At 44.9% G+C, this 132,911-nt stretch overlaps 3 protein-coding genes across 5 annotated transcripts; all 3 read left to right on the top strand.

Moving 5' to 3' along the window:
• The first annotated feature begins 5,495 nt into the window (after nt 1–5,495).
• Nucleotides 5,496–78,608, top strand: LOC124020703 (oxysterol-binding protein-related protein 3-like). Its single transcript, XM_046335953.1, is given in 24 exon segments — nt 5,496–5,730; nt 10,565–10,681; nt 16,285–16,338; nt 18,126–18,239; nt 22,124–22,276; nt 22,643–22,769; nt 23,443–23,549; nt 32,389–32,484; nt 32,765–32,930; nt 35,135–35,268; nt 38,984–39,094; nt 40,513–40,650; nt 41,952–42,042; nt 42,238–42,362; nt 43,838–43,957; nt 49,619–49,694; nt 49,697–49,755; nt 49,876–49,939; nt 51,849–51,927; nt 55,335–55,479; nt 57,541–57,685; nt 73,669–73,795; nt 75,976–76,098; nt 78,512–78,608. Coding segments are annotated over 24 exon segments (2,664 nt in total). The 5' UTR covers nt 5,496–5,634.
• Nucleotides 78,609–96,260: 17,652 nt separating this feature from the next.
• On the top strand, nt 96,261–108,461 carry LOC124020700 (gasdermin-E-like). Of its 3 annotated transcripts, none has more exons than XM_046335949.1 (10): nt 96,261–96,477; nt 97,093–97,348; nt 98,540–98,744; nt 103,199–103,373; nt 103,488–103,608; nt 104,839–104,964; nt 105,903–106,030; nt 106,153–106,324; nt 106,432–106,505; nt 106,600–108,461. In XM_046335949.1, the coding sequence occupies exons 2-10, from the start codon at nt 97,117–97,119 to the stop codon at nt 106,831–106,833; spliced, it is 1,467 nt and encodes a 488-aa protein (XP_046191905.1). In that variant the 5' UTR covers nt 96,261–96,477; nt 97,093–97,116; the 3' UTR covers nt 106,834–108,461. The 3 variants fall into 3 exon arrangements, with proteins under 3 accessions (XP_046191905.1, XP_046191907.1, XP_046191906.1); XM_046335951.1 differs by having other exon boundaries at nt 97,237–97,348; XM_046335950.1 differs by lacking the exon at nt 96,261–96,477 and adding an exon at nt 96,505–96,787.
• Nucleotides 108,462–115,063: 6,602 nt separating this feature from the next.
• LOC124020701 (gasdermin-E-like) lies at nt 115,064–132,336 on the top strand. Its single transcript, XM_046335952.1, has 10 exons — nt 115,064–115,175; nt 115,481–115,736; nt 121,171–121,375; nt 124,079–124,253; nt 124,624–124,744; nt 125,397–125,522; nt 130,120–130,247; nt 130,989–131,160; nt 131,286–131,359; nt 131,554–132,336. The coding sequence occupies exons 2-10, from the start codon at nt 115,505–115,507 to the stop codon at nt 131,785–131,787; spliced, it is 1,467 nt and encodes a 488-aa protein (XP_046191908.1). The 5' UTR covers nt 115,064–115,175; nt 115,481–115,504; the 3' UTR covers nt 131,788–132,336.
• Nucleotides 132,337–132,911: the final 575 nt, after the last annotated feature.

Below are 132,911 nucleotides of genomic sequence, written 5' to 3' on the forward strand. Positions count from 1 at the left end.
AAAGTTTACATACACTTAGGTTGGAATCATTAAAACTCGTTTTTCAAAGTTTACATACACTTAGGTTGGAATCATTAAAACTCGTTTTTCAAAGTTTACATACACTTAGGTTGGAATCATTAAAACTCTGTTTTTTCTAAACTTCAAACAAACTAGAGATTGGTAAGCTGTTAGATTCACTTTCAGTACATTGACAAGTCTATTTTCCAAAGACCATAAGGCAGACAGATTATTTGTTATAATTCACTGTATGAGTGGGTCAGAAGTTTACATACACTAAGTTGACTGTGCCTTTAAACAGCTTGGAAAATTCCAGAAAATGATGTCATAGCTTTAGAAGCTTCTGATAGGCTAAATTACATCATTTGTTTCAATTGGAGGTGTACCTGTGGATGTATTTCAAGGCCTACCTTCAAACTCCAGTGCCTCTTTGCTTGACATGATGGGAAAATCCAAAGAAATCAGCCAAGACCTCAGATTTCTTTTTGAAGACCTCACAAGTCTGGTTCATCTTGGGAGCAATTTCCAAACACCTGAAGGTACCACATTCATCTGTACACACAATAGTACACAAGTATAAACACCATGGGGACCAGCAAAAGCCGTCATACCTCTCAGGAAGGAGATGCGTTCTGTCTCCTAGAGATGAACGTACTTTGGTGCGAAAAGTGCAAATCAATCCCCGAACAACAGCAAAGGACCTTGTGAAGATGCTGTAGGAAACAGGTACAAAAGTATCTATATCCACAGTAAAGTGAGTCCTATATCGACATAATCTGAAAGGCAGCTCAGCATGGAAGAAGCCACTGCTCCAAAACCACCATAAAAAGCCAGACTACGGTTTGCAACTACACATGGGGACAAAGATTGTGCTTTTGTGGAAATATCCAATGCTCTGATGAAAACAAAAATAGAACTGTTTGGCCATAATGACCATACTTATGTTTGTTTGGAAGAAAAAGGGGGAGGTCTGCATGCCGAAGAACACCATCCCAACTGTGAAGCACTGGGGTGGCAGCATCATGTTGTGGGGGTGCTTTGCTGCAGGAGGGACTGGCGCACTTCACAAGATAGACGGCATCATGAGGGAGGAAAATGATTTTGGATATATTGAAGCAACATATCAAGACATCAGTCAGGCAGGAAGTTAAAGCTTGGTCGCAAATGGGTCTTCCAAATGGCCAATGACCCCAAGCATACTTCCAAAGTTGTGGCAAAAATGGCTTAAGGACAACAAAGTCAAGGTATTGGAGTGGGCCATCACAAAGCCCTGACCTCAATCCTATAGAAAATTTGTGGGCAGAACTGAAAAAGCGTGTGCGAGCAAGAGGCCTACAAACCTGACACAGTTACACCAGCTCTGTCAGGAGGAATGGGCCAACATTCACCCAACTTATTGTGGGAAGCTTGTGGAAGGCTATATGAAATGTTTGACCCAAGTTAAACAATTTAAAGGCAATACTACCAAATACTAATTGAGTGTACAGTATGTAAACTTCTGACCCACTAGGAATATGATGAAAGAAATAAAAGCTGAAATAATCATTCTCTCTGCTATTATTTCACATTCTTAAAATAAAGTGGTGATTCTAACTGACCTAAGACAGGAATTTTTTACTAGGATTAAATATCTGGAATTGTGAAAAACTGAGTTTAAATGTATTTGGCTAAGGTTTATGTAAACTTCCGACTTCAAATGTCTACCGTAGCAGTCAAAAGTTTGGACAACCTAATCATTCCAGGATTGTTCTTTATTTTGACTATTTTCTACATTTTAGAATAATAGTGAAGACATATATACTGAAATAACACATATGGAATCATGTAGTAACCAAAAAAAAGTGTTAAACAAATATATTTTAGATTTTAGATTCTTCAAATTAGCCACCCTTTGCCTTGATGACAGCTTTGCACACTCTTGGCATTCTCTCAACCAGTTTCATGAGGTAGTCACCTGGAATGCATTTCAATTAACAGATGTGTCTTGTTAAAAGTTCATTTGTGGAATTTCTGTCCTTAATGCGTTTGAGCCAATCAGTTGTGTTGTGACAAGGTAGGGGTGGTATACAGAAGATAGCCCTGTTTGGTAAAGTCCAAGTCCATATTTTGGCAAGAACAACTCAAATAAGCAGAAGAGTCCATCAGTCCATCATCACTTTAAGACATGAAGGTCAGTCAAGAAAATGTCAAGAACTTTGAAAGTTTCTTGAAGTGCAGTCATAAAAACCATCAAGTGCAATGATGAAACTGGCTCTAATGAGGACCGCCACATGAAAGGAACACCCAGTTACCTCTGCTGCAGAGAATACGTTCATTAGAGTTAACTTCTTGCGTCGAGCCATCCCGGATCCGGGATAATGACTACAGCTTCAAGCCCATTACCATAACACAACATTAACTATTCATGAAAATCGCAAATGAAATGAAATAAATCTGCTAGCTCTCAAGCTTAGCCTTTTGTTAACAACACTGTCATCTCAGATTTTCAAAATATGCTTCTCAACCATAGCAAAACAAGCATTTGTGTAACAGTATTGATAGCTAGCGTAGCATTTAGCGTTAGCATTCAGCAGGCAACATTTTCACAAAAACCAGAAAAGCATTCAAATAAAATCATTTACCTTTGAAGAACTTCGGGTGTTTTCAATGAGGAGACTCTCAGTTAGATAGCAAATGTTCAAAAAGATTATTTGTATAGGAGAAATCTCTCCGTTTGGTACATCACGTTTGGCTACCAAAAAAAACACAAAAATTCAGTCATCAAAACGCAGAACTTTTTTCCAAATTAACTCCATAATATCGACTGAAACATGGCAAACGTTGTTTAGAATCAACCCTCAAGGTGTTTTTCACATATCTCTTCGATGATATATCGTTCGTGGAAGTATGCTTTCTCCTCTGAATCCCATGGGGAAATGCCTGCAGCTGAAGATTATGCACCAATTTAGACAAAGGACACCTGGTAAATGTAGTCTCTTATGGCCAATCTTCCAATGATATGCCTACAAATACGTCACAATGCTGCAGACACCTGGGAAATGACAGAAAGGGCAGGCTCATTCCTGGCGCATTCACAGCCATATAAGGAGACAATGGAAAACAGAGCCTCAAAAATTCTGCTCATTTCCTGTTTGAAGTTTCATCTTGGTTTCGCCTGTAGCATCAGTTCTGTGGCACTCACAGATCATATCTTTGCCGTTTTGGAAACGTCAGAGTGTTTTCTTTCCAAAGCTGTCAATTAAATGCATAGTCGAGCATCTTTTTGTGACAAAATATTGCGCTTAAAACAGGCACGTTTTTATCCAATAATGAAATAGCACCCCCATAGGTTGAAGAGATTAACTGCACCTCAAATTGCAGCCCAAATAAATGCTTCACAGAGTTCAAGTAACAGACACACAGGAGACTGAGTATATCAGGCCTTCATGGTGAATTGCTGTAAAGAAACTACTTTGGAACTCCAGTGAGATTGATTGGAACTCCAGTGAGATTGATTGGAACTCCAGGGAGATTGATTGGAACTCCAGTGAGATTGATTGGAACTCAGTGAGATTGATTGGAACTCCAGGGAGATTGATTGGAACTCCAGTGAGATTGATTGGAACACCAGGGAGATTGATTGGAACTCCAGGGAGATTGATTGGAACTCCAGTGAGATTGATTGGAACTCCAGGAGATTGATTGGAACTCCAGGGAGATTGATTGGAACTCCAGTGAGATTGATTGGAACTCCAGTGAGATTGATTGGAACTCCAGGAGATTGATTGGAACTCCAGTGAGATTGATTGGAACTCCAGGGAGATTGATTGGAACTCCAGGGAGATTGATTGGAACTCCAGGAGATTGATTGGAACTCCAGGGAGATTGATTGGAACTCCAGGGAGATTGAGAACTTGATTGGAACTCCAGTGAGATTGATTGGAACTCCAGGAGATTGATTGGAACTCCAGTGAGATTGATTGGAACTCCAGTGAGATTGATTGGAACTCCAGGGAGATTGATTGGAACTCCAGTGAGATTGATTGGAACTCCAGTGAGATTGATTGGAACTCCAGGGAGATTGATTGGAACTCAGGGAGATTGATTGGAACTCCACTGAGATTGATTAGAACTCCAGTGAGATTGATTGGAACTCCACTGAGATTGATTGGCCACACATTCAGTAGCACCTCTGTTCTTTTAGCATCAGTAAAGCATGTTGCATTGATTGCCTGCTGTATGTTGCCTTGTGATCTGACGGTATAATTTACAGTTACCTTAGTTCACCCAGGTTGTTTATCATTCTCACAACGACACACACACACACACACACACACACACACACACACACACACACACACACACACACACACACACACACACACACACACACACACACACACACACACACACACACACACACACACACACACACACACACACACACTGTGAAGCTCATCTACTGATCTACTGATACACACCAAAGACAGTAGTCTATTTTTCACCTTAGTTGCCAGTCAGTGTGTGATGTGATATTTATTCACCACTATCCTGTATGATCAAGCGGTAATTATTGCACATTAATATTTGTTTCTATTTTACTTCAATTAAGGGGCACAAGTGTCTGTTCATCACACTGTATGTACGTTGATGAATGTTGACAGTCCATACTGTTGGACCATGACTCACCAGCACAGTGAATCACAGGCTTCGTCCCAAATGGGCCCCTATTCTCTTTTGACCCTCTGGTCAAACGTAGTGAACAATTTGGAGAATAGGGCTCCATTTGGGACACAGACGCAGCTAAAAGGAAGCACTCTGTCAGAACAACATCTCTCTCGCTCAGAGTGGTTGTGGTTCCCAGTGAGACTAAGGAGCTTCAAAGCTTTTTAGGACTTCAGTTCTCCCTTCATCTGATATGTGAACTCTCTCTTCAACAGTGACCTTTTTAAAAACTTTTTTGCATTTGAATTTGGTATGTACAATAGTTATTAGCTAAATTGTGTCAATTAAATGTTCCTAAAGATCAATAACATCTCTGCCTCTCCCTCTCCAATCCCTCTTCTTTCTCTCTCTCTCTCTCTCTCTCTCTCTCTCTCTCTCTCTCTCTCTCTCTCTCTCTCTCTCTCTCTCTCTCTCTCTCTCTCTCTCTCTCTCTCTCTCTCTCTCTCTCTCTCTCTCTCTCACTCAGTGAGGGATGTTCCAGATGGACAAGGTTGCAGTGCCTCACTGACCCAGAGAAGCCCAAGTCCCAAGGAGAGAGGATCCTCAAATCCCAGGGAGACGGACTGCAGGGACAGGGAGACGGCCTGCAGGGACAGGGAGACGGACTTCAGGGGCAGGGAGACGGACTTCAGGGGCAGGGAGACGGACTGCAGGGACAGGGAGACGGACTGCAGGGACAGGGAGACGGACTGCAGGGGCAGGGAGACGGACTGCAGGGTCAGGGAGACGGACTGCAGGGGCAGGGAGACGGACTGCAGGGACAGGGAGACGGCCTGCAGGGACAGGGAGACGGACTGCAGGGACAGGGAGACGGACTGCAGGGGCAGGGAGACGGACTGCAGGGACAGGGAGACGGACTGCAGGGACAGGGAGACGGACTGCAGGGACAGGGAGACGGACTGCAGGGACAGGGAGACGGCCTGCAGGGAGATGGGCTCAGAGGAGAGAAGTTCAGCCATGTCTCACAAGATCTCTTCCCCCTCACACAGCAACAGCAGCTCCTCCTCCAAACACGACAGCCGACAGGTAACACCGACCACACACACACACACACACTCATTAATGTCACAGCTATCTCCAGTCAGGAAGAGAACATAATGAATGTCTCTGTTTGGAAAATGAAACCCATCGTTTCCAGAACGCCTTGCCCTCAGCGACGGTTCACCGTTTTCAATATTCAGGACCACAAAAAGAGACGCTGTAAATATATTGTTAATGCAAACCATTAAAAGGATACCAGTCATACATAAGACTGTACAGTCATGAGTATTTGATGCTTGATGCTGCAGGATTCCCACTAACTATGTGTTGTTGTTGTCAGGTGGTCTGTGATGATGAGCCCAGTCACACAGGGCTCTATTCAAGCCGTATCGCTGAAGTTCAGCGTTACCGCGGGATTGAAATGTAAATGTTCCGGCGTTAGCGGACACTGTATTCACGTCTCAATCTGAAATTACCTTTACATCTCCATCACGTGATCTGTAACGCTTCAGGGATCCAGACTGAATAGAGACTACAGTGTAGTAAGCTGTTGAATTACCGTACTACATACCTCCCTCCCTTAAAGACTTTCCTCCCTTATATAGCCCTCCCTCCCTTAAAGACTTCCCTCCCTCCCTTAAAGACTTCCCTCCCTCCCTTAAAGACTTCCCTCCCTTATATAGCCCTCCCTCCCTTAAAGACGTCCTTCTCTCCCTTATATAGCCCTCCCTCCCTTAAAGACTTCCCTCCCTCCCTTATAGAGCCCTCACTCCCTTAAAGACTTCCCTCCCTTATCAAATCAAATCAAATCAAATTTATTTATATAGCCCTTCGTACATCAGCTGATATCTCAAAGTGCTGTACAGAAACCCAGCCTAAAACCCCAAACAGCAAACAATGCAGGTGTAAAAGCACGGTGGCTAGGAAAAACTCCCTAGAAAGGCCAAAACCTAGGAAGAAACCTAGAGAGGAACCGGGCTATGTGGGGTGGCCAGTCCTCTTCTGGCTGTGCCGGGTAGAGATTATAACAGAACATGACCAAGATGTTCAAATGTTCATAAATGACCAGCATGGTCAAATAATAATAAGGCAGAACAGTTGAAACTGGAGCAGCAGCACAGTCAGGTGGACTGGGGACAGCAAGGAGCCATCATGTCAGGTAGTCCTGGGGCACGGTCCTAGGGCTCAGGTCCTCCCTCCCTCCCTTAAAGACTTCCCTCCCTTATATAGCCCTCCCTCCCTTAAAGACTTCCCTCCCTTATAGAGCACTCCCTCCCTTAAAGACTTCCCTCCCTTATATAGCCCTCCCTCCCTTAAAGACTTCCCTCTCTCCCTTAAAGAGCCCTCCCTCCCTTAAAGACCTCCCTCCCTCCCTTAAAGAGCCCTCCCTCCCAAAGACCTCCTTCTTCCCCTTAAAGACCTCCCTCCCCCTTGAAGACCTCCCTCACTCCCTTAAAGTGCCCTATCTCCCTTAAAGACCTCCCTCCCAAAGACCTCTCTCACCCCCTTAAAGACCTCCCTCTTAAAGACCTCCCTCCCCTCTTTAAAGTGCTCCCTACCCCTCCCTACCTCCCTCTAAAGACCTCGGTCCCTTAAAGACCTCCCTCCCTCCCTTAAAGAGCCCTCCCTCCCTTAAAGATCTCCCTCCCTCCCTTAAAGACCTCCCTCCCTCCCTTAAAGAGCCCCCCCCTCTCTTAAAGAGACCTCCCTCCCCTAAAGAACAACTTCTCATTTAAAAAACAACTTATGTGGTATCAGTATTTGTCAGAAACGTTTATTCTGCTGTCAGAATTGAACTACTATAGGATCATTTTTGTCATAAAGTCAGTCTAGTCCAAAATGTAGTTTTTTTAATTGAGTATGTCACAACGTAAATGAAGGTTGGGTTTATTTCAATCTTGACCACATGCCTGGACCACATGCCACAGCTGGCAGCACACAAGGAGTGCAGCTGCACGCGACCCGATTGTAATGCTTGTGGTAAATGTGGTTTCACTTTGGATATCCCAATGGAGCTAGTTAGGGACCATTGGTATAATACACAATGTACTGTACATGTGTGTGAGTGTTATCTCTCTCACTGAGGTTAACACATTGACCTGGATATATGATTATAATCTCTAATCTCATCATCTGGCCGTATTATCAAGATCATTACTCTGTCCCTCCCTCCCTCCCCGACCCGTCTGTCCAGCCGTCAGCTCTGTGAATATTGTGTAGCGGATTAGATTAGTTATTACAGGAAAGGTAGAGTCTATTTACTGAGGTAGTTACTACAGGAAAGGTAGAGTATATTTACTGAGGTAGTTACTACAGGAAAGGTAGAGTCTATTTACTGAGGTAGTTACTACAGGAAAGGTAGAGTCTATTTACTGAGGTAGTTACTACAGGAAAGGTAGAGTCTATTTACTGAGGTAGTTACTACAGGAAAGGTAGAGTCTATTTACTGAGGTAGTTACTACAGGAAAGGTAGAGTCTATTTACTGAGGTAGTTACTACATGAAAGGTAGAGTCTATTTACTGAGGTAGTTACTACATGAAAGGTAGAGTCTATTTACTGAGGTAGTTACTACAGGAAAGGTAGAGTCTATTTACTGAGGTAGTTACTACAGGAAAGGTAGAGTCTATTTACTGAGGTAGTTACTACAGGAAAGGTAGAGTCTATTTACTGAGGTAGTTATTACAGGAAAGGTAGAGTCTATTTACTGAGGTAGTTACTACATGAAAGGTAGAGTCTATTTACTGAGGTAGTTACTACAGGAAAGGTAGAGTCTATTTACTGAGGTAGTTACTACAGGAAAGGTAGAGTATATTTACTGAGGTAGTTACTACAGGAAAGGTAGAGTCTATTTACTGAGGTAGTTACTACATGAAAGGTAGAGTATATTTACTGAGGTAGTTACTACAGGAAAGGTAGAGTCTATTTACTGAGGTAGTTACTACATGAAAGGTAGAGTATATTTACTGAGGTAGTTACTACAGGAAAGGTAGAGTATATTTACTGAGGTAGTTACTACATGAAAGGTAGAGTATATTTACTGAGGTAGTTACTACAGGAAAGGTAGTCTATTTACTGAGGTAGTTACTACATGAAAGGTAGAGTATATTTACTGAGGTAGTTACTACAGGAAAGGTAGAGTCTATTTACTGAGGTAGTTACTACAGGAAAGGTAGAGTCTATTTACTGAGGTAGTTACTACAGGAAAGGTGTGCGTGTCTCTCTCTCTCATCTGTCTCTCTCTTCCTCATCTCTCACTCTCTTCCTCATATGTCTCTCTCTCTCTCGCTCTCGCTCTCTCATTCTCTCTCTCTCTCTCTCTCTCTCTCTCTCTCTCTCTCTCTCTCTCTCTCTCTCTCTCTCTCTCTCTCTCTCTCTCGCTGTCTCATGTCTCATGTCTCATCTCTCTCTCTCGCTCTCTCTTCCTCATCTCTCTCTCTCTCTCTTACAGAGGTCACCTCCCCCTCCTGACATTCTGACTGGTCTCTGTGGGAAACGGAACAGTCTGTTTATAAAACACTATTGTTTACTGGCTAGTCAGTTTATACTTGGGCTTAGTCCCAAATGGCATCCTATTTCCTAGTAGTGTACTAGATTTGACCAGATACCTATGGGCCCTGGTGAAAAGTAGTGCATTATATAGGGAATAGGATGCCATTTGGGACACATATATTATATAAAAAATAATATTCTAACCTTGTTGTGTTTACAGGACAGTTGGTAGATTGTAGAGGGGCTGTGTGTAACCTTGTTGTGTGTTTACAGGACAGTTGGTAGATTGTAGAGGGGCTGTGTGTAACCTTGTTGTGTGTCTAAAGGATTGTGTGTTTACAGGACAGTTGGTAGATTGTAGAGGGGCTGTGTGTAACCTTGTTGTGTCTACAGGACAGTTGGTAGATTGTAGAGGGGCTGTGTGTAACCTTGTTGTGTCTACAGGACAGTTGGTAGATTGTAGAGGGGCTGTGTGTAACCTTGTTGTGTGTTTACAGGACAGTTGGTAGATTGTAGAGGGGCTGTCTGTAACCTTGTTGTGTGTTTACAGGACACTTGGTAGATTGTAGAGGGGCTGTGTGTAACCTTGTTGTGTGTCTACAGGACAGTTGGGAGATTGTAGAGGGGCTGTCTGTAACCTTGTTGTGTGTTTACAGGACAGTTGGTAGATTGTAGAGGGGCTGTGTGTAACCTTGTTGTGTTTACAGGACACTTGGTAGATTGTAGAGGGGCTGTGTGTAACCTTGTTGTGTGTTTACAGGACAGTTGGTAGATTGTAGAGGGGCTGTGTGTAACCTTGTTGTGTGTTTACAGGACAGTTGGTAGATTGTAGAGGGGCTGTGTGTAACCTTGTTGTGTGTTTACAGGACAGTTGGTAGATTGTAGAGGGGCTGTGTGTAACCTTGTTGTGTGTCTACAGGACAGTTGGGAGATTGTAGAGGGGCTGTGTGTAACCTTGTTGTGTGTTTACAGGACAGTTGGTAGATTGTAGAGGGGCTGTGTGTAACCTTGTTGTGTCTACAGGACAGTTGGTAGATTGTAGAGGGGCTGTGTGTAACCTTGTTGTGTTTACAGGACAGTTGGTAGATTGTAGAAGGGCTGTCTGTAAACCTTGTTGTGTGTCTACAGGACAGTTGGGAGATTGTAGAGGGGCTGTCTGTAACCTTGTTGTGAGTCTACAGGACAGTTGGTAGATTGTAGAGGGGCTGTGTGTAACCTTGTTGTGTCTACAGGACAGTTGGTAGATTGTAGAGGGGCTGTCTGTAACCTTGTTGTGTGTCTACAGGACAGTTGGGAGATTGTAGAGGGGCTGTATGTAACCTTGTTGTGTGTCTACAGGACAGTTGGGACATTGTAGAGGGGCTGTGTGTAACCTTGTTGTGTCTACAGGACAGTTGGGAGATTGTAGAGGGGCTGCGTGGAGGACACAGTAATGTCCAGGAGCCCCAGAAGCAGGATGGATACATGCTGAAGAGGAGGAAGTGGCCGATGAAGGGATGGCACAAGGTAGGCTTCTCACACACACACACACACACACACACACACACACACACACACACACACACACACACACACACACACACACACACACACACACACACACACACACACACACACACACACACACACACACACACACACACACTGTAAGCATCTCACCTCTGATACAGGGTAGTCACCTCACCTCTGATACAGGGTAGTCATCTCACCTCTGATACAGGGTAGTCATCTCACCTCTGATACAGGGTAGTCACCTCACCTCTGATACAGGGTAGTCATCTCACCTCTGATACAGGGTAGTCATCTCACCTCTGATACAGGGTAGTCACCTCACCTCTGATACAGGGTAGTCATCTCAACTCTGATACAGGGTAGTCACCTCACCTCTGATACAGGGTAGTCATCTCACCTCTGATACAGGGTAGTCATCTCACCTCTGATACAGGGTAGTCATCTCACCTCTGATACAGGGTAGTCACCTCACCTCTGATACAGGGTAGTCATCTCACCTCTGATACAGGGTAGTCACCTCACCTCTGATACAGGGTAGTCACCTCACCTCTGATACAGGGTAGTCATCTCACCTCTGATACAGGGTAGTCACCTCACCTCTGATACAGGGTAGTCATCTCACCTCTGATACAGGGTAGTCACCTCACCTCTGATACAGGGTAGTCATCTCACCTCTGATACAGGGTAGTCATCTCACCTCTGATACAGGGTAGTCATCTCACCTCTGATACAGGGTAGTCATCTCACCTCTGATACAGGGTAGTCACCTCACCTCTGATACAGGGTAGTCATCTCACCTCTGATACAGGGTAGTCATCTCACCAAACAGCAGCACCCGGGGAAGGGGACTAACTTGTGGGGAAATATTCCAGCTAAACAGTGTTGTCAGAGCATGTGATCAATATCAGTCCCTTCCCCCACCCACATCATTTCCCAGCCTTGTGTCCCCCCATGACATCACTCCTTTGTGTTGTTAGCTAATTGAATCACTTGATGAATGACATCCCCCTTCCCTTGCAGTAGCCACATGTCCCAGGCGTCAATTTCTTTCACTACATCCCTGTCTCTCGCTCCCTTTCTCCCTCCCTCCCTCTCTCTCGCTCCCTCTCTCCCTCCCCCCTCTCTCTCTCTCTCTCTCTCTCTCTCTCTCTCTCTCTCTCTCTCTCTCTCTCTCTCTCTCTCTCTCTCCCTCTCTCTCTCTCTCTCTCTCTCTCTCGCTCTCTGTCTCTCTCTCTCTCTCTCTCTCTCTCTCGCTCTCTGTCTCTCTCTCTCTCTCTCTGTCTCTCTCTCGCTGTCTCTCTCTCTGTCTCTCTCTCTGTCTCTCTAAAAGGTTAGCTCTTTAAATGAGATGATATTGCTCCATTAGCTGATGGCCTGCTGCCTGTAGTATCCATGCTACACTTGCGTCCCAAATGCCCCCCCCAGGGCTCTGTTCAAGGTTGTAGGGAATGGGGTATAATTTGGGACGCATTCTACATCGGCTCCTCGACACCAGGAGTATAGAGATGGATACAGATGACCTCAGTAGAGATGTATATAGATAACTGTAGAGATGGATACAGATGATCTAAGTAGAGATGGATACAGATGACCTCAGTAGAGATGGATACAGATGACCTCAGTAGAGATGGATACAGATGACCTCAGTAGAGATGGACACAGATGACCTCAGTAGAGATGGATACAGATGATCTAAGTAGAGATGGATACAGATTATCTCAGTACAGATGGATACAGATGCCCTCAGTAGAGATGGATACAGATGATCTAAGTAGAGATGGATACAGATGATCTCAGTACAGATGGATACAGATGCCCTCAGTAGAGATGTATACAGATGACCTCAGTAGAGCTGGAATAGATGACAGTAGAGATGGATACAGATGACCTCAGTAGAGATGGAACAGATGACCTCAGTAGAGATGGATACAGATGACCTCAGTAGAGATGGATACAGATGATCTCAGTAGAGGTGGATACAGATGATCTCAGTAGAGACGGATACAGATGACAGTAGAGATGGATACAGATGCTCTAAGTAGAGATGGATACAGATTATGTAAGTAGAGATGGATACAGATGGCTTCAGTAGAGATGGATACAGATGACCTCAGTAGAGATGGATACAGATGACCTCAGTAGAGATGGATACAGATGACCTCAATGGAGATGGATACAGATGACCTCAGTAGAGATGGATACAGATGACCTCAGTAGAGATGGATACAGATGACCTCAGTAGAGATGGATACTGATGACCTCAGTAGAGATGGATACAGATGACAGTAGAGATGGATACAGATGACAGTAGAGATGGATACAGATGACTTCAGTAGAGATGGATACAGATGACAGTAGAGATGGATACAGATGACTTCAGTAGAGATGGATACAGATGACAGTAGAGACGGATACAGATGACCTCAGTAGAGATGGATACAGATGACTTCAGTAGAAATGATACAGGTTATCTCAGTAGAGATGGATACAGATGACCTCAGTAGAGATGGATACAGATGACCTCAGTAGAGATGGATACAGGTGACAGTAGAGATGGATACAGATGACCTCAATACAGATGGATACAGATGATCTCAGTACAGATGGATACAGAAGCCCTCAGTAGAGATGGATACAGATGACAGTAGAGATGGATACAGATGACCTCAGTAGAGATGGAACAGATGACAGTAGAGATGGATACAGATGACTTCAGTAGAGATGGATACAGATGACCTCAATACAGATGGATACAGATGATCTCAGTAGAGATGGATACAGAAGCCCTCAGTAGAGATGGATACAGATGACAGTAGAGACGGATACAGATGACCTCAGTAGAGATGGACACAGATGACCTCAGTAGAGATGGACACAGATGACCTCAGTAGAGATGGATATGGATGACCTCAGTAGAGATGGATACAGATGACTGTAGAGATACAGATACAGATGACTCAGTAGAGATGGATACAGAGGCCCTCAGTAGAGATGGATACAGATGACCTCAGTAGAGATGGATACAGATGACCTCAGTAGAGATGGATACAGATGACAGTAGAGATGGATACAGATGACCTCAGTAGAGATGGATACAGATGACAGTAGAGTTGGATACAGATGATCTCAGTAGAGATGGATACAGATGACAGTAGAGATGGATACAGATGATCTCAGTAGAGATGGATACAGATGACAGTAGAGATGGATACAGATGATCTCAGTAGAGATGGATACAGATGACCTCAGTATAGGTGGATACAGATGATCTCAGTAGAGATGGATACAGATGACCTCAGTAGAGATGGATACAGATGACCTCAGTAGAGATGGATACAGATGACAGTAGAGACGGATACAGATGACCTCAGTAGAGATGGATACGGATGACAGTAGAGACGGATTTATTTATTTATTTTTATTTCACCTTCATTTAACCAGGTAGGCAAGTTGAGAACAAGTTCTCATTTACAATTGCGACCTGGCCAAGATAAAGCAAAGCAGTTCGACAGATACAACGACACAGAGTTACACATGGATACAGATGACCTCAGTAGAGATGGGTACAGATGCCCTCAGTAGAGATGGATACAGATGACCTCAGTAAAGATGGATACAGGTGACTGTAGAGATGGATACAGATAACCTCAGTAGAAATGGATACAGATGATCTAAGTAGAGATGGATACAGATGACATCAGTAGAGATGGAACAGATGACAGTAGAGATAGATACAGATGACCTCAGTAGAGATGGATACAGGTGACAGTAGAGATGGATACAGATAACCTCAGTAGAAATGGATACAGATGATCTAAGTAGAGATGGATACAGATGACCTCAGTACAGATGGATACAGATGATCTCAGTACAGATGGATACAGAAGCCCTCAGTAGAGATGGATACAGATGACAGTAGAGATGGATACAGATGACCTCAGTAGAGATGGATACAGATGACCTCAGTAGAGATGGATACAGATGACAGTAGAGATGGATACAGATGACCTCAGTACAGATGGATACAGATGACAGTAGAGATGGATACAGATGACCTCAGTAGAGATGGATACATATGACAGTAGAGATGGATACAGATGACCTCAGTACAGATGGATACAGATGACAGTAGAGATGGATACAGATGACCTCAGTAGAGATGGATACATATGACAGTAGAGATGGATACAGATGACAGTAGAGATGGATACAGATGACCTCAGTACAGATGGATACAGATGACAGTAGAGATGGATACAGATGACCTCAGTAGAGGTGGATACAGATGATTGGATACAGATGATTTCAGTAGAGATGGATACAGATGACAGTAGAGATGGATACAGATGACCTCATTAGAGATGGATACAGATGACAGTAGAGACGGATACAGATGACCTCAGTAGAGATGGACACAGATGACCTCAGTAGAGATGGATACAGATGACTGTAGAGATGGATACAGATCATCTAAGTAGAGATGGATACAGATGACCTCAGTAGAGATGGAACAGATGACAGTAGAGATGGATACAGATGACTTCAGTAGAGATGGATACAGATGACTTCAGTAGAGATGGATACAGATGACTTCAGTAGAAATGATACAGGTGACAGTAGAGACGGATACAGGTGATCTAAGTAAAGATGGATACAGATGACCTCAGTAGAGATGGATACAGATTACCTCAGTAGAGATGGATACAGGTGATCTCAGTAGAGACGGATACAGGTGATCTAAGTAAAGATGGATACAGATGACCTCAGTAGAGATGGATACAGATGACCTCAGTAGAGATGGATACAGGTGATCTCAGTAGAGATGGATACAGGTGATCTAAGTAAAGATGGATACAGATGACCTCAGTAGAGATGGATACAGATGATCTCAGTAGAGATGGATACAGATGACAGTAGAGATGGATACAGATGACCTCAGTAGAGATGGATACAGATGACAGTAGAGATGGATACAGATGACAGTAGAGATGGATACAGATGACCTCAGTACAGATGGATACAGATGACAGTAGAGATGGATACAGATGACCTCAGTAGAGATGGATACAGATGACAGTAGAGATGGATACAGATGACAGTAGAGATGGATACAGATGACCTCAGTAGAGATGGATACAGATGACAGTAGAGATGGTTACAGATGACCTCAGTAGAGATGGATACAGATGATCTCAGTAGAGATGGATACAGATGACAGTACAGATGTATACAGATGACTTCAGCAGAGATGAATACACCCTTTTTCCTAGTGCACTACATTTTTGACCAGAGTCTTGTGGACAAGCCCTGACCAAAACTAGTACACTGTAAAGGAGGGAGAGGGGGAGGGAGGGGGAGAGGGATGGAGAGAGAGAGAAATGTCTGAGAGTACAGATATTAATAAATGTATTAACTACACAGAGAGGGTGAATCCATCAGGCTCCTCACAGAGAGGTTGAACCACTGCCCAGAGGATGACTTGTGTGTTTCTCATCCCTCTCTCTCTCCCTTTCTCTCTCAATCTCTCCATCTCTGTCTCTATCTTTGTCTCTCTATCTCTTAATCTATATCTCTTGTTTTTCTCTTATCTTCTACAGAGATACTTCTACTTGGACAAGGGCATCCTGAAGTATGCCAAGTGTGGTGCTGACGTGAGTACAAAGATCTGCTGCCCCTCTGTCCCCATTCTGTCTGCTAGGACACTCATCAATCACACACAGCTATCACAGAAAGCACATCAGACTGACTTTCTCTCCTACAGCATCTCTGACTTTCTCTCCTACAGCATCTCTGACTTTCTCTCCTACAGCATCTCTGACTTTCTCTCCTACAGCATCTCTGACTTTCTCTCCTACAGCATCTCTGACTTTCTCTCCTACAGCATCTCTGACTTTCTCTCCTACAGCATCTCTGACTTTCTCTCCTACAGCATCTCTGACTTTCTCTCATACAGCATCTCTGACTTTCTCTCCTTCAGTTTTTTTGGGGGACCAATTGTTTATTGATTTTTAAAAGGGAACATTAAAAAAAATGTAAACACATTAGAAAAAGGGTGGAGGCAACCAGTAATGTTATAGTACAAACTAAAGTAAACTAGAGTATGTGAGAAAGGATGTTACAGTAAGATCTCAGGTTCTGAGATACTGCTGGGGCTGGGTTGTCAGGTTCTGAGATACTGATGGGGCTGGGTTGTCAGGTCCTGAGATACTGCTGGGGCTGGGTTGTCAGGTCCTGAGATACTGCTGGGGCTGGGTTGTCAGGTTCTGAGATACTGCTGGGACTGGGTTGTCAGGTTCTGAGATACTGCTGGGACTGGGTTGTCAGGTTCTGAGATACTGCTGGGGCTGGGTTGTCAGGTCCTGAGATTGAGATACTAATGGGGCTGGGTTGTCAGGTCCTGAGATACTAATGGGGCTGGGTTGTCCGGTTCTGAGATACTGCTGGGACTGGGTTGTCAGGTCCTAATGGGGCTGGGTTGTCAGGTCCTGAGATACTAATGGGGCTGGGTTGTCAGGTTGCTGGGACTGGGTTGTCAGGTTCTGAGATACTGCTGGGACTGGGTTGGGCTGGGTTGTCTGGGGTCAGGTCTGAGATACTGCTGGGACTGGGTTGTCAGGTCCTGAGATACTGCTGGGGCTGGGTTGTCTGGTTCTAATATACTGCTGGGGCTGGGTTGTCAGGTTCTGAGATACTGCTGGGGCTGGGTTGTCAGGTCCTGAGATTGAGATACTGCTGGGGCTGGGTTGTCAGGTTCTGAGATACTGCTGGGGCTGGGTTGTCTGGTTCTGAGATACTGCTGGGGCTGGGTTGTCAGGTCCTGAGATTGAGATACTGCTGGGGCTGGGTTGTCAGGTTCTGATATACTGCTGGGACTGGGTTGTCTGGTTCTGAGATACTGCTGGGACTGGGTTGTCAGGTCCTGAGATTGAGATACTGCTGGGTTGGGACTGCTGGGGCTGGGTTGTCTGGTTCTGAGATACTGCTGGGACTGGGTTGTCAGGTTGAGATTGAGATACTGCTGGGGCTGGGTTGTCTGGTTCTGAGATATACTGCTGGGACTGGGTTGTCAGGTCCTGAGATTGAGATACTAATAATGTCAGGGGATACTGCTGGGGTCTTGTCAGGTCCTGAGATACTGCTGGGACTGGGTTGTCAGGTTCTGAGATACTGCTGGGACTGGGTTGTCAGGTTCTGATATACTGCTGGTACTGGGTTGTCAGGTCCTGAGATACTGCTAGGGATGGGTTGTCAGGTTCTGATATACTGCTGGGACTGGGTTGTCAGGTTCTGAGATACTGCCAGGGCTGGGTTGTCCGGTTCTGAGATACTGCTGGGACTGGGTTGTCAGGTTCTGGTTATTAATGTTCCTGTCTTTCAGATTGAGAAGGGGAAGTTACACGGCTGTATTGACATGGTTATTAATGTTCCTGTCTTTCAGATTGAGAAGGGGAAGTTACACGGCTGTATTGATGTGGGTCTCTCTGTTATGGCCATTAAGAAGTCAGCCCAGTGCATTGATCTGGATGCAGAAGAAAACATCTATCACCTGAAGGTATATGACTGACTGATGGAGTCATGAACTACAGACAGCAGCCCCCTGCAGCTCCCAGGTTGAGGGGTGACTAATGGAGTCATGAACTACAGACAGCAGCCCCCTGCAGCTCCCAGGTTGAGGGGTGACTGACTGATGGAGTCATGAACTACAGACAGCAGCCCCCTGCAGCTCCCAGGTTGAGGGGTGACTGATGGAGTCATGAACTACAGACAGCAGCCCCCTGCAGCTCCCAGGTTGAGGGGTGACTGATGGAGTCATGAACTACAGACAGCAGCCCCCTGCAGCTCCCAGGTTGAGGGGTGACTAATGGAGTCATGTACTACAGACAGCAGCCCCCTGCAGCTCCCAGGTTGAGGGGTGACTGATGGAGTCATGAACTACAGACAGCAGCCCCCTGCAGCTCCCAGGTTGAGGGGTGACTGATGGAGTCATGAACTACAGACAGCAGCCCCTGCAGCTCCCAGGTTGAGGGGTGACTAATGGAGTCATGGACTACAGACAGCAGCCCCCTGCAGCTCCCAGGTTGAGGGGTGACTGATGGAGTCATGAACTACAGACAGCAGCCCCTGCAGCTCCCAGGTTGAGGGGTGACTGATGGAGTCATGAACTACAGACAGCAGCCCCCTGCAGCTCCCAGGTTGAGGGGTGACTAATGGAGTCATGTACTACAGACAGCAGCCCCTGCAGCTCCCAGGTTGAGGGTGACTGATGGAGTCATGAACTACAGACAGCAGCCCCCTGCAGCTCCCAGGTTGAGGGGTGACTGATGGAGTCATGAACTACAGACAGCAGCCCCTGCAGCTCCCAGGTTGAGGGGTGACTGATGGAGTCATGAACTACAGACAGCAGCCCCCTGCAGCTCCCAGGTTGAGGGGTGACTGATGGAGTCATGGACTACAGACAGCAGCCCCCTGCAGCTCCCAGGTTGAGGGGTGACTGACTGATGGAGTCATGAACTACAGACAGCAGCCCCCTGCAGCTCCCAGGTTGAGGGGTGACTGACTGATGGAGTCATGAACTACAGACAGCAGCCCCCTGCAGCTCCCAGGTTGAGGGGTGACTGATGGAGTCATGAACTACAGACAGCAGCCCCCTGCAGCTCCCAGGTTGAGGGGTGACGGACTGATGGAGTCATGAACTACAGACAGCAGCCCCCTGCAGCTCCCAGGTTGAGGGGTGACTGATGGAGTCATGAACTACAGACAGCAGCCCCCTGCAGCTCCCAGGTTGAGGGGTGACTGATGGAGTCATGGACTACAGACAGCAGCCCCCTGCAGCTCCCAGGTTGAGGGGTGACTGATGGAGTCATGAACTACAGACAGCAGCCCCCTGCAGCTCCCAGGTTGAGGGGTGACTGACTGATGGAGTCATGAACTACAGACAGCAGCCCCCTGCAGCTCCCAGGTTGAGGGGTGACTGACTGATGGAGTCATGAACTACAGACAGCAGCCCCCTGCAGCTCCCAGGTTGAGGGGTGACTGATGGAGTCATGAACTACAGACAGCAGCCCCCTGCAGCTCCCAGGTTGAGGGGTGACTGACTGATGGAGTCATGGACTACAGACAGCAGCCCCCTGCAGCTCCCAGGTTGAGGGGTGACTGACTGATGGAGTCATGAACTACAGACAGCAGCCCCCTGCAGCTCCCAGGTTGAGGGGTGACTGATGGAGTCATGAACTACAGACAGCAGCCCCCTGCAGCTCCCAGGTTGAGGGGTGACTGACTGATGGAGTCATGAACTACAGACAGCAGCCCCCTGCAGCTCCCAGGTTGAGGGGTGACTGATGGAGTCATGAACTACAGACAGCAGCCCCCTGCAGCTCCCAGGTTGAGGGGTGACTGATGGAGTCATGAACTACAGACAGCAGCCCCCTGCAGCTCCCAGGTTGAGGGGTGACTGATGGAGTCATGAACTACAGACAGCAGCCCCCTGCAGCTCCCAGGTTGAGGGGTGACTGATGGAGTCATGAACTACAGACAGCAGCCCCCTGCAGCTCCCAGGTTGAGGGGTGACTGATGGAGTCATGAACTACAGACAGCAGCCCCCTGCAGCTCCCAGGTTGAGGGGTGACTGACTGATGGAGTCATGAACTACAGACAGCAGCCCCCTGCAGCTCCCAGGTTGAGGGGTGACTGACTGATGGAGTCATGAACTACAGACAGCAGCCCCCTGCAGCTCCCAGGTTGAGGGGTGACTGATGGAGTCATGAACTACAGACAGCAGCCCCCTGCAGCTCCCAGGTTGAGGGGTGACTGATGGAGTCATGAACTACAGACAGCAGCCCCCTGCAGCTCCCAGGTTGAGGGGTGACTGACTGATGGAGTCATGAACTACAGACAGCAGCCCCCTGCAGCTCCCAGGTTGAGGGGTGACTGATGGAGTCATGGACTACAGACAGCAGCCCCCTGCAGCTCCCAGGTTGAGGGGTGACTGATGGAGTCATGGACTACAGACAGCAGCCCCCTGCAGCTCCCAGGTTGAGGGGTGACTAATGGAGTCATGAACTACAGACAGCAGCCCCCTGCAGCTCCCAGGTTGAGGGGTGACTAATGGAGTCATGGACTACAGACAGCAGCCCCCTGCAGCTCCCAGGTTGAGGGGTGACTGACTAATGGAGTCATGAACTACAGACAGCAGCCCCCTGCAGCTCCCAGGTTGAGGGGTGACTGATGGAGTCATGAACTACAGACAGCAGCCCCCTGCAGCTCCCAGGTTGAGGGGTGACTGATGGAGTCATGAACTACAGACAGCAGCCCCCTGCAGCTCCCAGGTTGAGGGGTGACTGATGGAGTCATGGACTACAGACAGCAGCCCCCTGCAGCTCCCAGGTTGAGGGGTGACTGACTAATGGAGTCATGAACTACAGACAGCAGCCCCCTGCAGCTCCCAGGTTGAGGGGTGACTGACTAATGGAGTCATGAACTACAGACAGCAGCCCCCTGCAGCTCCCAGGTTGAGGGGTGACTGATGGAGTCATGGACTACAGACAGCAGCCCCCTGCAGCTCCCAGGTTGAGGGGTGACTGATGGAGTCATGAACTACAGACAGCAGCCCCCTGCAGCTCCCAGGTTGAGGGGTGGGGTTCAGAGGACTAACAACACAGGTTATTCAGAATAGTCTAGTGTCCACTCCAGGGCCCGTATGTATCAAGCTTCTCAGAGTGCTGATCTAGGATCAGTTTTGCTTTCCGATCATAGTGAATAAAATGACATGGACAAGATCAGGACTCCTACTCTGAGAATACTGACCCAGGAACAGTTTGTTCTTCTAGAAGACCCTTGACTAACCTAAACGAACAATAGAGCAGGAAATATGTCTGTACTACTACAGTACTTTACCTTAGTGGGTTTTTCATCCCCTTGAGAATCCTTGTCTGACTGCAGCCCTCCCCTCTCTCTCTCTCTCCCTCCCTCCCCCTCTCTCTCTCTCCCCCCCCCTCTCTCTCTCTCCCCCTCTCCCTCTCTCTCTCTCCCTCTCCCCCTCTCTCTCTCTCCCTCCCTCCCCCTCTCTCTCTCTCCCCCTCTCCCTCCTCTCTCTCTCCCTCTCTCCCTCCTCTCTCCCTCCTCTCTCTCTCCCTCCCTCTCTCTATTCTCTCCCTCCTCTCTCTATCTCTCACTCCCTCCCTTCCCCTCTCCCTCTCTCTCTCTCTCTCTCTCTCTCTCTCTCTCTCTCTCTCTCTCTCCCTCTCTCCCTCCTCTCTCCCTCCCTCTCTCTCCCTCCCTCTCTCTCCCTCCCTCTCTCTATTCTCTCCCTCCTCTCTCTATCTCTCTCTCCCTCCCCTCTCCCTCCCTCTCTCTCTCTCTCTCTCTCTCTCTCTCTCTCTCTCTCTCTCTCTCTCTCTCTCTCTCTCTCTCTCTCTCCCCTTCTCTCTCCTGCCATAGATCAAGTCACAGGAGCTGTTTGATGAATGGGTGTCTAAGCTACGCCACCATCGGCTGTACCGTCAGAATGAGATTGCTATGTACCCCCAGGAGAAGGCTTACTACTACCCCCACTTCCCCCCTCCCGGGTCCCCCGGTGTGGCTGATAGAACGGTACTACACCACACACACACACACACACACACACACACACACACACACACACACACACACACACACACACACACACACACACACACACACACACACACACACACACACACACTGTGCTCTATGTAGTTGAATGGGCCTGTGATATGAAAGATGTCATTAGTTAACAGACTATTTTAAGACCAAAGAGATGGTGTTTAATATGAAAACGCCTGTTACTGTTGTATCTCTCATTCTGTTATTCTCTACAGAGTGCTGTTGCAGATATACACATGACAGACAGTCATGCCAGCAATTTGTATTCATAGAAAAAAGCACAGATGTTGTTTATAGTGTGTGTGTTGATGGGGTTGACTTGTGTGTGTGTAGCGGCATGTGTCTCTAGCCAGGCAGGCATCGGTCCATGCTGCAGGTAGCTTCCCTGTGACCTGTACCAGCCAATCCAAGGTGGCCGCCTGGCTGCAGTCCTCAGACCACATGAACAAGTGCTCTAAAGGTACACACACACACACAGTCTTGTATAACTAAACTTGTGGGGACACACAATTCAAAATCCCATTCAAAGTCCCCTTTCCTAACCTTCAACCTAACCTTAACGCTGAACTTAATTCTTACCATAACACTAATTCTAACTTGAACCCTAAACCCCTAGAAATAGCATTTGACCTCGTGGGGACCAACAAAATGTCCCCCGTTGGTAAAGTCTTTGTTTACTATTGTTGTGGAGATTTCTGGTCCAGTCCAGTTAAACACCTCCACACACACACACTTACTCCCTCTCATGTTAATTCTCCCTCGCTCTCGCTTCCTCTCTCTCTCAGTGTGAGTCCTACCTGTTGGAACTGAACCATCTCTCTCTCTCTCACTCTCTCTCTCACTCTCTCTCACTCTCTCTCTCTCTCTCTCTCTCTCTCTCTCTCTCTCTCTCTCTCTCTCTCTCTCTCTCTCTCACTCACTCACTCACTCACTCACTCACTCACTCACTCACTCACTCTCTCTCTCTCTCCCACTCTCTCTCTCTCTCTCTCCCACTCTCTCTCTCTCACTCTGTCTCTCTCTCTCTCTCTCTCTCTCTCTCTCTCTCTCTCTCTCTCTCTCTCTCTCTCTCTCTCTCTCTCTCTCTCTCTCTCTCTCTCTCTCTCTCTCTCTCTCTCTCTCTCTCTCTCCAGACATGTCAGTGTGTGAGTCCTACCTGTTGGAACTGAACCATCTGCTACAGAGTATGGAGGTCATCCACCGCACCTACTCAGCTCCAGCCATCAACGCACTACTGCAGGTCACATACTGTGTGTGTGTGTGTCAGAGGGGCTGTGGGTGTGTGTGTGTGTGTCTCATGGGGTGTTTGTGTGTGTGTGTGTGTGTCTCATGGGGGCTGTGTGTGTGTGTGTGTGTGTGTGTGTGTGTGTGTGTGTGTGTGTGTGTGTGTGTGTGTGTGTGTGTGTGTGTGTGTGTGTGTGTGTGTGTGTGTGTGTGTGTGTGTGTGTGTGTGTGTGTCTCGCATGGGGGCTGTGTGTGTGTGTGTCTCGCATGGGGGCTGTGTGTGTGTGTGTGTGTGTGTGTGTGTGTGTGTGTGTGTGTGTGTGTGTGTGTGTGTGTGTGTGTGTGTGTGTGTGTGTGTGTGTGTGTGTGTGTGTGTGTGTCATGGGGGCTGCGTGTGTGTCATGGGGGCTGTGTGTGTGTGTGTGTGTGTGTGTGTGTGTGTGTGTGTGTGTGTGTGTGTGTGTGTGTGTGTGTGTGTGTGTGTGTGTGTGTGTGTGTGTGTGTGTGTGTGTGTGTCATGGGGGCTGTGTGTGTGTGTGTGTCATGGGGGCTGTGTGTGTGTGTGCTACACCTCTGCTTAGAACTAGACGTTCAGTATAACTGGAAGAAATCTAAGATGTGTCAAATGAATTATATCCAGGGTTCCTGCTGTTTATTTGGTTTGCTGGCTAAGTGGCTAGATGTCCAGATGAAGCTTCCTGGTTACAGCAGAGACATTCAATCCCCTCCTGGATCAAGTTCCCTGTTGACTAAATAGTTTTTTACATTGAGCCCCTTGTGGACACCTCCAGTAATACCGTAAACCCTGGTACAGTACAGAAATGGTATAACGGTGTGGATACCGCCCACCCCTAGACCAGGCTTTAGTCATCACTATCCATCTGGCCTGACAGACCATATGCTGTATGCCTATAAGCTCAATGGCCAGTTTATTAGGTACACCCATCTACTACCCGGTCGGACCGGGGGTGCACCGGGTCAGCAACAATGTTCAGAGACGCTGTGGCTTTCAAACGTTGATCATTTGGTATCGAGGGACCTAACGTGTGCCAGGAAAACATTCCCCACACCATTACACCACCGCCAGCAGCCTGTACCTTTGACGCCTGGCAGGATGGAGCCATGGACTCATGCTGCTAACGCCAAATCCTGACTCTGCCATCAGCATGGCACAACAGGAACCGGATTTATCGGACAAGGTGGTGTTGTGTATGAATTGTTACTCACTTGTATAACATGGTGGGATATCCACTGAGTATACAAAACATGTGTGAAAGATATGATCCCTTATTGATGTCACTTGTTAAATCCACTTCAATCAGTGTAGATGAAGGGATGTTAAAGAAGGATTCTTAAGCCTTAAGTGCCTTTGAACAGGGTATGGCAGTAGGTGTCAGGCGCACCAGATTGTGTCAAGAACTGCAACGCTACTGGGTTTTTCATGCTCAACAGTTTACTCTGTGTATCAAGAATGGACCACCACCCAAAGACATCCGGCCAATTTGACACAACTATGGGAAGCATTAGAGTCAACATGGGCCAGCATCCCTGTGGAACGCTTTGGACACCTTGTAGAGTCAACATGGGCCAGCATCCCTGTGGAACGCTTTGGACACCTTGTAGAATCAACATGGGCCAGCATCCCTGTGGAACGCTTTGGACACCTTGTAGAGTCAACATGGGCCAGCATCCCTGTGGAACGCTTTGGACACCTTGTAGAGTCAACATGGGCCAGCATCCCTGTGGAACGCTTTGGACACCTTGTAGAGTCAACATGGGCCAGCATCCCTGTGGAACGCTTTGGACACCTTGTAGAGTCAACATGGGCCAGCATCCCTGTGGAACGCTTTGGACACCTTGTAGAGTCAACATGGCCCAGCATCTCTGTGGAACGCTTTGGACACCTTGTAGAGTCAACATGGGCCAGCATCCCTGTGGAACGCTTTGGACACCTTGTAGAATCAACATGGGCCAGCATCCCTGTGGAACGCTTTGGACACCTTGTAGAGTCAACATGGGCCAGCATCCCTGTGGAACGCTTTGGACACCTTGTAGAGTCAACATGGGCCAGCATCCCTGTGGAACGCTTTGGACACCTTGTAGAGTCAACATGGGCCAGCATCCCTGTGGAACGCTTTGGACACCTTGTAGAGTCAACATGGGCCAGCATCCCTGTGGAACGCTTTGGACACCTTGTAGAGTCAACATGGCCCAGCATCTCTGTAGAACGCTTTGGACACCTTGTAGAGTCAACATGGGCCAGCATCCCTGTGGAACGCTTTGGACACCTTGTAGAGTCAACATGGGCCAGCATCCCTGTGGAACGCTTTGGACACCTTGTAGACTCCATGTCCTGATGAACTGAGGCTGTTCTGAGGGCCAAACAGGGTGTACCTCAATACAAGGTGTTCCTAATGTTTGGTATACTCAGTAACAATGGACAGCCGACTTCAACTTGAATCTAGTCTGTAGACCGATGATGGTAGTAATCTAGTCTGTAGACTGATGGTGTAGACTGATGACAGTAGTAATCTAGTGGGTAGACTGATGATGTAGGCTGATGACAGTAGTAATCTAGTCTGTAGACTGATGACAGTAGTAATCTAGTCTGTAGACTGATGACAGTAGTAATCTAGTCTGTAGACTGATGGTGTAGGCTGATGACAGTAGTAATCTAGTCTGTAGACTGATAGTGTAGGGTGATGACAGTAGTAATCTAGTCTGTAGACTGATGACAGTAGTAATCTAGTCTGTAGACTGATGACAGTAGTAATATAGTCTGTAGACTGATGGTGTAGGGTGATGACAGTAGTAATCTAGTCTGTAGACTGATGATGGTAGTAATCTAGTCTGTAGACTGATGGTGTAGGGTGATGACAGTAGTAATCTAGTCTGTAGACTGATGGTGTAGGGTGATGACAGTAGTAATCTAGTCTGTAGACTGATGATGTAGGCTGATGACAGTAGTAATCTAGTCTGTAGACTGATGACAGTAGTAATCTAGTCTGTAGACTGATGGTGTAGGGTGATGACAGTAGTAATCTAGTCTGTAGACTGATGGTGTAGGCTGATGACAGTAGTAATCTAGTCTGTAGGCTGATGACAGTAATAATCTAGTCTGTAGACTGATAATATAGGGTTGATGACAGTAGTAATCTACTCTGTATACTGATAATATAGGGTTGATGATGGTAGTAATCTAGTCTGTAGACTGATAATATAGGGTTGATGACAGTAGTAATCTAGTCTGTAGACTGATGATGGTACTAATCTAGTCTGTAGACTGATGATGTAGACTGATGACATTAGTAATCTAGTCTGTAGACTGATGGTGTAGGGTGATGACATTAGTAATCTAGTTTGTAGACTGATGGTGTAGGCTGATGACAGTAGTAATCTAGTCTGTAGACTGATGACAGTAGTAATCTAGTCTGTAGACTGATGACAGTAGTAATCTAGTCTGTAGACTGATGACAGTAGTAATCTAGTCTGTAGACTGATGATGGTACTAATCTAGTCTGTAGACTGATGATGTAGACTGATGACAGTAGTAATCTAGTCTGTAGACTGATGGTGTAGGGTGATGACAGTAGTAATCTAGTCTGTAGACTGATGGTGTAGGGTGATGACAGTAGTAATCTAGTCTGTAGACTGATGATGTAGACTGATGACATTAGTAATCTAGTCTGTAGACTGATGGTGTAGGGTGATGACAGTAGTAATCTAGTCTGTAGACTGATGGTGTAGGGTGATGACAGTAGTAATCTAGTCTGTAGACTGATGATGTAGGGTGATGACAGTAGTAATCTAGTCTGTAGACTGATGACAGTAGTAATCTAGTCTGTAGACTGATGATGGTAGTAATCTAGTCTGTAGACTGATGACAGTAGTAATCTAGTCTGTAGACTGATGATGTAGGCTGATGACAGTAGTAATCTAGTCTGTAGACTGATGATGTAGACTGATGACATTAGTAATCTAGTCTGTAGACTGATGGTGTAGGGTGATGACAGTAGTAATCTAGTCTGTAGACTGATGGTGTAGGGTGATGACAGTAGTAATCTAGTCTGTAGACTGATGACAGTAGTAATCTAGTCTGTAGACTGATGGTGTAGGGTGATGACAGTAGTAATCTAGTCTGTAGACTGATGATGGTAGTAATCTAGTCTGTAGACTGATGGTGTAGGGTGATGACAGTAGTAATCTAGTCTGTAGACTGATGGTGTAGGGTGATGACAGTAGTAATCTAGTCTGTAGACTGATGATGTAGGCTGATGACAGTAGTAATCTAGTCTGTAGACTGATGACAGTAGTAATCTAGTCTGTAGACTGATGGTGTAGGGTGATGACAGTAGTAATCTAGTCTGTAGACTGATGGTGTAGGCTGATGACAGTAGTAATCTAGTCTGTAGGCTGATGACAGTAATAATCTAGTCTGTAGACTGATAATATAGGGTTGATGACAGTAGTAATCTACTCTGTATACTGATAATATAGGGTTGATGATGGTAGTAATCTAGTCTGTAGACTGATAATATAGGGTTGATGACAGTAGTAATCTAGTCTGTAGACTGATGATGGTACTAATCTAGTCTGTAGACTGATGATGTAGACTGATGACATTAGTAATCTAGTCTGTAGACTGATGGTGTAGGGTGATGACAGTAGTAATCTAGTCTGTAGACTGATGATGTAGGGTGATGACAGTAGTAATCTAGTCTGTAGACTGATGACAGTAGTAATCTAGTCTGTAGACTGATGATGGTAGTAATCTAGTCTGTAGACTGATGACAGTAGTAATCTAGTCTGTAGACTGATGATGTAGGCTGATGACAGTAGTAATCTAGTCTGTAGACTGATGATGTAGACTGATGACATTAGTAATCTAGTCTGTAGACTGATGGTGTAGGGTGATGACAGTAGTAATCTAGTCTGTAGACTGATGGTGTAGGGTGATGACAGTAGTAATCTAGTCTGTAGACTGATAGTGTAGGGTGATGACAGTAGTAATCTAGTCTGTAGACTGATGACAGTAGTAATCTAGTCTGTAGACTGATGGTGTAGGGTGATGACAGTAGTAATCTAGTCTGTAGACTGATGACAGTAGTAATCTAGTCTGTAGACTGATGGTGTAGGGTGATGACAGTAGTAATCTAGTCTGTAGACTGATGATGTAGGGTGATGACAGTAGTAATCTAGTCTGTAGACTGATAATATAGGGTTAATGACATTAGTAATCTAGTCTGTAGACTGATGACAGTAGTAATCTAGTCTGTAGACTGATGATGTAGACTGATGACATTAGTAATCTAGTCTGTAGACTGATGGTGTAGGGTGATGACAGTAGTAATCTAGTCTGTAGACTGATGGTGTAGGGTGATGACAGTAGTAATCTAGTCTGTAGACTGATGGTGTAGGGTGATGACAGTAGTAATCTAGTCTGTAGACTGATGATGTAGACTGATGACAGTAGTAATCTAGTCTGTAGACTGATGGTGTAGGGTGATGACAGTAGTAATCTAGTCTGTAGACTGATAGTGTAGGGTGATGACAGTAGTAATCTAGTCTGTAGACTGATGACAGTAGTAATCTAGTCTGTAGACTGATAGTGTAGGGTGATGACAGTAGTAATCTAGTCTGTAGACTGATGACAGTAGCAATCTAGTCTGTAGACTGATGGTGTAGGGTGATGACAGTAGTAATCTAGTCTGTAGACTGATGACAGTAGTAATCTAGTCTGTAGACTGATGGTGTAGGGTGATGACAGTAGTAATCTAGTCTGTAGACTGATGGTGTAGGGTGATGACAGTAGTAATCTAGTCTGTAGACTGATGGTGTAGGATGATGACAGTAGTAATCTAGTCTGTAGACTGATGGTGTAGGGTGATGACAGTAGTAATCTAGTCTGTAGACTGATGACAGTAGTAATCTAGTCTGTAGACTGATGGTGTAGGGTGATGACAGTAGTAATCTAGTCTGTAGACTGATGACAGTAGTAATCTAGTCTGTAGACTGATGGTGTAGGGTGATGACAGTAGTAATCTAGTCTGTAGACTGATAGTGTAGGGTGATGACAGTAGTAATCTAGTCTGTAGACTGATGACAGTAGTAATCTAGTCTGTAGACTGATAGTGTAGGGTGATGACAGTAGTAATCTAGTCTGTAGACTGATGGTGTAGGGTGATGACAGTAGTAATCTAGTCTGTAGACTGATGGTGTAGGGTGATGACAGTAGTAATCTAGTCTGTAGACTGATGGTGTAGGGTGATGACAGTAGTAATCTAGTCTGTAGACTGATGGTGTAGGGTGATGACAGTAGTAATCTAGTCTGTAGACTGATGACAGTAGTAATCTAGTCTGTAGACTGATGGTGTAGGGTGATGACAGTAGTAATCTAGTCTGTAGACTGATGGTGTAGGGTGATGACAGTAGTAATCTAGTCTGTAGACTGATAGTGTAGGGTGATGACAGTAGTAATCTAGTCTGTAGACTGATAGTGTAGGGTGATGACAGTAGTAATCTAGTCTGTAGACTGATGACAGTAGTAATCTAGTCTGTAGACTGATGGTGTAGGGTGATGACAGTAGTAATCTAGTCTGTAGACTGATGACAGTAGTAATCTAGTCTGTAGACTGATGGTGTAGACTGATGACAGTAGTAATCTAGTCTGTAGACTGATAGTGTAGGGTGATGACAGTAGTAATCTTGTCTGTAGACTGATAGTGTAGGGTGATGACAGTAGTAATCTAGTCTGTAGACTGATGATGTAGACTGATGATGGTAGTAATCTAGTCTGTAGACTGATGATGGTAGTAATCTAGTCTGTAGACTGATGACAGTAGTAATCTAGTCTGTAGACTGATAGTGTAGGGTGATGACAGTAGTAATCTAGTCTGTAGACTGATGACAGTAGTAATCTAGTCTGTAGACTGATGACAGTAGTAATCTAGTCTGTAGACTGATGATGGTAGTAATCTAGTCTGTAGACTGATGACAGTAGTAATCTAGTCTGTAGACTGATGATGGTAGTAATCTAGTCTGTAGACTGATGACAGTAGTAATCTAGTCTGTAGACTGATGGTGTAGGGTGATGACAGTAGTAATCTAGTCTGTAGACTGATGACAGTAGTAATCTAGTCTGTAGACTGATGGTGTAGGGTGATGACAGTAGTAATCTAGTCTGTAGACTGATGGTGTAGGCTGATTACAGTAGTAATCTAGTCTGTAGACTGATGGTGTAGGCTGATTACAGTAGTAATCTAGTCTGTAGACTGATGACAGTAGTAATCTAGTCTGTAGACTGATGGTGTAGGGTGATGACAGTAGTAATCTAGTCTGTAGACTGATGGTGTAGGGTGATGACAGTAGTAATCTAGTCTGTAGACTGATGATGCTAGTCTTTTGCCTACATGTTTTTCATCATGCCACGTATTCAAGTGATTGCAGCTATTTCCAAGAAGAGTCTACTTATAATAACTGGGATATGTGGTGGTGTTTTCCTACTGACCCTAGTTGATTGCACTGACTGTAAGTCTCTCTGGAGAAGAGTGTCTGCTACAGTACATGACTCAAATGTAAATGTAGCAGAGACATGTTTATCATTCCATCCAGATGCAGTGTTAAAAGCTGGTCCTCTTTCATCATCTGATTCCACATTGTAAACGAAAGGCATTTATTTACTTTGTAGTGTACTTCAGGAATGCCAGGTTGATGAAGGTATTACTGAAACAAGTTGTACTTTTATAGTTACTGATGTAGAAGTGCACTTACTGGATGTATCCCAAATGGCATCCCTATGTAGTGCACTGGTCAAAAAGAGTTCACTATATAGGGAATATGGAGGCATTTAGGACGTATCGATAGTTACTGACATAAAGCACTGCACTCAGTGACAGGAGGAATTTTAAGATTTCTCTCTTCTCTTGAAGTTGTTTTGAATTATCTTGTATCTTTTCAGTTCTCTGCTTAATATAGAACACATCATTTTCTCTATCAGGCATTCCTTAAAATAAACTTTTTCTCTCTCTCTCTCTCTCTCTCTCTCTCTCTCTCTCTCTCTCTCTCTCTCTCTCTCTCTCTCTCTCTCTCTCTCTCTCTCTCACCTCTCTCTCTTTCTCTTTCTCTCTGTCTCTCTGTCTCTCTCTCTCTCTCTCTCTCTCTCTCTCTCTCTCTCTCTCTCTCTCTCTCTCTCTCTCTCTCTCTCTCTCTCTCTCTCTCTCTCTCTCTCTCTCTCTCTCTCTCTCTCTCTCTCTCTCTCTCTCTCTCTCTCTCTCTCTCTCTCTCTCTCTCTCTCTCTCTCTCTCTCTCTCTCTCTCTCTCTCTCTCTCTCTCTCTCTCTCTCTCTCTCTCTCTCTCTCTCTCTCTCTCTCTCTCTCTCTCTCTCTCTCTCTCTCTCTCTCTCTCTCTCTCTCTCTCTCTCTCTCTCTCTCTCTCTCTCTCTCTCTCTCTCTCTCTCTCTCTCTCTCTCTCTCTCTCTCTCTCTCTCTCTCTCTCTCTCTCTCTCTCTCTCTCTCTCTCTCTCTCTCTCTCTCTCTCTCTCTGTCTCTCTCTCTCTCTCTCTCTCTCTCTCTCTCTCAGGCTCTCTCTCTCTCTCTCTCTCTCTCTCTCTCTCTCTGTCTCTCTCTCTCTCTCTCTCTCTCTCTCTCTCTCTCTCTCTCTCTCTCTCTCTCTCTCTCTCTCTCTCTCTCTCTCTCTCTCTCTCTCTCTCTCTCTCTCTCTCTCTCTCTCTCTCTCTCTCCCTCTCTCTACCTCTCTCTACCTCTCTCTACCTCTCTCTCTCTCTCTCTCTCTCTCTCTCTCTCTCTCTCTCTCTCTCTCTCTCTCTTTCTCTTTCTCTTTTATTCTATTCTATTCAGGCTTCTACATTTGACACCCCCAAAAAGGAAAAAAGGCCCCCAAGGAAATGGCGTGGTTCTAAAAACTATGGCAAAGATGTGAAAACAACACTGCAGGTGCTGTAAAAGGAAACACAGTCAGTTGAAATGTTTGAATAGTCGCCTTTTAAAAAACCTTTCACGTGGGTTAAACCCGACGGAGACCTTGGGTCAAAACGTTGCACGAGGGAACTGGGGGAACATTCATCAGTGTGTGGGTATCTGTTCTTTATTTCATGGATAGTTCACTTAACCTCACTTGCAACTTCTGTGCCTCAAAATGTGTGTGTTCATCCACTATTTGGAAAATGGTAGATACATTTCTGTTTGTCTGCTTCCTGTTCCTGTTCCATCCCAGGTTCCCAGTTGCATCTCATCTGGCTCCGTCCGTCTCCACGCCTCCAACCCCAACCTCTCTACTGCAGCCCTGGGGACTGCGAAGGCCTACCCTGAACCTCCCTATATGGACTCTCCTATAGACGTAGCCAAACTACAGGAGGACTTCTGCCGCGTCGCTAACAACCGTAAGTACTCTCTCTCTGTCTCCAACAACCAATACCTCCTAATAGGACATATTGTCACTAACAATCGTAAATACTCTCTCTCTGTCTCCAACAACCAATACCTCCTAATAGGACATATTGTCACTAACAATCGTAAATACTCTCTCTCTGTCTCCAACAACCAATACCTCCTAATAGGACATATTGTCACTAACAATCGTAAATACTCTCTCTCTGTCTCCAACAACCAATACCTCCTAATAGGACATATTGTCACTAACAATCGTAAATACTCTCTCTCTGTCTCCAACAACCAATACCTCCTAATAGGACATATTGTCACTAACAATCGTAAATACTCTCTCTCTGTCTCCAACAACCAATACCTCCTAATAGGACATATTGTCACTAACAATCGTAAATACTCTCTCTCTGTCTCCAACAACCAATACCTCCTAATAGGACATATTGTCACTAACAATCGTAAATACTCTCTCTCTGTCTCCAACAACCAATACCTCCTAATAGGAGATATTGTCACTAACAACCGTAAGTACTCCCTCTCTGTCACCAACAACCAATAGCTCCCAATAGGAGATAGCACAACAACACAGAGACATACCAGACATGATGACAGCTAGTCTTCCTGGGGTCATGAACCCAACAACACAGAGACATAACAGACATGATGACAGCTAGTCTTCCTGAAACCAACAACACAGAGACATAACAGACATGATGACAGCTAGTCTTCCTGGGGTCATGACCCCAACAACACAGAGACATAACAGACATGATGACAGCTAGTCTTCCTGGGGTCATGAACCCAACAACACAGAGACATAACAGACATGATGACAGCTAGTCTTCCTGGGGTCATGAACCCAACAACACAGAGACATAACAGACATGATGACAGCTAGTCTTCCTGGGGTCATGAACCCAACAACACAGAGACATAACAGACATGATGACAGCTAGTCTTCCTGAAACCAACAACACAGAGACATAACAGACATGATGACAGCTAGTCTTCCTGGGGTCATGACCCCAACAACACAGAGACATAACAGACATGATGACAGCTAGTCTTCCTGAACCCAACAACACAGAGACATAACAGACATGAGAATGTACAAGTCCTCTGTCACAGACACCCAATAGATCTTAATAGGAGACACTTTGTTTTTGATTTAGAATGCCGCCACTCGCATTTTGTGTAATAACATTATATAAAGTATGTGGACACCCACATACACTTGTGGCTGAATGGAAGCATGTCCCCGCAGCAATGTTCCAAGATCTAGTGGAAAGCCTTCCCAGAAACATGAGGTGTTTCGACGAGCAGGTGTCCACATACTTTTGGCCATGTCGTGTACGTAATTCTTCAGAGATCGTCAGGTTGACAATTTAAATTGGGTTAAAATAGGAAATGGACGCTGTCGACTCATCTCCCTGAATTACATATTAACATAGTAACATTGTCTAAAAATGCTAATATGAAAATAGCCCATTGAGCAGAGATGAGGCAGAGAAGTGCTGATTGACTCTGAAGCATTCCATTAACCGTTATTACAGCAGGCTGTCAGTGGTGTCATCATAGTGTGCAATCTGTGCCATAACACAACTGATAGAGAGTGTTGATGTGAATGACAGGAGGGCAGTGATAACCTCTGATTGAGACTCAGGGGGTAAAAGATCTCAATCAGATGCTTATTAATGGAGGAGACATCCTCTGAGGCCTTACACTGAATTATTGAAACCTAGCTAATTGTTGTTAAAGGAGTCATTATCTGTCTCTCTCTCTCTCTCTCTCTCTCTCTCTATCTGTCTCTCTCTCTCTCTCTCTCTCTCTCTCTCTCTCTCTCTCTCTCTCTCTCTCTCTCTCTGTCTCTCTCTCTGTCTCTCTCTCTCTCTCGCTCTCTCTCTCTGTCTCTTTCACTTTTGCTTTCTCTCTCTCTGCCCCCACTCACTCACTCTCTCTCTCGCTCTCTCCCTCTCTCTCTCTCTCTCTCTCTCTCTCTCTCTCTCTCTCTCTCTCTCTCGCTCTCTCTCTCGCTCTCTCTCTCAATCTCTCTCTCTCTCTGTCTCTTTCGCTTTTGCTTTCTCTCTCTCTCTCTCTCTCTCTCTCTCTCTCTCTCTCTCTCTCTCTCTCTCTCTCTCTCTCTCTCTCTCTCTCTCTCTCTCTCTCTCTCTCTCTCTCTCTCTCTCTCTCTCTCTCTCAGTGTATGCCACCATGAAGTCAGCCCTGAGCGCTCTCACCTCTGAGAAGGAGAAGTTAAAACAGGTGCTGGACCACCAAGACACATGCCCCCCTACCTCTCCAGGGATTATGGGTCTGAAGAACGCTCTGTCCTCGGTAAGATCCCCTCCCACACTCCTTTTGACTTGCTATTGTACCCTGGTAGCCTGTCCTCCCACACCAGTGTCTGCTGACAAGCCTGTTACTGGCTCTGTGTACCCACCTGTGTGACACACAGTCTCACATTCAGTCCTGTAGTCAGGGCCTTCCTCTTTCCCTCCCTCTTTTACAGCCCCCCTCTTTTACAGCCCGAAAGCCCCCCCTCTACAGCCCCCCTCTTTTACAGCCCCCCTCTTTCCCCCCTCTTTTACAGCCTCCCCCTATTTCCCCCTCTTTTACAGCCTTCCCCACTCTTTACAGCCCCCCCCTCTTTTACAGCCTTCCCCCTCTCCCCACCCCCTTTTACAGCCTCCCCCCTCTTTCCCCTCTTTATACTGAGACTCAGAGAACTACTACCAGGAAGTAAGAAACACAGGTAGTAAGAAAACACTAGAGTTATTTATACTGAGACTCAGAGAACTACCAGGAAGTAAGAAAACACTAGAGTTATTTATACTGAGACTCAGAGGACTACCAGGAAGTAAGAAAACACTAGAGTTATTTATACTGAGACTCAGAGAACTACCAGGTAGTAAGAAAACACTAGAGTTATTTATACTGAGACTCAGAGAACTTGTTATGCAGGTGAGTGAGGACCCAAAAGCGACTTAACAGAAACAGAGTTTATTCAAGTCCAAACAGAAAATAACAAATCCAGAATCCTTAACAGGAAATGTCCAAACGGGGATAACAGAAATCCTCTAGTTTGTAGAGGGGAATAACAGGATAAGCGGCCACAGACTGCAGGTCCCTTCAGGTAGGCGCATGGCCGTAGCTGACAGAGACACCTGCTCACACGCAGCATCTGATGAAGGCAAAAACACGACAGGACGGAACAAGAACACAGCACAGCAAACAAGGATCCGACAAGGACAGAAGCAGAAACAGAGAGAGAAATAGAGACTTAATCAGAGGGCAAAATAGGGGACAGGTGTGAAAGAGAAAACGAGGTCGTTAGGAAAATGAGGAACAGCTGGGAGCAGGAACGGAACGATAGAGAGAGAGAGGGATAGAGAGAGGGAAAGAAACCTAATAAGACCAGCAGGGGGAAACGAATAGAAGAGAAAGCACAGGGACAAGACATGACAATATATGACAATACATGACAGTACCCCCCCAACTCACCGAGCGCCTCCTGGCGCACTCGAGGAGGAACCCTGGCGGCAACGGAGGAAATCATCGATCAACGAACGGTCCAGCACGTCCCGAGATGGAACCCAACTCCTCTCCTCAGGACCGTACCCCTCCCAATCCACTAAGTACTGGTGACCACGTCCCCGAGAACGCATGTCCATAATCTTCCGGACCCTGTAGATAGGTGCGCCCTCGACAAGGACGGGGGGGGGGGGGGACGAACGGAGGCGCGAAGAAAAGGCTTGACACAGGAGACATGGAAGACTGGGTGGACGCGACGAAGATGTCGCGGAAGAAGAAGTCGCACTGCGACAGGATTAACGACCTGAGAAATACGGAACGGACCAATGAACCGCGGGGTCAACTTGCGAGAAGCTGTCGTAAGGGGAAGGTTACGAGTGGAAAGCCATACTCTCTGACCGCGACAATACCTAGGACTCTTAGTCCTACGCTTATTGGCGGCTCTCACAGTCTGCGCCCTATAACGGCAAAGTGCAGACCTGACCCTCCTCCAGGTGCGCTCACAACGTTGGACAAAAGCCTGAGCGGAGGGAACGCTGGACTCGGCGAGCTGGGACGAGAACAGAGGGGGCTGGTACCCAAGGCTACTCTGAAAAGGAGATAGCCCGGTCGCAGACGAAGGAAGCGAGTTGTGAGCGTATTCTGCCCAGGGGAGCTGTTCTGCCCAAGACGCAGGGTTTCGAAAAGAAAGACTGCGTAAGATGCGACCAATAGTCTGATTGGCCCGTTCTGCTTGACCGTTAGACTGGGGATGAAAACCGGAAGAGAGACTGACGGAAGCCCCAATCAAACGACAAAACTCCCTCCAAAACTGAGACGTGAATTGCGGACCTCTGTCCGAAACGGCGTCTAACGGAAGGCCATGAATTCTGAACACATTCTCAATGATGATTTGTGCCGTCTCTTTAGCGGAAGGAAGCTTAGCGAGGGGAATAAAATGAGCCGCCTTAGAAAACCTATCGACAACCGTTAGAATAACAGTCTTCCCAGCTGACGAAGGCAGACCGGTAATAAAGTCTAAGGCGATGTGAGACCATGGTCGAGAAGGAATGGGAAGCGGATAATTTTGCACGCCCACTTTTTCAGTTTTTGATTTGTTAAAAAGGTTTGAAATATCCAATAAATGTCGTTCCACTTCATGATTGTGTCCCACTTGTTGTTGATTCTTCACAAAAAAATACAGTTTTATATCTTTATGTTTGAAGCCTGAAATGTGGCAAAAGGTCACAAAGTTCAAGGGGGCCGAATACTTTCGCAAGGCACTGTATGTTTCTCACTATCTTTAACCATGGAGAGAGTTTTAAAATGTTACTAAACACAAGTCAACCATGCGCTCTAGACTAGTTTCCATAGTGACTGTGCAGCAGCCTGAACATTTGACTTCCCTACATTCAGTGGCTAGCTACACTACAAATATAATCGTACCGCGTTTCCGTGAAGCAATCGTAGTGACAGTCCCACCACAACAAACCCAAGAGTTTCCTGATAAGCAAAGGTTAGTGTATGTTTCATTTCATTGTGTATTAGAAACACATTTTGAGATCGTTGTGAGGGGATTTCACCAGTGGTTGAATGGGGAATTGGTCTTGCCGGGAAAATGTTGTCCGAGGTTTCAACAGTAAACAAGGGGGGCGGGGCTTAGAGGGTTAGAGGTTCCAAGCCCATTCTATTCATTCTATTTCTATGTGTGCTGATGCTGCAGGGAGGGAGGTGTTGTCTCGGCAACCGAAGACTTTGCTTGTTTCAGCAAGGAGCAACAAGTTACATCAAGTTATCGCAGAAACGGACTCAACCACAATAGTGCCTGGTCATCCCGTCTTCAGTCAGCTGTTCGTTCCTTATTCTTTTTACGGTTATGACGGTTATTTCATTTATTCATGACGCTCTTCATCCATAACCTCCAGCCCTAATGGCATATCAGTGTCTGGAAGGAAGTGACATTGTATGTTGTTCGATGTCTTGCCTCTCTAAGTCACTCTTGAAAGACACCTCTGTTCTTAACCACTCCTACTACTGATGAGGCAGGTCTCATCTTGTTTGGGTCTTCTCAGAGCTTATTGGGGAGACATTTCTAGGCACCTCATCACATCTTCCCCACAGCTGTGTTCATACAGCACCTGTTTTCAGTACATGATGAATCCATTGACACAATCTATAAGTGGTTGGCTGTATTTGTGTAGAATCACATATATTTATGTTTTTGAATTGGTAGAAACAGTATTGCGGAAAATGTTTGATAGAAAATGTTTGATTAGGAAAATAAAAAAGTATGAATCATACCAATCAGTAGAGATAAGTGGTGTTTTGGTGTCCCAGGGGCATATTCACTATGCACCAAACAGAACATAACAGACTGCAACACAGAGGATGTGTCCAATAAGAAACACTCGTTTTTCATTTTTCTGCTGCAAAAGGTTTTGCTACGGTGTGCACTAATGAATACGTCCCAGCATTGTGTGTGTGTGTGTGTGTGGCTGTGTGCTGAAACAGAACACTGGTTCTTTGTTGTCCCATCCAGGCTATAGCCCAGAACTCTGAACTGAGAGAGCGGCTGAGCAACATTCACGCTGAGTCCAGCTGCGTCCCAGAACCCTCCACTGGGCTCATAAACCTCTCTGGTCCCCTACAGGTGGGTGTGGGACGTGCATGATGACGTGCATGATGACACACCCTCCCTCCCACATCAGCATCATCAGGTTTACAAAATTCCGCTAACGTGTCAGAGGATTCTGCATTCTAGAGGATTCTGGATTCCAGAGGATTCTGGATTATAGAGGATTCTGGATTTTATGCATATTCCCTCCCAATTCTAGGAATCTAAACGGTGATTTCTGGAAAAACCTAGAAACTTAACAGACTTTTCCAACCGTGATCATCATCATTATTATCCAGTGAGAACAGGCTATATGATTAGAAAGCATCTGCTGGCCTTAGTCCCAATACAACAGGTGTTGTCCCACTCACTGCTTGTTCAGCCCCTCTGTAATGATGAGCGGTTATCATCACAACATCTCCTTAGTTGTTACAGAGTAACAGGTTCAGCAGTGTTTTCTACTCCTAACTGTTACAATATGGATGCTTAGTGTTGACAGCTCCAACTCCTACTTATCAAGCTGAGTGTTGAGACAACAACTGATTAGACTGAAGGGATTGTTAGTTGTAAACACCTCTCCTTCTGTTCAGAGTCAGTTGTTATCCTTAAGAGCTCACACACACACACACACACACACACACACACACACACACACACACACACACACACACACACACACACACACACACACACACACACACACACACACACACACACACACACACACACACACACACACACACACACACACACACACACACACACACACAAACAGGGAATCAGAGTCCATTGGTACCCTCCGGAGCTCACTGTTGTGTTTATTGAATCAGATCTGATGATAGGGTACAGCTTGATCCTGTTGATCACATCCCTGGATGCTTCCAATACTCACACACACTCACATGCCCACACACACACACATTAGGCCTAATGCACTGTCTGGGTCCCCCTCTGGGTCCGGGTCAACAGTACTGTCTGGGTCCCCCTCTGGGCCCTGGTCAACAGTACTGTCTGGGTCCTGGTCAACAGTACTGTCTGGGTCCCCCTCTGGGCCCTGGTCAACAGTACTGTCTGGGTCCTGGTCAACAGTACTGTCTGGGTCCCCCTCTGGGCCCTGGTCAACAGTACTGTCTGGGTCCTGGTCAACAGTACTGTCTGGGTCCCCCTCTGGGCCCTGGTCAACAGTACTGCCCTATAACAGGAATAAGGTACATTTGAGACACAACCTGTATGTGTGTTCAATTCACACAGTGTGTTCAATTCACACAGTGTGTTCAATTCACACACTTCTTTGGAAATGTACATGTTTAATCATGGTTGATTGTTTCAGACAGTAACAGGAGAATGAGTTCAAATTAATCTAAGCCTAAACCTATCTGAATTAATCTGAGCCTAAACCTAAATTAATTAATCTAAGCCTAAACCTAACTGACATTATGTTCTCCTCTTATTAGAAGCAAGACTCCACCGATGGATCCCACCCCCTAGTTCACCAGGCGTCCAATGAGAGCAGAGCATCCATCACAGAGTCTCTATCAGAGTTCTTCGATGCTCAGGAGGTTCTACTGTCTGCCAGCTCCTCAGAAAACGAGGTCAGTGTCTGACCTCGCTGCTCTCTCTCCCTGCTGTTGAAACCAGTCAATACTGGAGGAGGAGAGGAGGAGGGAGCGGGAGGAGGAAGGAGGGGTGGAGGGATAGGAGGACAGGGAGGGAGGGAGGGAGGGAGGGGGGGAGGAGAAGGAAGAAGAGGAGCAAGGGGAGGCTACGTGGTGGGAGGGGCTATGAGGAGGAGAGGGAGGATGAGGATAGAGGAGGGAGGGGGATGAGGAGGGAGGGGAATGAGGAGGGAGGGGGATGAGGAAGATGAGGAGGGAGGAGGAGGAGGAGAGGGAGGAAGATGAGGATAGAGGAGGAGGGAGGAAGATGAGGATAGAGGAGGAGGGGGATGAGGAGGGAGGGGAATGAGGAGGGAGGGGAATGAGGAGGGAGGGGAATGAGGAGGGAGGGTATTGAGGAGCGAGGGGGATGAGGAGAGAGAGGAAGGAGGGAGATGAGGAGGGGGAGGAGGAGAGAGAGAGGAGGGAGGGGGATGAGGAGGGAAGAGGTGAGAGAGAGGAGGGAGGGGGATGAGGAGAGAGGAGGAAAGAGAGAAGGGAGGGGGATGAAGAGGGAGGAGGAGAAAGAGAGGAGGGAGGGGGATGAGGAGGAGAGAGAGAGAGGATGAAAAAGAGGAGAGAGGGGGATGAGGAGGGAGGAGGAGAAAGAGAGGAGGGAGGGGGATGAGGAGGAGAGAGAGAGGATGAAAAAGAGGAGGGGGATGAAGAGGGAGGAGGAGAAAGAGAAGAGGGAGGGGGATGAGGAGGAGAGAGAGAGGATGAAAAAGAGGAGAGAGGGGGATGAGGAGGGAAGAGGTGAAGAGAGGAGTAACAGACAGAGAACTGGAGGATATTTTGTCTGGACCCACTTCTGGCTTCAGACTTAATGAGGCACCTCCAGTCAGAGCTCTGAGCTACAGGACATGTTCACTATGTTTTCTGTTCCTGTGTGAAAGTGAATTACCCCCATCTAAAAATAACATACCCTTACTGCAGAGAGGAGAGGAGCTGAGGTGTAGTCAGTGTCTTCTCTGGGACCGACCGTCTCCCTCCCCCTCCGTTCTCAAACCCACTGAATGCATCCCAAATGGCATCCTATTCCCTATTTAGGGCACCGTTTTGACCAGGACCCATGGGGAATGGGGCACCATTTAGGATGTTCCCATATGTTGTGACAGGATGTTGAAAGGGACCTGACAGCTTCCTGTTTCCTGGTTCTCGCATCTCTCAGGTGGGCGCTGTCAAAAAGGTATATTTGACCACCAATGATAATCTGGGATTTATTCTTTATCCTGCAGGCCTCTGATGATGACTCATACATCAGTGACAACGTCAGCGACAACATCTCCATGGACAACTTCAGCAACGAGACGGAGAGACCTAACTCGGGTAAAGGGACACTTTACCATGTGTGTTTCAAGTGGCGCCCTATTCCCAGTATAATGCACTCCTGTTGACCGGGGCTCATAGCTCTGTTCAACACTAGTACGATAGGGTGCAATTTGGGACGTGTTTTCCTGGTTACGTATTGACATACAGTAGTTATGACCACTAATATCCTGATCATAACCCTCCACCCTCCAGGCTGTGAAGAGAACGGGGCCCTTCTGAGAAGACGCAGGTCGTGCCTCCCGTCGGCCAGCCCTAACACCAGTAACATCAGTCTATGGAACATCCTTAAGAACAACATAGGGAAAGACCTCTCCAAGGTATCAATGGACTTATAGCTGTATTTCTGTCTATTGTGTTGGTTTATTTCTGTCTATTGTGTTGGTTTATTTCTGTCTACTGTGTTGGTTTATTTCTGTCTCCTGTGTTGGTTTATTTCTGTCTATTGTGTTGGTTTATTTCTGTCTATTGTGTTGGTTTATTTCTGTCTATTGTGTTGGTTTATTTCTGTCTATTGTGTTGGTGTATTTCTGTCTAATGTGTTGGTTTATTTCTGTCTATTGTGTTGGTTTATTTCTGTCTATTGTGTTGGTTTATTTCTGTCTATTGTGTTGGTTTATTTCTGTCTATTGTGTTGGTTTATTTCTGTCTATTGTGTTGGTTTATTTCTGTCTACTGTGTTGGTTTATTTCTGTCTCCTGTGTTGGTTTATTTCTGTCTACTGTGTTGGTTTATTTCTGTCTATTGTGTTGGTTTATTTCTGTCTATTGTGTTGGTTTATTTCTGTCTACTGTGTTGGTTTATTTCTGTCTAATGTGTTGGTTTATTTCTGTCTCCTGTGTTGGTTTATTTCTGTCTATTGTGTTGGTTTATTTCTGTCTCCTGTGTTGGTTTATTTCTGTCTATTGTGTTGGTTTATTTCTGTCTCCTGTGTTGGTTTATTTCTGTCTCCTGTGTTGGTGTATTTCTGTCTAATGTGTTGGTTTATTTCTGTCTATTGTGTTGGTTTATTTCTGTCTATTGTGTTGGTTTATTTCTGTCTATTGTGTTGGTTTATTTCTGTCTACTGTGTTGGTTTATTTGTCTATTGTGTTGGTTTATTTCTGTCTACTGTGTTGGTTTATTTCTGTCTATTGTGTTGGTTTATTTCTGTCTATTGTGTTGGTTTATTTCTGTCTATTGTGTTGGTTTATTTCTGTCTATTGTGTTGGTTTATTTCTGTCTACTGTGTTGGTTTATTTCTGTCTCCTGTGTTGGTTTATTTCTGTCTATTGTGTTGGTTTATTTCTGTCTATTGTGTTGGTTTATTTCTGTCTATTGTGTTGGTTTATTTCTGTCTATTGTGTTGGTTTATTTCTGTCTATTGTGTTGGTGTATTTCTGTCTAATGTGTTGGTTTATTTCTGTCTATTGTGTTGGTTTATTTCTGTCTATTGTGTTGGTTTATTTCTGTCTATTGTGTTGGTTTATTTCTGTCTATTGTGTTGGTTTATTTCTGTCTACTGTGTTGGTTTATTTCTGTCTATTGTGTTGGTTTATTTCTGTCTACTGTGTTGGTTTATTTCTGTCTCCTGTGTTGGTTTATTTCTGTCTATTGTGTTGGTTTTTTGTTGTGTTTGTGATTTGTCTCTGCTTACGTAGAGCTCTAAACATTACTAAATGTCTTATTATTTTACTTACATTATTCTATTTGGTTTACGTGACATTATTACACAATTACTACATTTGTTTTCTTATGAAGGTGACCAAATGTGTCTTTGTGATTGCTGTGTAAATGTGTTCTTATGATTATTCAGGTGGCTATGCCTGTTCAGCTGAACGAGCCCCTCAACACCCTGCAGAGACTGTGTGAGGAGCTGGAGTACAGCGAGCTGCTGGACAGAGCTGCTAACACACAGGACCCCTTTGAACGCATGGTGAGAGGGGATGTGTACACACACACACACACACACACACACACACACACACACACACACACACACACAGGACCCCTTTGAACGCATGGTGAGAGGGGATGTGTACACACACACACACACACACACACACACACACACACACACACACACACACACACACACACACACACACACACACACACACACACACACACAGGACCCCTTTGAACGCATGGTGAGAGGGGATGTGTACACACACACACACACACACACACACACACACACACACACACACACACACACACACACACACACACACACACACACACACACACACACACACACACACACACACACACAGGACCCCTTTGAACGCATGGTGAGAGGGGATGTGTACACACACACACACACACACACACACACACACACACACACACACACACACACACACACACACACACACACACACACACACACACACACACACACACACACACACACACAGGACCCCTTTGAACGCATGGTGAGAGGGGATGTGTACACACACACACACACACACACACACACACACACACACACACACACACACACACACACACACACACACACACACACACACACAGGACCCCTTTGAACGCATGGTGAGAGGGGATGTGTACACACACACACACACACACACACGCACACACACACACACACACACACACACACACACACACACACACACACACACACACACACACACACACACACACACACACACACACACACACACACACACACACACACACAGGACAGGACCCCTTTGAACGCATGGTGAGAGGGGATGTGTACACACACACACACACACACACACACACACACACACACACACACACACACACACACACACACACACAGGACCCCTTTGAACGCATGGTGAGAGGGGATGTGTACACACACACACACACACACACACACACACACACACACAGGACCCCTTTGAACGCATGGTGAGAGGGGATGTGTACACACACACACACACACACACACACACACACACACACACACACACACATACACACACACTGGACTCCTTTGAGGGTATGGAGAGAGAATATGCTCTAAATACACACACACTGACATAGTACCACTTTCACAATGGGACCCGCACACATACACACACCGAACAGATTCACACATCTGAGCACACAAGACCCCTTCTGAATTATACACACTCTTCACGGTAGTGCTGTAATGTCCTATGGACATTTGATGAGAAATGACATTTCATTCCCACTGACTAGATCCTGATTGGACACTTCGGCTGTAGCCAGTAGTGTGCCTCGGCTCGCTCTGTTTTAAATGACTTGGTACAAATGATCTGTTTGGTTTTCTGCTTTTGTGCATATTATTGTTTGTCAGCAATTGTATATGACTACTAAATGGATTGAGGATTTAGGATCAGCACTTCGCTGATTTGATGGCACTTTGTATTCACTGACCAGTTTCCCTAAAGCGAGAGACATTTGATGAAAGCCTTTGAAGACATGGGACCTCACTGCGGTAATAAATCTGTGTGGAATATATTTCCTGCAGAGCGTTTGTTCCATTTGAAATGATGAATGTGGGTTACCGGCTGCAGTAGCTCAGTGTGAAGGACCAGAACTAGACCCACAGCTTCCAGACTCCTGACCAATAGAAGTTGAGTGGAGTTTGTCAGTTTGTCAGAGAAGTGGGCGTCATAGCGATGATACATGAGGTGAACTAGAGAAAAGGGCAGAGGTGTCAGTAAATACAGGCTGCGTTCCAAATGGCTCCCTATACCCATTAAGCCTCTGGTCAAAAGTAGTGCACTTGGGAATAGGGTGCTATTTGGGATGCAGCATGTATTTATTGACACCTCAGCCCATTTCTCTAGTTCACCTCATGGATCATCGCTATGATTATGTGTTCTCTTCCTCCTCTCACTGCATTATCAGCAGGCAGAGCCAAACATCAATCAATAGCTAGGCATTAGTTACAGACAGAGGTACAGTAATGATACATTAATCAATAGCTAACCATTAGTTACAGACAGAGATACAGTAATGCTACATCAATCAATAGCTAGGCATTAGTTACAGACAGAGGTACAGTAATGCTACATTAATCAATAGCTAACCATTAGTTACAGACAGAGGTACAGTAATGCTACATTAATCAATAGCTAACCATTAGTTACAGACAGAGGTACAGTAATGCTACATCAATCAATAGCTAGGCATTAGTTACAGACAGAGGTACAGTAATGCTACATGAATCAATAGCTAACCATTAGTTACAGACAGAGGTACAGTAATGCTACATTAATCAATAGCTAACCATTAGTTGCAGACAGAGGTACAGTAATGCTACATCAATCAATAGCTAGGCATTAGTTACAGACAGAGGTACAGTAATGCTACATTAATCAATAGCTAACCATTAGTTACAGACAGACGTACAGTAGTGCTACATTAATCAATAGCTAACCATTAGTTACAGACAGAGGTACAGTAATGCTACATTAATCAATAGCTAACCATTAGTTACAGACAGAGGTACAGTAGTGCTACATTAATCAATAGCTAACCATTAGTTACAGACAGACGTACAGTAGTGCTACATTAATCAATAGCTAACCATTAGTTACAGACAGAGGTACAGTAATGCTACATTAATCAATAGCTAAGCATTAGTTACAGACAGAGGTACAGTACTTGTGTTAGTTTAATTACAAGCTGCTCCCAAACCCAGTCCTCCTTGGCCCCCCCTGTGTGCACATTTAGTTTTTTCCCCAGGCGCTACACAGCAGATTCAAACAACCAACTCATCATCAAGCTTTGATTATTTGAATCAGCACTATAGTGCAAGGGTAATGACTAAATGTACGCTTCTTGGTGTCCCCAGGACTTAGTTTGGGAAACACTGATTTAACACAACTGACGCAATTACACATGGTTTTAGTTCTCGGGTTTCTGAGATTACCACAGGTGTAAAGGACAGTATCATCAGCATACATGTCCTTCTGTAGCTCAGTTGGTAGAGCATGGCGCTTGTAACGCCAGGGTAGTGGGTTCGATTCCCGTGACCACCCATACGTAGAGTATGCACACATGACTGTAAGTCGCTTTGGATAAAAGCGTCTGCTAAATGGCATATATTATTATATTATATATACATGTGGGTGTCCACTCCCTTTCACATTGAAGAAAGGTTGTTGATGTAGAGGCTGAATGATAAGGACCAAGGATGGAGCCCTGGGACTCTTCAGGGATGCACCTCCTTGGTACAGCTCAGTACATATACTCATATGGTAGATGACATCACACAGTTGTTGAAGATTTCTGAAAAACCTGGGAATTTTGCAACTATAATCTGTGTTAAAGAGGAGAAGTAGCAGGCAGCTGAAGACAGCTCTAATCTGTGTTGAAAATAAACAGTAGTAGGCAGATGAAGACAGCTGTAATCTGTGTTGAAGAGGAGAGGCAGCTGAAGACAGCTCTAATCTGTGTTGAAGAGGAGAGGCAGCTGAAGACAGCTCTAATCTGTGTTGAAGAGGAGAGGCAGCTGAAGACAGCTCTAATCTGTGTTGAAGAGGAGAGGCAGCTGAAGACAGCTGTAGTCTGTGTTGAAGAGGAGAGGCAGCTGAAGACAGCTCTAATCTGTGTTGAAGAGGAGAGGCAGCTGAAGACAGCTCTAATCTGTGTTGAAGAGGAGAGGCAGCTGAAGACAGCTCTAATCTGTGTTGAAGAGGTGAGTCATCTGAAGACAGCTGTAGTCTGTGTTGAAGAGGAGAGGCATCTGAAGACAGCTCTAATCTGTGTTGAAAATAAACAGTAGTAGGCAGATGAAGACAGCTGTAATCTGTGTTGAAGAGGAGAGGCAACTGAAGACAGCTCTAATCTGTGTTGAAGAGGAGAGGCAGCTGAAGACAGCTCTAATCTGTGTTGAAGAGGAGAGGCAGCTGAAGACAGCTCTAATCTGTGTTGAAGAGGAGAGGCAGCTGAAGACAGCTGTAGTCTGTGTTGAAGAGGAGAGGCAGCTGAAGACAGCTCTAATCTGTGTTGAAGAGGAGAGGCAGCTGAAGACAGCTCTAATCTGTGTTGAAGAGGAGAGGCAGCTGAAGATAGCTCTAATCTGTGTTGAAGAGGTGAGTCATCTGAAGACAGCTGTAGTCTGTGTTGAAGAGGAGAGGCATCTGAAGACAGCTCTAATCTGTGTTGAAAATAAACAGTAGTAGGCAGATGAAGACAGCTGTAATCTGTGTTGAAGAGGAGAGGCAACTGAAGACAGCTCTAATCTGTGTTGAAGAGGAGAGGCAGCTGAAGACAGCTCTAATCTGTGTTGAAGAGGTGAGTCAGCTGAAGACAGCTCTAATCTGTGTTGAAGAGGAGAGGCAGCTGAAGACAGCTCTAATCTGTGTTGAAGAGGTGAGTCAGCTGAAGACGGCTGTAGTCTGCGTTGAAGAGGAGAGGCAGCAGGCAGATGAAGACAGATGTCCCATCAGGGTCTTTGTGGAGTGGAGGAGATGGTGATGATGATGATGAGTGCTTTTTCCCAGTGTGGCCCAGTGTGGCCTATCAGAGGAGACATCCAGATCCAGACAGCATCCACTCAGTCAGCCAGCCATTCTGGCTTCCTCTCAAATGACACCCTATTCCCTATGGGCCGTGATTAAAAGTAGTGCACTAAATAGAGTTCCATTTGGACACAGCCTCTCCCATTCAGTTTCACATTACTGAGGTCATCAGGCCCATTCTACTCAAATGGAGAGGAAATGATTTACGTTTTATTAATTTAACTAGAAAAGTCAGTTAAGAACAAATTCTCATTTACAATGACCAAACCCTACCCCGGACGACACTGGGCCAATTGTGCACCGCCCTATGGGTCTCCCAATCACGGCCAGTTGTGATACAGCCTGGAATTGAACCAGGGTCTGTAGTGACAGCACTAGAACTGAGATGCTGCGCCACTCGGGAGCCCAATTATATCTATATATGTGGGAAATTGAATGGGAATTTCACCAGCAATGATCAGATGTTAGAATGAAGGGTTATTGAATGGTCCATTGGACACAAACTCACTACAAACAGTTCTCCTGCGGACCCCCAGGGGTAATTATGGTGGGACGACCTCTTATCTCATAGAGATGTACCAGAGGGCTAATATCCGGCTCGGGTCGTCTTTGGAGAATGGAGATAGCACAGACAGCGCCATTGAGGGCTGAAACAGGCTTTGGGCCAAGTCCTCTATCCAACTCTATGGTTCCACTTTGCACTTTCTGCCGTCCATAAAAACTGTCATGATGTCATTCTTGGGTTGATCTGTGTTTTGACTAACTACTGTCTGTCTGTCTGTCTGTCTGTCTGTCTGTCTGTCTGTCTGTCTGTCTGTCTGTCTGTCTGTCTGTCTGTCTGTCTGTCTGTCTGTCTGTCTGTCTGTCTGTCTGTCTGTCTGTCTGTCTGTCTGTCTGTCTGTCTGTCTGTCTGTCTGTCTGTCTGTCTGTCTGTCTGTCTGTCTGTCTGTCTGTCTGTCTGTCTGTCTGTCTGTCTGTCTGTCTGTCTGTCTGTCTGTTATCCTGCTCAAGTGTTACTGATGATGGCCATTAGAATGTGCTGATGACTGATACTTGAACAGAAGAGTAATGAACTGACCGGTGCTGTCAACTGTCTGTAGGTGTACATAGCCACGTTTGCAGTGTCGGGGTACGCGTCCAGCTACCACCGAGCGGGAGGGAAGCCCTTCAACCCGGTCCTGGGGAGACCTATGAGTGTGACCGCCCCGACAAGGGCCTCCGATTTGTAGCAGAACAGGTACTGTACACAGACCCACATGTCCTAAATATGACCTGGAAGTATTTGTCCCACATCTGAATAATTCATAGGGTTTGATCCATCAAGTACAAGCCTGCCATTCTTTATCTCTGTTCTCAGGTCAGCCATCACCCACCTATATCAGCATGCCACGCTGACTCTAAAAACTACATATTCTGGCAAGGTAAGTCAACACCATGGTCCTCTACAAACTATTACCCTTTCACCTGATATTCACCCTTTCACCTGATATTCACCCTTTCACCTGATACTCACCCTTTCACCTGATACTCACTTTTACCTGATACTCACCCTTTCACCTGATATTCACCCTTTCACCTGATACTCACCCTTTCACCTGATACACACCCTTTCACCTGATACTCACCCTTTCACCTGATACTCACCCTTTCACCTGATACTCACCCTTTCACCTGATACACACCCTTTCACCTGACAACAGACACTGGGTTTATAACTAGGGGCAAGAGATTTTCCTGACCACGCGGATCACTGGTCTTAACCATACCAGCTATTACAGCTAGTCTAAAGCTTTAGGCCCTAACCAACCATACCAGCTATTAGTCTAAAGCTGGAGTCCCTAACCAACCATACCAGCTATTAGTCTAAAGCTGGAGTCCCTAACCAACCATACCAGCTATTAGTCTAAAGCTGGAGTCCCTAACCAACCATACCAGCTATTAGTCTAAAGCTGGAGTCCCTAACCAACCATACCAGCTATTAGTCTAAAGCTGGAGGCCCTAACCAACCATACCAGCTATTAGTCTAAAGCTGGAGTCCCTAACCAACCATACCAGCTATTAGTCTAAAGCTGGAGGCCCTAACCAACCATACTAGCTATTAGTCTAAAGCTGGAGGCACTAACCAACCAAACCAGCTATTAGTCTAAAGCTGGAGGCCCTAACCAACCATACCAGCTATTAGTCTAAAGCTGGAGGCACTAACCAACCAAACCAGCTATTAGTCTAAAGCTGGAGGCCCTAACCAACCATACCAGCTATTAGTCTAAAGCTGGAGGCCCTAACCAACCATACCAGCTATTAGTCTAAAGCTGGAGGCCCTAACCAACCATACCAGCTATTAGTCTAAAGCTGGAGGCCCTAACCAACCATACCAGCTATTAGTCTAAAGCTGGAGGCACTAACCAACCATACCAGCTATTAGTCTAAAGCTGGAGGCCCTAACCAACCATACCAGCTATTAGTCTAAAGCTGGAGGCCCTAACCAACCATACCAGCTATTAGTCTAAAGCTGGAGGCCCTAACCAACCATACCAGCTATTAGTCTAAAGCTGGAGGCCCTAACCAACCATACCAGCTATTAGTCTAAAGCTGGAGGCCCTAACCAACCATACCAGCTATTAGTCTAAAGCTGGAGGCCCTAACCAACCATACCAGCTATTAGTCTAAAGCTGGAGTCACTAACCAACCAAACCAGCTATTAGTCTAAAGCTGGAGGCCCTAACCAACCATACCAGCTATTAGTCTAAAGCTGGAGGCCCTAACCAACCATACCAGCTATTAGTCTAAAGCTGGAGGCCCTAACCAACCATACCAGCTATTAGTCTAAAGCTGGAGGCCCTAACCAACCATACCAGCTATTAGTCTAAAGCTGGAGGCACTAACCAACCATACCAGCTATTAGTCTAAAGCTGGAGGCCCTAACCAACCATACCAGCTATTAGTCTAAAGCTGGAGGCCCTAACCAACCATACCAGCTATTAGTCTAAAGCTGGAGGCCCTAACCAACCATACCAGCTATTAGTCTAAAGCTGGAGGCCCTAACCAACCATACCAGCTATTAGTCTAAAGCTGGAGGCCCTAACCAACCATACCAGCTATTAGTCTAAAGCTGGAGGCCCTAACCAACCATACCAGCTATTAGTCTAAAGCTGGAGGCCCTAACCAACCATACCAGCTATTAGTCTAAAGCTGGAGGCCCTAACCAACCATACCAGCTATTAGTCTAAAGCTGGAGGCCCTAACCAACCATACCAGCTATTAGTCTAAAGCTGGAGGCTGTTCCTCTTGGATGCACTAACCCTGCTGTTGTCTTTCCTGTGACGTCTTTAGACATGAGGTGGAAAAACAAGTTCTGGGGGAAGTCTATGGAAATAGTTCCTGTGGGCACCACCCATGTGATGCTGCCAGGGTGAGTGCCTTACGGTCCCTCTCAATCTCACTCTACCAGACCCCCCTTACTGACCAACTAGTCACTACATCCATGGTCCAACCAGACCACCCTTACTGACCAACTAGCCACTACATCCATAGTGCAACCAGACCACCCTTACTGACCAACTAGCCACTACATCCATGGTCCAACCAGACCCCCCTTACTGACCAACTAGCCACTACATACATGGTCCCACCAGACCCCCCTTACTGACCAACTAGCCACTACATCCATGGTCCCACCAGACCCCCTTACTGACCAACTAGCCACTACATCCATAGTGCAACCAGACCCCCCTTACTGACCAACTAGCCACTACATACATGGTCCCACCAGACCACCCTTACTGACCAACTAGCCACTACATCCATGGTCCAACCAGACCCCCCTTACTGACCAACTAGCCACTACATCCATGGTCCAACCAGACCCCCCTTACTGACCAACTAGCCACTACATCCATAGTGCAACCAGACCACCCTTACTGACCAACTAGCCACTACATCCATGGTCCAACCAGACCACCCTTACTGACCAACTAGCCACTACATCCATGGTCCCACCAGACCCCCTTACTGACCAACTAGCCACTACATCCATGGTCCAACCAGACCCCCTTACTGACCAACTAGCCACTACATACATGGTCCCACCAGACCCCCTTACTGACCAACTAGCCACTACATCCATGGTCCAACCAGACCCCCTTACTGACCAACTAGCCACTGTCTCCATGGTCCAACCAGACCACCCTTACTGACCAACTAGCCACTACATCCATGGTCCAACCAGACCCCCTTACTGACCAACTAGCCACTACATCCATGGTCCAACCAGACCCCTTTACTGACCAACTAGCCACTACATCCATGGTCCCACCAGACCCCCTTACTGACCAACTAGCCACTACATCCATGGTTCAACCAGACCCCCTTACTGACCAACTAGCCACTACATCCATGGTCCAACCAGACCCCCTTACTGACCAACTAGCCACTACATCCATGGTCCCACCAGACCCCCTTACTGACCAACTAGCCACTACATCCATGGTCCAACCAGACCCCCTTACTGACCAACTAGCCACTACATACATGGTCCCACCAGACCCCCTTACTGACCAACTAGCCACTACATCCATGGTCCCACCAGACCCCCTTACTGACCAACTAGCCACTACATCCATAGTGCAACCAGACCACCCTTACTGACCAACTAGCCACTACATCCATGGTCCAACCAGACCCCCCTTACTGACCAACTAGCCACTACATACATGGTCCCACCAGACCACCCTTACTGACCAACTAGCCACTACATCCATGGTCCAACCAGACCCCCCTTACTGACCAACTAGCCACTACATCCATGGTCCAACCAGACCCCCCTTACTGACCAACTAGCCACTACATCCATAGTGCAACCAGACCACCCTTACTGACCAACTAGCCACTACATCCATGGTCCAACCAGACCCCCTTACTGACCAACTAGCCACTACATCCATGGTCCAACCAGAACCCCCTTACTGACCAACTAGCCACTACATACATGGTCCCACCAGACCCCCTTACTGACCAACTAGCCACTACATCCATGGTCCAACCAGACCCCCTTACTGACCAACTAGCCACTGTCTCCATGGTCCAACCAGACCACCCTTACTGACCAACTAGCCACTACATCCATGGTCCAACCAGACCCCCTTACTGACCAACTAGCCACTACATCCATGGTCCAACCAGACCCCCTTACTGACCAACTAGCCACTACATCCATGGTCCCACCAGACCCCCTTACTGACCAACTAGCCACTGTCTCCATGGTCCAACCAGACCCCCTTACTGACCAACTAGCCACTACATCCATGGTCCCACCAGACCCCCCTTACTGACCAACTAGCCACTACATCCATGGTTCAACCAGACCCCCCAAACCTGTTGTCAATGTCCAGATATCACTCAAATAGATAATAGACTGATAATATAGTAATACGACTGATAACGGACTGATAAAGACTGATAGACTGATAACAGACTGATAATAGACGGATAACAGACTAATAATAGACTGATAGTAGACTGATAACAGACTGATAATAGACTGATGTACTGATAACAGACTGATAACAGACTGATAATAGACGGATAACAGACTGATAATAGACTGATAGTAGACTGATAACAGACTGATAACAGACTGATAATAGACTGATATACTGATAACAGACTGATAACAGACTGATAACAGACTGATAACAGACTGATAATAGACTGATATACTGATAATAGACTGATAGTAGGCTGATAACAGACTGATAATAGACTGATAACAGACTGATAATAGATGGATAACAGACTGATAATAGATGGATAACAAACTAATAACATACTGATAATAGACTGATATACTGATAACAGACTGATAACAGACTGATAACAGACTGATAACAGACTGATAATAGACTGATATACTGATAATAGACTGATAGTAGGCTGATAACAGACTGATAATAGACTGATAACAGACTGATAATAGATGGATAACAGACTGATAATAGATGGATAACAAACTAATAACATACTGATAATAGACTGATAGTAGGCTGATAACAGACTGATAATAGACTGATAACAGACTGATAATAGACTGATAACAGACTGATAATAGACTAATATACTGATAATAGACTGATAACAGACTGATAATAGACTGATAATAGACTGATAATAGACTGATAATAGACTGATAACAAACTAATAACAGACTGATAACAGACTGATAATAGACTAATATACTGATAATAGACTGATAACAAACTAATAACAGACTGATAACAGACTGATAATAGACTGATAACAAACTAATAACAGACTGATAACAGACTGATAATAGACTGATAACAGACTCATAATAGACTGATATACTGATAACAGACTGATAACAGACTGATAACAGACTGATAACAGACTGATAATAGACTGATAATAGACTGATAATAGACTGATAACAAACTAATAACAGACTGATAACAGACTGATAATAGACTGATAACAAACTAATAACAGACTGATAACAGACTGATAATAGACTGATAACAAACTAATAACAGACTGATAACAGACTGATAATAGACTGATAACAGACTGATAATAGACTGATAAACTGATTTAATTATATTAAAGGTTCCTTTGTTGTTTTATACAGTGACCTGCGTCTTATCTCATGCGCACACACACACACACACACACACACACACACACACACACACACACACACACACACACACACACACACACACACACACACACACACACACACACACACACACACACACACTGAAACACAAACCTATTGTGACACGCCCTCTCCCCGTCCTGCAGGTTTGGGGACCACTATGAGTGGAACAAGGTCACGTCCTGCATCCACAACATCCTGAGTGGGCAGCGCTGGATAGAACACTACGGAGAGATCTCCATCAGGAACACCAGCACTGATATCTGCCAGTGTAAGGTCACCTTCATCAAGGTGAGAGACGGGGGGGTGTATAAACCGGAGGGGATATTCCACCTGTTTAACCTGATATTTAGAGCAGTCAGTATCTGGGTGTGTGAGTCCCCCCTGGCCATGGCAGTAATAAAGCTGCTTTTCAGTGAGAGATATCCAGCCACTCTCCAGTCTAACTGGACACTGGAAAGCTGCAAGTGTCGTGGAGAATCGGATCAAATAAAACGCATTACAGAACTTGTGAAATCAATTCGGCTTTTAATACAAGAGTATAGCAAGCCGGGATGGTCCGTGGAACACACCGCTTTTCCAGAGCCCGGGCTCCAGTATTTATCCACATATTGCATATGAGCCCATCCCACATGCAAAATGAGTTTACATTCCAATCCGTGCATCCTGCTTGTTCAGCTCAATAACGCCCATACCTGCTTTCCATCAGATTATAAGGATGACAAGACCCTTGCTTTGTTCCTGCACTTAACTAAATGCATTCTTTTGTTTGTGTATTATCTAAGATCAGCAGACTGTGTCTCCTCAGTTTCTAGCGTGTCCAGCTATACTAAAAATACTATACATTCCTCTATTTTACAGCCCTATGTTTTGGCTCTGCACTTAGCTCAATATGTTCCTAAAAATATGCGAACTATGTCTATTGGTCATCAGTTAGTCATTTGACTGACCCCCTCCTTTGTATATCCCTCTGGCCTTGGTATGTCCAGCTATCCTAGCACCTGTGTCACCTTCCCTTCATGTAGTCTGTTTTTAGTGTTCAGCTATTCTATACATCTTATGCATTTGTCTATGTGTTATATTTGCTCCCACACAAGCTGAGTGGAAATGCTTCTTTATAAGTGATGCGGATTGGTGAAAGGGTTGTTAAAAGCTTAAATTAGTCAAAACTGTGTTACACACACACACACACACACACTCTGAAGAGTTGAAAGGTCTACTGCAGTGTAGAAGGATGCCAGGTCAAGACATGTAGGAGCTTATTATACAATATAACCTCTCCTGTCCTGTCCTCTTTCCTCTCCTTTCCTCTCCTCTCCTCTCCTCTCCTCTCCTCTCCTCTCCTCTCCTCTCCTCTCCTCTCTCCTCTCTCCTCTTTCCTCTCTCCTCTCCACTCTCCCCTCTTCTCTCTCCCCTCTCCTCTCTCCTCTCACCCCTCTCCTCTTTCCTGTCCTCTCCTGTCCTCTACTGTCCTCTCCTCTCTCCTGTCCTCTCCTGTCCTCTACGATGCTGTCCTCTCCTCTTTCCTCTCTCCTCTCCACTCTCCCCTCTCCTCTCTCATCTCTACCCCCTCTCCTCTCCCCACTCCTCTTTCCCCTCTCCCCTCTTTCCTATCTCATCTCTCTCCTCTCATCTCTCCTCTCTCCTCTCTCTCCTCTCATCTCTCTCCTCTCATCTCTCCTCTCACCCCTCTTATCTCTCCCCTCTCTCCTCTTTCCTCTCTCATCTCTCTCCTTTCTCCTCTCCTCTCTTCTCCTGTCCCCTCATCTCCTCAGTGGTTCTCATTGTAAACTACTGTACTCTACTGGTTCAGCATGTTGCGTTTGAACATAGATAACTCAACACTACCATCTACTGGCTGGTATATGAAGATGAAAATAAAGATCTAGTATGACTCTTCTTACCCAGAGTGACTCATAGATCAGAACCCTATTCCCTATACACTCTTAGAAAAAGGGTTTCAAAGGGTTCTTCAGCTTTCCCCATAGGAGAACCCTTTTTGGTTCTAGGTAGAACCCTTTTTGGTTCTAGGTAGAACCCTTTTGGGTTCCAGGTGGAACCCTTTTGGGTTCCAGGTAGAACCCTTTTTGGTTCTAGGTAGAACCCTTTTGGGTTCCAGGTTGAACCCTTTTGGGTTCCAGGTAGAACCCTTTTTGGTTCTAGGTAGAACCCTTTTGGGTTCTATGTAAAAACCCTCTGTGGAAAGGGTTCTACATGGAACCAAAAAGGGTTCTCCTATGGGGACAGCCGAAGAACCCTTTAAGGTTCTAGATAGTATATTTTTTTCTAAGTAATATTTAGGCCAGGGCTTGATATTCAATAACAATGTTTTGCATTCCTCCCTGTGTACAGGCCAAGTACTGGAACTCAAGTGTTAACGAGGTGGAGGGCACCATCACAGACCACAAGGGGAAGGTCATCCACAGACTGTTTGGGAAGTGGAACGAGGGGGTGTACTGTGGAGACCCCCCCTCTGCCACCTGCATCTGGAGAGCCAGTATGTATGATTGTACTAACAGCCTGAACCTGTTATACTGAGCCCAGTGTCTTGACCTACACATGTTACAGATCAGGGCTTTACATGTTGAGCCCAGTGTCTTGACCAACACATGCTACAGATCAGGGATTTACATGTTGAGCCCAGTGTCTTGACCAACACATGCTACAGATCAGGGATTTACATGTTGAGCCCAGTGTCTTGACCAACACATGCTACAGATCAGGGCTTTACATGTTGAGCCCAGTGTCTTGACCTACACATGCTACAGATCAGGGATTTACATGTTGAGCCCAGTGTCTTGACCTACACATGCTACAGATCAGGGCTTTACATGTTGAGCCCAGTGTCTTGACCTACACATGCTACAGATCAGGGCTTTACATGTTGAGCCCAGTGTCTTGACCAACACATGCTACAGATCAGGGATTTACATGTTGAGCCCAGTGTCTTGACCAACACATGCTACAGATCAGGGCTTTACATGTTGAGCCCAGTGTCTTGACCTACACATGCTACAGATCAGGGATTTACATGTTGAGCCCAGTGTCTTGACCTACACATGCTACAGATCAGGGCTTTACATGTTGAGCCCAGTGTCTTGACCTACACATGCTACAGATCAGGGATTTACATGTTGAGCCCAGTGTCTTGACCTACACATGCTACAGATCAGGGATTTACATGTTGAGCCCAGTGTCTTGACCTACACATGCTACAGATCAGGGATTTACATGTTGAGCCCAGTGTCTTGACCTACACATGCTACAGATCAGGGATTTACATGTTGAGCCCAGTGTCTTGACCTACACATGCTACAGATCAGGGCTTTACATGTTGAGCCCAGTGTCTTGACCTACACATGCTACAGATCAGGGATTTACATGTTGAGCCCAGTGTCTTGACCTACACATGCTACAGATCAGGGATTTACATGTTGAGCCCAGTGTCTTGACCTACACATGCTACAGATCAGGGATTTACATGTTGAGCCCAGTGTCTTGACCTACACATGCTACAGATCAGGGATTTACATGTTGAGCCCAGTGTCTTGACCTGCTACAGATCAGGGCTTTACATGCTACAGATCAGGGCTTTACATGTTGAGCCCAGTGTCTTGACCTACACATGCTACAGATCAGGGATTTACATGTTGAGCCCAGTGTCTTGACCTACACATGCTACAGATCAGGGATTTACATGTTGAGCCCAGTGTCTTGACCTACACATGCTACAGATCAGGGATTTACATGTTGAGCCCAGTGTCTTGACCTACACATGCTACAGATCAGGGATTTACATGTTGAGCCCAGTGTCTTGACCTACACATGCTACAGATCAGGGCTTTACATGTTGAGCCCAGTGTCTTGACCTACACATGCTACAGATCAGGGATTTACATGTTGAGCCCAGTGTCTTGACCTACACATGCTACAGATCAGGGCTTTACATGTTGAGCCCAGTGTCTTGACCTACACATGCTACAGATCAGGGATTTACATGTTGAGCCCAGTGTCTTGACCTACACATGCTACAGATCAGGGATTTACATGTTGAGCCCAGTGTCTTGACCTACACATGCTACAGATCAGGGCTTTACATGTTGAGCCCATCAGTTGGAAGTATTCATACGTTTCTTATCCGTACAGTTGATTTATCTTTATATCTTGATTTCTACTAGTAGATACAGTTCAGACCCCTTGTGTCTTTATCTTGATTTATACTAGTAGATACAGTTCAGACCCCTTGTGTCTATATCTTGATTTCTACTAGTAGATACAGTTCAGACCCCTTGTGTCTTTATCTTGATTTCTACTAGTAGATACAGTTCAGAGCCCTTGTGTCTTTATCTTGATTTCTACTAGTAGATACAGTGCAGAGCCCTTGTGCCTATATCTTGATTTCTACTAGTAGATACAGTTCAGACCCCTTGTGTCTATATCTTGACTTCTGCTAGTAGATACAGTTCAGACCCCTTGTGTCTTTATCTTGATTTCTACTAGTAGATACAGTGCAGAGCCCTTGTGCCTATATCTTGATTTCTACTAGTAGATACAGTTCAGACCCCTTGTGCCTATATCTTGACTTCTGCTAGTAGATACAGTTCAGACCCCTTGTGTCTTTATCTTCATTTCTACTAGTAGATACAGTTCAGACCCCTTGTGTCTATATCTTGACTTCTGCTAGTAGATACAGTTCAGACCCCTTGTGTCTATATCTTGATTTCTACTAGTAGATACAGTTCAGACCCCTTGTGTCTTTATCTTCATTTCTACTAGTAGATACAGTTCAGAGCCCTTGTGTCTATATCTTGACTTCTGATAGTAGATACAGTTCAGACCCCTTGTGTCTTTATCTTGATTTCTACTAGTAGATACAGTTCAGACCCCTTGTGTCTTTATCTTCATTTCTACTAGTAGATACAGTTCAGACCCCTTGTGTCTATATCTTGATTTCTATTAGTAGATACAGTTCAGACCCCTTGTGTCTATATCTTGATTTCTACTAGTAGATACAGTTCAGACCCCTTGTGTCTATATCTTGATTTCTACTAGTAGATACAGTTCAGACCCCTTGTGTCTATATCTTGATTTCTACTAGTAGATACAGTTCAGACCCCTTGTGTCTATATCTTGATTTCTACTAGTAGATACAGTGCAGACCCCTTGTCTTTTCCACATTTTGTTACATTACATCCTTAATCTAAAATTAATTCAATAGTTTCCCCCTCATTAATCTACACATAATACACCATAATTGTCATGCAGGTGAAAGAGGACCCAAAAGCGACTTAACAGAAACAGAGTTTATTTAAGTCCAAACAGGGAATAACAGAAATCCTCTAGTCTGTAGAGGGGAATAACTGGAGAAGCGGCCACAGACTGCAGGTCGCTTCGGGTAGGCGCAGGCCGTAGTAGACAGAGACACCTGCTCACACGCAGCATCTGATGAAGGCAAAAAACACGACAGGACAGGGCGATACACAATCACAGCAAAAACACGACAGGACAGGGCGAAACGCAATCACAGCATGGTGAATACTAAACAAGGAACCGACGGGACAGGAACGGAACACAAAGGAATAAATAGGGACTCTAATCAGGGGAAAGGATCGGGAACAGGTGTGGGAAGACTAAATGATGATTAGGGGAATAGGAACAGCTGGGAGCAGGAACGGAACGATAGAGAGAAGAGAGAGCGAGAGAGTGAGAGGGGAGGGGGAGAGAGAGGGATAGAAAGAGGGAAAGAACCCAATAAGACCAGCAGAGGGAAACGAACAGAATGGGGAGCACAGGGACAAGACATGATAATAAATGACAAACATGACAGTACCCCCCACTCACCGAGCGCCTCCTGGCGCACTCGAGGAGGAATCCTGGCGGCAACGGAGGAAATCATCGATGAGTGAACGGTCCAGCACGTCCCGAGACGGAACCCAACTCCTCTCCTCAGGACCGTAACCCTCCCAATCCACTAAGTATTGGTGACCCCGTCCCCGAGAACGCATGTCCATGATCTTATGTACCTTGTAAATAGGTGCGCTCTCGACAAGGACGGGAGGGGGGAGGGAAGACGAACGGGGTGCGAAGAAAGGGCTTAACACAGGAGACATGGAAGACAGGATGGACGCGACGAAGATGTCGCGGAAGAAGCAGTCGCACAGCGACAGGATTGACGACCTGGGAGACACGGAACGGACCAATGAACCGCGGAGTCAACTTACGAGAAGCTGTCGTAAGAGGAAGGTTGCGAGTGGAAAGCCACACTCTCTGGCCGCAACAATACCTTGGACTCTTAATCCTGCGTTTATTGGCGGCTCTCACCGTCTGTGCCCTGTAACGGCAAAGTGCAGACCTCACCCTCCTCCAGGTGCGCTCACAACGTTGGACAAACGCTTGAGCGGAGGGAACGCTGGACTCGGCAAGCTGGGATGAGAACAGAGGAGGCTGGTAACCCAGACTACTCTGAAACGGAGATAACCCGGTAGCAGACGAAGGAAGCGAATTGTGAGCGTATTCTGCCCAGGGAGCTGTTCTGCCCAAGACGCAGGGTTTCTGAAAGAAAGGCTGCGAGTATGCGACCAATCGTCTGATTGGCCCTCTCTGCTTGACCGTTAGACTGGGGATGAAACCCGGAAGAGAGACTGACGGACGCACCAATCAAACGACAGAACTCCCTCCAAAACTGTGACGTGAATTGCGGGCCTCTGTCTGAAACGGCGTCTAACGGGAGGCCATGAATTCTGAATACATTCTCAATAATGATTTGTGCCGTCTCCTTAGCGGAAGGAAGTTTAGCGAGGGGAATGAAATGTGCCGCCTTAGAGAACCTATCGACAACCGTCAGAATCACAGTCTTCCCCGCAGACAAAGGCAGACCGGTAATGAAGTCTAAGGCAATGTGAGACCATGGTCGAGAAGGAATGGGAGCGGTCTGAGACGACCGGCAGGAGGAGAGTTACCCGACTTAGTCTGCGCGCAGTCCGAACAAGCAGCCACGAAACGGCGCGTGTCACGCTCCTGAGTCGGCCACCAAAAGCGCTGGCGAATAGACGCAAGAGTGCCTCGAACACCGGGATGACCAGCTAACTTGGCAGAGTGAGCCCACTGAAGAACAGCCAGACGAGTGGAAACAGGAACGAAAAAGAGGTTACTAGGACAAGCGCGGCGACGCAGTGTGCGTGAGTGCTTGCTTAACCTGTCTTTCAATTCCCCAGACTGTTAACCCGACAACACGCCCATAAGGAAGAATCCCCTCGGGATCAGTAGAAGCCACAGAAGAACTAAACAGACGGGATAAGGCATCAGGCTTGGTGTTCTTGCTACCCGGACGGTAAGAAATCACAAACTCGAAACGAGCGAAAAACAACGCCCAACGAGCTTGACGGGCATTAAGTCGTTTGGCAGAACGGATGTACTCAAGGTTCTTATGGTCTGTCCAAACGACAAAAGGAACGGTCGCCCCCTCCAACCACTGTCGCCATTCGCCTAGGGCTAAGCGGATGGCGAGCAGTTCACGGTTACCCACATCATAGTTGCGCTCAGATGGCGACAGGCGATGAGAAAAATAAGCGCAAGGATGAACCTTATCGTCAGACTGGAAGCGCTGGGATAGAATGGCTCCCACGCCTACCTCTGAAGCGTCAACCTCGACAATGAATTGTCTAGTGACGTCAGGAGTAACGAGGATAGGAGCGGACGTAAAACGTTCTTTTAGAAGATCAAAAGCTCCCTGGGCGGAACCGGACCACTTAAAACACGTCTTGACAGAAGTAAGAGCTGTGAGAGGGGCAGCAACTTGACCGAAATTACGAATGAAACGCCGATAGAAATTAGCGAAACCTAAAAAGCGCTGCAACTCGACACGTGACCTTGGAACGGGCCAATCACTGACAGCTTGGACCTTAGCGGAATCCATCTGAATGCCTTCAGCGGAAATAACGGAACCGAGAAAAGTAACGGAGGAGACATGAAAAGAGCACTTCTCAGCCTTTACGTAGAGACAATTCTCTAAAAGGCGCTGTAGAACACGTCGAACGTGCTGAACATGAATCTCGAGTGACGGAGAAAAAATCAGGATATCGTCAAGATAGACAAAAACAAAAATGTTCAGCATGTCTCTCAGAACATCATTAACTAATGCCTGAAAAACAGCTGGCGCATTGGCGAGACCGAACGGCAGAACCCGGTACTCAAAATGCCCTAACGGAGTGTTAAACGCCGTTTTCCACTCGTCCCCCTCTCTGATGCGCACGAGATGGTAAGCGTTACGAAGGTCCAACTTAGTAAAGCACCTGGCTCCCTGCAGAATCTCGAAGGCTGATGACATAAGGGGAAGCGGATAACGATTCTTAACCGTTATGTCATTCAGCCCTCGATAATCCACGCAGGGCGCAGAGTACCGTCCTTCTTCTTAACAAAAAAAGAACCCCGCCCCGGCCGGAGAAGAAGAAGGCACTATGGTACCGCGCCAAGAGACACAGACAAATAATCCTCGAGAGCCTTACGTTCGGGAGCCGACAGAGAGTATAGTCTACCTCGAGGAGGAGTGGTCCCCGGAAGGAGATCAATACTACAATCATACGACCGGTGAGGAGGAAGGGAGTTGGCTCGGGACCGACTGAAGACCGTGCGCAGATCATGATATTCCTCCGGCACTCCTGTCAAATCGCCAGGTTCCTCCTGAGAAGTAGGGACAGAAGAAACGGGAGGGATGGCAGACATTAAACACTTCACATGACAAGAAACGTTCCAGGATAGGATAGAATTACTAGACCAATTAATAGAAGGATTATGACATACTAGCCAGGGATGACCCAAAACAACAGGTGTAAACGGTGAACGGAAAATCAAAAAGAAATAGTCTCACTGTGGTTACCAGATACTGTGAGGGTTAAAGGTAGTGTCTCAAATCTGATACTGGGAAGATGACTACCATCTAAGGCGAACATGGGCGTAGGCTTCTCTAACTCTCTGAAAGGAATGTCATGTTTCCGAACCCATGCTTCGTCCATGAAACAACCCTCAGCCCCAGAGTCTATCAAGGCACTACATGTAGCACCCGAACCGGTCCAGCGTAGGTGGACCGACAAAGTAGTACAGGACTTTGATGGAGAGACTTGAGTAGTTGCGCTCACCTGTAGCCCTCCGCTTACAGATGAGCTCTGGCTTTTACTGGACATGAATTAACAAAATGTCCAGCAACACCGCAATAGAGGCACAGGCGGTTGGTGATCCTCCGTTCCCTCTCCTTATTCGAGATGCGAATCCCTCCCAGCTGCATGGGCTCAGTCTCAAAGCCAGAGGAGGGAGATGGTTGCGATGCGGAGCAGGGAAACACCGTTGATGCGAGCTCTCTTCCACGAGCCCGGTGACGAAGATCTACCCGTCGTTCTATGCGGATGGCGAGAGCAATCAAAGAGTCCACATCTGAAGGAACCTCCCGGGAGAGAATCTCATCCTTAACCACTGCGTGGAGTCCCTCCAGAAAACGAGCGAGCAGCGCCGGCTCGTTCCACTCACTAGAGGCAGCAAGAGTGCGAAACTCAATAGAATAATCCGTTATGGACCGTTCACCTTGGCATAAGGAAGCCAGGGCCCTAGAAGCCTCCCCACCAAAAACTGAACGGTCAAAAACCCGAATCATCTCCTCTTTAAAGTTCTGGAACTTGTTAGAGCAATCAGCCCTTGCCTCCCAGATAGCTGTGCCCCATTCTCGAGCCCGGCCAGTAAGGAGTGAAATGACGTAAGCAACCCGAGCTCTCTCTCTAGAGTATGTGTTGGGTTGGAGAGAGAACACAATCTCACACTGCGTGAGAAAGGAGCGGCACTCAGTGGGCTGCCCGGAGTAGCAAGGTGGGTTATTAACCCTAGGTTCTGGAGGCTCGGCAGGCCAGGAAGTAACAGGTGGCACGAGACGTAGACTCTGGAACTGTCCAGAGAGGTCGGAAACCTGAGCGGCCAGGTTCTCCACGGCATGGCGAGCAGCAGACAATTCCTGCTCGTGTCTGCCGAGCATGGCTCCTTGGATCTCGACGGCAGTGTAACGAGCGTCTGAAGTCGCTGGGTCCATTCCTTGGTCGGTTCCTTCTGTCATGCAGGTGAAAGAGGACCCAAAAGCGACTTAACAGAAACAGAGTTTATTTAAGTCCAAACAGGGAATAACAGAAATCCTCTAGTCTGTAGAGGGGAATAACTGGAGAAGCGGCCACAGACTGCAGGTCGCCGGGTAGGCGCAGGCCGTAGTAGACAGAGACACCTGCTCACACGCAGCATCTGATGAAGGCAAAAAACACGACAGGACAGGGCGATACACAATCACAGCAAAAACACGACAGGACAGGGCGAAACGCAATCACAGCATGGTGAATACTAAACAAGGAACCGACGGGACAGGAACGGAACACAAAGGAATAAATAGGGACTCTAATCAGGGGAAAGGATCGGGAACAGGTGTGGGAAGACTAAATGATGATTAGGGGAATAGGAACAGCTGGGAGCAGGAACGGAACGATAGAGAGAAGAGAGAGCGAGAGAGTGAGAGGGGGAGGGGGAGAGAGAGGGATAGAAAGAGGGAAAGAACCCAATAAGACCAGCAGAGGGAAACGAACAGAATGGGGAGCACAGGGACAAGACATGATAATAAATGACAAACATGACAATAATGACCAAGCAAAAACATTTTATTAATTTTTTGTACAAAAAATTGTAACTGAAATATGACATTTACATAATTACTTTTCTTGTCCATATAGTTTATTTTGAAATGTATCTCTATATCTTTATTTCTACCAGTAAATATCTTAGAAAAATATGTGTCTGAAGCTAAACAATATTAATATACTGTAAGTAAAAAGTCAAAGGGAAAATCACCCAGTAAAAGTCTAACAGTATTTGGTTCTAAATATAATTAAGTATGTAAATGTAATTGATCTTATATACTTAAATATCAATTGTAAAAGTATAAATCATAAAATTCCTTATAATAAGCAAACCAGACGGCACAAAATTCTTGTTTTTTTCTTTACCTATAGCCAGGGGCACGCTCCAACACTCAGACATCATTTACCTATAGCCAGGGGCACACTCCAACACTCAGACATCATTTACCTATAGCCAGGGGCACACTCCAACACTCAGACATCATTTACCTATAGCCAGGGGCACCACTCCAACACTCAGACATCATTTACCTATAGCCAGGGGCACACTCCAACACTCAGACATCATTTACCTATAGCCAGGGGCACACTCCAACACTCAGACATCATTTACCTATAGCCAGGGGCACACTCCAACACTCAGACATCATTTACCTATAGCCAGGGGCACACTCCAACACTCAGACATCATTTACCTATAGCCAGGGGCACACTCCAACACTCAGACATCATTTACCTATAGCCAGGGGCACACTCCAACACTCAGACATCATTTACCTATAGCCAGGGGCACACTCCAACACTCAGACATCATTTACCTATAGCCAGGGGCACACTCCAACACTCAGACATCATTTACCTATAGCCAGGGGCACACTCCAACACTCAGACATCATTTACCTATAGCCAGGGGCACACTCCAACACTCAGACATCATTTACCTATAGCCAGGGGCACATCACTCCAACACTCAGACATCATTTACCTATAGCCAGGGGCACCACTCCAACACTCAGACATCATTTACCTATAGCCAGGGGCACCACTCCAACACTCAGACATCATTTACCTATAGCCAGGGGCACCACTCCAACACTCAGACATCATTTACCTATAGCCAGGAGCACCACTCCAACACTCAGACATCATTTACCTATAGCCAGGAGCACCACTCCAACACTCAGACATCATTTACCTATAGCCAGGAGCACCACTCCAACACTCAGACATCATTTACCTATAGCCAGGGGCACACTCCAACACTCAGACATCATTTACCTATAGCCAGGAGCACCACTCCAACACTCAGACATCATTTACCTATAGCCAGGAGCACCACTCCAACACTCAGACATCATTTACCTATAGCCAGGGGCACACTCCAACACTCAGACATCATTTACCTATAGCCAGGAGCACCACTCCAACACTCAGACATCATTTACCTATAGCCAGGGGCACCACTCCAACACTCAGACATCATTTACCTATAGCCAGGGGCACACTCTAACACTCAGACATCATTTACCTATAGCCAGGGGCACACTCCAACACTCAGACATCATTTACCTATAGCCAGGGGCACACTCCAACACTCAGACATCATTTACCTATAGCCAGGGGCACACTCCAACACTCAGACATCATTTACCTATAGCCAGGGGCACACTCCAACACTCAGACATCATTTACCTATAGCCAGGGGCACCACTCCAACACTCAGACATCATTTACCTATAGCCAGGGGCATGCTCCAACACTCAGACATCATTTACCTATAGCCAGGGGCACACTCCAACACTCAGACATCATTTACCTATAGCCAGGGGCACACTCCAACACTCAGACATCATTTACCTATAGCCAGGGGCACACTCCAACACTCAGACATCATTTACCTATAGCCAGGGGCACACTCCAACACTCAGACATCATTTACCTATAGCCAGGGGCACACTCCAACACTCAGACATCATTTACCTATAGCCAGGGGCACACTCCAACACTCAGACATCATTTACCTATAGCCAGGGGCACACTCCAACACTCAGACATCATTTACCTATAGCCAGGAGCACCACTCCAACACTCAGACATCATTTACCTATAGCCAGGGGCACACTCCAACACTCAGACATCATTTACCTATAGCCAGGGGCACACTCCAACACTCAGACATCATTTACCTATAGCCAGGGGCACACTCCAACACTCAGACATCATTTACCTATAGCCAGGGGCACACTCCAACACTCAGACATCATTTACCTATAGCCAGGAGCACCACTCCAACACTCAGACATCATTTACCTATAGCCAGGGGCACCACTCCAACACTCAGACATCATTTACCTATAGCCAGGGGCACCACTCCAACACTCAGACATCATTTACCTATAGCCAGGGGCACCACTCCAACACTCAGACATCATTTACCTATAGCCAGGGGCACCACTCCAACACTCAGACATCATTTACCTATAGCCAGGGGCACACTCCAACACTCAGACATCATTTACCTATAGCCAGGGGCACCACTCCAACACTCAGACATCATTTACCTATAGCCAGGGGCACCACTCCAACACTCAGACATCATTTACCTATAGCCAGGGGCACACTCCAACACTCAGACATCATTTACCTATAGCCAGGAGCACCACTCCAACACTCAGACATCATTTACCTATAGCCAGGAGCACCACTCCAACACTCAGACATCATTTACCTATAGCCAGGGGCACACTCCAACACTCAGACATCATTTACCTATAGCCAGGGGCACACTCCAACACTCAGACATCATTTACCTATAGCCAGGAGCACCACTCCAACACTCAGACATCATTTACCTATAGCCAGGGGCACACTCCAACACTCAGACATCATTTACCTATAGCCAGGGGCACACTCCAACACTCAGACATCATTTACCTATAGCCAGGGGCACACTCCAACACTCAGACATCATTTACCTATAGCCAGGGGCACCACTCCAACACTCAGACATCATTTACCTATAGCCAGGGGCACACTCCAACACTCAGACATCATTTACCTATAGCCAGGGGCACACTCCAACACTCAGACATCATTTACCTATAGCCAGGGGCACACTCCAACACTCAGACATCATTTACCTATAGCCAGGGGCACACTCCAACACTCAGACATCATTTACCTATAGCCAGGGGCACCACTCCAACACTCAGACATCATTTACCTATAGCCAGGGGCACACTCCAACACTCAGACATCATTTACCTATAGCCAGGGGCACCACTCCAACACTCAGACATCATTTACCTATAGCCAGGGGCACACTCCAACACTCAGACATCATTTACCTATAGCCAGGGGCACACTCCAACACTCAGACATCATTTACCTATAGCCAGGGGCACCACTCCAACACTCAGACATCATTTACCTATAGCCAGGGGCACACTCCAACACTCAGACATCATTTACCTATAGCCAGGGGCACACTCCAACACTCAGACATCATTTACCTATAGCCAGGGGCACACTCCAACACTCAGACATCATTTACCTATAGCCAGGGGCACACTCCAACACTCAGACATCATTTACCTATAGCCAGGGGCACCACTCCAACACTCAGACATCATTTACCTATAGCCAGGGGCACCACTCCAACACTCAGACATCATTTACCTATAGCCAGGGGCACCACTCCAACACTCAGACATCATTTACCTATAGCCAGGGGCACCACTCCAACACTCAGACATCATTTACCTATAGCCAGGGGCACACTCCAACACTCAGACATCATTTACCTATAGCCAGGGGCACCACTCCAACACTCAGACATCATTTACCTATAGCCAGGGGCACACTCCAACACTCAGACATCATTTACCTATAGCCAGGGGCACACTCCAACACTCAGACATCATTTACCTATAGCCAGGGGCACACTCCAACACTCAGACATCATTTACCTATAGCCAGGGGCATGCTCCAACACTCAGACATCATTTACCTATAGCCAGGGGCACACTCCAACACTCAGACATCATTTACCTATAGCCAGGGGCACACTCCAACACTCAGACATCATTTACCTATAGCCAGGGGCACACTCCAACACTCAGACATCATTTACCTATAGCCAGGGGCACCACTCCAACACTCAGACATCATTTACCTATAGCCAGGGGCACACTCCAACACTCAGACATCATTTACCTATAGCCAGGGGCACACTCCAACACTCAGACATCATTTACCTATAGCCAGGGGCACACTCCAACACTCAGACATCATTTACCTATAGCCAGGGGCACCACTCCAACACTCAGACATCATTTACCTATAGCCAGGGGCACACTCCAACACTCAGACATCATTTACCTATAGCCAGGGGCACACTCCAACACTCAGACATCATTTACCTATAGCCAGGGGCACACTCCAACACTCAGACATCATTTACCTATAGCCAGGGGCACACTCCAACACTCAGACATCATTTACCTATAGCCAGGGGCACCACTCCAACACTCAGACATCATTTACCTATAGCCAGGGGCACACTCCAACACTCAGACATCATTTACCTATAGCCAGGGGCACCACTCCAACACTCAGACATCATTTACCTATAGCCAGGGGCACACTCCAACACTCAGACATCATTTACCTATAGCCAGGGGCACACTCCAACACTCAGACATCATTTACCTATAGCCAGGGGCACCACTCCAACACTCAGACATCATTTACCTATAGCCAGGGGCACACTCCAACACTCAGACATCATTTACCTATAGCCAGGGGCACACTCCAACACTCAGACATCATTTACCTATAGCCAGGGGCACACTCCAACACTCAGACATCATTTACCTATAGCCAGGGGCACACTCCAACACTCAGACATCATTTACCTATAGCCAGGAGCACCACTCCAACACTCAGACATCATTTACCTATAGCCAGGGGCACCACTCCAACACTCAGACATCATTTACCTATAGCCAGGGGCACACTCCAACACTCAGACATCATTTACCTATAGCCAGGGGCACCACTCCAACACTCAGACATCATTTACCTATAGCCAGGGGCACACTCCAACACTCAGACATCATTTACCTATAGCCAGGGGCACCACTCCAACACTCAGACATCATTTACCTATAGCCAGGGGCACACTCCAACACTCAGACATCATTTACCTATAGCCAGGGGCACACTCCAACACTCAGACTTCATTTACCTATAGCCAGGGGCACACTCCAACACTCAGACATCATTTACCTATAGCCAGGGGCATGCTCCAACACTCAGACATCATTTACCTATAGCCAGGGGCACACTCCAACACTCAGACATCATTTACCTATAGCCAGGGGCACACTCCAACACTCAGACATCATTTACCTATAGCCAGGGGCACACTCCAACACTCAGACTTCATTTACCTATAGCCAGGGGCACACTCCAACACTCAGACATCATTTACCTATAGCCAGGGGCACACTCCAACACTCAGACATCATTTACCTATAGCCAGGGGCACCACTCCAACACTCAGACATCATTTACCTATAGCCAGGGGCACACTCCAACACTCAGACATCATTTACCTATAGCCAGGAGCACCACTCCAACACTCAGACATCATTTACCTATAGCCAGGGGCACACACTCCAACACTCAGACATCATCTGAAAACAAAGCATGTTTGTCCCCCAGATCAGAGGCAGTAGGGATGACCAGGGATGTTCTCTGTTTAGTGAGTCCTCCAGATCAGAGGTAGTAGGGATGACCAGGGATGATCTCTGTTTAGTGAGTCCCCCAGATCAGAGGCAGTAGGGATGACCAGGGATGTTCTCTGTTTAGTGAGTCCTCCAGATCAGAGGTAGTAGGGATGACCAGGGATGATCTCTGTTTAGTGAGTCCCCCAGATCAGAGGCAGTAGGGATGACCAGGGATGTTCTCTGTTTAGTGAGTCCCCCAGATCAGAGGCAGTAGGGATGACCAGGGATGTTCTCTGTTTAGTGAGTCCCCCAGATCAGAGGCAGTAGGGATGACCAGGGATGTTCTCTGTTTAGTGAGTCCCCCAGATCAGAGGCAGTAGGGATGACCAGGGATGATCTCTGTTTAGTGAGTCCCCCAGATCAGAGGCAGTAGGGATGGCCAGGGATGTTCTCTGTTTAGTGAGTCCTCCAGATCAGAGGCAGTAGGGATGACCAGGGATGATCTCTGTTTAGTGAGTCCCCCAGATCAGAGGCAGTAGGGATGACCAGGGATGATCTCTGTTTAGTGAGTCCCCCAGATCAGAGGCAGTAGGGATGACCAGGGATGTTCTCTGTTTAGTGAGTCCCCCAGATCAGAGGCAGTAGGGATGACCAGGGATGATCTCTGTTTAGTGAGTCCCCCAGATCAGAGGCAGTAGGGATGACCAGGGATGTTCTCTGTTTAGTGAGTCCCCCAGATCAGAGGCAGTAGGGATGACCAGGGATGTTCTCTGTTTAGTGAGTCCCCCAGATCAGAGGCAGTAGGGATGACCAGGGATGATCTCTGTTTAGTGAGTCCTCCAGATCAGAGGCAGTAGGGATGACCAGGGATGATCTCTGTTTAGTGAGTCCTCCAGATCAGAGGCAGTAGGGATGACCAGGGATGATCTCTGTTTAGTGAGTCCCCCAGATCAGAGGCAGTAGGGATGACCAGGGATGTTCTCTGTTTAGTGAGTCCCCCAGATCAGAGGCAGTAGGGATGACCAGGGATGATCTCTGTTTAGTGAGTCCTCCAGATCAGAGGCAGTAGGGATGACTAGGGATGTTCTCTGTTTAGTGAGTCCCCCAGATCAGAGGTAGTAGGGATGACCAGGGATGATCTCTGTTTAGTGAGTCCCCCAGATCAGAGGCAGTAGGGATGACCAGGGATGTTCTCTGTTTAGTGAGTCCCCCAGATCAGAGGCAGTAGGGATGACCAGGGATGTTCTCTGTTTAGTGAGTCCCCCAGATCAGAGGCAGTAGGGATGACCAGGGATGATCTCTGTTTAGTGAGTCCTCCAGATCAGAGGCAGTAGGGATGACCAGGGATGATCTCTGTTTAGTGAGTCCTCCAGATCAGAGGCAGTAGGGATGACCAGGGATGATCTCTGTTTAGTGAGTCCCCCAGATCAGAGGCAGTAGGGATAACCAGGGATGTTCTCTGTTTAGTGAGTCCCCCAGATCAGAGGCAGTAGGGATGACCAGGGATGATCTCTGTTTAGTGAGTCCTCCAGATCAGAGGCAGTAGGGATGACTAGGGATGTTCTCTGTTTAGTGAGTCCCCCAGATCAGAGGTAGTAGGGATGACCAGGGATGATCTCTGTTTAGTGAGTCCTCCAGATCAGAGGCAGTAGGGATGACCAGGGATGTTCTCTGTTTAGTGAGTCCTCCAGATCAGAGGCAGTAGGGATGACCAGGGATGTTCTCTGTTTAGTGAGTCCTCCAGATCAGACCAGGGATGTTCTCTTGAAAAGTGTGAGAATTGGACCATTTTCTGTGCTACTAATCATTCAAAATGTAACGACTACTTTCGGGTGTCATGGAAAATGTATGTATGGAGTATTATCGTTAGGAATGTAGTGAAGTAAAACTAAAAGTTGTCAAAAATATAAATAGTGAAGTAAAGTACAGATACACAAAGAATGACTTAAGTACTTTAAAGTATTTTTACTTAAGTACTTTACACCACTGTTCCTTATTACATAAAAGGCATTCCTTACCCTGTAGTTTATAGAATCATCTCCCTGGGATGTAAAAGAGTGTCTCTGGTGTGTGTGTGTGTGTGTTCTCAGATGCCATGCCGGCTGACCACGAGCAGTACTACGGCTTCACTAAGTTTGCTATGGAGCTCAATGAGCTGGACCCTTCACTGAAACTGCTGCTGCCTCCCACAGACACCCGGCTACGGCTCGACCAGAGGTGAGAGACAGAGTGCTACTGTACAGTAACACACCGTTGTCTTAGCATGATGTAGGGACCAGCATGATTTAGAGACCAGCATGGTGTAGAGACCAGCATGGTGTAGAGACCAGCATGGTGTAGGGACCAGCATGGTGTAGGGACCAGCATGGTGTAGAGACCAGCATGGTGTAGAGACCAGCATGGTGTAGAGACCAGCATGGCGTAGAGACCAGCATGGTGTAGAGACCAGCATGGTGTAGGGACCAGCATGGTGTAGGGACCAGCATGGTGTAGGGACCAGCATGGTGTAGGGACCAGCAGGGTGTAGAGACCAGCACAGCGTAGGGACCAGCATGGCGTAGGGACCAGCAGACCAGCACGGTGTAGGGACCAGCATGGTGTAGGGACCAGCATGGTGTAGGGACCAGCATGGTGTAGGGACCAGCATGGTGTAGAGACCAGCATGGTGTAGAGACCAGCATGGTGTAGGGACCAGCATGGCGTAGAGACCCGCATGGCGTAGAGACCAGCATGGTGTAGAGACCAGCATGGTGTAGAGACCAGCATGGCGTAGAGACCAGCATGGTGTAGAGACCAGCATGGTGTAGAGACCAGCATGGCGTAGAGACCAGCATGGTGTAGAGACCAGCATGGCGTAGAGACCCGCATGGCGTAGAGACCAGCATGGTGTAGAGACCAGCATGGTGTAGAGACCAGCATGGCGTAGGGACCAGCATGGTGTAGAGACCAGCATGGTGTAGAGACCAGCATGGTGTAGGGACCAGCATGGCGTAGAGACCCGCATGGCGTAGAGACCAGCATGGTGTAGAGACCAGCACAGCGTAGGGACCAGCATGGCATAGGGACCAGCATGGCGTAGGGACCAGCACAGCGTAGGGACCAGCACAGCGTAGGGACCAGCACAGCGTAGGGACCAGCACAGCGTAGCGACCAGCACAGCGTAGGGACCAGCACAGCGTAGGGACCAGCACAGCGTAGCGACCAGCACAGCGTAGGGACCAGCAGGGCGTAGGGACCAGCACAGCGTAGGGACCAGCACAGCGTAGGGACCAGCACAGCGTAGCGACCAGCATGGTGTAGGGGCCAGCATGGCGTAGGAATGAGCATGGTGTAGAGACCAGCATGGTGTAGGGAATAGGGAGCATGAGCATGGTGTAGGGACCAGCATGGTGTAGGGGCCAGCATGGCGTAGGAATGAGCATGGTGTAGAGACCAGCATGGCGTAGGGACCAGCATGGGTGACCAGCGACCAGCATGGTGTAGGGGCCAGCATGGCGAGGAATGAGCATGGTGTAGAGACCAGCATGGTGTAGGAATGAGCATGGTGTAGGGACCAGCACGGCGTAGGAACGAGCATGGTGTAGAGACCAGCATGGTGTAGAGACCAGCATGGCGTAGGGACCAGCATGGTGTAGAGACCAGCATGGTGTAGAGACCAGCATAGTGTAGAGACCCGCATGGCGTAGAGACCAGCATGGTGTAGAGACCAGCATGGTGTAGAGACCAGCATGGTGTAGGGACCAGCATGGCGTAGAGGCCAGCATGGTGTAGGGACCAGCATGGTGTAGAGACCAGCATGGTGTAGGGACCAGCATGGTGTAGAGACCAGCATGGTGTAGAGACCAGCATGGTGTAGGGACCAGCATGTTGTAGGGACCAGCATGGTGTAGAGACCAGCATGGTGTAGAGACCAGCATGGTGTAGGGACCAGCATGGCGTAGAGACCAGCATGGTGTAGGGACCAGCATGGTGTAGAGACCAGCATGGTGTAGAGACCAGCATGGTGTAGGGACCAGCATGTTGTAGGGACCAGCATGGTGTAGAGACCAGCATGGTGTAGAGACCAGCATGGCGTAACAATGTAGAAATGTGCATTTGGCAATACAGTTTCGTATTACAGTGATCAGTATTACACCATACACAGTGATGTATCACTGCATCAAATGACCATTATTACACCATACACAGTACACAGTGATGGGTTTGCTTTATTGTTTATCCAAATGAATCCATTTTGTGTTGTGTGTGTGTATTGTGTGTGTGTGTGTGTGTGTGTGTGTGTGTGTGTGTGTGTGTGTGTGTGTGTGTGTGTGTGTGTGTGTGTGTGTGTGTGTGTGTGTGTGTGTGTGTGTGTGTGTGTGTGTGTGTGTGTGTGTGTGTGTGTGTGTGTGTGCCAGGCTGCTAGAGGAGGGCAACGTAGAGGCAGCAGAGGAACAGAAGCAGAAGATAGAACAGCAGCAGAGAGACAGACGCAGAGTCCTGGAGGAAAACACCATGACACATCAACCCACATTCTTCAGGTGAACTCCTACAGCTGGATACAGGGCGATGCCTAAACTGTCACGGACGTGGCCGTTTGACAGACAGGATATGAGCACTCTAGTACAAGGGTTCCCAACCTAGGGGTCGCGGGACATTCCTTGATTTGAGGGATTTTTTTTTACTATACAGGATATGCTGTATTTATTTTTACAGATGAGCAATGGTATAAACCGATCTATAATGACACATAACTCTGCGATGCTAGAAACAAGTGGTAGACTCCCAGAGGAAGACACTGATGCACATGGGGTTATCTTTGTTTGGGAAGTCATCTGATACAATGTGAGATTCGGTTGCTATCAATTGATCTATTCACTTTTTGGCCCGATTCCGACTTTGGAAATGACACGTTTCTTACTCACACCTTTCCTATGCACTTCTCAGTACTTGGTATTGCCTTACGAAGGTGCGTAGTGGGCTTTTGCGCGCGCTGAATAAATGTAATCCCATTTGCTGGCCAACACATTTTCTCGTGGAGTTTTCTGTGAGAAAGTTGATATGTTGAAATGTTTCAGTTTGCTGCCATATGACTGGTTTCACATTCGTCTCCAGTTATTATAATGTCAAATAGATCTAAAATAAGTGTCAATAATATTTACAATCCCCTCATCCAAACGGATTACTCATTTACCAAGCTCTAATCAACAGCTCTTATCAAGTACTCGTTTACCTAGCTCTAATCAATAGCTCTTATCAAGTACTCGTTTACCTAGTTCTAATCAATAGCTCTTATCAAGTACTCGTTTACCTAGCTCTAATCAATAGCTCTGATCAAGTACTCGTTTACCTAGTTCTAATCAATAGCTCTGATCAAGTACTCGTTTACCTAGCTCTAATCAATAGCTCTGATCAAGTACTCGTTTACCTAGCTCTAATCAATAGCTCTGATCAAGTACTCGTTTACCTAGCTCTAATCAATAGCTCTTATCAAGTACTCGTTTACCTAGTTCTAATCAATAGCTCTGATCAAGTACTCGTTTACCTAGCTCTAATCAATAGCTCTGATCAAGTACTCGTTTACCTAGCTCTAATCAATAGCTCTGATCAAGTACTCGTTTACCTAGCTCTAATCAATAGCTCTGATCAAGTACTCGTTTACCTAGCTCTAATCAACAGCTCTGATCAAGTACTCGTTTACCTAGCTCTAATCAACAGCTCTGATCAAGTACTCGTTTACCTAGCTCTAATCAATAGCTCTGATCAAGTACTCGTTTACCTAGCTCTAATCAATAGCTCTGATCAAGTTGTAAATTACAGTGCATGGAGAATGGTTCTTTTTTAATTGGAAAACAAAAGTAATCCGATGCTTTTTCCACTTGGAATCGGTAGGTTTGCTAGACCTTATTCATAGTTTCCTAGCGCGTAAAAGTGGTCAGAATCCTCCGTATCTGCAGACACACCTCTGCCACACCTTCATGCATTCAATCTCCACCCAAAACGAACATCACGCTATTCTCATGCTTCAGTTCAAGTTCAGATAATTACCTTCCATTTACTCGCGCTTAACTCAGGTCGGAATCGGGCCCTTTCTGTAAAAGAGAATACGTACAGTTAAATTGAGGGTTCATATAAATGATAATAATAAAACGTATTTGGTAGCAGAATAACATTGGGTCTAGACTTTATTTTTCTTATAAAGGGACCCTGTTCCACAGCTAAACTCCACCTGCATTTATTCCCACTGGGTTTATTAAAGCAATAAGGCAGGGGAGGTGTGGTATATGGCCAATATACCACGGCTAAGGGCTGTTCTTATGCATGACACAACGTGCCTGGATACGGCCCTTAGCCGTGGTATATTGGCCATATACCACGGCTATGGGCTGTTCTTATGCATGACACAACGTGCCTGGATACAGCCCTTAGCCGTGGTATATTGGCCATGGTATATTGGAAAAATAATTGTTTTGTCATACCCGTGATATACGGTCTCATTTACCACGGATTTCAGCCAATCAGCATTCAAGGCTCGAACCACCCAGTTTATAACACAATATGGATGTACCTATATAGATGTACAAGTACCACAACAGACACACCAGTCATGTTACATGTCCATGGGAACATTAGGTTTCTCCATTTTCAGTAGCTGGTTCTCAGTTTCCATTCAGTTCTGTTGGCAAGCTTGTGAGTGTTGAAGGCATAGTTCAAAAACAGTCACATTTTTGTATTTTGTTCATTAGTCCACTGTTAATCCACAAAAATGTCAACAGTCAAGGTTTCAAGAAAGAGCACTTATAATAAAAAGCAAAAACGTGATGATGATGATGAGGCTGATGATGATGATGATGAGGCTGTGTTATGCATCATGATCTTTTTGTTGTTGATTCTTTTTAGAAAGTATTTCATTATTCAGTTCAGGTAAAGAATATGTCTTTCTGTTGTCCACAGGAAATCAAAGGACGACACCTGGGTTAGCAACAACACTTACTGGGACCTGAGAAGGGATCCAGGCTTTTCCTACCTGGACTGTCCTGTGTTGTGGTGACCTGAGGAGGGAACCAGGCTATCCCCACCTGGACTGTCCTGTATTGGGGTGACCTGAGGAGGGAACCAGGCTATCACCACCTGGAATGTCCTGTGTTGTGATGACCTGAGGAGGGAACCAGGCTATCACCACCTGGACTGTCCTGTGTTGTGGTGACCTGAGGAGGGAACCAGGCTATCACCACCTGGACTGTCCTGTTTTGTGGTGACCTGAGGAGGGAACCAGGCTATCACCACCTGGACTGTCCTGTGTTGTGGTGACCTGAGGAGGGAACCAGGCTATCACCTCCTGGACTGTCCTGTGTTGTGGTGACCTGAGGAGGGAACCAGGCTATCACCACCTGGACTGTCCTGTGTTGTGGTGACCTGAGGAGGGAACCAGGCTATCACCACCTGGACTGTCCTGTGTTGTGGTGACCTGAGGAGGGAACCAGGCTATCACCACCTGGACTGTCCTGTGTTGTGGTGACCTGAGGAGGGAACCAGGCTATCACCACCTGGACTGTCCTGTGTTGTGGTGACCTGAGGAGGGAACCAGGCTATCACCACCTGGACTATCCTGTGTTGTGGTGACCTGAGGAGGGATCCAGGCTATCACCACCTGGACTGTCCTGTGTTGTGGTGACCTGAGGAGGGAACCAGGCTATCCCCACCTGGACTGTCCTGTGTTGTGGTGACCTGAGGAGGGAACCAGGCTACCACCTCCTGGACTGTCCTGTGTTGTGGTGACCTGAGGAGGGAACCAGGCTATCCCCACCTGGACTGTCCTGTGTTGTGGTGACCTTAGTGTGACTTTTGTGGCCACTGGTCACACACCTGAGTCATGTTTATTAGGCCCAGGACTGAAACAGGGAGGGACGACCTGAACGTGTCCAGTAAGAAACACTTGTGCGTTCAAAAGGCACCAAACGGAAGAAAACAGACTGCAACTTCCAGTCCAATAAGAAACTTTTTTTTCCAGTTGCAAAACGTTTTGCTACGGTGTGCACTTATGAACATGACCCTGTTTGGACTTCCTGTCTGTACTGTGACCCAGGCTGGCTCTAGGGGCTGGAGTCCTGCTGCTCTATCCGTCTCATTGGTTTTGCCTCAAATGGCACCCTATGCCCTACATAGTGTACTGCTTTTGACCAGAGCCCTGTGGGCCCAAGTAGTGCATCATACGCTAAAGGGAATAGGGTGCTATTTGGGACGTACGGTCATGCACATGTCCATCTACTGTCTATCATTCACATGTCCATCTACTATCCATCTACTGTCCATCATTCACATGTCCATCTACTGTCCATCATTCACATGTCCATCTACTGTCCATCATTCACATGTCCATCTACTGTCCATCATTCACATGTCCATCTACTATCCATCTACTGTCCATCATTCACATGTCCATCTACTGTCCATCATTCACATGTCCATCTACTGTCCATCATTCACATGTCCATCTACTATCCATCATTCACATGTCCATCTACTATCCATCATTCACATGTCCATCTACTATCCATCATTCACATGTCCATCTACTATCCATCATTCACATGTCCATCTACTATCCATCATTCACATGTCCATCTACTGTCCATTCACATGTCCATCTACTATCCATCATTCACATGTCCATCTACTGTCCATCATTCACATGTCCATCTACTATCCATCATTCACATGTCCATCTACTATCCATCATTCACATGTCCATCTACTGTCCATGCACATGTCCATCTACTATCCATCATTCACATGTCCATCTACTATCCATCATTCACATGTCCATCTACTGTCCATCATTCACATGTCCATCTACTGTCCATCATTCACATGTCCATCTACTGTCCATCATTCACATGTCCATCTACTGTCCATCATTCACATGTCCATCTACTATCCATCATTCACATGTCCATCTACTGTCCATCATTCACATGTCCATCTACTATCCATCATTCACATGTCCATCTACTGTCCATCATTCACATGTCCATCTACTGTCCATCATTCACATGTCCATCTACTGTCCATCATTCACATGTCCATCTACTATCCATCATTCACATGTCCATCTACTGTCCATCATTCACATGTCCATCTACTATCCATCATTCACATGTCCATCTACTGTCCATCATTCACATGTCCATCTACTATCCATCATTCACATGTCCATCTACTATCCATCATTCACATGTCCATCTACTATCCATCATTCACATGTCCATCTACTATCCATCATTCACATGTCCATCTACTATCCATCATTCACATGTCCATCTACTATCCATCATTCACATGTCCATCTACTGTCCATCATTCACATGTCCATCTACTATCCATCATTCACATGTCCATCTACTGTCCATCATTCACATGTCCATCTACTGTCCATCATTCACATGTCCATCTACTATCCATCATTCACATGTCCATCTACTATCCATCATTCACATGTCCATCTACTGTCCATCATTCACATGTCCATCTACTATCCATCATTCACATGTCCATCTACTGTCCATCATTCACATGTCCATCTACTATCCATCATTCACATGTCCATCTACTATCCATCATTCACATGTCCATCTACTGTCCATCATTCACATGTCCATCTACTATCCATCATTCACATGTCCATCTACTATCCATCATTCACATGTCCATCTACTGTCCATGCACATGTCCATCTACTATCCATCATTCACATGTCCATCTACTATCCATCATTCACATGTCCATCTACTGTCCATCATTCACATGTCCATCTACTGTCCATCATTCACATGTCCATCTACTGTCCATCATTCACATGTCCATCTACTGTCCATCATTCACATGTCCATCTACTATCCATCATTCACATGTCCATCTACTGTCCATCATTCACATGTCCATCTACTATCCATCATTCACATGTCCATCTACTGTCCATCATTCACATGTCCATCTACTGTCCATCATTCACATGTCCATCTACTGTCCATCATTCACATGTCCATCTACTATCCATCATTCACATGTCCATCTACTGTCCATCATTCACATGTCCATCTACTATCCATCATTCACATGTCCATCTACTGTCCATCATTCACATGTCCATCTACTATCCATCATTCACATGTCCATCTACTATCCATCATTCACATGTCCATCTACTATCCATCATTCACATGTCCATCTACTATCCATCATTCACATGTCCATCTACTATCCATCATTCACATGTCCATCTACTATCCATCATTCACATGTCCATCTACTGTCCATCATTCACATGTCCATCTACTGTCCATCATTCACATGTCCATCTACTGTCCATTCACATGTCCATCTACTATCCATCATTCACATGTCCATCTACTATCCATCATTCACATGTCCATCTACTGTCCATCATTCACATGTCCATCTACTGTCCATCATTCACATGTCCATCTACTGTCCATCATTCACATGTCCATCTACTGTCCATCATTCACATGTCCATCTACTGTCCATCATTCACATGTCCATCTACTATCCATCATTCACATGTCCATCTACTATCCATCATTCACATGTCCATCTACTGTCCATCATTCACATGTCCATCTACTGTCCATCATTCACATGTCCATCTACTGTCCATCATTCACATGTCCATCTACTATCCATCTACTATCCATCATTCACATGTCCATCTACTGTCCATCATTCACATGTCCATCTACTGTCCATCATTCACATGTCCATCTACTGTCCATCATTCACATGTCCATCTACTATCCATCATTCACATGTCCATCTACTATCCATCATTCACATGTCCATCTACTATCCATCATTCACATGTCCATCTACTGTCCATCATTCACATGTCCATCTACTGTCTATCATTCACATGTCCATCTACTATCCATCATTCACATGTCCATCTACTATCCATCATTCACATGTCCATCTACTGTCCATCATTCACATGTCCATCTACTGTCCATCATTCACATGTCCATCTACTATCCATCATTCACATGTCCATCTACTGTCCATCATTCACATGTCCATCTACTGTCCATCATTCACATGTCCATCTACTATCCATCATTCACATGTCCATCTACTATCCATCATTCACATGTCCATCTACTGTCCATCATTCACATGTCCATCTACTATCCATCATTCACATGTCCATCTACTATCCATCATTCACATGTCCATCTACTGTCCATCATTCACATGTCCATCTACTATCCATCATTCACATGTCCATCTACTATCCATCATTCACATGTCCATCTACTATCCATCTACTGTCCATCATTCACATGTCCATCTACTGTCCATCATTCACATGTCCATCTACTATCCATCATTCACATGTCCATCTACTGTCCATCATTCACATGTCCATCTACTATCCATCATTCACATGTCCATCTACTATCCATCATTCACATGTCCATCTACTATCCATCTACTGTCCATCATTCACATGTCCATCTACTGTCCATCATTCACATGTCCATCTACTGTCCATCATTCACATGTCCATCTACTATCCATCATTCACATGTCCATCTACTGTCCATCATTCACATGTCCATCTACTATCCATCATTCACATGTCCATCTACTGTCTATCATTCACATGTCCATCTACTATCCATCATTCACATGTCCATCTACTATCCATCATTCACATGTCCATCTACTGTCCATCATTCACATGTCCATCTACTGTCCATCATTCACATGTCCATCTACTATCCATCATTCACATGTCCATCTACTGTCTATCATTCACATGTCCATCTACTATCCATCATTCACATGTCCATCTACTATCCATCATTCACATGTCCATCTACTGTCCATCATTCACATGTCCATCTACTATCCATCATTCACATGTCCATCTACTGTCCATCATTCACATGTCCATCTACTATCCATCATTCACATGTCCATCTACTGTCTATCATTCACATGTCCATCTACTATCCATCATTCACATGTCCATCTACTGTCTATCATTCACATGTCCATCTACTATCCACCCCCCCCCACACGTATGTTGCTGATTCATTGTTTTCATGTTTTCATTTGAGAGTTTATCCAGTTCATTGCCTTAATAGACAACATTTATCCGATTAGTCTATTAATGTAGCGTCTTTGTGAGCAAACCCTTCGAATGCAGAGACTATTATGCAAAATGGTGTCCTGTTTTTCCACCTGTGGTGTCTCATCGTGCAGAATAGAACACACAAGAAATACTGTATACTTCAACAAGGTACTAAAAAAAGGAATTTACTGGCCTTGTGGGTTCTGCAAAGACTGTAGAATAATCCTTCCCTTTTTGTATTGCCGCGCCTCGCTAACTTAGCTACTAGTCTACATTAACACAGCTGTTGACTGTACAACACTGTCTTAATACACACGGTTTTCTACCTCTGAGATGAGATTCCATGGTACCTGTAACACCGTTGAGAAGGTGTACATGTCAATATTTATTCTGCACCTGTCTAATGCCTTACTGGGTGAACTATGTGACGTTTTACTCTCATTTCTGTTTTAAAACAAACTGAGATGTTTCAGAAGGGCACGTGTGTTTCGTGCGAGGAGGAATTCTTTAAAGAATGAAGTATGTATATGAAGTTTCATTCTAAAAATGCTATATATCCATTTTCAGAAATGTTGGTGAATTAGCTTTTGTAGTTTAAAAGGTCATGAACAGTCAAAATCATGTTTTTCATGAAATTGGATGATATTTGAAGGAAACCAGATTAAAGTATTGATGACCAAAGTATGAAAATGACCGTTGCTTGTTTATTGATCAAGTTTGATCATAAAGTTCCTGGCCCCTCCCCCATGTCAAACACTGGTAACATTGTATTATCTTACCTCATTTACATAAGTACCGCCGGGGAACCAACATTGGAGAAGGCGAGTTTGCGGAGGGGTGTGGTTTATATAGCTAGGCTAGATATATACTGTAGGGGTCAGCAAATATAATTACAAGTTTACCCTATGCATCTATCACAAAGATACAGTATTCAGACCCTTGACATTCATCTATGGTAAAGATACAGTATTCAGACCCCTTGGCATTCATCTATAGCAAAGATACAGTATTCAGACCCCTTGGCATTCATCTATAGCAAAGATACAGTATTCAGACCCCTTGGCATGCATCTATGGTAAAGATACAGTATTCAGACCCCTTGGCATTCATCTATAGCAAAGATACAGTATTCAGACCCCTTGGCATTCATCTATAGCAAAGATACAGTATTCAGACCCCTTGGCATTCATCTATAGCAAAGATACAGTATTCAGACCCCTTGGCATTAATCTATAGCAAAGATACAGTATTCAGACCCCTTGGCATTCATCTATAGCAAAGATACAGTATTCAGACCCCCTGGCATTCATCTATAGCAAAGATACAGTATTCAGACCCCTTGGAATGCATCTATAGTAAAGATACAGTATTCAGACCCCTTGGCATTCATCTATAGCAAAGATACAGTATTCAGACCCTTGGCATTCATCTATAGCAAAGATACAGTATTCAGACCCCTTGGCATTCATCTATAGCAAAGATACAGTATTCAGACCCCTTGGCATTCATCTATAGCAAAGATACAGTATTCAGACCCTTGGCATTCATCTATAGCAAAGATACAGTATTCAGACCCCTTGGAATGCATCTATAGTAAAGATACAGTATTCAGACCCTTGACATTCATCAATGGTAAAGATACAGTATTCAGACCCCTTAACATTCATCAATGGTAAAGATACAGTATTCAGACCCCTTGGCATTCATCTATGGTAAAGATACAGTATTCAGACCCTTGACATTCATCTATCACAAAGATACAGTATTCAGACCCTTGACATTCATCTATAGTAAAGATACAGTATTCAGACCCTTGACATTCATCTATAGCAAAGATACAGTATTCAGACCCCTTGGCATTCATCTATAGCAAAGATACAGTATTCAGACCCCTTGGCATTCATCTATAGCAAAGATACAGTATTCAGACCCCTTGGCATTCATCTATAGCAAAGATACAGTATTCAGACCCCTTGGCATTCATCTATAGCAAAGATACAGTATTCAGACCCCTTGGCATTCATCTATAGCAAAGATACAGTATTCAGACCCCTTGGCATTCATCTATGGTAAAGATACAGTATTCAGACCCTTGACATGCATCTATGGTAAAGATACAGTATTCAGACCCCTTGGCATTCATCTATAGTAAAGAAACAGTATTCAGACCCCTTGGCATTCATCTATAGCAAAGATACAGTATTCAGACCCCTTGGCATTCATCTATAGCAAAGATACAGTATTCAGACCCCATTGACTTTTTACACATGTTGTTATGTTACAGCCTTATTCTAAAATGTATTAAATAAATGTTTTCCTCATCAATCCACACCCAATACCCCATAATGACAATGCAGAAAAAGGTATTTAGATATTTTTTCAAATTAATAAAACATAAATACTTTATTTACATAAGTATTCAGACCCTTGGCTATGAGACACAAAATTGAGCTCAGTTGCAGCCTGTATCCTGTTTCCATTGATCATCCTTGAGATGTTTCTACAACTTGATTGGAGTCCACCTGTGGTCAATTCAATTGATTGGACATGATTTGGAAAGGCACACGCCTGTCTATATAGGGTCCCACCAGTTGACAGTGCATGTCAGAGAAAAAAACTATCCTTGAGGTCGAAGGAATTATCAGGATTGTGTCCGAGGCACAGATCTGGGGAAGGGTACCAAAACATTTCTGCAGCATTGAAGGTCCCCAAGAACACAGTGACCTTCATCATTCTTAAATGACAGAAGTTTGGAACCACCAAGACTTCCTAGAGTTGGCCACCCAGCCAAACTAATCAATCTAGGGAGAAGGGCCTTGGTCAGGGAGGTAACCAAGAACCCGATGGTCACTCAGACAGAGCTCCAGAGTTCCTATATGGAGATGGGAGAACCTTCCAGAAGGACAAGCATCTCTGCAGCACTCCACCAATCAGGCCTTTATTATAGAGTGCCCAGACGGAAGCCACTCCTTAATAAAAGGCACATGACAGCCCGCTTGGAGTAGGCCAAAACGCACCTAAAGGACTCTAACCATGAGAAACAAGATTCTCTGGTCTGATGAAACCAAGATTAAATTCTTTGGCCTGAATGCCAAGCGTCACATCTGGAGGAAACCTGGCACCATCCCTACAGTGAAGCATGGTGGTGGCAGCATCATGCTGTGGGGATGTTTTTTAGCGACAAGGACTGGGAAACTAGTCAGGATCGAGGGAAAGATGAACGGAGCAAAGTACAGAGAGATCCTTGATGAAAACCTGCTCCAGAGCACTCAGGACCTCAGACTGGGGAGAAGGTTCACCTTCTCCCGCTCCAGGCTCCCCAGCATTATACACTCCTGCCTTCCCCCGTCACGCCTGCTCCCGCTCCAGGCTCCCCAGCATTATACACTCCAGGCTCCCCAGCATTATACACTCCTGCCTTCCCCCGTCACGCCTGCTCCCGCTCCAGGCTCCCCAGCATTATACACTCCTGCCTTCCCCCGTCATGCCTGCTCCCGCTCCAGGCTCCCCAGCATTATACACTCCAGGCTCCCCAGCATTATACACTCCAGGCTCCCCAGCATTATACACTCCTGCCTTCCCCTGTCATGCCTGCTCCCGCTCCAGGCTCCCCAGCATTATACACTCCTGCCTTCCCCCGTCACGCCTGCTCCCGCTCCAGGCTCCCCAGCATTATACACTCCTGCCTTCCCCCGTCATGCCTGCTCCCGCTCCATGCTCCCCAGCATTATACACTCCTGCCTTCCCCCGTCATGCCTGCTCCCGCTCCAGGCTCCCCAGCATTATACACTCCTGCCAGCCATCATTACGCACACCTGCCTTCCCCCGTCACTCGCATCAGCGGTTATTGGACTCACCTGGACTCAATCACCTCTTTCATTACCTCCCCTATATCTGTCTGTCCCCCCCTCTTTTCCCTACTTCAGCATTGTGCTGATGCTCTTCCTGTCTTGTTCTATGTCTGTTCTGATTAAATGTTTGACTCCCCGTACCTGCTTCTCTACTCCAGCGTCGGTCCTTACAGTATGAGCCAATCAGCTGTGTTGTGACAAAGTAGGGGTAGTATACAGAAGATCGCCCTACTTGGTAAAAGACCAAGTCCATATTATGGCAAGAACAGCTCAAATAAGCAAAGAGAAAATACAGTCCATCATTACTTTATGACATGAAGGTCAGTCAATGTGGAAAATGTTGCAAAAACCATCAAGTTCTATGACGAAACTGGCTCTCATGAGGACCGCCACAGGAAAGAAAGACCCAGAGTTACCTTTGCTGCAGAGGATACGTTCATTAGAGTTACCAGCCTCAGAAATTGCAGCCCAAATAAATGCTTATGGAGTTCAAGTAACAGAAATATCTCAACATCAACTGTTCAGAGGAGACTGTCTGAATCAGGCCTTCATGGTCAAATTGCTACAAAGATGAACCACTACTAAAGGACACCAATAATAATAAGAGACTTGCTTGGGATAAGAAACACAAGCGATGGACATTAGACCGGTGGAAATCTGTCCTTTTGTCATGGTTCCACCTGTCACCCAGAGACATTGATAACACTCAGCTGTGTCCTATTATTCATTATGATTTCCCTGTTAAAACAGGTGCGTTTTCTGCTTTGCTGAAGCTTGAATTGTTTACCGTGTGCGTTTGTTTCCTGAGTGAGTTTTTCAGACTTAGTGTTTGTTGTTACTGTGATCCGTTGGATACCGTTTCTCAGTAAAGTATGTATGTTTAACCACTGATTCCTCATCTGGTCTCTTCTCTGCACCTGGATCCAACCTCATCACGTCACAACTTTGGTCTGATGAGTCCAAATTTGTGTTTGTGAGATGCAGAGAGTAGGTGAACGGATTATCTCCACATGTGTGGTTCCCACCGTAAAGCACGGAGGAGGAGGTGTGATGGTGCTTTGCTGGAGACACTGTCTGTGATTTATTTAGAATTCAAGGCACACTTAACCAGCATGGCTACCACAGCATTCTGCAGCGATACTCCATCACATCTGGTTTGTTCTTAGTGGGACTATCATTTGTTTTTCAACAGGACAATGACCCCAAACACACCTCCAGGCTGTGTAAGGGCTATTTGACCAAGAAGGAGAGTGATGGAGTGCTGTATCAGATGACCTGGCCTCCACAATCACCCGACCTCAACCCAAATGAGATGGTTTGGGGTGAGTTGGACCGCAGAGTGAAGGAAAAGCAGTCAGCAAATGCTCAACATATGTGGGAACTACTTCAAGACTGTTGGAAAAGCATTCCATGTAAAGCTGGCTGAGGGAATGCCAAGAGTGTGCAAAGCTGTCATCAAGGCAAAGGGGGGCTATTTTGAAGAATCTAAAATATATTTTGATTTGTTTAACACTTTTTTGGTTACTACATGATTCCATATGTGTAATTTCATCGTTACAATGTCTTCACTTATTCTACAATATAGAAAATAATAAAAATGAAGAAAAACCCTTGAATAAGTAGCTATGTCCAAACTTCTGACTGGTACTGTATGTTTACATTGCCAAAGCAAGTGAAATAAACAATAAAAAATAACAGTAAGAATTACACACACAAAAGTTCCAAAATAATAAAGACATTTCAAATATGTTGCAACGATGTGCAAATAGTTAAAGTACAAAAATAAATCAACATAAATATGGGTTGTATTTACAATGGAATTTTTTCTTTACTGGTTACCCTTTTGTCTTTACTGGTTACCCAAATCTTGCTGCTGTGATGTCACACTGTAGTATTTCACCCAGTAGATATGGGAGTCTATCAAAATTGGATTTGTTTTAAAATTCTTTGTGGATCTGTTTCATCTGAGGGAAATATGTCTCTCTAATATGGTCTTACATTTGGCAAGAGGTTAGGAAGTGCATCTCAGTTTCCACCTCATTTTGTGGGCAGTGTGCACCTATCCTGTCTTCTCTTGAAATCCAGGTCGGCCTATGGCGGCCTTTCTCAATAGCAAGGCTATGCTCACTGAGTCTCTACATAGTCAAAGCTTTCTTTAATTTTGGGTCAGTTACAGTGGTCAGGTATTCTGCCAGTGTGTTCTCTCTGTGTAGGGCCAAATAGCATTCTAGTTTGCTCAGTTTTTGTTAATTATTTCCAATGTGTCAAGTAAATATCTTTTTGTTTTCTCATTATTTATTTGGGTCTAATTATGTTGCTGTTGCTGTCCTGGGGCTCTGTGGGGTCTGTTTGTGTTTGTGAACAGAGCCCCAGGACCAGCTTGCTGAGGGGACTCTTCTCCAGGTTCATCTCTCTGTAGGTGATGGCTTTGTTATGGAAGGTTTGGGAATCGCTTCCTTTTAGGTGGTTGTAGAGTTTAATGGCTCTTTTCTGGATTTTGATAATTAGTGGGTATCGGCCTCTGCTCTGCATGTGTTATTAGGTATTTTATGTTGTACATGGAGGATGCAGAATTCTGCAGAGTGTCAATTTGGTGTTTTGTGAGGGGACCTCACAACCATAACCAGTGGTAACAGGTTCTATATCTGATTCAAGTATTTGAGGCAAAATCCTAATTGGTATGTCAAATTTTGATGGCATTTTTTTATTTAACCAGGCAAGTCAGTTAAGAACAAATTCTTATTTACAATGACATCCTAGGAATAGTGGGTTAACTGCCTTGTTCAGGAGCAGAACAGCAGATTTTGACCTTGTCTACTCGGGGATTCGATGTAGCAACCTTTCTGTTACTGACCCAACGCTCTAACTACTAGTCTACCAGCCGCCCCCAAGAGCAAAGGCCTGGCAAGGCTTGCCTTGTCTCTTTTTACCATTCATTCATTCACTCACTCACTCACTCACTCACTCACTCACTCACTCACTCACTCACTCACACACTCACACTCACTCACTCACTCACTCACACTCTCTCTCTCTCCCCCTCCCCCACCCCTTGTCACAGCTGGATCAGTTGTGTGAAGGTGAGACTCCTGACCTGGGTGACCTGGAAGAGTCTGAGAGGGAGACAGTCCAGGCCATACTGGATCTTGTAGACCAATGTGTTGGGAAGGATGAGGACGAGATCAGATCCTCACTTCTCAGTGCCGTCCACCTCATTGTCAGTGCCATGGACGGTGAGATAGAGAGCAGTTTTCACAGGATTCTCCAGTTATTACTTGATCAGTTCCTGGGAAACTAGGTTCATTACTGTGGTTTTATGTGTGTATATTTATTTATTCAGGAATGACAGATGAAGGTCTCTCTGTGTTGGGATCCTGTTGCAGTCCTCCAGTCTTACAGGCCCTGCAGATCCTGGTGAGTTCACACCTGCTTGATTGAGCCTCCAGTCCTGCATGACCTGGAGTTCATTTTTCTAGGTTTTTGTTTATGTAAATGTGTTTGGGTTTATGTAAATGTTTTGGGGATATGTAAATGTATTGGAGTTATGTAAATGTATTTGTAAAATGTAAAAACAAACTATTATTTCTACCATTATAATAACGTTTTTATTTTTTTACATTTTTTTTAACCTTTATTTAACCAGGCAAGTCAGTTAAGAACATATTCTTATTTTCAATGACGGCCTGGGAACAGTGGGTTAACTGCCTGTTCAGGGGCAGAACGACAGATTTGTACCTTGTCAGCTCGGGGGTTTGAACTCACAACCTTCCAACGCTCTAACCACTAGGCTACGCTTCCGCCCCATTGTACCACCAGTAGCAGTAGTAACACCATTGACGGTAACCAGTGGCGATTTTTAACAAAAATATTAGTGGGGAAATTCAATGAAAACAAGTGAATATGCATCAACACATTACTACCTAACAATTATGTTAAGTAAGCACCTAGTCACAGAGAAACACAGACATTTTTCCAGACAAAGAGAGGAGTCACAAAAGGCAGAAATAGAGATAAAATGAATCACTAACCTTTGATGATCTTCATCAGATGACACTCATAGGACTTAATGTTACACAATAAATGTATGTTTAGTTTGATAAAGTTCTTATTTATATCCAAAAATCTGAGTTTACATTGGCGTGTTATGTTCAGTAGTTCCAAAACATTCGGTGATTTTGCAGAGAACCACATCAATTTACAGAAATACTCATCATAAATATTGATGAAAATACAAGTGTTGTACATGGAACTTTTTATTTTTTAGATTTTTACCCCTTTTTCTCCCCAATTTCATGGTATCCAATTGTTTTTAGTAGCTACTATCTTGTCTCATCGCTACAACTACTGTACGGGCTCGGGAGAGACGAAGGTTGAAAGTCATGTGTCCTCCAATACACAACCCAACCAAGCCGTACTGCTTCTTAACACAGCGCCATCCAAACCGGAAGCCAGCCGCACCAGTGTGTCGGAGGAAACGCCGTGCACCTGGCAACCTTGGTTAGCGCGCCACAGGAGTCGCTGGTGCGCGATGAGACAAGGATTTCCCTCCGTAACCGGAGCAACGCTAGGCCAATTGTGCGTCGCCCCACGGACCTCCCGGTCGCGGCCGGTTACGACAGAGCCTGGGCGCAAACCCAGAGTCTCTGGTGGCACAGCTGGCACTGCAGTACAGCGCCCTTAACCACCACCCGGGAGGCTCGTACATGGAACTTTAGATAAACTTCTCCTTAATGCAACCGCTGTGTCAGATTTCAAAAAAGCTTTATAATAATCTGAGTACAGCGCTCAGACAACAAAACAGCCAAACAGATATCCACCGTGTTGAACAGTCAACAGAAGTCAGAAATAGCATTATAAATATTACCTTACCTTTGATGATCTTCATCAGAATGCACTCCCAGGAATCCCAATTCTACAATAAATGTTTGATTTGTTCGATAAAGTCCATCACTTATGTCCAAATACCTCCTTTTTGTTTGCGCGTTTAGTACACAATCCAATCTCACGACGCGCAGGCAAGTCCAAGCGAACATTCAGACAAAAAGTTATATTACAGTTCGTAGAAACATGTCAAACGAAGTATAGAATCAATCTTTAGGATGTTTTTATCATAAATCTTCAATAATGTTCCAACCGGAGAATTCCTTTGTCTGTAGAATTGCAATGCTAACTCTCACGTGAACGCGTGGTCGGCTCATGGCACTTTGCCAGACGTCTGACTCAATCCCCTGTCATTCACCCCCACCTCACAGTAGAAGCCTCAAACAAGGTTCTAAAGAATGTTTACATCATGTGGAAGCCTTAGGAAGTGCAATATGACCCCATAGACACTGTATATTCGATAGGCAATGAGTTGGAAAAACTACAAACCTCAAATTTCCCACTTCCTGGTTGGATATTTTCTCAGGTTTTTGCCTGCCATATTAGTTCTGTTATACTCACAGACATCATTCAAACAGTTTTGGAAACTTCAGAGTGTTTCCAATACTAATAATATGCATATATTAGCAACTGGGCTTGAGTAGCAGGCAGTTTACTCTGGGCACCTTATTCATCCAAGCTACTCAATACTGCCCCCCAGTCCCAAAGAAGTTTTAACAAGATGCTCAGGTTATGAATAAAGCAACAATGTTTATGAAGCTACTCTCTGCCTTGCTTCAACCATTGCATAGATACAGTTCCATGGGTTTTTACATTCTGACATCAATCATTACCAACAACATGTAGTAGCTAGCTAGCTACCTCAAACAGCAGCTGTTAGCCACTGCAAGTTCCATCCAAACCACTCACGCTTAATTATTTGATAACTTGCTTTATTTTAACAGAAGCCTGTTCAGCGGTTGATGAGCACCAAGATATTTTCACTCTACAAGTTTGAAAATAATTTTCTTGGTGATTGTTGGCATGATTCAAGATGAATTTTCAGCGAGGTAGCTAGAAGACGATTAACAACTATGGGCGGGCACTACTAAAGACTCTCTATAGCAGCACCCAAGCAGGCTTGGCTAGCCTCTCCACAACAGATCACTGAGTGAGAATGAAACCGCTGCATTAGCGAGCTGCCTTTCCTCAAATAACATTTGGCAAAATAACAATACAACAGGGAAGCGAGCACGTACTGTATGCTTGATTAGCTCAAGCAATTACACATCAAATGTGTTTGCTTACTGATATAATGTTGTGACATGAGTGAAAGCCAGAATTACATGGAGATCAGCGCCATCTCTGGGATAGTGGTGGAGCTGAACAATGTGTTGCATCAAAGTATACGTCACACCAATTACTTTTTGTAAGTATTTTAGGATTTTCTTAAATGGAGCCCACCGATCTCAAATCTAAGGTCATTTAACCTTTAAAAATAATTGACTTGATCATTCACTAAAGAGATTTGATGAATCATTTTGCTCAGAGTGTAATTTCCCTTCATTTAAATTGAGTTACACCAATGATATGTTTTATTTAAACACACAAAATTATCTATTGAATCATAACATTGATGACATACTAAAAGGGTGTGATTAGCTAAAAATCTTCTTTAATATCGACCCCTCTCCTGATAACAGTTTGCCACTGGAAGGAATGTTCAAGGTCCGTGTATATCTATACATAAAACTTAGGGACACATAATAATTGTAAATATATATATATATTTTAGTGGCCTTCTTTGCTTTATTGATCTATCTACAGTGTATTCATAAATTTAGTTTACTTTGGAGATATATATATATATATATTTGTCTTTGTAATGAGTGATGTTCAAGGGGTTAACAAAGTATTATATTTGTTTTCATTGATCTATAAAATATATTAAATACTTTTGTTTATTTTATAACATTCAAAATAATATATCCCAAAAACATGTCACTAAGATAACGTTTTGCAGTATAAAGGACTTAATACAACATAAAGTGGGACATTAAAGGGGGGTTAGTTTATTAGGATCCCCATTAGATAATACAACATAAAGTGGGACATTAAAGGGGGGGGTAGTTTATTAGGATCCCCATTAGATAATACAACATAAAGTGGGACATTAAGGGGGGGGGGTTAGTTTATTAGGATCCCCATTAGATAATACAACATAAAGTGGGACATTACAGAGGGAGGGAGGGGGAGGGAGGGAGGGAGGGAGGGAGGGAGGGAGGGAGGGAGGGAGGGAGGGAGGGAGGGAGGGAGGGAGGGAGGGAGGGAGGGAGGGAGGGAGGGAGGGAGGGAGGGAGGGAGGGAGGGAGGGGGGGTTAGTTTATTAGGATCCCCATTAGATAATACAAGATAAAGTGGGACATTAAAGGGGGGGGGGTTAGTTTATTAGGATCCCCATTAGATAATATAACATAAAGTGGGACATTAAAGGGGGGGTAGTTTATTAGGATCCCCATTAGATAATACAACATAAAGTGGGACATTACAGAGGGAGGGAGGGAGGGAGGGAGGGAGTGAGGGAGGGAGGGGGGGAGGGAGGGGGAGGGAGGGAGGGGTTAGTTTATTAGGATCCCCATTAGATAAAACTGTTATTGCACTTTGGAACTGATAAGTGTCTGTTGGTGTTGGACTCTCCTACGGTACATTGGTGAAGTATATGAATGTGACTTTCTGACCCTGTAGTAACAGTTAGGCTCTGTACACACTCAGGTTGCACAACTGATTTACCACACGTTGGACACAAAGGTTGTGAATGATACTTTATCAAATTAAACAATGATTTAACTAGGCAAGTCAGTTAAGACTTTTGTATTTACAATGACGGCCTCCCCAGCATCCCCTACCCCGGCATCCCCTACCCCGGCAACCCCTACCCCGGCCTCACCTACCCCGGCCTCACCTACCCCGGCCTCACCTACCACGGCCTCCCCTACCCCGGCCTCCCTACCCCGGCCTCACCTACCCCGGCCTCCCCTACCCCGGCATCCCCTACCCCGGCCTCCCCTACCCCGGCCTCACCTACCCCGGGCCTCCCCTACCCCGGCATCCCTTACCCCGGAACCCCTACCCCGGAATCCCCTACCCCGGCATCCCCTACCCCGGCCTCACCTACCCCGGCATCCCCTACCCCGGCCTCACCTACCCCGGCCTCACCTACCCCGGCAGCCCCTATCCCGGCCTCCCTTACCCCAGCATCCCCTACCCTAGCCTCCTCTGACCCGGACGATGCATTGAGCGCTGCCCTATGTGGCTCCCAATCACGGCCGGTTGTGATACAGTCCAGGGTCTGCAGTGACACCTGTAGCACTGAGATACAGTGCCTTAGACCAGTGCGCCACTCGGGAGCCTTAAAATACAGTAGGCTAATACTGATATTCTACACAAAATATTTCACACAACCATTGTACAATGTCTCCAAAACACTGTTTGTGCAGAAACACTCTGTTGTATTAAACCAGTTTTACCAAGCGCATTGTGCATTATTAGTTCTACAACTTCAGTGTGTACAGGGCCTTAAAGGAAACATTCCTCATCAAATCAAACTTTATTTGTCACATGCACCGAATACAAAACAGGTGTAGACTTACAGTGAAATGCTTATTAACAAGCCCTTAACCAACAATGCAGTTCAAGAAATAATTAAGAAAATGTTTATCAAATAAACTAAAGTAAAAAAAATGATAAAAAAGTAACACAATAAAATAACAAAAATGAGACTATATACAGGGAGTGCCGGTTAGTTGAGGTCATTTGTACATGTAGGTAGTGGTAAAGTGACGAAACAGGAAGTAGCAGCAGTGTAAAAACAAAGCTGTGCTTCGGTAGCCTGAAGAAAGTGAAAGTGAAAGAGTTACACGTAAGAACAGGAGCATTATTCGCTGGTAACTCTAATAGCCCTGAATCTGTGTAGGAAATAGAGGCGTTGTTGGACACTGGAGCAGACACTCTACTTGGACTTTCCAGCGACGCACATTGTTCATACGAACATCCAGGTACTTGGAGGAACTAACGTTTGCGTGGTTGAAGGATGCTATGAGGATGACAACACATCACACCAGAATATTCTTCCCAGTAATGTGGCATGTAGTTCTTACTGCTTCTAGAGAAGTTATTTTCTCATGAAATAAAACAGAAGTGAAGAGCAGGAATGTAAGAGTGGAACAGGACAGTTTACCAGTAAAATAGACTCCTCCTACTAGTATGTAATGAACTCTTGGCTAATGCATTTCAGACATATTCCTATCTCATTCATAACCTATCTCTAAGTCATAAGGACCCAGAGGAAGAAGCAGTGGGAACCAGGTATTGAAGCAGTGTTGCGATCAGAATAAATTACAGCATGCTTTGGATTGTCTTGAATGACCAACAATTTTGACAGAAATTATTTCCTGTTTGTATTCCTGTCTTGTCAAAAGCAATGCTACTCTGTTCTGATCCACTCTTTTCCCAGGGAAATTGAACCTTGTGTTTGCATGATTTAGTGTCTTGCCAACTGTGAAATGTATTTAGAATGCTCTTCTGAAGCTGTTGTATTGAGTGTTCATGTGTTCATCTTAGTTTTGTTTCTTAGACATCTTTGTCATTTGTGTCTTTGTCATCTGCTGCAGCCAGAAACACGATCCACCACCATCATGATTTCCAAGGCCGTAAAATCCATGTTGAAGGAAGTAGATTCTAACGGTAGCCTGATTCCTGTGTCCAGTCTGAACGACAGCTCTGGTAAACTGAATCTCCTCTCACTCATTGTGAAGACCAGGCCCAGATGTGGATGCTTCTGGCAGGAACCCAAATACCAGTCCAGAGGCTTTTCCCTGAGTGATGTGCTGAAACCCGGAGAACCTGAAGACGAACCTTTAAACCCAGGTAAACACCAGAACATTGGACTAGTGTTGGACTATTAACCGAAAGGTTGCAAGATCGAATCCACGAGCTGACAAGTTAAAAATTTGTCGTTCTGCCGCTGAACAAGGTAGTTAACCCACTGTTCCTAGGCTGTCATTGAAAATAAGAATTTGTTCTTAACTGACTTGCCTAGTTAAATAAAGGTACAATTAAAAATAAATAAAAAACAGCCCCTCAGGCAGGGTTGCCAGGTCTAGAAAAAAATTCCCAGGCATTAACTACGCAAAACCCACACAAAAGGCCTGAAAACTAGTCCAACATTTATTTCCGTCAGCAATAAACCAGTCGTCTCTTTCACTCCTCATATTCTATGACATTTAGCCTACAAGAGTACATGGTGTTAATGGGACATTAGTCGGTATCCAAGCAAGTATGCTAATCAAGCATCATGGCAAATTAGTTAACTTTGGCTATATCATGCTGATATTACTCATGCTGATATATCACCTGCCTGATTTTAATTCCCAAACAAATGGGCTAGTCAGCTGCACAACTGAATGCATTCAAGTGAAATGTGTCTGAATGAGAGAGGTGTGGGGGGCTGCCTTAATCAACATCATTGGGACATGGGGAGCAGTTGTTGGGGATTAATTGCCATGCTCAAGACCAGAACGACAGATTTTTCACCTTGTCGGCTCTGGGATTTGAACCAGCAACCTTTCTGATACAAACCCAACACTTTTAACCGCTATGCTACCTGCCGCCCCTCATAGATATATAGGTAATGTGAGCTATGGCTATATAGATGATTGGCTTTTGAAACGTAGACATAATAATAATAATAATAATAATATATGCCATTTAGCAGACGCTTTTATCCAAAGTGACTGACATGGAGATGGTGGGTGATTGGACATGGTTGACAGACTACCGTGAGTAAAATAGCACCACAGCGCCGTGCTCTTCCAACTGAGCGACGCAGGACCAAGACAATGTTTTTACACTTGGAACCGACAGGTTGCTCAACCTTATTCACGGTTTCTGTGTGTGTGAAGGTGGTGGGATTATGAGGGAATTCAATCAAGGTCAGAATACGTGTAGAGAGAAAAGTGCATAGAAGTGAAATAAATGAAATGTATGTGCACATAACTCGGGTCTGAAAAAATGATGAAAATGTTCACGTGTCTATTCTAATGTTGAATGTTCCCTCAGATGTGAAGGAGTCTGACTTCGTGGACCACAGTGGGAGATTTGCTGACAAGAAAGAAATGAACTCAGAAGGAAATGTGGAGGGTTTGGCGGCTGATTTAAAACTTAATTTGGGCTTAAAATGCTTCAACGAACAAGAGTCGTCCTTTGGCAGACTGAAGAAAGAGGAGGTGGAAGTGAAGGAGTTGGTTAACTACTCGAAAGATAAGTGAGTTCCCCTATACTGTACATACACTGAGTGTACAAAACATTAAGAAAACCTGCTCTTTCCATGACAGACTGACCAGGTGAATCTGGGTTGCAATTAGTAAAATGTCATACGAATAGTATTTCGTAACATGTCATACGAAATGAATGATGAACATCCACAAATGAATACATACGAAACGTAACATATTACACTAAATGGAGAGAGACAGATTTACGTTCACTTCGATTCATGAGTCCAGGTTGGTATGTTAACTACAATCATACGGTTCACCTGCCCAAGGTGTCCAGGTTGGTATGTTAACTACAATCATACGGTTCACCTGCCCAAGGAGTCCAGGTTGGTATGTTAACTACAATCATACGGTTCACCAGCCCAAGGAGTCCAGGTTGGTATGTTAACTACAATCATACGGTTCACCTGCCCAAGGAGTCCAGGTTGGTATGTTAACTACAATCATACGGTTCACCTGCCCAAGGAGTCCAGGTTGGTATGTTAACTACAATCATACGGTTCACCTGCCCAAGGAGTCCAGGTTGGTATGTTAACTACAATCATACGGTTCACCTGCCCAAGGAGTCCAGGTTGGTATGTTAACTACAATCATACGGTTCACCTGCCCAAGGAGTCCAGGTTGGTATGTTAACTACAATCATACGGTTCACCTGCCCAAGGAGTCCAGGTTGGTATGTTAACTACAATCATACGGTTCACCTGCCCAAGGAGTCCAGGTTGGTATGTTAACTACAATCATACGGTTCACCTGCCCAAGGAGTCCAGGTTGGTATGTTAACTACAATCATACGGTTCACCTGCCCAAGGAGTCCAGGTTGGTATGTTAGCTACAATCATACGGTTCACCTGCCCAAGGAGTCCAGGTTGGTATGTTAACTACAATCATACGGTTCACCTGCCCAAGGAGTCCAGGTTGGTATGTTAACTACAATCATACGGTTCACCTGCCCAAGGAGTCCAGGTTGGTATGTTAACTACAATCATACGGTTCACCTGCCCAATGAGTCCAGGTTGGTATGTTAACTACAATCATACGGTTCACCAGCCCAAGGAGTCCAGGTTGGTATGTTAACTACAATCATACGGTTCACCTGCCCAAGGAGTCCAGGTTGGTATGTTAACTACAATCATACGGTTCACCTGCCCAAGGAGTCCAGGTTGGTATGTTAACTACAATCATACGGTTCACCTGCCCAAGGAGTCCAGGTTGGTATGTTAACTACAATCATACGGTTCACCTGCCCAAGGAGTCCAGGTTGGTATGTTAACTACAATCATACGGTTCACCTGCCCAAGGAGTCCAGGTTGGTATGTTAACTACAATCATACGGTTCACCTGCCCAAGGAGTCCAGGTTGGTATGTTAACTACAATCATACGGTTCACCTGCCCAAGGAGTCCAGGTTGGTATGTTAACTACAATCATACAGTTCACCTGCCCAAGGAGTCCAGGTTGGTATGTTAACTACAATCATACGGTTCACCTGCCCAAGGAGTCCAGGTTGGTATGTTAACTACAATCATACGGTTCACCTGCCCAAGGAGTCCAGGTTGGTATGTTAACTACAATCATACGGTTCACCTGCCCAAGGAGTCCAGGTTGGTATGTTAACTACAATCATACGGTTCACCTGCCCAAGGAGTCCAGGTTGGTATGTTAACTACAATCATACGGTTCACCTGCCCAAGGAGTCCAGGTTGGTATGTTAACTACAATCATACGGTTCACCTGCCCAAGGAGTCCAGGTTGGTATGTTAACTACAATCATACGGTTCACCTGCCCAAGGAGTCCAGGTTGGTATGTTAACTACAATCATACTGTTCACCTGCCCAAGGAGTCCAGGTTGGTATGTTAACTACAATCATACGGTTCACCTGCCCAAGGAGTCCAGGTTGGTATGTTAACTACAATCATACGGTTCACCTGCCCAAGGAGTCCAGGTTGGTATGTTAACTACAATCATACGGTTCACCTGCCCAAGGAGTCCAGGTTGGTATGTTAACTACAATCATACGGTTCACCTGCCCAAGGAGTCCAGGTTGGTATGTTAACTACAATCATACGGTTCACCTGCCCAAGGAGTCCAGGTTGGTATGTTAACTACAATCATACGGTTCACCTGCCCAAGGAGTCAATATTTAGACCCAAGACCAGCAGGCAAAATGGGTTGCAATGCGGTCATGCTGGCATCTAATCTGACATCATGGTCAGGTTGTATACTGGTTGTAAAAAGGGTGTTTTCTGGTTGAAGTTCTGTCAGATGACAAAGAAGTGGAACTGTACTGATTTAGCAACTTCCTTATACTTAGAATACAGCTTAGAATCCTCACTGCTATCACAATCAGCATAAAGAATCGTAGGGTCTAGATTCATACTTAGAATACAGCTTAGAATCCTCACTGCTATCACAATCAGCATAACACTAAAGAATTGCAGGGTCTAGATTCATACTTAGAATACAGCTTAGAATCCTCACTGCTATCACAATCAGCATAAAGAATCGTAGGGTCTAGATTCATACTTAGAATACAGCTTAGAATCCTCACTGCTATCACAATCAGCATAAAGAATCGCAGGGTCTAGATTCATACTTAGAATACAGCTTAGAATCCTCACTGCTATCACAATCAGCATAACACTAAAGAATTGCAGGGTCTAGATTCATACTTAGAATACAGCTTAGAATCCTCACTGCTATCACAATCAGCATAAAGAATCGTAGGGTCTAGATTCATACTTAGAATACAGCTTAGAATCCTCACTGCTATCACAATCAGCATAACACTAAAGAATTGCAGGGTCTAGATTCATACTTAGAATACAGCTTAGAATCCTCACTGCTATCACAATCAGCATAAAGAATCGTAGGGTCTAGATTCATACTTAGAATACAGCTTAGAATCCTCACTGCTATCACAATCAGCATAAAGAATCGTAGGGTCTAGATTCATACTTAGAATACAGCTTAGAATCCTCACTGCTATCACAATCAGCATAACACTAAAGAATCACAGGGTCTAGATTCATACTTAGAATACAGCTTAGAATCCTCACTGCTATCACAATCAGCATAACACTAAAGAATCGCAGGGTCTAGATTCATACTTAGAATACAACTTAGAATCCTCACTGCTATCACAATCAGCATAACACTAAAGAATCACAGGGTCTAGATTCATACTTAGAATACAACTTAGAATCCTCACTGCTATCACAATCAGCATAACACTAAAGAATCACAGGGTCTAGATTCATACTTAGAATACAGCTTAGAATCCTCACTGCTATCACAATCAGCATAACACTAAAGAATCGCAGGGTCTAGATTCATACTTAGAATACAGCTTAGAATCCTCACTGCTATCACAATCAGCATAACACTAAAGAATCACAGGGTCTAGATTCATACTTAGAATACAGCTTAGAATCCTCACTGCTATCACAATCAGCATAACACTAAAGAATCGCAGGGTCTAGATTCATACTTAGAATACAGCTTAGAATCCTCACTGCTATCACAATCAGCATAACACTAAAGAATCACAGGGTCTAGATTCAATCCGGACCATGGAAGGTCATTTACACTTGAGACATGTACAGTCTGCAGCGTTTATGTCCAAATCTAAAGTCATTAACCTTTTAAAAAATAGTTTACTAAAGAGATATGATTAAGTATTTTGCTCAAAATGTAATGTCCCTTCATTTAAATTGAGTAACAGCAAATACACTTTTTATTTAGACACACACCAAATGATCAATAAAATACTGAGATGTCTGACATAGTGTACTTAAAGGGTGTGATTAGCTAGTATAACAGCTTGCCACTTGAGAGAACGCTTAATGTCCTTTTATATATTTCAATGAGTCATTTATAAGGTGGCAACACTAATGACATAAAGCTTAAGGACACATATTACATTTGTTTTTAAAAAGTATTTTAATAGCCTCCTTTGTTTTTATTGATCTATACAATATATGAAATACTTTTACTTCTATCATTCAAAATAATAGATAGATGTCTCTAAATCCCCGAAACATGTCCCTACAACTCTACACATCACTACTGTGACAAACCCATTTGCTTTCCTTAAGTTCGTTAAACAATATATCAAAATAATGTTTTGCATTATTATAGGACTTGTTTTCACATTGATAAGCAGATTGAAATGCATGATGATTATTTCCCTGGTAAACTCTGCATATGTCGGCTCAAACGGAAATGACTTTTACATTTATTTTGCATAATCCATAACACTTCAGTGTTACAGGTTGAAGAGAGACTTGAAAGGGTTTTCATGGTTGTAAAGGCGAGGGATGTAAAATGCATTGCAGTTCAAGAATAACCCTCTAGTATGAAGCATAACTAGTACCTTTAAATAATATTTGCTCGCCCACTCTATATTTTGTATAACATAATTTATTTGGGTCCCTCCTGCAGACGCCTGGACATGACCCACCCTGTGATCAAGCAGACCCGGGAGAAGCCCAGGGCAATATTAGGGGTGTTGACGGAGAGGATTATGACATCACAACCTTGCCCGGTCACAAACAAAGTCCGGAAGCATGGCAATGCAGGAGCCAACATGAGCGCCTGCGTGGCCCTGAGCGGGAAGGTAGGAAGAAAGATGACTAGGCGTTCTACTGAAGAGAATTATGTTTTTATCATATTTTCATGAGTGGAAAACGGGCACCAAACGTCTCTGACTGATTTGAAATTTCCTCCACAGGCCTCTATGAAGCAGAGCGGCAGTACTCAGACAGATAGTGATGTGTCACTGAAGATTCCTGAATATACTGTCGTGGCCTTCAGTCTGATTGAACTCAAGGTCAAACGCAATGGAAAGTTTGGTGAGGAAGTGTATGGTTTATCAATGTCCCAGGTATAGCTGCATGGTAAAGTACACAGCCAGTGTCTATGTTCCTCAGTGTATTTATTATATCCACTGTATTTAGGATATCCACTGTATTTAGTATAGCCACGGTATCTGTCTGTGTGTTACTGTGTATGGTTCATCAATGTCCCAGGTATAGCTGCATGGTAAAGTACACAGCCAGCATCTATGTTCCTCAGTGTATTTATTATATCCACTGTATTTAGTATATCCACTGTATTTAGTATATCCACTGTATTTAGTATAGCCACTGTATTTAGTATAGCCACTGTATTTAGTACGGCCACTGTATTTAGTATAGCCACTGTATTTAGTATAGCCACTGTATTTATTATATCCACTGTATTTAATACAGCCACTGTATTTAGTATAGCCACTGTATTTAGTATATCCACTGTATTTAGTACAGCCACTGTATTTAGTACGGCCACTGTATTTAGTACGGCCACTGTATTTAGTATAGCCACTGTATTTATTATATCCACTGTATTTAGTATATCCACTGTATTTAGTGTATCCACTGTATTTAGTATATCCACTGTATTTAGTGTATCCACTGTATTTAGTATATCCACTGAATTTAGTACAGCCACTGTATTTAGTACGGCCACTGTATTTAGTATAGCCACTGTATTTATTATATCCACTGTATTTAGTATATCCACTGTATTTAGTGTATCCACTGTATTTAGTATATCCACTGTATTTAGTGTATCCACTGTATTTAGTATATCCACTGTATTTAGTGTATCCACTGTATTTAGTATAGCCACTGTATTTAGTACAGCCACTGTATTTAGTATATCCACTGTATTTAGTACAGCCACTGTATTTAGTACAGCCACTGTATTTAGTACAGCCACTGTATTTAGTATATCCACTGTATTTAGTATATCCACTGTATTTAGTATAGCCACTGTATTTAGTATATCCACTGTATTTAGTACAGCCCACTGTATTTAGTATATCCACTGTATTTAGTATATCCACTGTATTTAGTATATCCACTGTATTTAGTATATCCACTGTATTTAGTATAGCCACTGTATTTAGTATAGCCACTGTATTTAGTATATCCACTGTATTTAGTATAGCCACTGTATTTATTATATCCACTGTATTTAGTATATCCACTGTATCTGTCTGTGTGTTACTGGTTATGACTGTTGTCTGCTCTTGTCCACAGAGCTGTGCCTCTTCTCCAACAATGGGGGCTTTGAAAAGGTTAGGTCGAATTATGAGATTGAAGAGGATGGATTTATGGACCTGGTAGGCGACTTTGATGCCAACAGCCCCTTAAATCTGAACAAAGGTAATAATGCCAGTGGAGGATAATGTATCCTGTTTAGCGGTCAACATGTAGTCTACTGAATGGAATGTCTGGTCAACATGTAGTCTACTGAATAGAACGTCTGGCCAACATGTAGTCTACTGAATGGAACGTCTGGTCAACATGTAGTCTACTGAATGGAATGTCTGGTCAACATGTAATGTAGTCTACTGAATGGAACGTCTGGTCAACATGTAATGTAGTCTACTGAATGGAACGTCTGGTCAACATGTAATGTACTGAATGGAACGTCTGGTCAACATGTAATGTAGTCTGAATGGAACGTCTGGTCAACATGTAATGTAGTCTACTGAATGGAACGTCTGGTCAACATGTAATGTACTGAATGGAACGTCTGGTCAACATGTAGTCTACTTAATGGAATGTCTGGTCAACGTTTAGTCTACTGAATGGAATGTCTGGTCAACGTTTAGTCTACTGAATGGAATGTCTGGTCAACGTTTAGTCTACTGAATGGAATGTCTGGTCAACATGAAATGTAGTCTACTGAATGGGATGTCTGGTCAACATGTAATGTAGTCTGCTGAATGGGATGTCTGGTCAACATGTAGTCTACTGAATTTAACGTCTGGTCAACATGTAGTCTACTGAATGGAATGTCTGGTCAACGTTTAGTCTACTGAATGGAACGTCTGGTCCACATGTAATGATGTCTACTGAATGGAACATCTGGTTAACATGTAGTCTACTGAATGGAATGTCTGGTCAACATGTAATGTAGTCTACTGAATGGAAGGTTTGGTCAACATGTAGTCTACTGAATGGAATGTTCAATATCTAAGTTGTTCTTTTTGATGAGTAATTATGAAGTTACCACACTTTTGGTATATAAAAAAACCCATTGATCAATATTTTACAAGTAACACGTTCTGTTCTGTCTGTTGTTTGTGTGTTGACAGAACTGGAGAAACTGAGTAGTCATTTCCAGCTGCTGTCAGTCCTGCCAGCAGCCAAACGCTCCTCTCTGCTCCAGCTCCTCAAGACAACCATGGAGGACAGAGAGGCAGTCAGTGTGCTGGAGAGTGTGGTGAGTGAGACGTACAGAAACAGGGCACAAACACACACACACACACACACACACACACACACACACACACACACACACACACACCTAATAGCCACGATGAATATCTCTCTCTCTCATCACAGCTGGATCAGTTGTGTGAAGGTGAGACTCCTGACCTGGGTGATCTGGAAGAGTCTGAGAGGGAGACAGTCCAGGCCATACTGGATCTTGTAGACCAATGTGTTGGGAAGGATGAGGACGAGATCAGATCTTCACTTCTCAGTGCCGTCCACCTCATTGTCAGTGCCATGGACGGTGAGATAGAGAGCAGTTTTCACAGGATTCTCCAGTTATTATTTGATCAGTTCCTGGGAAACTAGGTTCACTACTGTGGTTTTATGTGTGTATATTTATTTATTCAGGAATGACAGATGAGGGTCTCTCTGTGTTGGGATCCTGTTGCAGTCCTCCAGTCTTACAGGCCCTGCAGATCCTGGTGAGTTCACACCTGCTTGATTGAGCCTCCAGTCCTATATGGCCTTTTAGAAAAGAGTGCATGTAAGCTTATTCCTGTGCTGCTTGTCCTCCAGGTGCAGCATGTGGCAGCAGGGAGTGGGGAGACCCTCTCTCTGAGAGATGCAGGTCTGGCTGTTCTGACTGAGGAGGAGCTGTATCAGAGGACAGAGCGTCTCTTTGCCCTCTCCAATGTGGAACTTACCAGATTGAATGAGGACGCAGAATTCACAGTGACTTCAGTTATCTGCCCTGGACACCTTCCTCTTGTCATGAGTATCGCTGTGAATGGCCTGGCCTCTTTAGGATAGATTGAGCCAAATAGAAACATTCCTTGTGCTACAAAGTGGATATATGAACTGCACCGCCAGGGATGAATTTCAGAAATGTCACATTTGATAACATATTGTTGATGATTGCAAAGCGACAGGAGTAAAACATATCAAAAACAAGATAATGCACGTGTGAAGAAAAATGTACAAAATAATATTCCCACTACTGTACATTAATTAATGACACATTCCTACATTATGGTGTTTCTAAACGGTGCAGTGTAATAACAAAAACCCACTGGAAAACAGCAATAGAAAATAATGGGTACATAACCCGACGCACACCAGGACAGACGTGCACAAGCACTTACAATAAACAATCATCGACAAGGACATGAGGGGGAACAGAGGGTTAAATACACAACATGTAATCGATGGGATTGGAACCAGGTGTGATGGAAGACAAGACAAAACCAAAGGAAAATGAGAAGAGGATCAGCGATGACTAGAAGGTCGGTGACTTCGACGGCCGAACGCCGCCCGAACAAGGAGAGGGACCAACTTCGGTGGAAGTCGTGACAGTACCCCCCCCCCCCGACACCAGCTTCGGGGGCGAGGCGCAGAGCGATCTGGACGAAGACGGTGGAACTCCTGCAGCATAGATGGACTTGGTCTTGGCACCTATCAGCACCTCCGTATTTCCCCCATCCCTTCTTCTCAAACACATCTACTGTACACCCCTCTATACACCTACTTCCTCATCCATTCTCCTTCATTCACACACAACATATAGCGTAGTCCTCCACACATCCATTCTCTTCCACCCTCCTACACATATTCACCCTCCTTCACTCTCCCATTCATATGTATAGACACATACCCACACATACACCCACTCATACCCTCTCTCTCTCTCACACACACACACACACACATCACATAGGTGATGACAAAATGTCTATGTTGTTCAAACACTGTGAATCAGACATCACAGGAATGGACCATCATACTGACTCCACATATTCAGCATTGGGGATGTTATCTTTGCGTAGAGAATCATTATTAAAAAGAATAACATCATCACCCTGGTATTCTAGACATCAAGATTACCACGGTGCTGGACTTCCTCTTATACTTTTTGAACCTGGTAGCACAGTAATGTGAGAAAGTTGACACTTTCAAATGAGTGTAGAAGAATAACGGACTTCACAGAAATGTTTTTGAATGTTCTTTGGACATGATTCTGGTGAACAGTCTGTTTCTGTTCTTGTCATGTCGGTCACTTGACAATGTTAAAACGTAGGATCCCCACCCTCCTCCCTCCCTCCCTCCTTCTGTAATGTGCCTTTATGTTGTATTATCTAATGGGGATCCTAATAAACTAACCCCCCCCCTCTCCCTCAAAATGATTAATCAAATCTCTTTGGTAAATGATTAAGTAAATTACTTTTAAAGGTTAAATTACCTTAGATTTGAGATCGGTGGCCTCCATTTAAGAAACTCCTAAATGACTTATAAACGTGTAATTGATGTGACCTATACTTTGATGCAATGCATCATTCAGGGCAGCCCCACTATCCGCTGTCCTGCATGTAACTCTGGATTTCATTCACACACATTTCATTTGTAATTGCTTGAGCTAATAAAGCACACAGTACATGCTCGTTCCCTGTTGTACTGTTATTTTGGTCAATTTGATTTGAGGAAAGGCAGCTCCCTAATGCAGCTGTTTCAGCCTCCCTCAGTGATCTGTTATGGAGAGGCTAGCCTGGGGACTCAGTCAGCTGTAGCCCACTTGGGTGCTGCCATAGAGATTCATTAGTAGTGTCCGCATAAGAAGGCTTGATGTCATTTGCTAAAGATAAACCTAAATACATTTACATAAACCTCAATACATTTACATAAACCTCAATACATTTACATAAACCCAAAATACATTTACATAAACCTCAATACATTTACATAAACCCAAAATACATTTACATAAATCCCCAATACATTTACATAAACCCCCAATACATTTACATAATCCCCAATACATTTACATAAACCCCCAATACATTTACATAATCCCCAATACATTTACATAAACCCCCAATACATTTACATAAACCCAACATACATTTAAATAAACCCAAATGCATTTACAAGAAAGACTGTAAACGGCTGCTACCTGTGCTGACATTATTAAAAGTGAAGTAAACCGTACTTTTCGCGTTGTAGTTTATATGATAAACTCATTGGGAGGGTAACAATATCACACGTTTTCCTGAAGTGAATGGTTTCACCCACTACTCTACCCACGAGGCGTTCTCTAACACTACATTGCGCGTGACGTTGATGGAAACTACATTTTCACTTTGTCACACAAGTTCCATCCAAACTCAGGTTTAATTATTTTCTAACTTGCTCTATTTTAACTGAGGTCTGTTCAGTGGTTGATGAGCTCCAATATGTTTTATCTCAACAAGTTTGAAAATAATTTGCTAGGCGATTGTTGACATGATTCATGATGACTTTTCAACTAGCTAACTAGAAGACGATAAACAACTATGAAATTGCTACGTCGATTTATCTGTGGCAAATGACATCAAGCCTTCATGGGCGGACACTACTAATGAATCTCTATAGCAGCACCCAAGTGGGCTACAGCTGACTGAGTCCCCCAGTACATTCTGTTGGGTTACAGCTGACTGAGTGTCCCAGTACATTCTGTTGGGTTACAGCTGACTGAGTCCCCCAGTACATTCTGTTGGGTTACAGCTGACTGAGTCCCCCAGTACGTTCTGTTGGGTTACAGCTGACTGAGTCCCCCAGTACGTGTTGTTGGGATACAGCTGACTGAGTCCCCCAGTACGTGTTGTTGGGTTACAGCTGACTGAGTCACCCAGTACCTGCTGTTGGGCTACAGCTGACTGAGTCCCCCAGAATGTGCTGTTAGGTTACAGCTGACTGAGTCCCCCAGAATGTGCTGTTTGGCTACAGCTGACTGAGTACCCCAGAATGTGCTGTTGGGCTACAGCTGACTGAGTATCCCAGTACGTGATGTTGGGCTACAGCTGACTGAGTCCCCCAGTACAGTACGTGCTGTTGGGTTACAGCTGACTGAGTCCCCCAGTACGTGTTGTTGGGCTACAGCTGACTGAGTTCCCCAGTACGTGTTGTTGGGTTACAGCTGACTGAGTCCCCCAGTACGTGTTGTTGGGCTACAGCTGACTGAGTTCCCCAGTACGTGTTGTTGGGTTACAGCTGACTGAGTGCCCCAGTACGTGTTGTTGGGTTACAGCTGACTGAGTGCCCCAGTACGTGTTGTTGGGCTACAGCTGACTGAGTCCCCCAGTACAGTACGTGTTGTTGGGTTACAGCTGACTGAGTGCCCAGTACGTGTTGTTGGGATACAGCTGACTGAGTCCCCCAGTACGTGTTGTTGGGTTACAGCTGACTGAGTCACCCAGTACATTCTGTTGGGTTACAGCTGACTGAGTCACCCAGTACATTCTGTTGGGTTACAGCTGACTGAGTCCCCCAGTACGTGTTGTTGGGATACAGCTGACTGAGTCCCCCAGTACGTGTTGTTGGGTTACAGCTGACTGAGTGCCCCAGTACGTGTTGTTGGGTTACAGCTGACTGAGTGCCCCAGTACGTGTTGTTGGGCTACAGCTGACTGAGTCCCCCAGTACAGTACGTGTTGTTGGGTTACAGCTGACTGAGTGCCCAGTACGTGTTGTTGGGATACAGCTGACTGAGTCCCCCAGTACGTGTTGTTGGGTTACAGCTGACTGAGTCACCCAGTACATTCTGTTGGGTTACAGCTGACTGAGTCACCCAGTACATTCTGTTGGGTTACAGCTGACTGAGTCCCCCAGTATGTGTTGTTGGGATACAGCTGACTGAGTCCCCCAGTACGTGTTGTTGGGTTACAGCTGACTGAGTGCCCCAGTACGTGTTGTTGGGTTACAGCTGACTGAGTCCCCCAGAATGTGCTGTTTGGCTACAGCTGACTGAGTACCCCAGAATGTGCTGTTGGGCTACAGCTGACTGAGTATCCCAGTACGTGATGTTGGGCTACAGCTGACTGAGTCCCCCAGTACAGTACGTGCTGTTGGGTTACAGCTGACTGAGTCCCCCAGTACGTGTTGTTGGGCTACAGCTGACTGAGTTCCCCAGTACGTGTTGTTGGGTTACAGCTGACTGAGTCCCCCAGTACGTGTTGTTGGGCTACAGCTGACTGAGTTCCCCAGTACGTGTTGTTGGGTTACAGCTGACTGAGTGCCCCAGTACGTGTTGTTGGGTTACAGCTGACTGAGTGCCCCAGTACGTGTTGTTGGGCTACAGCTGACTGAGTCCCCCAGTACAGTACGTGTTGTTGGGTTACAGCTGACTGAGTGCCCAGTACGTGTTGTTGGGATACAGCTGACTGAGTCCCCCAGTACGTGTTGTTGGGTTACAGCTGACTGAGTCACCCAGTACATTCTGTTGGGTTACAGCTGACTGAGTCACCCAGTACATTCTGTTGGGTTACAGCTGACTGAGTCCCCCAGTACGTGTTGTTGGGATACAACTGACTGAGTCCCCCAGTACGTGTTGTTGGGTTACAGCTGACTGAGTCACCCAGTACCTGCTGTTGGGCTACAGCTGACTGAGTCCCCCAGAATGTGCTGTTTGGCTACAGCTGACTGAGTACCCCAGAATGTGCTGTTGGGCTACAGCTGACTGAGTATCCCAGTACGTGATGTTGGGCTACAGCTGACTGAGTCCCCCAGTACCGTACGTGCTGTTGGGTTACAGCTGACTGAGTCCCCCAGTACGTGTTGTTGGGCTACAGCTGACTGAGTCCCCCAGTACGTGTTGTTGGGCTACAGCTGACTGAGTCCCCCAGTACGTGCTGTTGGGTTACAGCTGACTGAGTGCCCAGTACGTGTTGTTGGGTTACAGCTGACTGAGTCCCCCAGTACAGTACGTGCTGTTGGGTTACAGCTGACTGAGTCCCCCAGTACGTGTTGTTGGGTTACAGCTGACTGAGTCACCCAGTACGTGTTGTTGGGTTACAGCTGACTGAGTGCCCCAGTACATGCTGTTGGGCTACAGCTGACTGAGTGCCCCAGTACGTGCTGTTGGGTTACAGCTGACTGAGTCCCCCAGTACGTGTTGTTGGGCTACAGCTGACTGAGTCCCCCAGTACGTGTTGTTGGGTTACAGCTGACTGAGTTCCCCAGTACGTGTTGTTGGGTTACAGCTGACTGAGTGCCCAGTACGTGTTGTTGGGCTACAGCTGACTGAGTGCCCCAGTATGTGCTGTTGGGTTACAGCTGACTGAGTCCCCCAGTACGTGTTGTTGGGTTACAGCTGACTGAGTGCCCAGTACGTGTTGTTGGGTTACAGCTGACTGAGTCACCCAGTACCTGCTGTTGGGTTACAGCTGACTGAGTCCCCCAGTACGTGTTGTTGGGCTACAGCTGACTGAGTCCCCCAGTACGTGTTGTTGGGTTACAGCTGACTGAGTCCCCCAGTACGTGTTGTTGGGCTACAGCTGACTGAGTGCCCCAGTATGTGCTGTTGGGTTACAGCTGACTGAGTCCCCCAGTACGTGTTGTTGGGTTACAGCTGACTGAGTGCCCCAGTACGTGTTGTTGGGTTACAGCTGACTGAGTGCCCCAGTACATGCTGTTGGGCTACAGCTGACTGAGTATCCCAGTACGGCTATTGCACTGTCCCAATGAATTCACTCACCCATCGAACCATTGTGAATGCGCCAATCAAGCGCAGCCAATTGCGCGCAACCAGAGTAGATCAATGAGGACTTTCCCCTGAAGACCAGGAGCATTATTCTCTGGTAACCCTGAATATGTGTAGGAAATAGAGGTGTTGTTGGACACTGGAGCAGACACTCTACTTGGACTTTCCCCTGAAGACCAGGAACATTATTCTCTAATAACCCTGAGTCTGTGTAGGAAATAGAGGTGTTGTTGGACACTGGAGCAGACACTCTACTTGGACTTTCCCCTGAAGACCAGGAGCATTATTCTCTGGTAACTCTAATAACCCTGAGTCTGTGTAGGAAATAGAGGCGTTGTTGGACACTGGAGCAGACACTCTACTTGGACTTTCCCCTGAAGACCAGGAGCATTATTCTCTAATAACCCTGAGTCTGTGTAGGAAATAGAGGTGTTGTTGGACACTGGAGCAGACACTCTACTTGGACTTTCCCCTGAAGACCAGGAGCATTATTCTCTAATAACCCTGAGTCTGTGTAGGAAATAGAGGTGTTGTTGGACACTGGAGCAGACACTCTACTTGGACTTTCCCTGAAGACCAGGAGCATTATTCTCTAATAACCCTGAGTCTGTGTAGGAAATAGAGGTGTTGTTGGACACTGGAGCAGACACTCTACTTGGACTTTCCCTGAAGACCAGGAGCATTATTCTCTAATAACCCTGAGTCTGTGTAGGAAATAGAGGTGTTGTTGGACACTGGAGCAGACACTCTACTTGGACTTTCCCTGAAGACCAGGAGCATTATTCTCTAGTTAAATGATAATAACCCTGAGTCTGTGTAGGAAATAGAGGTGTTGTTGGACACTGGAGCAGACACTCTACTTGGACTTTCCAGCTAAACACATTGTTCATATTGATGGATTTGGATTTCTGAGCTTTAACTATTAATCATAAGTTATATTATTAATCACTAGTTAAATTATTAATCACTAGTTAAATTATTAATCACTAGTTAAATTATTAATCAATAGTTATATTATTAATCACTAGTTATATGATTAATCATAAGTTATATTATTAATCACTAGTTATATTATTAATCACTAGTTATATTATTAATCACTAGTTATATTATTAATCACTAGTTAAATGATTAATCACTAGTTAAATGATTAATCACTAGTTAAATGATTAATCACTAGTTAAATGATTAATCACTAGTTAAATGATTAATCACTAGTTAAATTATTAATCACTAGTTAAATGATTAATCATTAGTTATATTATTCCACACTATTTAAATTATTAATCATACGTTATATTATTAATCACTAGTTAAATTATTAATCATACGTTATATTATTAATCTGTCACGCCTTGGTCATTGTATCTTGTGTTTTTGTTATATGTTTGGGTAGGCCAGGGTGTGACATAGGTTTATATGTTGTATTTCGTATTAGGGTTTGTATTAATTGGGAGTGTGTATTATTAGGGGTGTGTCTAGTTAGGCTTGGCTGCCTGAGGCGATTCCTAATTGGAGTCAGCTGATTTTAGTTGTCTCGGATTGGGAACTGTATTTAGGTAGCTTGAGTGCGCGTTGTATTTCGTGGGTGATTGTACCTGTCTTAGTGTTAGTCACCAGATAGGCTGTATTAGTTTCATTCGTTTGTTGTTTTCTTCTTCGTTATTTCATGTACTGTATTAGCTTCATTAAAAGTCATGAGTAACCTACACGCTGCATTTCGGTCTGACTTTCTACAAACAACAGACGAAGATCATTACATAATCACTAGTTAAATGATTAATCACTAGTTATATTATTAATCACTAGTTAAATGATTAATCATAAGTTATATTGTTAATCATTAATTATATTATTCATCATTAGTTATTTTATTAATAATTAGTTGTATTATTAATCATTAGTTATTTTATTAATCGTTGGTTATATTATTAATCATGAGTTATATTATGAATCATGAGTTATATTATGAATCATTAGTTATAATAGAGACATGAGGGGTGCCATAAGTACGCTTGGGAGGGGCTGAGTGCAGGGAACACGTTCATATGTGTCAGTACTGATAAGGGGAGGAACTGTGTATTGCCCATATCACTTAGCATCCTGCCTAGAAATAAACATGCCATTTTTAGAGATAAGGAGGAGACCACTCAAAGTGAGGTATGTATACTACAATGGGTGAAACCATGTCTTTGTCTGTACAGCTGTTTGATCCTTTGGGATGAATAAACTTGGTTTAAGCTTTCATAGTGTCCATCAAGTTTTTACTCTGAGAATTAGAACCTAACAATACGAACATCCAGGTACTTGTACGAACTAAACTGTGCTTTGTTGAATTGCATGTAGGAACTACTCCCCAAAACTGCTTCACTGACATGAGGATGACAACACATCACACCAGAATATACTTCCCAGTAATGTGGCATGTAGTTCTAACTGCTTCTAGTGAAGTTATTTTCTCATGAAATAAAACAGAAGTGAAGAGCAGGAATGTAAGAGTGGAACAGGACAGTTTACCAGTAAAATAGACTCCTCCTACTAGTATGTAATGAACTCTTAGCTAATGCATTTCAGACATATTCCTATCTCATTCATAACCTATCTCTAAGTCATAAGGACCCAGAGGAAGAAGCAGTGGGAACCAGGTATTGAAGCAGTGTTGCGATCAGAATAAAATACAGCATGCTTTGGATTGTCTTGAATGACCAACAATTTTGACAGAAATTATTTCCTGCTTGTATTCCTGTCTTGTCAAAAGCAATGCTACTCTGTTCTGATCCACTCTTTTCCCAGGGAAATTGAACCTTGTGTTTGCATGATTTAGTGTCTTGTCAACTGTGAAATGTATTTAGAATGCTCTTCTGAAGCTGTTGTATTGAGTGTTTATGTTTTCATCCTAGTTTTGTTTCTTAGACATCTTTGTCATTTGTGTCTTTGTCATCTGCTGCAGCCAGAAACACGATCCACCACCATCATGATTTCCAAGGCCGTAAAATCCATGTTGAAGGAAGTAGATTCTAACGGTAGCCTGATTCCTGTGTCCAGTCTGAACGACAGCTCTGGTAAACTGAATCTCCTCTCACTCATTGTGAAGACCAGGCCCAGATGTGGATGCTTCTGGCAGGAACCCAAATACCAGTCCAGAGGCTTTTCCCTGAGTGATGTGCTGAAACCCGGAGAACCTGAAGACAAACCTTTAAACCCAGGTAAACACCAGAGCAGCCTCTCAGGCAGGGTGCTTGTGTTAACCAATAGCCTGCTGGAATAGGCTACTGGGGATGAGGTCATAATTTCAATCACTGAATTAAATATGAATAATATGTATATGAACTGAATATGCTTGTCAACAACAGCCAGTGTTTGTTTACCTGTAGCCTAATGTGACTGACTGTTACCGTCAATCTTAATGCATTCTGACAATTAATGACAATTGCGATAGAGCTTTGATAACTTACAATTTAATTAACTAAACATGGCCATTAATAACTTCATAATAACACAAGGCTATAACAACAATAAACTGAAGTTACAGGCTATTTATTAAATCCGTGTTCCAGCTCCAAGTAGGCTACACAAGTGGCACAAATTGATTTGCATTGACTCCAGCAACTCAATTTCAACATATTTATTTTTTCAAATTATATTCTACAGTAGCCAGCAATGGCATATCAATTAATAGGCTACTTGATGGCAAACAGATGCAAATGTGTAATTCTCCACATTTAATGCCAGTTCCATTGTGGAATTTCCCCCACAACAGAATCACGCGAGGCAGTTCCATAACTTCCATAATTTCACATTTCCACTCACGCAGCCCCCGAGACCCTAGAACTGAGCATCTGTAAAACACTCTGCTTGATAGTTTTCCATAAGCAAAGATTACATTAGAATCGAGTTTAAACCACCTCCGACCGACTTGCTTCCATTGCGCTCTAGTGCTCCCAACGTCGTTTCCAGTGTTTTGTCGCCGTTATTTCTTGTCGCCGTTATTTCAGTTCTAGCGTGTTAATATATAAAAATAGTTGTCTCCATAATAACGTTCTAAATAGCCAACCTACAACTAGTACAAAGTTGTCACGACATGAGTGCTGCTCTGTCTCAGCCAATAGTAGACTAAGCTGCCTGCTGCAGTTCTCTCTCAACCCACACACACCCGTCCGGTCCTCCCCACCACTCTCTCAACAACGGCCGTCCTCATATGGAAATAACGGACATGGCAACCCTGACCTCCGGGAACAATTTGCGTACAATATCCTCTTTGTATTACCGTAAAACTTCAGTTAAACGCGGTCTGAAATAGCTGCCTGTCCATTTTAATGGCCTGGCAATGGCACACATTTCAGAAAAAAACTACGGCAAGTGTTATATAAATGAATTGTTTACAAGGTGTTATGTTTGATTTGTTACATTCAATAATTCAGTAATGACTCGGGGGGGAAATTATGACAATCATCCGTTTTTATTGCCAGTAAGAAACTGCTAGTCATTGCCTGCAACAGCTGAGAACTGCCAGATAACTGGTAAGAACTTTAGGATTACAAACCCCCAGAAACCGGCCGATTGCCATTCATTGACGAAAAAGAACTGGCGAAAATGCTGACGACAATGCACAGTCAGAGGAAAATATCGATTCTGTCAAGGAAAATAAGAAAACAAATAGAAATAGTGGCATACTTAGACAAAATTAATGTAACCGTGTGTAAATGACAATACATTATTGCAGAAAATGAAGAAATTGATAAAAATGCTGGAAATTAATACTGGAATTAAACAATTAACTATCAGTATGCAAACTAGCGAAAGTTGTGTGCATTAAGGAAATAGACACCTGGCAAAAAAAGGTCTGTCTCTAATAAGCACCTGTTGTGTTCAGTGATATAAGCAAATAAACACCCAGGCTAACAATTGACGTTTTATGGTACAATAACAATGGCTTAGATAGATTGAGTTTATAAGTAACATGTAACATATGTAATTGTAGGGTACAGTGAAAATCAGGTTGTTGTTATAAGGAAGCCGAATACAACAGGTAGACCTTACAGTGAAATGCTTACTTTACAGGCCCTAATCAACAGTGCAATTTTTAAGTAAAAAATTGGTATTAGATAAACACCTCTCTGGGAAGAGGAAGGGCAGGGGTGTATGCTTCATGATTAACGACTCATGGTGTAATCATAACATACGGGATCTCAAGTCCTTCTGCTCACCCAACCTAGAATTCCTTACAATCAAATGCCAGACATTTTTACCTACCAAGAAAGAGAATTCTCGGCAGTTATAGTCACAGCTGTGTACATTCCCCCTCAAGCAGACAGGTGTTGGTGGAGTTGTAGGTGCAGGTGGAGTTGTAGGTGCCAGAGGAGTTGTAGGTGCCGGTGGAGTTGTAGGTGCCAGAGGAGTTGTAGGTGCTGGTGGAGTTGTAGGTGCCAGAGGAGTTGTAGGTGCCAGAGGAGTTGTAGGTGCCAGAGGAGTTGTAGGTGCCGGTGGAGTTGTAGGTGCCAGAGGAGTTGTAGGTGCCGGTGGAGTTGTAGGTGCCAGAGGAGTTGTAGGTGCCAGAGGAGTTGTAGGTGCCAGAGGAGTTGTAGGTGCCAGAGGAGTTGTAGGTGCTGGTGGAGTTTTAGGTGCCAGAGGAGTTGTAGGTGGAGTTGTAGGTGGAGTTGTAGGTGCCAGAGGAGTTCCAGGTGGAGTTGTAGGTGCCAGAGGAGTTCCAGGTGGAGTTGTAGGTGCCAGAGGAGTTCCAGGTGGAGTTGTAGGTGCCGGTGGAGTTGTAGGTGCCGGAGGAGTTGTAGGTGCTGGTGGAGTTGTAGGTGCCAGAGGAGTTGTAGGTGGAGTTGTAGGTGCAGGTGGAGTTGTAGGTGCCAGAGGAGTTCCAGGTGGAGTTGTAGGTGCAGGTGGAGTTCCAGGTGGAGTTGTAGGTGGAGTTGTAGGTGCCAGAGGAGTTCCAGGTGGAGTTGTAGGTGCCAGAGGAGTTCCAGGTGGAGTCGTAGGTGCCAGAGGAGTTCCAGGTGGAGTTGTAGGTGCCGGTGGAGTTGTAGGTGCCAGAGGAGTTCCAGGTGGAGTTGTAGGTGCCGGTGGAGTTGTAGGTGCCAGAGGAGTTCCAGGTGGAGTTGTAGGTGCCGGTGGAGTTGTAGGTGCTGGCCCAGCAGGTCCACAGGTCGAGACCTGCTTAAAAAATATACCATATGGTATCTAATTTCAGTAAATCAGAAAAATAAATGTTGTTTTAGCTTAAAAGCTTTATGTTACCTCCTGGGGTGAAGTCCACAGACACCTCTCTGAAGCCCCTCTCTGAAGTCCCTCTCTGAAGCCCCTCTCTGAAGCCCCCCGAGCAGAGTTGTCCACAGACCTACATTGGGAATTCTCTACCTGTAACAATACTTAAGGAAGCATGTGTTAGGAAGTCCTCTGCTGGTGACTTCACCATCTCACACCACTCTCAAGCAGCTCACCCCACTACGCCTCTCCCACACCCGAATCAGGGAGTCAAGGGGTGATGATCTCCAGCTCTCTCTGGAACTTTCCTTAACCTGTCGTGATTGGTTGATAAGATCACAGCTTGAGACTTTGATACTGTGTATAGTCTCTTTGTAACAATATGCCATGACAATTTGATGGACTAATATTGTAATAAAGTTTCTGTTCATTAGTATTTAATACCTACATTTAATGACAGGTATTTATAGTCATACAGTCTGTTTTCTAGATGAACACAAAGTTCAAATGTCATAGGCCTATGCATGGCCATTATCTCTCGTCATAATACATACAGTACCCTCTGAAAGAGGTCATGCCACCTTTTCTTCCTTGGAGCTGGCATGTTGCTACATCGACAGGCCAAACCCCTGAGGTGGCAAATGTCTGCAAGCAGGACATCCACTCCCTTATGGGGCTGTAACCAACAGGATGAATGTATCACACAACCACAATTAGAAATACAATGGAAACCTAATGTGAACTAGGCTAAAACATTTAGCCTACAAGAATACATGGTGTTATTGTGAAATTAGTCCGTATTCAAGCAAGTACGCTAATCTAGCATCATGGCAAATTAGTCCATTAGGCTCAAACAGCTAGGCTATATCATGCACGGACTGATTTTAATTAATTAACAAATCAACTCAGCAAAACAAGAAACGTCCCTTTTTCAGGACCCTGTCTTTCAAAGATAATTAGTAGAAATCCAAATAACTTCACAGATCTTTATTGTAAAGGGTTTAAACACTATTTCCCATGCTTGTTCAATGAACCATAAACTATTAATGAACATTCACCTGTAAACCTGTTGTTAAGACACTAACAGCTTACAGACGTTAGGCAATTAAGGTCACAGTTATGAAAACTTAGGACACTAAAGACGCCTTTCTACTGACTCTGAAAAACACCAAAAGAATAATGCCCATGGTCCCTGCTCATCTACGTGAATGTGCCTTAGGCATACTGCAAGGAGGCATGAGGACTGTAGATGTGGCCAGGGCAATCAATTGCAATGTCCGTACTGTGACACGCCTAAGACAGTGCTACAGGGAGACAGGACGGACAGCTGATCGTCCCCGCAGTGACAGACCACGTGTAACAACACCTGCACAGGATCGGTACATCCGAACATCGCACCTGCGGGACAGGTACAGGAAGGCAACAACAGCTGCCTGAGTAACACCAGGAATGCACAATCCCTCCATCAGTTCTCAGACCGCAATAGGCTGAGAGAGGCTGGACTGAGGGCTTGTAGGCCTGTTGTAAGGCAGGTCCTCACCAGACATCACGGCAACGACGTTGCCTATGGGCACAAACCCACCGTCGCTGGACCAGACAGAACCTGCAAAAAAGTGCCTTTCACTGACGAGTCACGGTTTTGTCTCACCAGGGGTGATGGTCGGATTCGAGTTTATTGTCGAAGGAATGGACGTTACACCGAGGCCTGTACTCTGGAGCGGGATCGATTTGGCGGTGGAGAGTCCTTCATGGTCTGGGGAGGTATCTCACAGCATCATCAGACTGAGCTTGTTGTCATTGCAGGCAATCTCAACGCTGTGAGGGAAGACATCCTCCCCCCTCATGTGGTACCATTCCTGCAGGCTCATCCTGACATGACCCTCCAGCATGACAATGCCACCAGCCATACTGCTCGTTCTGTGCGTGATTTCCTGCAAGACAGGAATATCAGTGTTCTGCCATGGCCATCGAAGAGCCCGAATCTCAATCCCATTGAGCAAGTCTGGGACCTGTTGGATCGGAGGGTGAGGGCTAGGGCCATTCCCCCCAGAAATGTCTGGTAACTTGCAGGTGCCTTGGTGGAAGAGTGGGGTAACATCTCACAGCAAGAACTGGCAAATCTGGTGCAGTCCATGAGGAGGAGATGCACTGCAGAACTTAATGCAGCTGGTGGCCACACCAACTACTGACTGTTACTTTTGATTTTGACCCCCCCTTTGTTCAGGGACACATTATTCAAATTCTGTGGAACTTGTTCAGTTTATGTCTCAGTTTTTGAACCTTGTTATGTTCATACAAATACTTACACATGTTAAGTGTGCTGAAAATAAATGCAGTTGACAGTGAGAGGATGTTTCTTTTTTTGCTGAGTTTAGATATGTGCTGTGTTATAAATGCATAAGGATCTAATGTTGAATTTTCCCTCAGATGTCAAGGAGTCTGACTTCGTGGACCACAGTGGGACATTTGGTGACATAGAAGAAATGAAGGCAGGAGGAAATTTGGAGGGATTGTTGGCTGATTTAAAACTTAACGTGGCCTTAAAATACTCTAACGAACAAGAGTCGTCCTTTGGCAGACTGAAGAAAGAGGAGGTGAAAGTGAAGGAGGTGGTTAACTACTCGAAAGACAAGTGAGTTGCCCTATACTGTACATACACTGATTGTACAAAACATTAAGAACACCTGCTCTTTCCATCACAGACTAACAAGGTGAATCCAGGTGAAAGCTATGATCCCTTATTGATGTTACTTGTTAAATCCACTTCGTCAGTGGTGCTGAAGGGGAGGAGACAGGTTAAGAAGGATTTTTAAGTCTTAAGACAATTGACACATGGATTGTGTACACTAGCAGTTAAGCGTTTTAGAACACCTACTCATTCAAGGTTTTTATTTTATTTTACTATTTTCTACATTGTAGAATAATAGTGAAGACATCATAACTATGAAATAACACATATGGAAGCATATAGTAACCAAAAAATTGTAAAACAAATCCAAATATATTTTATATATCTGACATTCTTCAAATTGCCACCATTTGCCCTGATGACAGCTTTACATACTCTTGGCATTCTCCCAACCAGCTTCATGAGGTTGTCACCAGGAATGCATTTCAATGAACAGGTGTGCCTTTTTAAAAGTTAATTTGTGGAATTAGTATGATATGTATTGTTACTTAAGAAAACAAAACAAAAAGAGGGTGGGATGGAGGACGTATAACACGAACGCCTAGCAACCCAAAGGTTGTGTGTTTCAATCATATCATGGACAAATTTGACATTTGAGCTAAATTAGAACATTTGAAAACCACCTCCTATTTAAATTTCTAGCAACTTAAAATGTACGCATCAAATCACATCATGGACAACTTTAGCTAATTAGCCATTTTGCAACTGCTTACTTTCTTTTAGCTACTTTGCAACTACTTAGCATGTGAGCTAACACTTCTCCTAGCCCTAACTCTTAACTCTAACCTTAACCTCTAACCCTAACCTTAATCCCTAAACCACTAGCGCCTAGCTAACATTGCACACCTAGCCACAACAAAGTGAAATTCGTAACATATCATACGTATTGCAAATTCATTACATATTTTACGAATTGCAATTAGTAACATGTCATACGAATAGTAATTCGTAACATATCATACGAAATGAATGATGAACATCCACAAATGAATACATACGAAACGTAACATATTACACTAAATGGAGAGAGACAGATTTACGTTCACTTCGGTCCATGAGTCCAGGTTGGTATGTTAACTACAATCATACGGTTCATGTCCTTGTTATATTATTTTAATGAGTGATTTACAAGGTGGGAACACTAATGACATGAAACTTAGGGACACATCATATTTGTTATAAAAAGTATTTTAATAGCCTTCTTGGTTTTTATTGATCTATACAATATCAACGAAAACACTTATAATGTCTAATTATTTTTCATTTTAGGGCTGTACTCAATCCGCATCATGGAAATTCAGCTTTACAGTGTGATTGACATGTAAAGGCATTTTGTTATTTTAAGTTGTAAAAAATGTATTTGGCAGAGACAGCATTCACGTTAAGCACTGCATATGTCGGCTCAAAGAGAAATTACCTTTAAAAGTCTAACGCTTCAGTGTTACACATTGAAGAGAGCCTTTAATCTCTCTGGGGTAGGCGGGACTCTTGTGTCCCACATGGCCAATAGCCAGGGAAAATGCAGAGCGCCAAATTCAAATATATTTCTATAAAAATCAAGTTTTCATTAAATTACACATGCAAATTAAAGCTACACTCTGTTGTGAATCCAGCCAACATGTCAGATTTCAAAAGGCTATTCGGCGAAAGCATAAGATGCTGATGATCTGATGATAGCACAAAGGTAAACAATGAGAGAGTAGCATATTTCAACTCTGCAGGCGCGACACAAAACGCAGAAATAAAATATAAATCATGCCTTACCTTTGACGAGCTTCTTTTGTTGGCACTCCAATATGTCCCATAAACATCACAAATGGTCCTTTTGTTTGATTAATTCCGTCGATATATATCCAAAATGTCCATTTATTTGTCGTATTTGATCCAGAAAAACACCGCTTCCAACTTACGCAACGTCGCTACAAAATATCTCAAAGGTTACCTGTAAACTTTGCCAAAACATTTCAAACTACTTTTGTAATACAACTTTAGGTATTTCTAAACGTATATAATCGATTAAATTGAAGACGGGATGATCTGTGTTCAATACAGGAGCAAAACAAACTGACGCTACTTTTCTGGTTACCAGCCTCTATCAAAAGGTACACATGAAGTGACTCTCGTTCTGAGCTATGGTACTTCTTCATTACACAAAGGAAAAACCTCAACCAATTGCTACAAACTGGTGACATCCAGTGGAAGCGGTAGGAATGGCAGGAAAGTCGATTAGAATTCTGGATTCCCCATGAAACCGTATTGAAAAGACAGTGACCTCAAAAAAAAAAAAGAACATCTGAATGGTTTGTCCTCGGGTTTCGCCTGCTAAATAAGTTATGTTATACTCACAGACATGATTCAAACAGTTTTATAAACTTCAGAGTGTTTTCTATCCAATAATAATAATAATATGCATATATTAGGATCTGGGACAGAGTAGGAGGCAGTTCAATTTGGGCACACTATTTATCCAAAAGTGAAAATGCTGCCCCTTACCCAAACAGTGTTTTTCATGGTTGTAAAGGCGAGGGACGTAAAATACATGCAGTTCAAGAATAACCCTCTAGTAAGAAGCACAGCTAATAGCTTTAAATAATATTTCCTTGCCCACTGTGTATTTTGTATCATTTATTTGGGTCCTTCCTGCAGACGCCTGGACATGACCCACCCTGTGATCAAGCAGACCCGGGAGAAGCCCAGGGCAATATTAGGGGTGTTGACGGAAAGGATTATGACATCACAACCTTGCCAGGTCACAAACAAAGTCCGGAAGCATGGCAATGCAGGAGCCAACATGAGCGCCTGCGTGGCCCTGAGCGGGAAGGTAGGAAGAAAGCTTACCAAGCTTTCTATTGAAGTGAATGATGTTGTCATCATATTTGAGTGGAAAATCATTCATAATGTATAATTGACAACACAGATTTAGATTTTCTGTTGTAAAATAGATTTTTAATCTCAATAATCTCACTTTATGATAAATGAAATAAATGTCAGGAGCATATTGACAGATCACAGATGTCTGTTCAGGAGTGATGAATGCTGTACCCCTGGATTCCCACATAGATCATTTCCTGTTTTTATCATTAGAACCACTTCCTGAAGATGTAATGGTGCAGTATAGATGACTGTCTGGGTTAGAATCTGGGTCATCTGTGTACCAAACATCTCTGACTGATTTGACATTTCCTCCACAGGACTCTATGAAGCAGAGCGGCAGTACTCAGACAGATAGTGATGTGTCACTGAAGATTCCTGAATATACTGTCGTGGCCTACAGTCTGATTGAACTCTATGTCAAATGCAATGGACAGTTTGGTGAGGAAGTGTATGGTTTGTCAATGTCCCACGTATAGCTGCATGGTTAAGTACCATGGTAAAGTACACAGCCAGCGTCTATGTTCCTCAGTGTATTTAGTATATCCCACTGTATTTAGTATAGCCACTGTATTTAGTACAGCCACTGTATTTAGTATATACCACTGTATTTAGTATATCGCACTGTATTTAGTATATCGCACTGTATTTAGTATATCACTGCATTTAGTATAGCCACTGTATTTAGTATAGCCACTGTATTTAGTATAGCCACTGTATTTAGTATAGCCACTGTATTTAGTATAGCCACTGTATTTAGTATAGCCACTGTATTTAGTATAGCCACTGTATTTAGTACAGCCACTGTATTTAGTATATCCACTGTATTTAGTATAGCCACTGTATTTAGTATAGCCACTGTATTTAGTATAGCCACTGTATTTAGTATAGCCACTGTATTTAGTATATCCCACTGTATTTAGTATATGCCACTGTATTTAGTATAGCCACTGTATTTAGTATAGCCACTGTATTTAGTATAGCCACTGTATTTAGTATAGCCACTGTATTTAGTATAGCCACTGTATTTAGTACAGCCACTGTATCTGTCTGTGTGTTACTGGTTATGATTGTTGTCTGCTCTTGTCCACAGAGCTGTGCCTCTTCTCCAACAATGGGGGCTTTGAAAAGGTTAGGTCAAAGGATGACATTGAAGAGGATGGAATTATGGACCTGAGAGGCAACTTTGATGCCAACAGCCACTTAAATCTGAACGAAGGTAATAATGCCAGTGGAGGGTAATGTCTCCTGTTTAGCGGTCAACATGTAGTCTACTGAATAGAACGTCTGGTCAACATGTAATGTAGTCTACTGAATGGAACGTCTGGTCAACATGTAGTCTACTGAATGGAACGTCTGGTCAACATGTAGTCTACTGAATGGAATGGCTGGTCAACATGTAGTCTACTGAATGGAATGGCTGGTCAACATGTAGTCTACTGAATGGAACGTCTGATCAACATGTAGTCTACTGAATGGAACGTCTGGTCAACATGTAGTCTACTGAATGGAATGTCTGGTCAACATGTAGTCTACTGAATGGAATGTCTGGTCAACATGTAGTCTACTGAATAGAACGTCTGGTCAACATGTAATGTAGTCTACTGAATGGAACGTCTGGTCAACATGTAATGTAGTCTACTGAATGGAACATCTGGTCAACATGTAATGTAGTCTACTGAATGGAATGTCTGGTCAACATGTAGTCTACTGAATGGAATGTCTGGTCAACATGTAGTCTACTGAATAGAACGTCTGGTCAACATGTAATGTAGTCTACTGAATGGAACGTCTGGTCAACATGTAATGAATGGAAGTCTACTGAATGGAAGAATTCTGGTCAACATGTAATGTAGTCTACTGAATGGAACGTCTGGTAAACATGTAGTCTACTGAATGGAATGTCTGGTCAACATGTAGTCTACTGAATGGAATGTCTGGTCAACATGTGTAGTCTACTGAATGGAATGTCTGGTCAACATGTAGTCTACTGAATGGAATGTCTGGTCAACATGTAGTCTACTGAATTGAACGTCTGGTCAACATGTAGTCTACTGAATTGAACATCTGGTCAACATGTAGTCTACTGAATGGAATGTCTGGTCAACATGTAGTCTACTGAATGGAATGTCTGGTCAACATGTAGTCTACTGAATTGAACATCTGGTCAACATGTAGTCTACTGAATGGAATGTCTGGTCAACATGTAGTCTACTGAATGGAATGTCTGGTCAACATGTAGTCTACTGAATGGAACATCTGGTCAACATGTAGACTACTAAATGGAACATCTGGTCAACATGTAGTCTACTGAATGTATTGTCTGGTCAACATGTAGTCTACTGAATGGAACGTCTGGTCAACATGTAGTCTGCTGAATGGAACGTCTGGTCAACATGTAGTCTACTGAATGGAATGTCTGATCAAAGCTGAGAGAGGGGTTAAAGCTGAGAGAGGGGCTGCCACCAAGCTGAAGTTCTTGATGAACTTGCGGTAAAAGTTAGTGAAGCCCAGGAAACGCTGAACTTCCTTAACGGATTTGGGGGTGGGCCAATCCACTACCGCCCCTACCTTCCTGGGGTCCATTTGGTCTCGACCGGGTTCCACTACAAATCCCAGGAATTGTACTCGGGATGAATGGAATTCACATTTTTCCGGCTTAACGTACAGCTGTCTAGGAGGCGTTTGAGTACTTGTCTGACATGCTTTGTGTGTTCTTGAAGATAGCTCGAAAAGATGAGGATGTCATCCAAGTAAACAAACACAAATATGTTAAGCATATCCCTAAGCACATCGTTTATGAGCGCTTGGAACACTGCTGGGGCGTTGGTCAGGCAGAAGGGCATCACCAAGTATTCATAGTGACCAGTAGGCGTGTTGAAAGCGGTCTTCCACTCGTCACCAGGTCTGATCCGCACAAGATGGTATGCGTTCCGCAGGTCAAGCTTAGTGAAAACAACTGCTTCCTGGAGCAGCTCGAAGGCTGTGGCCATAAGGGGTAGCGGGTAACGGTTATGGACAGTTATGGCATTGAGTCCCCGGTAGTCGATGCAAGGACGTAATCCACTGTCTTTCTTGGCCACAAAGAAAAAAGGTGGATGGACGCATGAGGCCTGCTTCCAGAGCGTCCTTGATGTAGGTATCCATAGCAGCTCGTTCGGGTGGAGATAGGGAAAGATCCGACCCCTGGGGGTCAAGTACCCGGAAACAGTTCGATGGGGCAATCATAAGGTCTATGGGGTGGTAGCATGGTGGCTCTCTGTTTGCTAAATACCAGTTTGAGGTCATGGTAACACTCGGGAACTCGGGTCAGGTCGATGGATTCTAAAGACTCGGGAGTAGAATTCGGGAATTCGGGGGAAAATACAAGTAGCTTGGCACGTAGGACCCCACTGCTTGATAGTGCCCACAGACCAGTCGATGTGAGGGTTATAGCTGTGAAGCCAGGGGTATCCAAGGACGAGAGGAACTGAACAGGAGATCAAATGAAAGTTCATCAATTCCTGGTGTTGTGAAACTGAAAGTCGCAAGGAGGTAGTGACATGAGTGACAAGTCCAGATCCCAAAGGGCTCCCATCCAATGTAGTAAACCTCATGGGGTCACTTAGAGGTTCAGAGGGAACACCATTCTCCTTCGCCCAGACACCATCCATGAAGTTACCTGTGGCTCAGAGTCTACCAAGGCTTGAAAGTGACGCTTGTGGTTGTCCCAGGAAAGGGTGACTGGAATGAGCAGACGGGAGTTGGACGGATGGGAGGAGGTTATGTTTCCCGTTACAGTTCCCCCCGGTCTGTACGGGACAGAGCGTTTCCCTGGAGCCCGGGACACGTGGAACGGAAATGGCCCGGTTTGCCGCAATATAGACAGCGTCGCTCCCTCATCCGGCGGTCTCTCTCAGCCTGGGAGATGCGTCCAATCTGTATGGGTTCCGGTGGAGCCAGCGAGGATAAAGGTGGGGACTCGGAGCTGGGACTGATAGGGGCTAGAGGTCTACGGTTGAGTTCTCTCTCAGACGCTGGTCAATGCGTGAGGCCAACTTGATCAGGGACTCGAGATTGTCCGGTGGTTCCCGAGTGGCCAGTTCATCTTGGATAGTGTCGCAAAGGCCTTTCAGAAAGCACACCGTGAGCGCCTCGTTGTTCCAGCCACTCGCTGCTGCCACCATGCGGAACTGGATGGCATAGTCCGTCACGCTGCGCCGACCTTGGTGGAGAGTCAGGAGCTGTTTGGCTGAGTCAGGACCACTGCTTGGGCCTTGAAACACTTGTTTGAATTCCACAGCAAAGGCAGAGTAGCTGGCACAGCAGGAACTATGGGCATCCCACACAGCAGTAGCCCAGGCCAGGGCTTTTTCCGACAGCAGGGTGATGATATATGCGATCTTAGACCGGTCGGTGGGGAACGACGAGGGTTGCAGCTCGAAGGAGAGAGAACATTGGGTGAGAAACCCTTTACAAGCACTTGGATCACCTGAGAACCGTTGGGGAGGTGGAAGATGAGGTTCAGCCAGAGGGTTAACTGCCATGGGTACGTGAATCTGAGGTACTGGGACGGGAACTGTTGCCGGGGTAAGTCGATCAGATATCTGCTTTATGGAAGTCAGCATCTCCGACAGAAGATGAGAATGTCTAGCCATTAAGGCCTCTTGCTGAACCAGGGCGGCTTCGTGGCGTTGGACAGTCTCCTGGTGGTGGGACAGCATGGCAACAAGGTCCTGGGAACTGGCTGCCTCTGGGTTCATTTTTGGCTCTGTGTTTCTGTCAGGACCCGGTTACCCAGAAGATGAGGCAGACACAGCAGTACTTAAGACGGTGTATTTAATGAAGTAAAAAGTGAAGTTCTTCAGGAAAACATGTAACTCCACAACCTCAAAAGGAATTCCACAAGAACAAAGGTAATCCTCCAAGACAAAAAGGTAAATCCACAAGGTGGAAGGTATAGCACAAAAAGCCTCAAAAAATACTCAAAAACAAACAAACAAGAACAAAAAACAGAATTCCACAAGAGAGTCCACCGGGATCAACAAGAGTTCACAGAGTACTAGGGCTGGGTGCTAACATACAAACACAGAGCAAAGGACTGAGGAAAACAAAGGGTTTAAATACAATCAGGGGAAACGAGGCACAGGTGCAAATAATAATGGGGATCAAGGGAAAACAAAAGGTCAAAAGGCACAATGGGGGCATCTAGTGACCAAAAACCGGAACAACCCTGGCCAAATCCTGACACATGTAGTCTACTGAATTGAACATCTGGTAAACATGTAATGTAGTCTACTGAATGGAAAGTCTGATCAACATGCAGTCTACTGAATGGAATGTCTGGTCAACATGTAGTCTACTGAATGGAACATCTGGTCAACATGTAGTCTACTGAATGGAATGTCTGGTCAACATGCAGTCTACTGAATGGAACGTCTGGTCAACATGCAGTCTACTGAATGGAATGTCTGATCAACATGTAATGTAGTCTACTGAATGGAATGTCTGGTCAACATGCAGTCTACTGAATGGAATGTCTGGTCAACATGCAGTCTACTGAATGGAATGTCTGGTCAACATGTAATGTACTGAATGGAACGTCTGGTCAACATGTAGTCTACAGAAGTGAACATCTGGTCAACATGTAGTCTACTGAATGGAACGTCTGGTCAGCATGTAGTCTACAGAAGTGAACATCTGGTCAACATGTAGTCTGCTGAATGGAATGTTACATTTTTAAATTGTTCTCTTTGATTAGTAATTATGAAGTTACCACACTGTTGATCACACTTTGACAAAGTAACATGGTCTGTCTGTTGTTTGTGTGTTTATAGAACTGGAGAAACTGAGTCGTCATTTCCAGCTGCTGTCAGTCCTGCCAGCAGCCAAACGCTCCTCTCTGCTCCAGCTCCTCAAGACAACCATGGAGGACAGAGAGGCAGTCAGTGTGCTGGAGAGTGTGGTGAGTGAGACGTACAGAAACAGGGCACACACAACACACACACACACACACACACACACACACACACACACACACACACACACACACACACACACACACACACACACACACACACACACACACACACACACACACACACACACACACACACACACACACACACACACACAATGTAGACACACAAACACACACACACAATGTAGACACGCAAACACACACGCACACACAATGTAGACACACACACACACACAATGTAGACACGCAAACACACACGCACACACAATGTAGACACACACACACACAATGTAGACACACAAGCACACACACAATGTAGACACACAAGCACACACACAATGTAGACACACACACACACAATGTAGACACACACACACACACAATGTAGACACACACACAATGTAGACACACACACACACACACACACAATGTAGACAAACACACACACACAATGTAGACACACACACACACAATGTAGACACACACACACACAATGTAGACACACACACACACACACAATGCAGACACACACACACACAATGCAGACACACACACACACACACAATGTAGACACACACACACACACACACACAATGTAGACACACACACACACACACACAATGTAGACACACACACACACAACTAATGGCAGGAATGAATATCTCACCCTGAATATCTGTAACATTCTCACTGTCTTTCATATTCTCTCTCTCTCTTTTGTCACAGCTGGATCAGTTGTGTGAAGGTGAGACTCCTGACCTGGGTGACCTGGAAGAGTCTGAGAGGGAGACAGTCCAGGCCATACTGGATCTTGTAGACCAATGTGTTGGGAAGGATGAGGAAGAGATCAGATCTTCACTTCTCAGTGCCGTCCACCTCATTGTCAGTGCCATGGACGGTGAGATAGAGAGCAGTTTTCACAGGATTCTCCAGTTATTATTTGATCAGTTCCTGGGAAACTAGGTTCACTACTGTGTGTGTATATTTATGTGTATATTTATGTGTGTATAATTATTTATTCAGGAATGACAGATGAGGGTCTCTCTGTGTTGGGATCCTGTTGCAGTCATCCAGTCTTACAGGCTCTGCAGATCCTGGTGAGTTCACACCTGCTTGATTGAGCCTCCAGTCCTATATGGCCTTTTAGAAAAGAGTGCATTTAACATTTTAACATTTAAGTCATTTAGCAGACGCTCTTATCCAGAGCGACTTACAAATTGGTGCATTCACCTTATGACATCCAGTGGAACAGTCACTTTACAATAGTTCTCCTGTTCTCCTTGTCCTCCAGGTGCAGCATGTGGCAGCAGGGAGTGGGGAGACCCTCTCTCTGAGAGATGCAGGTCTGGCTGTTCTGACTGAGAAGGAGCTGTATCAGAGGACAGAGCGTCTCTTTGCCCTCTCTAATGTGGAACTTACCAGATTGAATGAGGACGCAGAATTCACAGTGACTTCAGTTATCTGCCCTGGACACCTTCTTCTTGTCATGAGTATCGCTGTGAATGGCCTGGCCTCTTTAGGATAGATTGAGCCAAATAGAAACATTCCTTGTGCTACAAAGTGGATATATGAACTGCACCGCCAGGGATGAATTTCAGAAATGTCACATTTGATAACATATTGTTGATGATTGCAAAGCGACAGGAGTAAAACATATCAAAAACAAGATAATGCACGTGTGTGAAGAAAAATGTACAAAATAATATTCCCACTACTGTACATTAATTAATGACACATTCCTACGTCATATTTCCGTGTTAATGGTTAATGGCTCAAAACGCAGTTGTATTTACTTCTGCCAGATGCCTTTAATGACGTTTTTGCCCATTGAAGACCGTTCAAAAAGTGTACAAAATTCAAAAACTACAAGGCTATTTTCAGAGTCACTTGCATAGCTTATTGTTGTTATAATGCTTTTTTTAATGTATTGTTAGGAAGCCCATGACCAGACTCATTATGTCTAGGGGTCCTAGGCCTAATTACATGGTCTGTAACCTGACTCGTTATGTCTAGGGGTCCTAGGCCTAATTACATGGTCTGTAACCTGACTCGTTATGTCTAGGGGCCCTAGGCCTAATTACATGGTCTGTAACCAGACTCGTTATGTCTAGGGGTCCTAGGCCTAATTACATGGTCTGTAACCAGACTCGTTATGTCTAGGGGTCCTAGGCCTAATTACATGGTCTGTAACCAGACTCGTTATGTCTAGGGGTCCTAGGCCTAATTACATGGTCTGTAACCAGACTCGTTATGTCTAGGGGTCCTAGGCCTAATTACATGGTCTGTAACCATACTCTGTTATGTCTAGGGGGGTCCTAGGCCTAATTACATGGTCTGTAACCTGACTCGTTATGTCTAGGGGTCCTAGGCCTAATTACATGGTCTGTAACCTGACTCGTTATGTCTAGGGGTCCTAGGCCTAATTACATGGTCTGTAACCTGACTCGTTATGTCTAGGGGTCCTAGGCCTAATTACATGGTCTGTAACCTGACTCGTTATGTCTAGGGGTCTAGGCCTAATTACATGGTCTGTCCTAGGTTATGGTCTGTAACCTAGGGTCCTAGGCCTAATTACATGGTCTGTAACCTGACTCGTTATGTCTAGGGGTCCTAGGCCTAATTACATGGTCTGTAACCTGACTCGTTATG

Source organism: Oncorhynchus gorbuscha, unplaced genomic scaffold (genome assembly GCF_021184085.1).
Source record: "Oncorhynchus gorbuscha isolate QuinsamMale2020 ecotype Even-year unplaced genomic scaffold, OgorEven_v1.0 Un_scaffold_879, whole genome shotgun sequence".
Lineage (NCBI taxonomy): Eukaryota > Metazoa > Chordata > Actinopteri > Salmoniformes > Salmonidae > Oncorhynchus > Oncorhynchus gorbuscha.

What these genes read in the sequence shown, in the direction of transcription:
- LOC124020700 (XM_046335949.1), top strand. Translation starts at nt 97,117, where the DNA reads ATGATTTCCAAGGCCGTAAAATCCATGTTGAAGGAAGTAGATTCTAAC. An exon ending in GCGTGGCCCTGAGCGGGAAG is followed by an intron (nt 103,374 to 103,487) that starts GTAGGAAGAAAG and finishes TTTCCTCCACAG; the next exon opens with GCCTCTATGAAGCAGAGCGG. An exon ending in TACAGGCCCTGCAGATCCTG is followed by an intron (nt 106,506 to 106,599) that starts GTGAGTTCACAC and finishes CTTGTCCTCCAG; the next exon opens with GTGCAGCATGTGGCAGCAGG.
- LOC124020701 (XM_046335952.1), top strand. Translation starts at nt 115,505, where the DNA reads ATGATTTCCAAGGCCGTAAAATCCATGTTGAAGGAAGTAGATTCTAAC. An exon ending in GCGTGGCCCTGAGCGGGAAG is followed by an intron (nt 124,254 to 124,623) that starts GTAGGAAGAAAG and finishes TTTCCTCCACAG; the next exon opens with GACTCTATGAAGCAGAGCGG. An exon ending in CATTGTCAGTGCCATGGACG is followed by an intron (nt 131,161 to 131,285) that starts GTGAGATAGAGA and finishes TTATTTATTCAG; the next exon opens with GAATGACAGATGAGGGTCTC.